Here is a 121,953-nt window from a genome sequence, read left to right on the forward strand (position 1 = left end):
TGGAAGTTTATTCATTTCTCTCATTTTATATGCACAGAGGTGATCTCACACCGCCACATGGTAGAGGGAACAAATAGGAAAGCAATCAAACAGGCTGCATAGAAGTTCCCAGACGAGGACCTCGTGAGTGAGTGAGTGAGTGTGTGGGCCTAAACGGCACAAAGGATTGACTATCTGCCCCATCTGCTCAAATTTCCCCTCACATAGAAATGATGTCCAGAGTTTGTTATTTTTATCAATGCCTTCACAAGTGTGTTGAATCAGATCTAGCTGATTTACACTCATTAACATGTGTATAGTTAGAAAAAAATAGCTGAAGAAGCTCTTGTCTAGGAATATTCAAAATGTCCCTCAGATTGTCATTTCAGGGCTTCTGTATGTTTGAGGGGGAGACTAAGGTGACCATAACTAAGTCAGGGACCAGGCTCTAAGCCCCAGCTTCACCCAGAAATGTTGCATTTTCATCTGTTACTTATATTAGGGTACTAAATTCAGATCATGAAAAATAAAAAGCTTTAAAAAGTGACACTCCCCAACCAATCATGAAGCCCAAATGTACTGAAGGGGAAGAATTGCCAAAGATCACGTAATTAAACAGTGGTAAATTACCGTGGAATCTTATTCTTTTGAGTCTCAATACAGTTCGTAGATTTTGAAATTTCAATCTCAGTTTCAGAGTTCAAAACTCTCTGATTAATCTCTTAAATGCTTCTTTGCAATACTGTATAAATTCATGCTGTGAGTCGACTGGAAAAAATTGAGTGAAAACTCATGTTGCTTTAATTCATTCTTGAACAATGAATCCTTGTAATTATCAAGCTACTTTATTTTCATAAGAAAAAAGCTTTCAGGCACAAACCCAAATGAAATTCTCCAATTTGGAATTCATCTGAGCATTTATGTAATTTATTCCAGGAATAGAGAAAAGGCTTAGTTAACATACCAGTAAGATCAGTTGATGGTGACTGAGAAAGATTTTGGGGTCACCACTGGCCACTGAGATAATGCAGAATGATCAGCAATCACCGCCCTGGAGATGGGAGGAAAGTGCGCGTGACTGCTTCATCTTTGTCATCCCTGGCCTCTTCTGATTCCTGTGCTTTGCCTTACAAATTATCTTGGAGTTGTTCCCTTTCTCAATTAGATGATGAATTTTCAAACTACGGGACCATGACTGAAATGCCTAGCAAACCGCTGTACATGATGGTAGGTGCTAATGAGCATCAACAAGCATGATGGAACTGAGCCAAGCTGAACTGAATAAAATCAGATAGAATTAATAGTTCATCTCCAAAGGAACATCAAAGTAAACGCCCAGGGGGGATGCACATCTACTCACAGGCCAAAAATAGTCTCAGCAATACTTAAGAATAAAAACCTTCTAGATTTCATGAGAAAATCTCTCAACAAGTTAAACTGACACATGGTTTCCAAAATTTTTTTGTCCGTAGATTATCAAAGCATAGAATCTTGGAAGAAAATTAGATCTAAACTTAAATTAAATATATTTTGTAATGGTGTTGTCTTTGGCTGCTGAGTTATCAGTTGTCATGAAAATGTAGATAATGGAGATCATGGCAAATTGGTGAACGTTTCTAAAAGAATGATTGGGAACAGGAATGAATTAGATCACCAAAGGGAGCCAACTCCACAGAAATCTGCAAACATCACGAGACTGGACGCTGTCTTTCCGTGATGTCGTCTCTGAGTTAACTTTCCCTGCCCAGAGAGCTTTGCTCTTAGCTCTGCTTCCCATTCTCAGTGCAAACCTGAAAACAGAGTAGAAAATGTCTGAGTCACATTCTGCTGTGACAAATACTGTAGACTAGACGGCTTAAACAACAGACATTTATTTCTCACATTTCTGGAGGTTGGAATTACCAGATCAGGAAGCCAACATGTTTGGCTTTTGGTAAGATCTTTCTTCCTGCCTCGCAGACGGTGGTGGTCTTTTGGCTGCTTCTTCACGTGGCAGGGAGAGAGAACGCAGGCTCTCTGGTGTCTCTTCTTATAAGGGCTCCACCTTTGTGACCTCATCCCCTCCCAAAAGCCCCACCTCCTATTACCACCATACTGGGATTAGGGCTTCAACATACAAATTCTGGGGGTGCACAAATGTTCAGTCCATTGTAGGGTTTGAGAAGAGACTTGGATCTAGGGCTGACCTTGTGAGCAGTCTGGCCTTTCTTGAATCATCTGAAAAGAGGCACCAGCAAAGGCCAGGAGAGGTGAGGCCGCAGAGGTAGAGGGTCACCCAGAGGTGTGGCGTCACAGAGCCACTGGAGAAGCATGTGTCCCCTTCTCCCTGTCATGGAGCCAACATGCTGAGACACCTTCCTGTGCCGTCTTCTGCCTGGCCAGTGACAGACTGAGCCTTGATGGCTTAATTTTACTTGCAGATACGTTAAATTTGCTTTGCTGGTCTTCAGCATGGGTTTTGAGTACAGACTGTCTCCAGGAAGAAATCTTATTTGTGTCTAATAGTTTTAAATTTCAGTCCACTTGTGACCAAAAATGTACCTTTGATTTTGAGCCTTGCTGCCCTGACTCCCCTAGGTGGGAAAAACTGAATCTTAGTTCACTGAATGCCCCTTTCTCTGGGGTCTTGCTGAGGCCTATGGAACATATGTTGGACCAAGCCATCACGCATGTGGGAGGGAGACAAGGGACATGTTAGCTCAGTATTGTCTGTCCAGGCAGTCTGCTGAGCTCTCCCTCTGCCCATCGGGTCTGGGGTTATCACTCCAGGCAGGTTACTATAGACTGGCCTCTTGCAGACCCAGGGGCTTGCCCATTACTTCTATCCCTCACTCTGGGGGAGAAGGATAATTGTGCTCCTGGCTCAGGAATCTTGATGAGACTGTCCCTGTCTGCCTGGGTTTGCTGGTTCCTCCCCAAGGTCCAGCCATGTGGGTGGGGCATTTGTGGGGCCACCACATAGACCCCTTCTCAGATTCTTCCAATCTTTCCCAGGCTTTTCTGCCTTGCCAGAAGGTGAGGTGCAGGACTGCTGTCTGGGGGAAGGAGGAAGAAGACCAGCCATGTTATTCTCCAAGCTCCTGCCATCCAACATCTTGCTGATACTTGAACTCTCTGATTCCCAACAGAGATGCTGGGTACACAAAGCCAGGAGAGAGCATGGGCTCTGTAGTTCACAGCTGATCTTCAGAACTGAGATCTGTGTCAGGCACGCAGCTCAGTAAGTAATCATGAAATGGGTTAATACCTGAATAAATGAATGAATATCTGCTCTTTGTACCGCCATGCCCCTCTCCTGAGGCAACAAACGCAGAAGCACTCGCCATGACATGAATGGGGGAAAAGGGGAAGAAAAAATCTTAATACTTCCAGAATATTACATGTACTTGGACTTTGATTTGTAAGGAATTCAAAGATAAATCTCCACAGTGTAAGATCTACACTTTCAAAAGAAATTAAACTCAACCTAGAAGACAGTTCTCAGCTGACTAGGCTTTACAGCTAGTTGAATTGGGTGCTAATCCTCCATGTTCTAAAATGGATTAAATATGGGAGGTAGGGTGAAAAGGCCTTTACTCCTAACCAGCTGTGTGAGCTCCCTGGGCCCCAGATTCCTCATCTGTAGGTAAGAGACTTGGACCCTTCCTTTGTTCAGTCAACAATGTTGGTCCAACACTTAAAAATTCAGGCATTGGGCTGGGCATAAGAATACTGGCTCCCAACCTGGTGAGGATGTCACAAGTTAAATAAACATCTAATTGTAAAATACATCAAGCGTGATGAAGTCCACAGGACTTTGAGGAAACCAAATTCCCTCCTGGTTCCAACATTCCATGATTCCATAGTAGTTTCCATTGTGTCCTATTCTAGGGTCTCTGCATTCCCACAGGGAGCTGTTTTTAGGGAATTCTAGGTACCATTAAAGGCATGAAAATATACTGGGGCTCAGAGTCCTGCTGGGATTCCATGAAAGGCACATCTCATGAAGTCATCTCATCTAGTTCTTTTCCTCAAAGCCTTCCAAGGAAGAAGAAAGTCAGCTGCATTTCAAATATTTTTTGCATAAAAACGCAACATTTCTTAGAAGCTTTCACCATTAAATTCTTCCTTTGCTCTAATCTAAATCTTTCTAGTTGCAGCATAAACCCATCTGCTGCTGCTGCTTGTCCCCCTCGAGATGGAGAATACCCGGCTGACAGCCTGTTCTCACCACCTTTGAGATGCTTACGGCCAGTCTCTGTGTCACCTTGCTGTCTTCTCTTCTGCAGAGAGATACTCCCATTTCCATCAAACTCATTTCACAGGTTTTCTCGACTCTTCCTTTAGACATTTCCCCCCAACCCCCTACAGTTCTTTCCAAGTCTTCTCCAAGGGCACAAGATCAAAACTAGACCCAATAAAGAGTATTAAGTCTTAGCTGTCTTTTCTGCCCATTTTCTTTTTCAACTTTGGGCAACAAGGATTTCTTGATCTTACTAGATCTCAAATAACATTTATGCTGGTTGGATTATCATTCATTTACTCATACGTAACCTCCTAAACACTAACACTAGCATTCTAAGTTCAAGGCTTCAAAACAACATGGCAGAAAACCAAGAATAACCGTAATCTCATCAATCATAATGATATTGGCTTGGTTTGCTCTGGCCAGGTCCGTTAAATTTCTGAGGTAATTAGCGGGTAAGACATCATCTATCTGCACTGCTAACTAAAATTTGGCCTCCAGTAATTTATCCAAATCAGTTAAGACAACAAAAACAAGGGGCCTTTGTTCAGCGTGGACTACATTATGAAGTGCAACACATATTTTCTAAGAGGAGTCACTGGATAAAACAGAAGCTTCTTCTTCATTTGTTTTTTAAATAAAGTTATGCTCAAAACTTGGACATTTCTATACTCTCCCATTAGTCCTTTCTTATTACTGATCAATCATTTTTTCTAAGAATATGAATGCCAGGCAAAAATAAAGTTTGTAGTGATTTCTGAAAATCACTCAAGTCAAAACAAAAGTTATAGAGATGAATTAAAATAGAAGAGAAAGTATTCCACTTTAAGCAGCTGTAGTACACAAGTAGATGCTCATAATGTACAAAGCTGGAGTCCTGTGTGGCCCAGAAACAGAGCAGTCAGGTTTAAGGGACTCAGTTAAGACAAATGCAATTAAAAAGGACTTCTACTCTTGTCCAACATCTCTTGAAGGACATTAAAGATTTAAAGACACAATCTTAGACTCTAGAATCATTCACTAAATCTTCTGCCCTCATCCTCTCACCTCCCAGCACCTCTCCCTTTACTCACTAACAGCCCATAAAGCTGTTGTTCCATCCCGCTCCCACATCACTCCCCACTTACTGTAGAAATTTACTGAACCTCTCTTAATTCTTCAGAATTGTCTTGGGGGAGTCTGAGGCAGGGAAGTTTGTGAATTATACCATCATTCGTCTTTTTCCTAAGTGTACTAGTGTACTCAAAAACCCACCACAAATTAATGCTTTCACAAAAGCTATAAACTATTGACTTCTTTAACTGTGACATTACAGAGTGTATTCTTTCGGTCATAGCTGGATCCAGGTGTTCCAATCGTGTCTCTAGGAATCCATTTCTCTTAGCTCTTAGCGCTGTGCTCTTCTGTGTTAGCTTGAATATGCATCGGGCTCTTTCCAGTTGGTGGTCAGATGGCCACTAGCAGCATTAGACTCACACCCTAGCCACCTACAACCCAGGTGGAGAGCTAGCATCTTCTTACTAACGCTGCAGGAAGAGTCCTGGCTTCATGGTCATCAGCCTGCTTGAATCGTGGACATGCTGAATTGTCAAGGGTGAGATACTTTTGTGTGCCAGGCTCTTCTCATTTATCCATCCCTGGAATTGGAGAGTGAGCAACATATACCCAGATTAGATGACAAGTGGGTGGGACCCTGTTGGTTCTCTCTTGGGGGAAAACTACAGAGCATTTATTTGAAAAATGGGAAATGGATGCCAGTGAAACCAAAACAGCAGGTGGTGGTGAGGATAAACCAGGTTGATCTGTGCTAACAAATAACCTCCAAGTCACAGGAGAAACACAACCGGTGTTGATCCTTAGCTCTTGCTGCATGTGCAGTGTGAGAGGACAAGAAGCTCTGCTCACTGTGGTCCCCCAGCATCTGGGATGGTCAAGGATCCGTGGCAGCATGCCTTCATGATCTTCAAAGGACAAAAGGAAGAGCCTCACACAGGAAATTCAGTGCTTCTGCCTGGAGGTGGTACACATCACTTTTGCTGGAAATGCAGGGAATTGCAGTCCTACCCAGCACTTAGAAGAGAACAGAATATTCAGGAAGAACCACAGGGATGACCATTGTCCACTTAAATAAGGACAGTATTGTTTGTAACAGGAAGAGCTCTGGATGCTGTGAACATCCTTTGACAACAGTCACACAGCCACTACATCCTACTGACTGATCCAGGTAGACTTCTACAGCCACAGACCCATCTCAGAGGGAATGAAAACATCTCAGCGGCTGGGACCCTCTTATTCCCCTCACTCCTTGCCTTTTTTTTTTTTTTTTTTAAATCAACAGCTTCACAGGTCTCTACGAAGATTCTCAATGTTTTATTATATCTGAATTTCCTCCTCACTCTGAGAGAGAAAAGAGACTTTGGAATTGATGAGGTTTAAGATTTTCCTTGTAACTCTTCCATTTGTAGATTCCCATGTCCCACTCATCTTTGTGGCTGGCAGGGCCCCGGCGTGTGTTCAGTAGGAAAGACATAAGCAGATGGCGGTTCTGGGGCCTTTAAGGAACTTGATACATTTCATAAGCAAAGAACTTTGTATCTTCTCCTGTAAGTGAGAGTTGACAGTTCGATTTTATTTCAAATTTGGCAACAGGTTTTGATTATTTGAAATACGAGGAAACTAACAGAACGCAGAGATTGCGTTCTTAAAAGTCCTCTTTTTAAACAGGCCTTTCCACATTCTTGCTTAGTGTGCAGCCTACACACGGTTACGTGTGTAATTACAGCAGCTCAGTTCATGTGTTCTGCAACAATTTTTACAGATGCCGCAAGCAGGTGTCATTAAATATAAGTGCCTGAGAATTCTCCCGGCGCTCAGGCCGGGCTGCATGCTGGGCTTGCAATGCCAAGAAAATTATACAAGCAGTGATCACTCACGGAGGGCTTTCCACTAAAAGATACTACAACCAACTTGATTTTTTTTTTTTTGTAGAAACAGACATGTATACTTCCTGACTCTTATCTTAAACATATATATGTATTTCATTTCCATATTTAAGAAATCATTCTGTGGTGGCTGCCAGGGGTGAGATAAGGGGATAGAGGAAAATGGGGAAATGCTGGTCAGAGCGCAAAGTTACAGTAATGTAAAATAAATACGTCTAGAAATCTAATGTACAGCATGATGATTATAGTTAACAACATGGTGTTGGATACTGGAAATATGCTTAGAGTAAATTTCAGGTGCTCTCATCACACACAGAAAAATAGTAACTATGTGAGAAGTGTATATATATGTATATATATATACACACACACACACACACTAATTAGCTTAATTGTAGTAATTATCCTCACTATGTATATGTATATCAAGTCATCATGTTATATACCTTAAATATATACAATTTTTATTATAAATAAATAAAAAGAAAGAAATCATTCTGTAATAGCGGCAAAATTCAAGTGGTTTTCTTTAAGGAGATTCTATCAGCAATATTTAAGACATTTGGGAAAGTCTTAGAAGATCTTGGTGGCTTTTGGTGGGGGGTGGGGGGGTGAATCCAGAGAAACCAAGGAAGATGAACTCTAAGTATGAATCTTTTATAAGCTTAGGGCTTCCCTACTGGCCCAGGTCAGAAGCCAATAAAAATTAGTGAGGTTAGAATTTCAGACTGAATTAAGATTTTTGTGATTTCCCAGTTGCAAAAAGTCTGACTTCTGCTTTTTGCACAAGGACAAGACAGTCTTCTTGGCTCCAACTGAATAGAATTTTAGTCATGAGAGATAGATGCATCTTTAATGTAGGGATCAAGTTTCTATTACTAGGTGGATGGCATTCAGAATTGCAGAAATAGGCTGCACAAATGCATTTGGGGTTTTAATCAAACCCAAAGCATCCGAACAATGTTTCTGGGTGATTAATGAGCCCAGAACAATGTCGGGTTTTCATCCACCGTAACACAGCAACAGACATAAGAAACAGCACGCATTTAGGACTGATGGCTGGGTCTCAGAGAGCAGAGACCAGAGGGCAGACTGTTCCTCAGTAAGGGTAGCTGCGCTTCATTGAAGAGTGACTGCATGCAGGGCACTGGCTGAGCACTTTAAACAGTTACCATGCTCAGCACTCGCAACCGAACCGTCTTCCGGGCAATTATCCCAGTGTTGCCCGTTCCAACTATGTAACTCTGGGAATATTACTTAACCTTGGTTTTAGGGCATGTGAATGGGCTAGAACAGTCTGGTGTTCAGTCCTTCATCCATGTGCTGACACCATTCCAAGCACTGGGGGCACCGTAATCCCTGACCTCTCAGAGTTCCTGTTTAAGATGGTTAATTTTATGTGTCAGCTTGACTGAGCTAAGGGATGCCCAGATGGCTTGTAAAACATTATTTCTGGGTGTGTCTGTGAGATTGTTTATGGAAGAGATCAGCATTTAAATGGGTGGACTGAATAAAGAAGAGCCATCACCTCGCCAGAGGGCATCATGTAATCTGCTGGCCTGAACAGAACAGCAGGCGGAGGGAGCATTTGCTCTCTGCTGGATCTGGGACATCCATCTTCTGTCACTGGACAGACTTTGACTGCATTGCACCACCAGCTGTCCTGGTTTTCCAGCTTGCAGACTGCAGATCTTGAGACTTGTTGGCCTCCATAATCTTGTGAGCCAATTCCTATTATAAATCTATCTGTCTTTCTGCCTACCCATCTATCCATCTGTCTCCCGTTGGTTCTGTTACTCTGGAGAACCCTGACTGATACACCATTCCAGTGGGCAGAAAGTGACAAGTAACAATAAACAAAGTATGTCAACTGCATAGTGCTTTACAAGGTGGTAGGTGGAAAAAAGAAAAGATAGAGCAAGGTAAGGGTAAAGGAGTCAAGGGTAGGGATTAGGGGGGACAATTTTAAATAGGGTGGTAAGAATAAGCCTCACTGAGAAGGGGCTTTTGAGCCAGGACTTGAAAGGGGGGAGGGAATTAACCTCACAGATATTTGGAAAATGATTGTTCCCAAATTGTTCCCTTGCACTGGACCAGCCAGTGCAAGGCAGGACTGACGTACCAAGGTCCCACACATCACAGACATACATACACCGAGCAATCTTTCAGAACAACACACAGGTGCTTGGGTCATTGGGAACCTAGTGCTCAGAGCTGGCACAGCACTGCTCATAAGAACCCTGAACATCCCATCTCACAACCGGCACCTCTGAGGCCCCAGGGAAATGCTTCTCCATTGCTCTTGCCCTGTGTCCTTGAAACATGAGGTAATTATATCCCAAAGCCCAAATGTTGGTGGGCTGAGCTTTGGCCAGCATCAGAGTTTAGGGTCACATCACAGTACAGAGGAGAGAGTTGAGCAGCAGAAGAGTGTAACTAAGAGACAAGTTAATCAACTTATCAAACCCTCAGCAGGAATGCAGTAGACTCTTGTACAATGAATTATTTTTTGTCTTTTCCCAATGGTGTCAAATATCTATTTGCTTCCTTCCCTTCATATTCTAATTCTTGATTTGAAGGTTCCCACAAACTAGTGTGGTATTTACACATGGAGTTTGAAGAATATTTTGTAATATTAAACAATTCATGTGATTCTTTAGTTTGCAAATATATTGGTGTAAACAAAACTTGCATGATGCATTGTACCAATTCTTTCCATTGGCTCCTAGATGGTCTTTGAATCTGAAGTTGCCAAGTAGTTGAATTTTCATTAAAATATTTAAGATACTTTAAATTCCAAAGCATTTTGGCTTTACTTAATTGATGTTTACTTTAACTTTTGATCTTAATAATCATGTTTTGTTCTTTGCTTTTTAATTTTAGGAGACAATTCTAAATAATTTTAAAGGAAAAATAACTATTGAAAACATGTGAAAACATGTTTAGCACAGGAAAACTATATTCAATACCTTGTAATAACCTTTAATGAAAAAGAATATGAAAATGAATATATGTATGTATATTAATGACTGGGACTTGTGCTGTACACCAGAAATGGACACATTGTAACTGACTATATTTCAATTAAAAAAAAAAAAAAGAAAAGATGTGAAAAGCTTTGAATTTTCACTTATTTATATTAATTTACATTTTGATGACAATAGCTTAAAGTTTTGAATATTTTGACTACAGCTACATTTTAATTGTTCAAATTTTTTAAATTGAAGTATAGTTAATTTATAATATTATATTAGTCTCAGGTGTATTATATTAGTCTCATTATTTTTATAGGTTATACTCCATTAAGAGTTATCACAAGATAGTAGCTATAATTCCCTCTGCTATGCAATATATTTTTGCACATCTATTTTATACATAGTAGTTTGTCTCTCTCAACCCCAGACCCCTGATTAGCTCTTCTCCATTTTCTCTCCCCTTTGGTACAATTTTGGCAACTTCCTCCATCTTTTCTCCCAGCCCCTGAGTCCATAAAATAGCAGGAGCCTTTTGTTCCAGGCTCCCCAGGCAGTGAAGGGGTCCCACCACATCTTTGCTGATCCATCTGACCCACATCAGTCCATAAGAAAAAAACGGAACAGAAGAGAGTCAACTCTGTTTAGCCTCTTGTTTATACCACTGCAGGAAGTGATTAAAAGCTTGACTATTGCTTTCACTTTTTGGTTTGTTGTCTTAATCAACTATTTCAACACCTGTTAGCTCAACTCTCTGAGCTCAGCTCAGCTCAGGTCTCCACAGACATGAGGTCCTGGAGGTCCTGGAGGCTATTGAGAGTACTTCAATCTCTGAATGAAAATGAAACCGTTGAGCAAAGAAGTGACATCATCTGACTTATAAAACAATTATTCTGGGTGCCATGTTAAGAAAAGAACACAGGGAACATGGATAGAGACAGTCAGGGAGATGGGCTCACACATTCTCCAGACTGTGAGGTCCATTTATATACTGTAATTTCATGTTTTGTGGAATTGTTCAGAATTTAAGCCACAAAGTTCTAAGTAACCTCTGAATCAAAGAGAAAACCAGAAGGAAATTTTGAAAATATTATGATTAAATGAAAATAAAAGCCAACAAAATTTGTGAAATGCAGTTAAAACAGTGCTTAAAGGGAATTGTAGCATTAAAAATGTCCATATTAAGAAGGAGAAATTTCTCAAGCCAATGATTTAAGATTTCATCTTAAGATGTTAGAACAAGAATAAATTAACTCTAAAGCAAGAAGAACATATAAAATTATAAAGATAAGAGCAGATATCAATAAAATTGAAAACAAAACAATACAGAAAATTTTGAAAAAGAGATGCTCCTTTAAAAAGATCAAATTGATAAATATCTGGACAGACTATCCAAGAGAAAGAGAGGCAAAAATTATTCATGTTAGAAATGAAAGGACAGCATTACAGACAATATAAATATTAAAGCAATAATAAGAGTGTTATGAAACTTTATGCCACAAATTCAACAACTTAGGTGAAATAGAATGACTTTTTTTGAAAGACATAAACCACCAAAGTTTATGTAAGAAGAAACAGATAAACCTGAATAGCCCTATATCTAATACGGGCTTCACTGGAGAATTTTAGCATTTAAAGAAGAAATAACAAGTCTATGCAAATTCCTCAAGAAAATAGAAGAGGAGGCAACATTTGCCACTCATTTTATGAGGCTAGAATTAACTTAATACCAAAAGAAAACTAGAATTCATTATCTCTCATGAAAAAGTTGTAAAAATGTTCAAACAAAAATACTAGAAAAATTAAAATTAATAATTAATAATAATAATAGTAATACATCTTGGCCAATGGGGTTTATCCCAGGAATACAAGACTGGCTGTATATTTAAAAACCTAATGATATAATTCACCATATCAACAGACTAAATAATAAAAACGCTGTCAACAGATGCTGAAAATGCTTCTGACAAAATTCAATATCTATTAATGACAATGATTCAATGGAAACTAGGAATAGAAGGAAGTTACTACAAGATAAAGGGAATCTATAGGAAAAGCTTACAGCTAACATCATACTTAGTGGTAAAAGACCAAATGCTTTCCTCCTAAAATCAGGAACAAGGCGGAAGTCCTACCAGAATGATAGGCAAGAAAAATAAATACTGTGTGCATATATCGGAAAGGAAGAAATAAACCTGTCTCTATTCACAGATGATATGATTGCCTATGTATAAAGTCCCAAGATGTCAACAAAACACCTCCTAAAACTAATAAGTAAGTGAGTTTAGCAAGATTGAGCACACAAGGTCAACATATAAAATAAATTGTAATTCTATACACTTGCAATCAACAAATGGAAATAAAATTTTATAAAGCACCATTTACTGTAGGGCCAAAAAATGTGAAACACTCAGGCATAACTCCAACAAAATATATGCAAGATGTGTATCCTGGAAACTAAAAATACTGATGATACAAACCAAACAAGATCTACATACATCAAAAGGTATAACAAAATTCATGAATTGTGAGACTCAGTATTGTTAAGATATTAATTCATCCCAAATTTATCATAGATTCAATGTAATGTCAATCAAAGTCCCAAAATAAAATTTTTTGTAGGAATTGACAAGCTGATTCTAAAACTTCTATGGAAAAGCAAAGGAACTTGAGTAGCCAAAATAATCTTGTAAAAGAAGAGCAAAGTTGGATAACTCATATTACCTGATTTCAAGACTTATTATAAAACAACAACAACAACGAGGCTGTGGTACTGATGTAAAGATAAACCAATGAAACAGAACACAGAGTCCAAAAATAGACCCACAGTTACAAAGTCAATTGATTTTCAATAAGGGCAATTCAATAGAGAAAGGCTAGTCCTTTCAATAAATTGTGTTGGAACATCACTGCACATGCAGAATAAAAAAAGAGAACCTCATCTTATACCTCACACCCTACACAAAAATTAACTCACAGTGGGTTATAGATGTACAAGTAAGAGGTAAAATTATAAAGCTTCTAGAAGAAAACAGGAGGAAATCTTTGTTATTTCTTAACTATTTCACTAAAATCACAATTCATAAAAGGAAAATATTGATAAACTGAATTTCAGTAAAATTAAAACTTCTGCTACATAGAAGACACTGTTAAGAAAAATAACAAGTCAAGCTACACACTGGAATAAAATATATGTTCATCAGGTAGCTGACAAAAGATTCATTTCCAGGCTATATAAAACATTATCCATCTCACAAAAAAGCAACCCAATTAAAAGGAATGGACAAAATATTTTAAAATATTTTGACAATATCTGGAAGGCAGGCAAATAAGCACATGAAAAGATGGTCAACATCACTAATCATTAGGGAAATGTAGATTAAAGTTACAGTGACACATCACACCATGCCTGTTAGAATGGCTAAATTTTTTAAATGGACAAATCCAGGTGTTGACAAAGATATAGAGAAATTGAAACTCTCACATGTTACTGGTGAGAATGTGAATGGTACTCCACTTTGGAAAACAGTTTGACAGTTTCTTACAAAGTTAAATACACATGCACTCACCATATGACTAAAGAAGTCCACTCTTGGAGAAATAAAACCTATGTTCACACAAAGTCCTGTACAACACTGAGAGCAGCTATATTCTTAATCACCCCAAATCAGAAACTACTCAAATGTCCTTCCATCTGGTAAATGCATAATCAAACCGTGGCACATTTATATGATGAAGTAGTACTCGGGAATTAAAAGGAATGGACTCTTAATGTGTGCAACAGCAGGTGTGATTCTCACAGGCGTTATGCTCATCCAGAGTTGAAGGCAGACTCAGACTCAGCGGTCTACATGGTCCCTTTTACATGACATGCTGGAAAAGGCAAAATTACGGAGACAGAAAACAGGTCAGTTGGTGACAGGGCTGGGGGTGAGGGAAAAGGAATTTGAGGGTGATGGAATTTAATTATATTGGTGTTTGCAAGACTATGAATTTGTCAAAATTCATAAAGATGTATGCTAAAAAGAGTAAACTCTACTGTACAGGAAAAATATTTAAGTGAATAAAAACACATTATGCATATACGTACTCATACAGGAATTTTATTCAGCCTGTTAAAAGAAGGAAATCCTGCCATTTGTGATGATGTGGTTGAACCCAGAGGATATTTTGCCATGTGAAATAAACCAGTCACAAAAGGACAAATACTAATGACCCCACTTAACTGAGGAATCTGAAACAGTCAAACTCATAGAAGCAGAGAGTAGAATGGTGGTTGCCAGGGGCTGGGGGAGGGGAAAAGGAGCGGTCGGAGGTCGGAGTCAAAGGGTACAAAGTTTCCATTACATGCGAGATGAGTAAGTCATAGAGATCCACTGTACAGTGGAGTGGCTCTAGTTAACACTGTACTATATACTTACGTTTTTGCAAAGGGAGTAGATCTTATATTGTGTTCTTACCACACACAAAGTAATAAGTAAAGAGGGTAGGAGCAGAACTTTGAAGGTGATAGATATGTTTATGGTGTAGATTGTGATGATGGCTTCACAAGTATGTACCTATCTCCACACTCATCAAGTTTTATATATTAATTGCATACAGCTTTTTGTATGTTAATCATAGCTCAATAAAATGATAGAAAGACAAAATAAAGAATGAATCTGTCCTTGGAAAGGCCTCTGGAACTTGGTGAGGACTTACTACAACTGGCTATTACAGATGTTCGTATGGATGTATTAATAATACCTTGTATTTGAACTGTGAACAGGGTTACTAGATATTTTCCAACTTGATAATTATAAATTAACTCAGAAGTATCCTGACTACACAAAGCCCTGAATTGATACCAAGAAAATCTTTTGGACTGGTCAGTGAGCTTTGTATCTCTCAGGCCACCATTTGTTTCTCATTAACTAGAGCATTCCCGAAGGAGAGACAGCATTTTCCGATTCAGCATCAAAAACAGAACGGAACAGTGGTCACCAAATAAATATTTCCTATACAAGCAGGCAGCCCAGAAATGTTGGAAACGGAATCTAGAGAGTCTCAAAGCAGCTGAGCTTCACACGGAACTAGAACAAGAGAAATGAGAGCACGCAGACAAACAAGTCAATGTAAAATAGCCGTCACTTAGATATAATTTCCCCAAGCTTTTAAAAGGTTCAGCTTTTCAAGTATTGTTTTAGGGTAGACTGAGATGGGCGTGAACTATATGTGCTTATCATTCATTCACACTCCCTGGCAGTACTGCCATTGAAAGTTTGCTGAATTAAAGAAAGGATGGATAAATGCCAGACGATAAAGAAAACCTGACATTGTTTGCAGACATCACCATGTGCTGAGGGTGTGAGTTAGGTTGTATCCGGTCTCCCAACATGGCACTAGCTCTGAAGCTGGATCCCGTGGAGTCCTGGGCCAGGGTGAGCACGCAGTGCTCGGGGAGCAGCTGGCCACACACATTCACTCCTGAATGAATCTCTGTTTCCTAGATCAGGACTAGCTCCCATACGGAGCTCTTGAGATCCATCTGTGATTTCCCCCACTTTTTCACCCCGAGGCAAACCCATGAATTTCCAAACCTTATAAGGAGGTAGTAGTGGGAGGGGTGCTTCTTAGGGTCTTGCTAGGGTGGTGAGTAGTCTGTGAGCCAAGCCTACATAGGGCCAGGTGTGAGGGCCATGAGGAGTGTGTGCCCCACACCACGTCAGGGCGGGCGAGAAGGTAGTGCTATCCTGAGTCAGGGGTCACAGGTGGTGTCTGCAGAAGGTGGCTGGGAGGAGAAACCCTGGCATCAGCCCCACACCAGGGAGTGGAATGGATGCCTTTCCCTTGAATTTGATGAACCTTTTTCTAAATTTAAATAAATTTTTTAAATTCAAGTATAATTGATTTACAATGCTGTGTTAGTCACTAAACGTTTGAGGGCAAGAAACCTACCTTCTCTCCCTTTGGCTCCAGCAGCAGCCAGCACAGTGCTGAGCACACAACAAAGGCTTAACAAATCCTTGATAAGTTGAACTAAGTGAGAACCTGGTGCTGAAGGAAGCCAAATTTGTCAAATCCTGATTTGATTCCAACTACCATGTCTCCTCTGTGCTGATCACGTCTTATGGGGTCCCGAGAGTGAAAGGTTAGTTTTTGTCAGAAATCAAAGGAGGGGAGTGGAAGGATAAATTGGGAGTTTGGGATTTGAAGATACACACTACTGTATATAAAATAGGTAAACAACAATGTCCTACTGTACAGCACAGGGAACTATATTCAGTATCTTGTAATAACCTAAAATGGAAAAGAATGTGAAAAGGAATATGCATAACTGAATCACTATGCTGTATACCAGAAATTGTAACTATACTTCAATTAAAGAAGAAAAACTAAGACATTTATGGGGTAAGACAGGGTAGTGTGGAGACAGCAAACAGGTTTGAACTTGACTCCCGGTGCTATTCAACTGAGAGAACTGCTGACAGGTTAGTGTTAACTGTGATGCAGCTTCCATGGGAAAGAAAAAAAAAAAAAAACAAAACGTGATCGATTAGCAATGTCTGTCACAGGTTAGGGAGAGAGGAGCGGTGGCCACGTGCTCATGCCCGCCATTCCTGTTGGTGTGTGATTTGGGCAAGTTATCTCAGTTTTCTGGGTCTCGGTTTCCTTAACTATAAAATGATTTGAATAAAATGGCCTCAACAGTCTTTACCAGCTCCAGGAAGTGAAGGGAGGTTGAAGGCTCTTTCTATTTAAATGAGCTCTGTCAAAATTGTCCTTAACTAATTTTTACTAGTGATGTCATAATGTGCAAAAAGTAACGAAGGATTATGAAAAATGCTTTATCACTTCCCAGAGGTGGTGGATGCTTCTAGTCTTGTCTCTGCAGATCTTCTCTCTTCCTTTCTTCACTCAGCTCTCTGTGGCAGGGGCTGACCTATTTCAACCACATCAACCAGCCTCCTTGCCACCTGGCTTCCAGGTGGGTTTGGGTAAAGAGGACACTGGCAGGAAATAGGAGGGTTAGAGGAAGGGAAAAGAGAAAAATAAGGGAGGAGAGTGAGGAAGAAGAAGCCTGGGCTCCCTCCCCACACGGTTTCTTGGTCCCTTCAGTGAGATCATCACTTTTCTAAAACTGGACTTGTCCGTCAGACGCTCCTTACAGATTCTGCCAACCACTCCTCCCTCTGGCCCACCAGGCTCAGGAAAGTAATGGCCCCCTGATGCAGTATTCCTTGTGGTCCCCACTGCACCTACATAAACAGTCCCTTCCTTAAACCTTCTTTAATTATCCTAATTTAAATGTGATGTCTGTTTACTGTTGGGATGTTGATGCTTCTACAAGTTAGTAAAAAATAAATGTTTATTTAATTAATGAAATATGTATAAAGTCAATATCTGCTCAGATGACTGTAAATCTTTGAAGAAATGGGACAAAGGTTGCAGAGAACAAGGATAGAGGAGAATCATGGAGCAGAAGCCAAGGTTTCTGATTGAGAGCAAACATCTGGACCAAACAGGAGGATGCAGTAGGCATCAGTGTAGATCAGTGTGGCTCCTCTGGCATCTCTCTTGCTCTCTGAGCCTTCCTTTTGGTATCACTGTTGAAAATCTTGATGATTTTATTCTCCCTTTATCTATCTGCCTTCCTGCCTACCTACTTACCTACCTGTCATCTCCCTAAAGGGATAATCTAATAGATGCCTCTGAACTGTCCCTAGAGTCTAGAGTCTGTCCCTAGACACTGTAATCACAGGAGATCAGAGTCCCTGAGTCGTGCTGGAAGCCAAGCACCAGCCCTGGGCCTGAGGGGAAGCTCTTTGAGGGTCGCATGGTGGGCATGGATGTGGGTATGTGGAGATCTGCCCTCTGGCAGCCCCGTCTACCCTGTGAAGTGGAGTGTGATCTCCTGCAAGGGAGGGGAAGTGGGTGGAGGTGAGTGGTGATGGGGAGTGGAGTGTTAGGAACTTGGGGATAGTTTGACAAACCATCATGGAAAACCACAGGGAGCTGAGAGCGACTCAGCCAGGTTGGTGGCTGGAGGGGCACATTTCGCTCCCTGATAATCTTAGATTGAAAGACGTTGCCTTTTTAATTCCTGTCTATGTTCTTAGCCATACAGTTACTCATTTGACAAATATTTACTGTGGGCCTGCTCGGTGCAGGCTCTGTGACAGGCAGGAGCTGGGGAGAGGGGAGAGAGGCATGAGTGTGTGTCATTGGTGTGAGTGTGTGTGCTGGGGGCATGGGTGGGGACAAGATCATGGAGGGCCTTGGGGTCTGTGGGAAGGACTTGGGGTGTCACCCTGGATACCTCAGAGCTCCCAAGTACATCCCTGAGTTACTCCAAAGACATCCCGCCTGCCTGCTGTGACATTCAGGGCCAGTTACTTGCCGGGCCTTTCAAAAATTTTCCTTCTCTGGCTAATCTATTGTATCTTCAGGAAGACAATTCTAGTGTTAGTTATTCACTTCAGAGCTGGTCTGGTAACAGAAAGCTGCAGAAAGGCTTGGTGTCTTGGATCCCTTTCTTATTTGTATTAAAAAATAGTCTTCCTGGATCATCTCAGACAATAAAATTCAGTCTTCTTTTTCTTTAAAAACAGGTGTGGTAGAATGACTATAGCCCATAATTTAATTATAAATATCTGGAAGAGTTCTCAAAAGTCTTTTCGTTTAAGAAGGCAGGCTACCCCAATGGTAGCTAGAAAGACTGGAGCCTAGAAAGCAGAAGACTGAAGTGAACAAGCATGAAACCCTCAGTGTATCCAAAGTGAAGTCATTTTAAAATTATCAGCCACCTAATAAAATGATTCATTTTCATATTTGATTTCTCCTCTATCTGCATATTTGTCTTAGAGATGTCAGCCATGACCTTCTTCCACATACAAACAGCTGCCACTCACAGGGCAGGCATAGGCAGCCATGTTTCCTCCAGGTGATACCTCCACATAGAAACAGCTGATTGGCTCAAGATGTAGACACCTGACCTGAGAGATCCAATTAGAGCCTGGTCCTGGTCTTTGGCTCTGGAAACTGGGATTCTCAGGGAGAGTTAGTGGAGAGAAGCGGAGTTACGAGGTCTTATAAACAGATAGCTGCATACAGCCAGACACTGTGCAGTCCTGTGTAAAGTCTAGGGGGCTGGTAGCTGTTCCAGCCACATGTGCCCAGAGAAAGTCGGTCTGCAAAGAGGAGAATGGAGCACTACTTGGAGAGCAGGAGAAAGGCAAGAACACTGCTTGCACACCTCTACGACCCAGCAGCCCTCCCGCAAGTTACTTCCTGTCCTGAGATCACATGGTCCAGTTCATGTAAACCCTTTCCTTAACACTGGAGGGCATTTGTATTCTTGACCAACAAATCGGCTGCTTGAGAGAGAACTGCCTTCTCCATTTGGACCAAGACTGTTCTTTTTTGCATTAAACTTATCAGCCTTCATTTCTATGTTAATTTATTTCACTTTTATCATAAATCCTTGTGGGCTTAGCTCTCATTATGATTTTAAGAATTTGTACATTGATAATCTTACAACTAAGACTTAAAACTATATTGCCATACACGACAAGCATGCTCTGTGTTTTTGGACAATTTTCCTGACTCAGTCTAATCTGAGAATTGGGACATGGGATGGTTGGGAAGATATTTCACTTTTTAGGCTCACTTCTTACCTCCAATTGCAAAATGGTTACATTTTAAGGAGATGATTTGAAGGCATCTACAACCTACAAGTTCTGCAGGAATGTGGGCTGATTCTATGGTGGAATCGGTCTACAATTATGTGTAGCAACTAAGACCTGTGCTCTGTGCGGAGAGGTAAACACGTTCCAACCCCATTTGTTATCACATTCTCAAATTCCCTACCCTCCTGACCAAGATACATGGCTTGAAGAGGTCAAAAAGGAAAAAAATAAGTCCAAACCCATCTGGTAAAACCTAGAAATTGTGTTGTACCAAAGGGTTATATAAATATGCATAGAGCCCCCTAAAGTCTACTACTTCCTGAAACCCCAACACAGAGGGCTTGACCAATGGGGAACCTGGGGCCCCGGATCAATCACTCAATGCAAAATTCAGGTTTGCCAGTCAGAAAATGTAACTCAAGTCAGAGAAGAGCCAACAAATAACCGTTAAGTACTATGTTCTAGTTTTTAAATTCAGACTTTGCTAAAATCTTCTTTAAACCTCAGGAAAACTCTAATCTAGGCCTACAGAGGTTTTGTCTTACAGGTAAATATGTTAGGCCTTGCAACCACATATGGTCCATGCCCCACATGGCTGGGTTTTGTTGTTGTTGCTGTTTGTTTGTTTGTTCGCTTTGTTTACAACCCTTTAAATGTGTAGAAAAATCACTCTGAGCTCATAGGCCAAACAAAAACCAGCTGAGGGCCTCAAATTGTCAGTTTAGACATTTCCAGCAACATTTAAGGTTTTTCAATGATGAACATCTCAGCACTTTCCAACAAAGCTCATTTGGCAATTGGATTCTTCTAAAAATCCTTCTAGAAGTCTAAAAATTGTTGAGCCAACTTTTATTTTCCTCTTATTCCCAGTTGTGTCTACTTCTGACCTCCAGAGCTGGCAAGCACTCTTCTTCCTTAGAGCCTTCAAAGTAGATGAAGTCTTTAGGAAAACAGTCCCATTAATTTTTATCCCAACTTGGCACAAAATGGTTTCCAGACCCTCTCCTATCTTGAATGCCCTCTTCTTGGCATCCCATTGCCAGTGGAGTTCCTGAAACGCATCCTCCGGGACCACACAGCACTAGACACTTGATGTGATCACTGTGGACTCATCTGAACTATTGTGTAACCTAATTTGGAAAGAATATTGAGAATACCATCACCTTTGCATAAATTCAGTGTTTTTGTTTTTGTTTTGGCTGCTCTATCATCTGGAGTTTGTAGCAATTTCCATAAAGAATTACAAACTTTTATTTGTAATACAAAAGTTCAGATTTCTGTAATCAAGTAGTCTAAGGTTCCAGGTGGGGCTCAAAAATCATTGCATGAGTGAAAGCCAGTGAAATCTATGTATTTCTATAAGCATAAAATCCTTCTGAGGGAGATGTATCCTTCTGTATCTGAAATCAGCATAAAACCCTTGGGGGTGAGGCTGAAGGGGAACACGCCCTTCAGCTTATGAAAGAGTGAATCACAAATGAGATGCCTGCATCTGTGTTGGGTGGAAACCCCATCTCTTCCCCAGGAGGTCCTGTGTCAAGCACAGGCTTTTGGAGCAGATCATGTGGCTCTTCTCTATGCCCGGTAATGAATTATTTACAACCAAGGAAACACTTTCAGGAAACTGCAATCTCCTGGTGCTTGCCCCCAGGAGACTGGGGGCATCTCTCTGCACTCTCCAATAGGAGGCTACCGGATACTGACAGCCAGACAGAAATTTGGAGGTGGAGGGGAGAAATAAAGGAAGCAAGTTACGGCTTATTAGGAAAATTCACTTATATTTAAAGATCTTATCTTCAGCTTGGCATTGAATGTTAGTGTGAAAAGTAGGTGTTTTTTAGACGCCCCTTTGTAATAACCCCCCGTTCATGTACAAGAGCCCCAGAAGCTACTTAAAGATTCCTATTCTTCTTTTGCAAATGTGAGTAACAAATGAACTGAGTATCTAATCTGTTCCCCTGAGGAATTCTAGTATTTTCCAAGCCCAGCAGGAAGCTTGGATCCTCTTGACTGTTGTTTTCTGTGGAAGGGAGATTGCAACAGTTGGGGAAATGTCAGCTTCCACCGCCCCCCAACAAAGACCCAGCAGTTACTTGTTTCCTTGTGAATTTGACCTGCAAACCTACCAGACACATCAGGCTTCACCTCAACAAGCCGCCGGCACCAAGGGAAAAAACTGACCCCAGTAGCGGGACTGCTTTCTGCCATTAGACCATTTACGTAGCGGTACAGCCTGTGGCCCCAGAAAGGTGTCTGCCTCTAGCTCGTTCTCACTGCTGCTTCTCTTAATGCTGAAACCTCTAAGAGAATATGAACCCTCAGTTCCCCCAGAGCTGCCGGAGGACACAGAGGCACCACGCACATTCATGTGGAAAGGACACCATGCCTCAAGAAGACTTAGAATAAACTGTTTCTAAATAAACCCTCTCCTGCTGCCTCAAGAGGGGTGAGATGCTTATATTTCGAGGAGTAGATACTGAGATAGGAAGGAAAGGGGAAAGGAGTTTTTTTTAACTGGATTTTAAAATCATTTGGGATCTAAAACCTTAATTAATCTTGAAACATCTGGATATGTCCTCATAGAGACAACCAGTATATCTTTCACACAGATACAGAAGGTGGAAGGAACTCAGTTTGCAACTGGTTCACGGCCAGTATCACTGCATCCCAGTCATTTCCAAAGCTCAGCAGCATTCGCAGAAAGAACACAAACCCTTCCACTCATCTCGTGCTCTGTAGGGTACATATTCTTCGGACCCTTCTCAAAAGATGTTAATAAATAGCACCTCTGCTCCAAAAAGTCCCACACACATTTATCTAGTGAACAAGTACAAATTCAGCGATTTTAATCAATGTCCTTGCAGACAAGTATGGATATGTATATGCATATATACATATATATATCAAAATTGAGAATTTACAAGTAAGATTTGATACATTTGGTCTAGTGGTGGGTAGGTCCACAGAATAAACTGTAAGTAGGATACATTTCCTTCGGTGGTATTTTTAGCAATTCAGTTCTATGGCATAGATAGAGATCCAAAGCTTAAATTCAGCTATTTTTGGAGAAGTCCAGTGATTAAAAAAAAAGCGTGTGGCGTTCCATGAAGCAAGCACAGCGTGTTTGTGCTGATCCCTGGAGATACCCCTGGAGTATGAAAATCGCACTGAATCAGTGGGCATCCCGGTAGCTGTGTGTTTCTGCCATCCCTGGGATGTGCTATTGTAAGCAAAACATGTGGAGAAGCAAGGTTAACAGCAACATTGAATCCTGTGTGTGGTCCAGGCCAAGTAGTAGGACTGAGCTCCAGATCGAAGATGCCTGAAGTGTCCGGTGTCCATCATGTGGCCTTGCCGACACTTGGGACAGTGGGGCTGGGGACACCATCCTCTTTCCTGCTCACAGCCCCAAGTGCAAATTAGTCGAGGGGGCTGGGCAGGGTGAGCTTCCAGAGTGATCATCCTGTGGTTACCACTTCCCTGGGATGGAGACCCCACACTCGTACCAGCCCACGTAGTAGTAAGGGGTTCCAAAACCAATGTTGCCAAAGCTGACTGGCTCCTGGCGATACTGGCGATGGTAGCCTGGAAGGGTAAGAGGAAAGAAAGGGGGAGAAAAATGTATCTGACACTGTGATTTATAATAGGAAATATCTATTTGGTCTTCAGCCTCATTCCTGGCACACAGCTCCTAAAACCCTTAGAATTTCCTAAATGATAAGAGCAATCAAGTTGTCTGGATATTCATAATAAACCCCTTTCAACCACCTGTGAGTTTATGTTAATGAGGTAACTTTTGGAAAGCATCTAAGGATAATGTATCAGGCCTTTGTTCAAATTACCTGGAATGGTAGGAAGGGCTTCTATGTAGGACTGAGGCCCTGTTCTTCCATCAAGGTGTGAATCCACAAACTGACAGTGGTCTTCACCTCTTCCCCAGCTGTCCCCAATGCTGTAGAATGTATCTGCATAAAGGAATACAATGGGTCAGTGACTGGTCAAAAAATGCTGGTTTAGGAACTGGCACACGCTTTGAAGTGGGCGCACTACTTCAACTCTGTGTGTCATACTTTCCATGTTTGAAAAATGGTGATAGTGGCACCAGTTCCAGTAAGTGTTGTAAGGATTCAGTGAGATCATGTATGCTTAATATTTAACAAATATTCAAGTGCTCATTAAATGGAAACTACTAATATTAGAGGCATTTTCAGCCTATAACTGGAAGACCTTACTACTCTTTGGCTTAAAAAAAAAAAGGGAGGAACTCTTGATAGAGACTATATTTTGAAATAATTATGAAAACATAAATATCTATATAAATACAAGAACCTATTTTCATACATAACTAGAAGTAGGGTGCATTTGAGGCATGAGGCGCTGTCCTTGGTCCTGAACCACAGCGGCACAGTAGGGCGAAGTGATTTCTCTCAACCCTAGGGAACCAGACATGGTTGTGCAACCTCTCCCAGGAATTCTGACGCAGGGGAGGAAAAGGGCAGTGTGGGAGAGGGGAAAAAATGAGCAGAGAGAAACAAACAGACAGTAGTCAGGGGAGACACATACACTGAGAAATTACCAGAGTCAGGGAGGGTTGGGGAGACTGACATTATCTTGAAACGATGACCACCAACAAGAAATAAAAACAAAAACAAAAACAAAAACAAAAACTGACCCATGACAAAACATAAACCAGCCGAGGGAAAGTTTTTAAAAACGTATGCACTGAAAAATTAAAAGTTATGCAAATTTTGAAATAAAAAAGCAGTTTTGTGTAGGTGGGTGATTCAAAACTGGCTGGGTAGAAATGGCATTTTGAAATGTTAGTAGTTCAAAGTACTTACGTTATTCTTTGCTTTAATCTCCTACCTACCATGATGAAAACAATGTAATTTTTATTCAGGCACAGAACAAATAGTAAATAGTACTGCTTATGTATGTTTCACCATCTACATTTTTTCTCTATAATGTTGTGCCAATGGCAAAAAACATAGAGGGGTACCTTTCCTCAATACTTCCAGCTTACACTCATACTTAGTGTTATGGAATTAACAGCAAAGAAAAATGGTCTTTACATTTCTAACAGAATTTTGGACCTCATTCTTAGAAAGTAGTAGATTTAAAATATATCTGTTTCTGGGTGTCAATGTAAAAACTAGTTGCTCTAGAATAAAGCCAGCAAAACTGGTTTGCATTTGAGTCAGAGGGAGACATGGTGAGTCTGTGCTTCAAATGCATTCTGATGCATCTGCGATGTCAAGTGAGCATCCGATGAAATAAAAACTTTCCACACCTTCCCACAGCACATCATCCCCAAAGACCCACCTTTCAGGTTGTCACTGAGGTAGATCTTATACCGCAGTGAGTTACAAAGAATGACTCCCACGAACTTTCTGTACCACGTCCGCTTCACATACTGCCGGCCGTGGCAATCCGTGTAGCCAGGGTCATGTTTGAAAGCAAACGGGATCCAGATGGGCTCACCACCTGGACAACATGAAACACACCTTCTAAGTCATGGCGTGTCATGGTGTTTCTTCTTGCACGAAGTACCAGAAAATTGGACTTAATCACTGAGACTCCCCCTCCTCTCAGGGCTTTTCTGAACAGTTTTCCTGCCTCCCAATGGGCACCCACTTTCTCTACTCTCTTCTTGCTTTGTCCTGAAGCGCAAATGGAGAGTTCCTTGTAACTGAACACGGTAAACTTATTTGTATTTCTATCAAGGATTCTCAGAATAAGAAAAATCCTTTAAGCTTCAAGAAATATAAGCCATAATGGCGAACTTGACCTTGCTGGGCATGCCATCCTACCTTCCCCTCCCAAAGTCCCTCAGCATATGTGCCTACTGTCCTTGTCACTCCTAAGGCCAGTCTTTAACTTAAGCAATAGGTCTTTCTCAGTTTATTTGAAAAACAAAGTAAAATTTTGTTGTACACTTAATGCATTTTGCTATCTTTTCACCAACTTAAAATCTTCAAAAGGGGTTATGAAAATAAAGTTATCTATTTTCATAGATATTGGCCACCCATAACGGTTTTTATAGATATTGGCTGCTATGGCCCTATTTTGAAATTTCCAGAGCATTCTTTTCCATAGATTAGGATAATGAGTGCAAAGAAACCACAGAAGTTGTCAGAAAATTATGACATTACAAAAATAGTTCAGCATTTCTACTTGTGAGTAACCATAACAATTTCATAGTCAATATTCAACTTGATGACTAGAAGGTCAAGTTTATCAAGAAGAGAAACTTACCTGGTGGCCTCACAACAAGCAGAGGGTTGTCTATAAAATGAAAAAGAAATAATTGACTTCGCTATTATATCTCACAGCCACGCAGTTGTTGGAATATTTTTTGTACCTGGAAGAGCTAGCCAGACCGGAGCAGATAAAGAAAGTGCAAGGCCCACTTGACAGGTGCTAAGATTTTCCTTGGTTTTTATTTTCTAAGCATTTCCTTCCAAGAAATACTCCTCTATTTATATCGCATTGTTATTTATATAGAAGCTGCGGACCCCTGAAGACAATATTTTGACATTGGGTACTAAAAAATAATTCAATACTCATTATGTTTTAAAATGTACCCATCTTGGAAAAAATTTGGTGGTTTCTTAAAAAAAATATACACCTACTATACAATCCATCCACTCTACTCTTGAGTATTTCCCCAAGAGAAATTAAAGCATATGTCCATATAAATACTTGTACATGAATGTTCATGGCGGTATTTATTTGTAGTAGCCAAAAATGCCCATTAACAGGTGAATGGATTAACAAATTGCAGCATATACATACAAAGGAATACTGCTAATTAATAAAAAAAATGAACTACTGATCAATATGACAACGTGGATGGATTTCAAAATTATCCTGAGTGCAAGAAGCCAGACAAAAGAACTCCTACTGTATGATTTCATCTATACAAAATTCTAGAAAGTGCAAACGAGTCTACAGTGACAAACAGCAGATGAGGGGTTGTCTGAGAACAGGGGAGAAGATGGGCAGGTGAGGAGGGGCAGGAGGGCTGGACTGTACAGGAGGAGCCTGCTGGGGTGATGGAGATGTTCACTGCCATTACTGCGGTGATGGACCCAAGGCTATAAATGTACTTCAGACCTTACTCAGTTGTGCACTTTGAGTATGAACAGTACTGTATGCCATCTACACCTCAATAAAGCTGTTTTTAAAACCTGTCTATATCTTAGCTCCAATAATGCCACTTAATATGAAACTATCTTTTAAAGAATTCTGCTTTAGAAAAAGTCTGTTTCATAAAATACCACAGGCCAGATAAACAGGGGCCATTCTCTTTTTTTTTTTCAATTATCATAGAGTAAATTACTTCTTTAGGGTAAATATCCTATGACTTTTTAACACATGTATAGACTCATGGAACTCCACCACAATCACACGGAATATTCCCATCACCGCAAATCTCCTTTGTACAGACCATCCATTCTGACATCATCTACCATCTACAAAATAAACTGACATACTGTTAGCTGTAAGGATAAATGCTTGTTTTACTCTCTTGCTCTAAGTTTCAATAGTCTGCTGGGAAAGTCAGACACTCTGGGGCAGGGTATAGGGGACCAACAGACCAGTACAAAATAACAACACAAACAAGGGTAAAAACTTTCCCCATGGTGCAGCCTGTTACACATATATTAATTTTTTGACTCTCACATTTGGCAAATGTCATAATACAAAACTTGATAAGTTTCTTGTTGTTACCCTAACTGCCCTTAGCAAGAAATACAAAATGAAGGAGAGACTTAAAAGACTGAATACAGTGAATCTGGCCAAGACAAATAACTGTCAGATTTCTGTGTGCGTCAGGATCTCCTGGGGATTTTCTGAAAGTGAGTTACTGCCGTCTCCCCCAAGAGAGTTGTTCAGAAGTCTGGGTGAGCCCTGGATTTTCCCCACCCACCCCCTGGAAACTACAAAGGATAGGGTGGGAACCTGGTGGGAGTTCTCTTGGGAAGGGGGTAGCAGAGAGCTGTCTATTCAAAATTTTACATTGCAGTCCCAGAAATTACATTTATATCTCTTTACTCTCAGATTTCATACCTCCAATTCTTGATAGCTGTTTAGATTTGAAATATTTGGCTTTTTTTTTAACAGACCTTTATCATGTTAATTTATGCCAAAAGTCTATGTTATTTTTAGGAAATGCAGCCATAAACGCAGATACATCCCTTACTGGAGCAAATTAACCACTGATAATGGTTTTCTCCTACTCTTTCTTAAGTAATATTAGGAAACTTCTTAGATGAAACAGGTGAAAACGCTTGTGAGGCCCTTCATCTATGGTCCCAGTATAAAGTATATTCTCACAAAATATTTTTCCCACATATTTCGATTCAGTAGATTTAAATCTTCACACCTAAAATACCTTCCATGACAAATGTTTGGGGATCCAGCTACATGTAGGAAGCTACAGACACTTCAGTGTGGGGCTGGCCCAGCTGGGATGCTGAAGGTGCCCGTCTTGGGGCCACAGGCACCAACTCTCCAGCTTGGCTTCCTATACAGAGAGACGGCTAACCCAGGGACTGCCACCATGGGTCTCAATACTGTGGGTACCGCCTCCCACCATGACCACGGGGACATTTCATGAAGGGGCTGAGAGCTCTGCCCACCAGCATCCCAAAGCAAGGACATCCTCTGAGTGATATTGCTTGTAAGATGGACAGTATTGTAATTAAACCCTCCATAGTAAGTAAAGACATCTCTGTCTCCTAGTAAATGAAGCATCTCAGAGATTTGACTAATTGGAAGAAGCAACTGCCCCTCAGGCCACTTGACATTTACAGTCATCAGCTATTTGTAATTTTTTTTAAAGAGAGATTATCTCTGCCACTAAATCTTTACAGATTTTCAAACTCATCTTTTCCACAGGGTTGAAAACTAGATTTTTCCCCACTTCTTATTGGAATTTGACCTCTTCACCTCCCAGGCAGTTCCAATGAGGACTACTTTTAATTTGAATATCCAAGTTTTAACTTAGCAGAAAGAAAAGTATGTTTATTTTATAAAGTGATATCCAAAATAAATTGATTAAATAGAATTTTCCTTCTTCAGTTTTTATTCCATTGTAGCCATTATTTCAGGTTATCTGTTTTTAAGAAGAGGGAAAAACAAGAATACGAAGGTGCCCCTACCTGATTCTGTAACAAATGAGACTGAAGAGCTAACAGGTCCATAGCCGTGAGGATTTTTGGCTTGAACTTTAAAATAATACCTGAAATTGGAAGAAAACAGTTCTTGAAAGAGAAGCTTGTTTCACTTTTGTGTAATGAGACAAAACCCCAAACTCCTGAGCACTGACTCTGTGGTAGGGCTTGAGTTCTGTGTTTTCACAAATGCATGCATACACCATTGCTATTTCGTGTTATTTCTGAACTTTCTCAGTTTCAAATAACTTTTCAAAACAAGACAATTAACAGCACAGACACGTGGCTAATGGGAACAGAAGGGGCGTCCCGGGCAAATGGGTCACTTGGATCGTGTGTTCCTGAGAGCATCAACAATTGAGCTGCCCCGTGCAGGCCCATCCCTGGATGTCCCATCTTAATTAAGTTCCACCACACGAGAGGGAGAAGTTGGAACGGTGAAACACTTAAGAGCAGAATTCCAAATTTAATTTAATTCTTATCACTGGACTTTGTGTGAAAAAGCAGGGATGTTTGACCCAGTGATGACGCAACCCACTGTTGGCAGGGAGAGGGTGAACCCATCCAGAGGCCGGGCCCCTCGGTGGAACTAACATGACAACAATGTTCTGGGCGCGGGACAAGTGCTGTGCTTGGCTCTGGAGCCTTAAAAGTCACTGAGTTTCTAGCTTCTGTGCCTTGAGGAATGAGAAGCAAGTCTGGGAAAGGGAAGTGGAAAAGGCCTGGCGAGGCTTTGCTGTGGATTAATCTTTGTCTTGGAACAGAGAACGTGCTAGAAAGCACATTGTCTGAATCAGCTAGTCCATCTAAAGGGAGACTGATAAGCCGGGTAGGCTGGGAGTCCCAGAGTGTCTTACTTGGTACTCTGATGAGCCACAGGACCAAAAGTGGTGATGAGAAAATACTGGACACCAGCACCAGTGGACACCCACCATATCTCCTGTTCACCTGCGTCTTGTCCTCACCTCTGTGAGTCCAAATATCATCTGTGCTCCCTTAGTCCCTCGCTACTTCCAGGTCAAGAAAGAAGGTAAAAAATCCCTGTGAGTGGTGGCTCTCCACCATTTCAGAGAGTTCAGAAGGCGCCTTCATTGGCTTCCCGCCAGCAGCAGCCACACTTCAATATTGCAAAGTCCTGGATTTAATTAAGTCAGGCACACAGATTATAGGCACAAGTTAGGATGCACAAAATTTTAACGGGAGAATTATTTACACTCAGAGAGCAAAAGCGTGTGCACATTGCACCCCTGCCCTGGCACTGAGCCTTCGGAGGTTTTGAGATCCCCCAGGGAGCCTCCGGCTTCACAGTTATGCAGATATTTGACTTTGGGCTTGGTTAAACAGAGAGCAAAGAAAAGTCCACTGGGTAAAATCAGTCCTCTTTTATGCTTTTCAAGAAAGTAATTCACGTCTCATTTAGGACCAAATCCTTTTTTAAATTTCATTTAAAAAAAAAAAGATATGTACAATTAAGAACATATGAGTTTCCAAGTCTCAATTCACTCAGCACTTAGCATTTTCCCAATTGTGCAAACTTTCAACTCAGTGGTTGCGGAGTTATTTAAGGCAAACTCTGCTGGCAATTCAAGCAGTGGGTTTGGCACATGACAAAAATACCAAACGACGGATGCTTTTTTCCCTTTGAAAAAAGGAAATCGTAACCTAGGGAATGACACATATTCCACGGCTACAGGGGACATTTCTGCTGAATAGTTCTCAAGCCTGGAGCCATCCTGGTACCTAGCCGTGGTGGGAGAAACAGAAATTGGCAAACACCATAAACCATCTTTTCCCCCAGAAAGCTAGTTTACAAGTACACCACAGCTCAACCATCGTGTGCTTGGTGCTTTGCCCATGTTCACCCACCAAGGAAGCTTTCCTGATGATCATTACCAGCAAAAACAGATGGTATAAAAGAGGAAACACACACTTTTTGTACCTTTGGAATAAGTTCTGTATATTTCACACTGAGGGCCATGGTGAAATATACAAACCGTGACTCCCAGATGGTCCTCTGCCTAGAGAGCCCCTGCCTAGTTTAGGAAGACATGCTTCTTATAACCCTTATTAACGTGTAAAGCACATCCTTCTTGAATGATTGGAACTTCTACATCATAGTATGAGTATCAGTCATTAAAATGTTTAGCAAGTGCTACCAAATTAATGTCACGTATGATGCTTGTGCTGCGTAAAGCCACCACGTGGGTGACTGCAAATGGACCGATTTCCTTTCTACATACAGAACAACCTTTCCTTCCCTAAGGGTAGGTAGTTTAAGTCTCTGGAAAATAGGAAACAAGATATGAACACAATAACCTAACAGTTACAGTGCACACAGTAATTTCTCCTAAGCCAAATTCATGACATCAACTAAGCATTCTTTGATGGTCTATGAGAACTAAACAGAGAATTCAAAAGAAATCATAAAAACAGTTTTGATTAATCTTTTCCTTTTCAACCTAAGGCTATCCATGACCATGCACACAGGTCTCATTTCTTGTTTGTAAATGACTGACACATCGTACCTTGTGTTTGGCTTCAGGTTCTCAATGGGCAAGTGAGTTACTGAGGAAGCTTGGGTGGACCACTTGTTCCTGATGAAGTCTTCATAGGATGCGCTGTAAACCAAGTAACCTACAAGTGGCAAGAAGGCAGAACCCAGTGAGAGCAAAGGAACCACATCACACAAGAGGCAGAGCCCAGGGAAGAAGGGTGGGGAGGAGGCACTGGCGTGGAGGCAGCTCGGCGGGAGAGTTACCAGAAGGGGAACAAGAAGTGCTGGGTCAGGATAGGGTGTAATGCTGGTACCCACCGGGGAATCCAGGGGCAGATAACAGAAGGAAAGACCCTTCCTGATGGCAGCTGGTTCCCTGCTTCTCTTTCTTCTCCTTATCTCCCCCATTCCCTGGCCTTCCTCATCTCTTCAGAACTAATCACATCTAACCATGAATGCAGAAGAAAAGAGCAGTGATCTCCACACTTTCTGCCTTATCTGCTATTAATGGACCTCAGCAGGTGGGCCCTCAGACCTGACACCTGCCCAGCCTTCAAGGCTGCCTCAGGGAGGCCAAGTGAAGTCACATCACAGCTTCACACATGCTTTCCACTGGGCCTCTCATTTTGGAAGGAAATAATCTGTCAAGTACTTTCTATGGGCCAAACATGATGCCAAATGCTCACAATTAAGTATGACTTTGATTGATTCTCCTGATCCTAGTACAGAGGTTTCACTTTCCCCACTCGGACACATGAGGAAGCTGAGTCTTAGATAGAGGTTAAATATCTGGTCCAAGTTCACGTTCATTAATTCATTCAACAAGTATTTATTGTGTGCTATTTGTCAGACACTATATTAAGTGCTGGAGATTGAATGGTGACTCATTTTATCTAAAACTAAAGGAGCAGCAGGTGGGTAGACAAACTGGATTATGCAGCTGTGAAAGTGCAGCCCATGTGTTTGCAGGCTGTGTGTGTGGGGGGGAGCTGACCTGGTCAAGGAGAGTGGAGAGCATCCCCGGTCATGAAATGGGGCTGAAAACTGAAGGATGGGGAGCAGTTAAGGTGCGTGGTAGGAGGTGGGGAGGGCGCCAGGTAGAGGGACTACTTGGGTAAAGATGCTGAAGAGAGCCTCAGAGCGGCAGGGTGGGGGCAGCATGAAATGAAGCTGAAGGAGCACAGAATGGAAAAAATACACAGGCCCCTTTGGTCACGTAGGCTTCTGCTTTCCATTCTAGAAGAAAGGGAAGAGCTTAAAGGGGCGACACAACAAGACTGTCTTCGAGGCATCTCTCGTGCCGAGTGGAGAACCGATCGGGTGTTGGTGCGGATGGGGTGGTCCAGCTGGACGGCTACTGCAATATCCCGGCAAGACGTGGCAACAGCCCAGGTACTGCGGTAGCGAATGGACAGAAGTGGACAGAGTGGAGAGAAATCTGAAAGGTGAAGTGACAGGATTTAGTGATGAACTGAATATGGAGGGGAAATCAAAGAAGATTTTAAGATGACTCCAAAGCTTCAGGCTTGCAAAAGTGGGTGGAAAGTGAGGCCTTCTCTGAGACAGAAAACCTAGATGAGCAGGTCTGGGGATCAGAAGGATCACAAGTTTGATTTTGGATAGGCTGAGTCTGAGATGCTTTGGAGCCAGGCTGGTGACGAGGTCAAGTGGATGTGATTTTACGGTTTGAGGCTCAGAGGAGAGGCAGGCTGGGCCTTGAGCTACAAACCAATGACTCATCTCCAAGAGGAATTAAATCCGTGAGTGTGGGTAAAATCCTGGAGGGAGAGAAGAGAGAGTAAGAAGAAAAAAGGACTCAGGATCAAGCCTTCCATCTTTAACGTCAGGTCTAAGAGGGTGAGCCTGTGAGGGAGACTCAGGTGGAGAGAGTCGGACCACAAGTCAAGGAGGAGAAGATCAGGAGCATGAAATGCATCTGGAGGCAAACTTAGCACCCTGTTCTCGCTGCTGACCTCCACAAGAGCTGGTGTGGTGATGGAGAAAGTGCACTGGAGTCACACAGCTGACTCCTGGGCACGAGGGGAGCAGAAGCAGGTGCACTGGGCTCTGAAACCTTTTCTACACGGCTTTCTGGAGGAATTCACTCTTTTTTTTCAACAAATACTGCATGGGGACCTGGGAAGGGTTGCTGCTCTCTCCTTAGGATCCCTCCTCCTCTGGTGACAACGATGTCAAGCCACACATGCTTATGCTGATGCTGCATAGAACAAGGGCTGCCCAGTGGTAGACAGGCTCACACGTGGGCCCCAGAAGCCCTGGCTTTGATGGGTCAGCCGACTCCTCCTCTTTGATCTCTGCTCCCATCAGAGCCTCGTGCTCCTTCCCACACCATCCACAGGTTTCTCCACTTATCCTTGTGTCTGGATTTTTATAACGTACTTGACTAAACACTTGTCCTGCTATCTCTGTTCTCAGCAAAACCAGTCCCAAAAGACTAATGGGCTCGCCCTGAAAATCTCAGAGGCCAGCACATCAGTCATTTCCCACGAAGTCACTCCCGATGGATGGATTGCTTCATTATTAGGACTGACTAGGAAAAGCAACAGGCCTCAGGCCCATTTACTCCAGAGGAGTTTCAGATGGTTTGGACACCGTGTGGATACACATTGACTCAACTGCTTGTCCAAGAGAGGATGGCTGGTGGAAATCAGCAGGGTGCTCAACATCTCACACAGCCACCAGAACCCACGTACCCTGCGGTGGACCCGAAAGTGTGATGTTCTGTTTGGGTTCAGGAGGTATCTGTGGATCCACTTTGTCTGGTTGTTCTGCATGTAAAAGGGCTGTTGCTTGATTTGTTGGCAGATGAAGAGCCCCCACTACCTTCTCTTTCAGCCTCTAGGGTCTAACCAGCTCTAACAGGGCTGTCATGCCCTGAAATGTTCCACGGGAAACATTCTGGCAGGAGTCGGCACAATTTTCTATTGAAAGTGCCCGAATCCCTATAAATATCTCATCCATATTATTGATGCTAGTGGTGTGAGTGTTCATGATCAGGGCACTGAGGTTTGTTGGTTTCGGGGCAGGTGTGGGTTTGTGATGGTGAGATGACACCAACGTCTCTGGGGCGCTTCAGAAGGCTTCGGATGCAGAGTTAACAAGCCCGTGTCTCAGAGGCACGCCCTCTATGGGATGACACAGGAACTGCGTCTGAGTGAAGTCCAGCGACATTTACAGGGAGTTCTCCGAAGGCTCCTCACGCACCAGCCCTTGAGGCACGTCTCAGTGGCTGGCTCTCTCATCCCTCAGCCATCCTGCTTCTCAGAAGCCCCATGGCTCAGGACACAGTGGTATATTTATGTTAAGTAACATCTGTTATGCAAGAGATCAAAAGCTAAATAGCTTAAGAGAAGGTTTTCGATTCTTTTATTTTCTGTATGCTTTCTTGCTTTTAAAAAACTGCCATTTATAAAACCATATTCAGTTCGTAAAAGGCTTCTCTGGCTGTTCTGACTACAAGCTTTCCTCTTTCCATTGATTTACTTGCTTTCTGTTAGGAACATGCTGGACTTCATATAAATTGGCCTCAGCAGCCCACGCAGCTCCGCACGCTGGAAGGACCAGAACCTTCCGTTACAGGAGGACTCAGACACCTTGACCTGCACCCTCGCTCTCCCCTGCCTTCAGCCTCGCCTGGCATCGCACCAGGCACCCTTTCCTGTGTCCCTTACCCTGGTTTTTGGGCTGGCTGTGCAACCTCTGTAAGAAAAGTTGTTCTTTGGACGTGCTTGGGTATTTTTTCCTTATTTTAAGTGATAACATTGGGAATATAAAGCAAAAGCATTAGAATTTTCGAATTTGATGAACTACACCAGCATGACAGATAATAAGCCAAACTCTGGCTTATACCATCAACCCCAGCCCCGAGACACACATGTATTCTTTCCTCTTACATAACTCGCAGGTCCAAAAAGAATCATTTGACAAAGAAGGGTCTAGTCAAAGAAAACATTAATTCTTTTCTGTAAGAACTTATCTCAACAAATTTATCCTCAACTATATCCTTGGCAGGGTCAAAAGAACTCATGAACATCTCACAGGCCAAGACCCAGGAAGGCTCAAGACCCCCGGGCATTTTTCCATCACATCCAATTCCCACCTAAGGAATTTGGGAGCACCCGGACTGGTTTGGGAGCACCCAGCAGACACTGAAAGAAGGGAAGAGGCTGAGTCACAACCCCAGGGTTGACTCTGACTCATTCAGTAGGAGATCTTTCATCACCCAAGAAGGATCTAATCTCACGAGTGGCTCCGTGGACTCCCTGGTTATTTGCAGGATCACAGAGTAAAACGAGCTGTAACAATACTTGCACAGGAGGAAACCAAGGTCTATGGAAATGAAATAGGTAGCTCCAAGTCACAAAACTGATCTGAGAGTAGGATTCAGGGTTTCTGACTTCCATCTAGTGCTCTTCATACTACCCCACAATGCTTTGTTTATTGCCTATATTTCATCCTTTTGAAAGAGTATATCTGCATTTATCCATCCAATTCATCTGTGCACCCATCATCCATCCATCCATTTGACCTATCCATCTATCCGTTTGACCTAACCATCCATCCATGCACCCATCCATCATTTATTTATCCAATCTATCCATTCATTTATTCATCCATCCATTTTCCATCCATCTATCCATCTTCCATCCATCCATCATTCATCCACCTAACCCACTCATCCATTAATCCACCCATCCATCCACTCATCCACCATTGTCTGTATTTCCCATCTACAGGCTGATAGGAGCTCTGAGCATCTGCCTGGGACACACCTGTCACCGTATCTCCTGGGGCAGCTTTGTCCCAGTCCACGATGACAAACGAATGGCAGCCTTCCACAGCAACCACAGTGATGTTGCGAGGGGAATGCTGAGGAGGCAGGTCAGTCTTCTTCAGGTCATTTGGAATGATTTCATCCAAGCTATCCACTTGGAAGTGATCCAGAGCATCAGTCAGAGAGCATGGCGCTGACGGGTCTTTATTTAGGTACGTCACATAAGGAGCTGGAAAAGAACAAACACATCCAGTCAGACTGCTGACAGCTTTCTCCAGTGGCAGAAATTTGATGTCTGCTCCACGGAGTAGACCAACCATTCAGTCTCTTCCTGCTAAACATCCAGGGCCATCAATCCCTGATGCCAAACTCAGACGTGCGTGCCTGGCTCTCCTGAATGGATTCATGCATTTACATCTTTCAATAGGGTGGTTTCAAAAGATCCTACTGCTCCATCAACATGGATGATTATGCCCTCAAAGTGGTTTTGAAACATCCTCAAACTACAGCTTAATGGAATGTGAGTTGGCAGCATTCTGCTGTTCCCAAGCCCAAACACTTGGAAGAGGATGACTCCGGCCCAACTCAGACCTCTCAACACAGTTCATTCCTTAGATTGTCTGGGGACCAGAAAAACACACACCGATCAAGATGCAGAGCCTCTAGCCTCAGTCCTGGGTGGCCTTCCCTGGGACTTCGGGGACTCCCATAACCATCTGGAATATCTGCACAGGCCAGTCCTGAACAGCCTTCTACAACATTAACCCTCAGAACAATTAACAGCGGCCCGCTTTTAGGGATGGAGTCAAGCTTTTTCTACACACACGATCTCAGTAGATACAAGGACCCTGGGATGAAGGCAGGACAAGAACTGACCCCCAGCTCCAGCTGAGCAACAGTCAACCAGGTCAGCCTCTCCCGCCAGCACACAGCTCTTCTTACCGCACACACTCCAGAAGCTAGAAACGCCAAGGAGCTGGATCTGGGCTTACACAGGCTGGACCCCCAAGTGCTCTCAAGGAACAACTTCCAGCACTTCCTAAACATTCTCGTCCAGGTTCTCATTCTCAGTGGCTGTAAGGACTGAAAGCAATTTTTAGCTCCTCTATTTTCTAATGTTCCATATAAAATTAGGCCTTTCAAGCTCATTCAGGGGTCCCATCAGGAAGTCTGGGGGAAGAGTCTACTCTGCTTTATAGAGCTACAGGCAAATGAAAACAGCCAGACAATGGCAAGCCTTTCAGTCTTACAGGAGTTCTCTGGAGCAGCTAATAATAGCACTGAAAGCATTTCAGTTTCTGTCATGGAACTACAGACAGAAAAGTCGGAACATTTGGTGAATTCAGCCAGGCAGCTGGATGCCTTGGGCCGGCATTAGCATTGGCCTCAGGAATGCTCCTTCCAATTAATAGTCTTGTTCTTCAAGTACGTGGAGTTCAGACACTCAATACTACATCGTGGCTGGCAAGAGCTGTTCTCTGCTTATGGTAGAGCATTCGTTTTGGAAACAGAAAAGTGTGATATTAGTTTAAGCTGTTGCCTGTCTCCACTCAGTAATACATTATTTTTTTTCCCACTCAGTAATAAATTAATCTGTCTTGTTAGTGAAGTTCATTAAGGGTGTGGGAAAAGAAGACTCCTGAAGGGAATGAAACATAGTTGAGTGGAACAGAATTTCCTCCTGAAATTGTTTTAATAACTGAGAAAGAAGAATAAAAAAATTTCTAGATCCCAAGTCCTTGAGGCTGATGAAAACAACAAGAAATAAACTGAAGAAAAATAGCTCCAGCTCTTTGAAACTATAAAACGCACTAGCAGCTCAAGTCACTAAACCACTCATCTTTAAGGAAGAATTTAACGAACAACGTGCAGGCGCAGGCTAATGGATGTCTCACCTTAGAGACGCTGGCTACAAGAGAAATACTCGTATTCCCTGGACCTGATGATTTTAAAAAGTGTTCCTTTCTCTTGGTCTACACAAGGCAGGCTTTCTAGACTCGACTCTGTCGGATACCAGATGTTCCCCTGCACGCGCCCCTCTCCTGACTTCTGCAGAAAGCAAGTTAATGTGCATCTAAACAGGGCTGACTCGCTGCATCACCCCAAGTGGAAACTTCACCCTGGGAACACTTCTGCTCCAAATGTGCTGCCTTGACCAAGCCAAGAGATTAGCTCTGCTTTTCATCAAAGAACAAAAGTTAAAAATCCATGTTTCTCTGATTAAGGAAGTTCTGTTTACCAACAAATCGTTTCTTTCCAGCCAGATCAAATTCTTCTTCGGGATAGGAACTAATGGAACCTTCTGTGGGGATGACGGCGGGCGTGGCAGCAGTGGTGGAGGGCTTAGTGGTGGCTGGCGGCTTGGAGGTCTCAAATTCATAATCTGCAATGACATGAAGGTTTTGTCAGGGGGCACTTTCGGAAAGCGGCACTGCCTGCCTTCAAAGGATACCTTCTTAAGCCAACTTTACACCAAAGCGCGCACACACATGCGCACACCCTAAAATAAATGCTTTGCCTAAACAGAATTCATCTCTAACAAAACAGCATCTCCCCGCATTTCAGTTCTCCTGGAAAAGCAGCCACAGGTAAAAGAAAGGAAGGGAAAAAATAAACACTAATGACAGAAAAATGAGATTTTTGAATAAAACTGGACAGAACCTTAGGATTCACCCAGGTTAGCAGGCTCCTGCTACTACTGGTCCAAGACCACTCTCTGCCTAAATCATTTTCCCTTTGAGAGTCACAAATATTCACATGAGAAAAGAAACTTGATTTTTAGAAATTTTTTCTTCTATGTATAGGCTTTTTTTTTTTTCTGGGAAAGGGGGCAGGATTAATCCTATTTAGAGAACCAATCTGTTAATCAAAAAAGAAAATAAAACGCTTTCCCTTTTCAACAGCTCAAGATCATAAGAAAGGTGGTTAGGATTTTCAAAGGTGCTGGGTAACCTTCCTTTGCTTTCTAGCATCTGCTGTTTTTCTTTTAAGTCAGTTTTTGTTTGAAAACTGTGGGATTAAACCACTGCATCAAAAGATCATGAACGCATCAAAGGTGACCTTATTCCCACATTCATGATTTAAGACCCTTGAAACTACAGACAGCAGCTGGCAGGTAGAGCACAAAAGTGAGGACAGACATCCTGAGTGTCAAAGGCCAGCCCTGGGCTGGGAAAAAGATTTCCAGGTGAATTTCTTCAACTGCAGAGGGAACTTATAAAATACACAAAACAAGCACAGGTAAGTATAATTATAGCATGAAGTCTCACTGATGCAGCGTCCATTCCAGATGCAACCTAAGGCATATTTAATCTTCACCTTAGAAACTTACCTTCACTCGAAAACATACTATGATTAAAAAGAAAATCAACACAACATACAGATGGCCAATAGGCACATGAAAAAATGCTCAGTATCACTAATTATCAGAGAAATGCAAATCAAAACTACAATGAGCTATCACCTCACATTGGTCAGAAATGACCATCATTAAAAAGTCCACAAACGATAAATGCTTGAGAGAGTGTGGAGAAAAGGGAACCCTCCTACACTGTTGGTGGGAATGTAGTTTGGTGTTGCCATTATGGAAAACAGTATGCAGATTCCTTAAAAAACTAAAAATAGAGTTACGATATAATCCAGCAATCCCACCCCTGGGCATATATCTGGAGAAAACTCTAATTCAAAAAGACACATGCACCCCAATGTTCATAGCACCACTATTTACAATAGTCAAGACATGGAAGCAACCTAAATGTCCATCGACAGATAAATGGATAAAGAAGATGCGGTGTGTGGATGTATACATATATATATGTGTGTGTGTGTGTGTGTGTGTGTGTGTATAATAGAATACTACTCAGCCATAAGGAAGAATAAAATAATGCCATTTGCAGCAACATGGATAGACCTAGAGATTCATACTAAGTGAAATAAGTCAGAGAAAGACAAATATCATTTTATATCACTTATATGTGAAATCTAAAAAAGACAAATGAATTTATTTACAAAACAGACTCACAGACATAGAAAACAAGCATACGGTTATTAAAGGGGAAAGGAGGGGGAGGGATAAATTAGGAGATTGAGATCAGGAGGTACAAACTACTATACATAAAACAGATAAACAACAAGGCCCTCCTGTATGGCACAGAGAACTCTATTCAACATCTTATAATAACCTGTAATGGAAAACAATCTGAAAAATATATACGTATGTATAACTGAGTCATTATGCCCTACACCACAGACTAACACATTGTAAATCAACTATACTTCAATTAAAAAAATCAGCACATTCATAGCATTGCATTTTTAATGTAATTAGAAAAGGAGAGAAAGGAAAGAATGAGGAGAGAAAACCAAGAGGGGAAGCTGAGACTTGGCTAAATCAAGTCATTTTACAAATAGTGTGGCCAGTGGTGGGTGAGGCTCAGAGGCAAGTGCCTCCAGAATTTCTAGAGGAAAGGGAGAAGGAGGGAATAGCGGAGCCCACGGGCTTATCTGGAAGCTGTCTCTTTGTATCAAGCACAGTTGTTCTTTGCATCTAATCTGTATGGGGGTGGGGGTCACTTGGAAGGGGGAGGGTACGACCGCCTTCCCTAAGGGTTGCCACCCAGCCCCAGTTCGAGGGAAACTGAAATTGAGACCATCCACTTAGTAATTAAAGTAAGGTTCTCCCATCAGGAAAGTGTGCAAATAATGTGTTTAAAATCACATTAGTACCTTCATCGTAGACAACGTAAGCCTCTTCAGTGGGGACTGCCGTGTCGGTCTCCAATCCTGAAAACTCGTCTAGTGAAAGGGGAGGGGAGAAAGGGTCATTAGATGCCCCGGGTTTCTTCTCAGAATCGCGAGAGAGACCGAGCCCCACGATGGTTTCCTGGGAATAAACCACCACCTGCCGGGGGCCCTCAGCTTCCTCGGAAGGAAGAGAATTAGAATACGGAGATGGAACCCGGATTTTCTCTCCTTTGTGCTCAGGAAAGGGCATGGGACGAAACAGAGAGGCCCCCGACCCCATCCCCGCCCCACAACGTCCCGACCCTCCCGCCACCGCGGTGCCCACACACCCCGCCAGCCCAGGAGGCTCCCAGGGCTCAGGCAGGACCCCCGCGCCGGGCCCTGAGAGCAGGCGTCCTCTGAGAGCGGAGCTCCGGGGCTGGTACCCAGAGTGCGAACAAGAATCCCTCCGCTGGGAGCGTCTTTGCTCATCGCACGTGCATGCTCTCCATCCCCTGGACCTCGCCGCTTACAAGCTCCAGAAGCAGGGTGACTTCCTGCCCCTCCTACATTCTAACACACCACTGCGCTTTGCAACCTCCCGCTCTCCCTCACCGATGGGGAGATAAATCCATACTAATTAGGCTTCTTAATTTGCATATGAAGTTTGCAAATAATATTCCAGTCATTACAAACTTCTCTTTACAACAGGTTGGGCTTGACTTACAATCACTGGAGGTATGAAGACTACAGAATTATCCTTTAAATGCAGTTTATAGAATTTTATATGTGACTTTTATGTCCTCCAAGAAGCCTGAATTTTAAGAACCACTGTTAAAATGGCTATTATTAATGACTGAACTGATACTATGAGTATGGATAACAACATAGTTAAGAAAGGTGAGTGATTTAAGCAAAGAAAACCCCACATTTTTGCTTCCATTATGAAGATGTGAGGAAATCAATATACTATTTCTCTACTTGGGGGATGTAGATGCGGCTAAAAAACAAGGCCAGAGGGGGTAATATTTCTCTGTAGTTGATAAAAATCTTGAGGCAAAAGATTTTCTAACTCAGAAAAATTCAGAGGAATTCCTTCTCTCCTTGTGACCTGAACCTGAAGCCATGGTAATTATACAGAACTCTAAACTCAGTGCACTCTTAAAAGGCAGAGGAGTAAGTGGGTAGTCAGGAAGCAGTAACTAGGATTTATTACCTGCCTTCTGGGCATCAGGCACTGTCATGTATCTATTGTTTGAGTTAATCCTCATAAAACTCGAGATACGTGGGATTTATTATACCCACTTCTCAGCCAAGGACATCAAGGATTTATAACATGCCTGGAGTCACACAGCTGGTAAAAGACAGAGCTAAAACAGAATTGAACTTCAGGCCCTCAGCTCCAAAGACTATGTACTTTATACTTCATAAAACTGCCTCCACTGTTTAAAAGTTGCACTAACCAAACTTGCAAAACTTAAAGTGCTTTTTTAGAATCATCATTCTGCAGCATAATGAAGGGGGAATCGAGGTGGAAAAGACATAAACCTCTTTCACCAAATAGTTATATGCACCAATTTTGAATTTTTTGATTGTTAGGAAAGCATTGATCATTCTCCAGAAATATTCCAATATAATCATCCTATCAGCCTTTTTTTGAGCCGACTTTGAATAATATCATGAATGTTACACTGCCCAAACCAACACCACCAGCAGAGGATGGCAGCAACCTCGCGTGGCCCGTCCAGCCCTTCTGCCATCGTAGCAAAAAGCCCTGCAGACACCAGAGCCTGTGAGATGCTCCCCCCACCGAGGTAGTGACGCTGGGTGTGTTCTGATGGGGCCGACGAATGTCAACAGAGAGAAGTTGTAAATTATCCACCTTTTAGGATGGTCGTTTCAAGAAAAACAATTAGACAGAATTTTTTTAGATCATTCCAATGTCAATATGCCTGGATCCAGGAGGAATTCACCTCTGGGCTGGTTCAAATCAAACAGTTTTGACGTTCACATCACCTAAAGTTTGTGGTTATCTTGCTGTTATTTCCTGGAATACCATTTTCTTACCCTTGTCAATTTAACTTTCAAGAACATAGTCTTGTTTTATCTCTTTATCAGCTCAGATTCATTTCTTCTCACTACTTTTGGTCAGGTCAAAGTGAATATATTGTACAATTTTAACATCCCAAAGTGAATAAGAAAAGGGGAAGGTGTAGAGTTTCCTTCATGGATTCCTGGTACTAAGTGCAGTTCCCTGAGGAGCTGAAATACTCTGGCACAGCAGCAGGCCACAGAGATGATGCCTGGGACCTGCGAACTTGGGTCACTTCTTGAGATGAGTGACAGTTAAGTCTTCTGGCAAAAGTAAACATCCTACTGAGTGATTTAGTGCTCCTTTTTTTGTTTTAAGAGCAAATAAATTCAGGCATAATTTTTCTAAAATAGCACCATCTTGATTCCAAGTAAAAGAAACCTCCAGATGTAATGAAGTATATTCATAATTTTTTTTAAAGCTGACCATCAGAATTTGCTCCACCTGAATGCCATTGTGAAGCATTCAGAACTACATAAAACTGGATCCTGCATAACTCAACTGAGCATCAGTGTCAAAAGCTTCCACCTCTTCACATAAAAGCAGCTGCCAGACACCAACCATGCAGTATAATTTATTTTCCTGAGTGGTTTATCCAAATGGTCATGAAAAAAATGAGTGCAAGATGTTCGGTTCTTAGCTCCAGAGATTTTTTTTTTAACTGTAAAAAAAATTCTCATTAGAAATTTAGAGGGAAGGTAAATTACAGCCATTTGAAACCCAAGGATATATGCAAATTGGTTGGTCCAGCTCAAGTGAATTTTCAATCATTCTTTTTGTATTTTCTGTCTTGAGAGTGAGCTGTGGCAGGATGGAACTGTTTTCCATAATGACTGATATTCTTCGAAAACACGCCCCAAGGTGATGTTACAAATTGTTGAAGATGTTTGGTTGGCTTGTAACATTTCCAAACACACATGATCCCATCAGATCTGCTGTAGAAATGCAACCTGAAAAACAAGGATCACAGATAAAAGACTTCACAGTCAGAAAACGGACAATGCCCTGGCTTAGGGTATGTTTGGCTATACAAAGATGCATAATTACATACCATGAGGAATGTGAAATGAAGCAGAAGATGCTGTCTCTCCTGCAAGGAGTTTACTATTTAATAGAGAAGTCAGAGCGAGCAAAAAAGTGTGTGTGTGTGTGTGTGTGTGTGTGTAGAAAGAGACAAAGCAACAATTCACTGGAAACAAGAATGTAATATGCACCTACATTTACAGAAATATACATACAATAGGGCATCTATAACAAATGAGGAAGTACATAAGTACTGACTGAATTAATGGAATTGTCATAGAAAAGACCAAATCTGACTCCATATTAGATCTGTTCCTTTGGCTTTAACTCTGTGCTGTTTCCTGGGCTTAGTCATGCGGGTTCTGCACCTTTTGTAAAAGAATGTTGCCTATAGCCTGAAATATACAGGACAGCCCATTCTCAAGGCCCTGACCTTTAAGGGTGGAACACTTTTCCTTTCATAAGGAGATAAAAAGTTGTAGAACAGAGAATAACATTTGTCTTGTTGGAGGTTTATAGGAACACGGTGACTTGCCCTAAGTGGAGAGCTGCAAGAACAAAGGATTCCAATACCAAGAAGCTTGCAACAAGCAACGGTACCCCCTCCCCTTTTGAGTATAAAAGGAGCCTGAATTCTGACTTGGGGAAGATAGACCTCTAGGACATTAGTCTGCCATCTTCTTGGTCTGCCAGCTTTTTGAATAAATTCGCTATTCCTTGCCCTAGTACCTCATCTCCTGATTTATTGGCCTGTCATGCGGCGAGCAGAATGAGTTTGGACTCAGGAACAGAATGATTAAATGACCCAAAGTTATTCCCAGAACCCTATTTTAAAGGAGTGTTTTAAAGGAAAAGATAGGCATGATTTAACCAGGGGAGTCAAGACTAAGAGATTTGAAAAGATGATTTTAAAATTGGAGGGCTAGAAACAGAATTTCAGGGCTTTGCCAATGGCATGTAATAATCAGTCACAACAATTTCAGTTTACTAGGCTGCAAGGTGCCATGGCCAAAATTTGCTCTATGAATAAATACTGGTTGTGTGCACATGGAACCCCAGCTCTTGTGAGTGTACATTATACACTGAACTACAGTTGTCCCTCAGTATGTACAGGGAACGGGTCCAGGAACCCCTGGGAATACTAGGGTCTGCGGACATTCAAGCCCCCTTTATAAAATGCTGTAATGTGAAGAATGCAGTGGGCCTTCCGCATCCTGACGTTTCGCGCCTGCAGATTCAAGCATCCGCATTGGGTTGAATCCGCGGATGTGAAACCCGCAAATACGGAGGGCCCACTGTACTCCCAATACAACAAAAAGAGGGAACTTGAGAAAAAACACAAACACAACACGAGAGCAGAGCAAAAGGCAGGGAGACGTGGTGCAGGTGGTTCTGTGGGTTAAGTGTGAGGGGGAGAGTCCGGACTGTCCCCTCGCTGACGTGAGCTGACTAGAAGCCTCTGTTCTGAGTGTTATTACTGCATTTACAGAATGCGTTTTTGCACGTCAAGGCCACTGCAGTGTGTTCAACCAAGAAATGACAAAGTCGCTATAAACCTTAAACTGCTCTTAAAAAATAGTTAAAAAATGAAAAAGATATGGCAAAGTCTATTGAATTTCCTAGACAACACATAGGCTTTTCGTGAATAATTCTGACCGTGATTTTCAAATTACAGGCCGTCTTTAGAAACTAATTCCCCACCAAGATGCTCACTTCTTCTAAACCCGCCCGTGATTAGCCCTGGCGGCTGCTGCATTCCAAAGCCAGGGGAGCAGGGAGGGTGCTTAGTGTTCTTCAGGCGAGCGCAGTGCCTGGCTCAGGAAAATTCAAGAAAAGTGTGCTGAGGTGGGATCTGGATAGGAGGCGGGTAGAGGCTGATGTACGGAAGCCCAATAAGGGATAATAATTTGAGAGTTGGGCCAACAGGGTTAGCCTAGAAATGGAGGCATGAAGTCTAAGAACTGTGATGGAGGAATTGGTGGGGACTGATGAAACCTGACAACAGAGATAAAAGAACGAAAGAGACACCAAAGCTTCAGGCCTGGAGAAATGGATCTTTACCCCATCTTACTCTATTATCAAGATAACAAATTTGGTTTTCTTTTCTTTTTTTTTTTTTTTTTTTAGTGGAGGTACAGGGAATTGAACCCAGGACCTTGTGCATGCTAAGGCTACGTTCTACCACTGAGCTATACCCACCACAAATATTTTATTTATTTTGTTTGTGGGGTTTTTTTCTGGGCAGGGAGTTAGGTTTATTTATTTAGTTAGTTATTTTAACGGAGTTATTGGGGATTGAGCCCAGGACCTCGTGCATGCTAAGCATGTGCTCTAACCACTGAGCTATACCCTCCCTCCAACAATTTGGTTTTCTAACAAATGAGCTGCTTCTATCTATTGTAATTTCAGGTAGACTGAGTTAGATTGTGAAGGTTTAGAGGTGTAGCCATGTCACCTGCTTTTCTCTGTTTCCCACAGAACCTAATCCAGGCAGAGGAGACAATTAATGGTCATTTGCTGATTCTATTTTCCAAAATTATAAAGGAAGCCAGAAAAAGCAAAAAGAGCTACTTTATCCTCTTTAAATTACTACATGGGTTTTCTCATAAGGAAATCACTGTCATGATGATAAAGAAGCATCTATCAAATGAATTCACTAAATCAGGGTTTATCTAGACACACAACTTAATCCTGTTCACTTTGAATTTCAGAACCTATAAACAGAAAGTATGAAAAATAAAAATTCAACATCATTAGTTGATAGGGAACTGTGAATCTAAACCAAAACAAGATACTACTTCATACCTACTAATATGGCTAGGATGAAAAAGACAGATAATAACAAGTGTTGGTGAAGGTATAGAGAAATTAGAAGCCTCATATATTACTGGTGGGAATGTAATATGGTGCAGCCTCTATGGAAAACATCTTTGGTGGTTCCTCAAAAAGTTAAACATAGAGTTTACCATTCAACACAGCATCTCTACTCCCAAATAGATACTCAAAAGACTTAAAACAGGTGTTCCCCCCCAAAAGAAAAAAAATGTACACAAATGTTCATAGCAGCGTTATTCATAATAGCCAAAAGGTAGAAACAACCCAAATGTCCATCAACTGATGAGTGGATAAAATGTGGTCTATCCACATGATGGAATATTGATCAGCAATAAAAGGAATGAAGTACAGGTATATTCTACAACATGGATGAAACTGGAAAACAAGTGAAAGAAGCCAGACAGAAAAGGACACATTTCATATGATTCCATTTACGTGAAATGTCCAGAATAGGCAAATACAAAGAGACAGAAAGTAGATTAGTGGTTTCCGGGAGTTGGGAGGAGCAGGGAATGGGGAGTGACTACTAATGAGTATGGGGTTTTTTTTAAGGGGGGGGTGAAAATGTTCTGGAATTTGATAGTGGGGGATGGTTGCATGACTCTGAATGTGCTAAAAAAGTGTATGCTTTAAAAGGGTGAACTTTATGGTATATGAGTTATACCTCAATAAAGCCATTATTAAATTTTTTAATAGAAATGATTATGATTAGAAATAATACTAGGAAGAAAATGCTTAATAAGGTTGTTAGGGGAACAGCAGAAATAAAAAAGGAAGACAAGCCCTGCAGAAGTATTTTTAAAAGAATAAATTGTAGTACATTATAATATTGCTTGAAGATATGTTGCTCTCCCCAAATTTAATTTTTTCCAAGACTTTGTGCTTATTTGCAAAATGCTGTCTAAAGGCAAATTATTATTAACACTTGACACTAATTTGGCTTGGGCTAGGCTGTCAGATGAATGTTCAGGAGTGAAGTAAAAAATACGCATCTCTACCATGATTTGCAAAGAAGAAACAAAAATGTCAAGAAAAATACTGATTTTCATGCCAAATAAAAGTCCAGAAATACAAAGTAAATGCAAAGAATATGCAATAAGGCCTGCATAAAAGCAGACAAAATAAAATGGAAATTAATAATAGCAGTAGTAATAGTAATTAAAACCAAATCCAAAATAGTCACTCTCCTGTTTACAACCAATTATTAAGTAAACATCTGTTCTAATTATACTTCAATTAAAAAATGCACACGTCAATGTATGCAGGAGTAAGAGGTCAAGGAAAGTATGTAATGTTTCCATACCGGAAATCCAATGGTAAATTCCCTTTGGTTCTCACTGGGTCAGCTGACAGTGTGAGAATTTTCTTCACGGTGGTCCTCTTCCTCAGTGTGTTCCTTGTTCTTTGGTGCGAATTTTTCAGGTATGTCAAATGTTCCTGTGTATTTGGAACTCTTCCATGGAAAGACTAACTTCAAACAGAATTCCCAGTATGGAGACAGCACTTATGGTCAAACTGCTTGGGTTTATCCCATCAGTGATGCTGTGTAAGAATTCCGGGCATGCAAAGGATTCCTGAAATGAAGGGTCTTCACTCTGTGTTAGCTTAAAGAGACAAAAGCTTTACCATCACACTGAAATTCACTTCAACCAGAGGGGAAGAAGATGACTTTGCCTTCTCCAAGCCTGAGGCAAATACCCAATGACCTCTTCCAAAGCATCTCATACAGCGGCTGAGCAGAGAAGATGATGGCATCTTGGCTCCACCGTGACTTGACCGAAAGCATGCCCACTTCCATTCTTCAGCAGGAAGCCGTGGAGAGAGAGAATTCTTCAAGGGAAGTCACAGCAGGGGTGCAGGACAGCCCTGATTGGCTGTCCCAAAGCAGGGAAATGGCTCAGTCTTACCCAGTACACAGCCGCTGCTGCCATGAGAGCCCAGCCACACAAGGATTAGCATTTTCCAAAGGGAGAGCTGATCACACATGCTTGGGAAATACTACTTTTCTTGGAACTTCACAGTGAGACTATTCAATGGTTACAGTTCAACAGTAAGAAATTCATTTAACCTTGTTTAAATCACATAGCGAATCACAGAAATTTTTTTTTTAATATAACAAGTACTAATCTACCCAGTGGGACACACTTTGGGAAATGCTAGTCCAAACTAATAATGTCCCATGTTTCAGTGAAATTTTTGACTTTGGTTATGACAAGGGCTGCCAGATAAAACACAGGACATCCACTTAGATTTGAATTTTAGGTAATTTTTCAGAAAAGCATGTCCCATGCAATATTTTTATTTGCTAAACCTGACCACCCTAGTTGGGACACAGTACCATTGGAAAACCCTGTGGGTTAGAGATGTGTCTAGCTGTTCTTTCGCTGTGCACCCCACTCGGCTCCCCCTGCAGCCTTTGTGACCCTACTCCGAAGTGCAGTGTGCGAACCACATGAGTTCCCATTAGAACAGAGACGGTTACCTTCCTCAGGGTAGCACTCTGGGACCCCACTTGAGCTCATGATGAGGTTGCCATCTTGGTCATGCCGCTCCAGGGTCCCAGGGGGACAGGTGGGGATGGGAGTGGTAGGCTCAGGGGTGGTGGTGGTGGTGGCGGCGGTGGTGGTTGTCTGTGTAGTGGTTCGGGTGGTTGTTGGGCGCCTGGTGGTGGTCGTGGTGGGCCGAGGGGTCGTGGTGGTGGTAGATCGTGTAGTGGTGGTGGTGGTGGTGGTGGTGGTGGTGGGAACATGGGTGGTTGTTCTGATGACTTCCAAGCCCATCAGGGGCTTCCCTCCAAGACTCAAAATGGGCTTATCCTGGGCACTGGCCAAAGGTTTGCCGTGCCGCCCCTGCCCGAAGAGGGGGAGGCCGTCAGGGCTCACCACGGGGGTCCCGCCCAGATCTGCAAGAAAATCAGACAAAAGCTGTGCAACAAGGTGAGATGACCTAGGGGAAGTAAAGGCAGGTGGGAAGTGTCTTCTCAAAGCTCACGGACTCTTCTATTTTAATCAGTAAAGGCAAAGGAATCATTAAGAGGGTATCAGCTGAGGTAGCAGTATCTATGGCTTTCCAGAAATTTCTGGGCTTTTTATATTGTCCATGACTCTCTACTACCTTATATAATATATAAATAATTCACTGCTGTGCCTCATGACCTGAAATAATGCTCCGTCTCTGGTAAGGAAAGTAATTCCTTTCTCCTCTTCATTCCTGTCCCTAAGGGTTTAAGTGTGACTTTGGACCAGTGGTGGCAAACTTATCCTGGAAAAGGCCAGAGATTAAATATTTTAAGCCTTATTTTGCTACTGCTCGCCTCTGCCATGTTAGGGCAAATAAGCTATAGACATCAACAAATGCACGCTTCTGTGCTCTGATAAAACTCTCTGTGCGAAAGTGAAATGTGAATTTAAAATACTATTCACATATCACAAATATTATTATTCTGGGGGGGTTTTTTTTGTTGTTGTTGCAATCATTTAAAAATGTTAAAACGATTCTGAGCTTCCAGGCTATACCAAAATTGGCAGTAGACAGGATTTGGCTTTAGCAGCTGTGGTTTGCTGACTCCGGCTCTAGAGCCACCTTTTCTAGAGGGTGGAGTCTGTGGGAAGACAACTGGGTCAGAGAAAAGCTAAGTTCTGCTCCTTCTGACACACTCCCTTCCACACGGCTAAAAGTACCTGGACAAGGGATCCCATTAAAAATGAGGGAGAGGAGGAACAGAGAAGCTGATACTCTACAGCTAACTCAGGACACTTTTGTTCCTTAACCATTCTCACTTACCCACGATGGTTCGACCATCTCCTCCTAGTTTAACTCGAAGAGGATTGCCTTGTGAATCTTGGAGGTACCTTCCTTCTGCATTCAATACTAATCCACGATCAAGATCCACAACCTAAATCCATGACACAGATTAGAGGATATAATTGGATATTTCAGAATGTTCACATTAATCCAACCACATGAACATATGAGCAGGAAACATTATTTCCATTAGCATCATTCATAAGGTTTAATAAGAATAAAGTACAAAACAGTCGTATTTCATAGTATAACTGCTCACCCACATAGCATGTAAATTGTTTTAAGTTTCTCAAATATACAAAAGATGTTCAAAATACTTTTACCATTTAATAGGTTGTGTGTAACACTAAAGAGAGGGCAGCAACCTAAGTGTTCATCAATGGAGGAAAGAGATTAAATAAATCGTGGCCCATCCAGACAGTGAAATACTATGCAGCCAGTGAAAAGGACTTGGAAATTATGTACTTATTGACATATCCTGATGCAGACTCAGATTATAGGCCTGATTATTTTGCAAAGCTAAAATGTATTCATTTGTGTATATAAGCTTAAAACTGCGGAGGAAAAATTCCAGACAGCTAGATCCCAAACTGTTAACAGTGGTTATTTCTGAGAAGTGTTTGCGATGCTTATTATCTTTCTTATCTTTTTTTTATACATTTCTGAACTCTTTTAACAGAACATGACATGGTTCTGTTTCATTGTCTAAGGAATTATAAAACTTCGGAAAATGGCATAATCTCTGTTCAAAAACAACTCATGCTTTCAAAGTGCATGGTGATTGCACTTGGGTTGGTTCTCAAAGTGTGGTCCTGGACCAGCTGCCCCAGCCGCACCTAGGAGCTTGTCAGATATGAGAATTACCTGGTCCCACCCAGACCTTACTGACAAGCACCCCTAGTGATTCTGATGCTTACTAATATTTGAGACCCATGACTCAGCACCATCAGGTCACTGCAGGAAACCCTCAAGCAGGCCACTTTGTTGGGTGCTGTCTCAGTAATTAAAATAAAACTTATTTACACAAACTCCACTTTTAAAATTTACTCCACACCATTTCAACTCAAAAGTATTCATGATGACACTTGACACTTTGCTTTAAAATGCATTCTTCCTATTATAAATTTTTGTCCCTTTGAGAAATGATAAAATAATCTTTAAATCACCTGTGACTGAAAGTTCTTTGAGGTTCTTCAATATGTGTTCCTAAACCTTACTGTTAAAAATGGGAAGTTTTGACTGGGAATTCTATGATGAATAATGTTTTGATTCTTTGAAAAAATATTTTAAAACTCTGAACACTGTAAAGCATTCTGCCCATTACCCTCAAACCGCCAGAAACCCTTAAACATTTATCTTAACCCCAGGAAGTTAAAGTCATTTAGCTTAAACATACATAAAATACTAATACTTTTTTTTTTTTTTATTTTAGTCAAACAACATTTGTTGAAAGATTCAAAAAAATGATCTGATAAAAATTGCCTATTTGATTCAGGGATTTTTTTTGTTTGTTCAATTGTTTTTACCTTGCTTCCTTTTACGAAGGATTTGAGGCAGTTTACAGAAAATATGTACGTTATTTAATTGAAAAATAAACAAAATATAAATAAATAAAGCCCTCAGGAATGGGAAAACAGAAGCTCATGTGAGAGGTCAGGCATGTGTCAGGCTCTGTATAACTGCTGTGGTTGGCTCAGACATCTGTGTGAGACCTTCCTAACCAGTCAAGGCAAATGGCGACAAGGCCCATGCCTCGTCTCAACATCTATACCTATATAGGTATATAGATATACAATGTCTATGAACAGAAACTAATTCCTTAGGAGAACCAAAGATTTTTCTGGGGACTGGAGAAAACAGTACAGTATAAGTATACTGACATGAGTGGTTAGAGGGGGAAAAAAGCCCACTTCATTTATTATTACACAATGTCCACCATTTTTCTCTTCCCAACAGCATGAAAACAACTGGTATGTGTAAAGAAGTTTACCCTACCCACTTTGTTCCTTGAGGACCATTGATAATTCTTTGTCCACTTGGTTTTCCATTACTACCAGGAAGTACTTTCCCTTCTAGATTCGCTCTGCCATTAAAACCTACACAGTACAAAAAACAACAGAACCTGGTAAATTCAACATTCCTGGAAAACTGGCTTCATACCGAACTCCAAGCAGTAACACGTCATTTCCAGCAGAAATAATTTTAAACCATAGTGTGAATGTAGTAGATAATGATAGTCTTAAATTGTGACTTCTCCATGACAAATATGAATGTCTATGAAGAGGATGGTAAAAATCACAGTTTTCTGACAATACTGGGGGAATGAGAGTGCTCAGCATAAGCAAGATTTCCAGATGAGGCTTAAGACCATAGTAACTGTAGCTTTATTTTATCCAGTTGGCAGTTAGAGGGAGGGAAAGTTGGAAGGATGGAGAAAATCATCTCTAAAGTCTACTAGATGCTGCCCTGCTCTTCTCTGAGGATTATACTAAACACAACCATGATTCTAGCTGACTTGGTCCTGTCTTCAGTAGCCAACTATAAATGCACAGTGCTGACTCCAAGCTTGCAGACTTGAGTGGAGCTGCTGGAGGAGTATTTGCTCAGAGGAAGGAGAAGGCCCAGTCAGCTGCCCTTTCAGCCGCTGTGTCTGCTCCCAGCACCTGCCCCCTCTCTCCACCTCATGGCCTTTCTGATCAGCTGCATTTTGGCCGAGGCCTTTGCCGGGAGCGCCGTGCTCCAGCCTGGCCACAGGATAAAGCGCTGCGGCTTTCCAACAACTATTTGCAGGTCAAAGACACTTCTCTGTTGCAAAAATTTAATGAGAATTAAAACCATATTGAGTTTTCAGCCATAAAAAGGAATGAAATAATGTCATTTGCAGCAACATGGATGGATCTAGAGATTATCATACTAAGGCAGAGAAAGACAAATATCATATGATACCACTTACATGTAGAATCTAAAAAAAATGACACAAACTTATTTACAAAATAGTAAGAGGCTCACAGACAGAAAAAAATTGGGGGTGGGAGGGGATGGGAGGGATAAAATGAGAGTTTAGGATTGGCAGGTACAAAATGAAAAACTGACCTCCACGTGGAGCATTGCTTTATGTTTTTATATTGTGATAAATTAACAATATATCACATAGATTAACAAATACTAATACATTCACTCAAGAATGTTCTATTATGGCTTGATTCTGTGCAAGGGGAGTGCAAGGCATCACTTGACTGAATGCAGATTTCAGATAAATAGCTTAGATCCTGCCCTGGGGTCCATGTAGACTCCAATTCATAGCTGTCTACATTCTGTCCTCAATGGAAGTCACACAACTGCCTGTTACGCCTCTGTGTGACAATTGTCCTTAACATGCCCTTTCTGGAGATTTTAAACGACATCCAGAGTGCAACGTCTGAGCAACTCTCACCTAAGACATTTGAGTTGATCCCAAGGTGTGCTCAGTTGGACGTTTTATACGCAGCACCACCAGGGACGAGACCCAGTCCGCACAGGCGTCTAACTCCTTCCTGCGGATTCCTTAATATACCACGGCGTGGAAACAACTAAAAACAACCTAAAACGCAGGAACCTGAGTTTGGCATCATGGCTGTGACACAATTTCACCAATTAGAGGATTTGTGGAGGAACTCAAAGAAGCAGTTTGAGATAGCAGAGCGACAGAGAGCTGTAGAATTCGTGTTTGGGATTAGAATTGCAGCTCAGTCACTTCACAGCTGTCTGAGTGCCAGCAAACCACTCAGGTCACTGAGTCCTAGTTTCGTCTGAAGACCAGGAGAAGCAATGCAAACCCCAGGAGACGCTTAAGAGGACAAGATCAAGTTACATCTGCAAAGCTCTTAACAAAATGCTTGGACAGAGCAGATGCTCAATAAAAATAAAAGGCTCTTGAAATTGCTACGACCACCGCTGAGAACCGAAAATAAATGTTGAGGTAAAAACAAATTACCTTGTCTGGAAGGGGGTCTCACAGGCGCGCGGGAGAAGGGGTTCCGGAACCTGGCGTTCATCATGCGCTGGCGCAAGGACAGCATCGGGGTGGTGGAGGAGTGGACGGCAGGGGCGCGCGTGGTGAACTGCGGCCGGGCGGGGGTGCCCACGGTGGGGCTTGGGGTGGCAGGGCTGCGAGGTGGCTGTCTGGGCGGGTGGTGGGAAGCTGTCGGGGAGCCGCCCGGAGGTGGCGGAGGAGGACGCTTGACCGGGGTGGCATTCACATCCTGCCGGGAGCTCACTCTGGGAGGCTCAAGCACGATGACAGGGTCCGTCTCCCCCTTGGCGATGTTCCCATTAGCATATTTGTCGCCCCTGGGGATGAAGGAGGAGGGCCACTTTGGAACCGAGGAAGACAGCGGGTCCTCGTCCTTGTCCTTCCCTCCTTTAAAAAACACCACATCTTCATCCTCCTCAGCCGAGACCGACTGCTGCGATTTAGACGGCAGGGGCTCCCTTTTGGATGATGTGGCCTGGGACGCACCGTCCTTCTTCCCCACCGCCTGGGGCCCTGCTCTGCCCGGGACCCTGGTGCGGGCGTGGGGGTGGGGGCTGCCGGGCCTGCCTAGGGGTCTGCGGAGGCGACTGTCGCCCGCGCTTCCTCCCGGAGCCTCCACCTGTCGGTGCTTGGGAAGGGACGGTGTGGCGTCCTTGGCCGAGTGTGCGGGCGCCGGGACACCGCGGGCCTCTGCTTCTGCGCTGTCATCGTGGTTTCCGCCGTATCTGCTCTTAGAATCCTCGTCCTGATTCTGGGGAGAAGTGGGGAGCACCCCACGGGAGCTGGCCGTAAGGGAGGACTGTCTGCCTCTGGTCGAGTAAGGGTCTGAGAAGGAGGCACTTTCCTGTGGCGTGGGGGGAGGACGCCCGGCCTGGGGTTTGGAAGGCGGACGCCCCGCTTCCTTGCTCTGGGGCCCATGGGGCTGTTTCTGGGACGCGGAGACGGTTGAGGAAGGATGCTTTCCCGGAGCGATGGACCCGGGATGGTGCTGAGACCGTGCTGTGGGCGGCCGAGCGAGAGACAATTGTGTTTTGGGAGAACTCCGGTCCACGCCCGCGTCCGTGCTCTGCTGAACATCCTGCGCCTTAGAGGATAGAGATTTGGCCTGAGGATGCACCCCTGCCCACATGCCGGCGGATTTGGGGTTCTCCGCGAGGGGCTCCTTCCGCAGCAGGCTCGCCCCACTTTGGGGACTTCTCAGGTAGTCGGCGCCTCGGGAGGCAGGCTGCCTGGAGAAGGAAGGCACATGGTCATTCACCACGGCGGCCGTAAGTGGCTTTTCGTCTTCTGCCTCCTCCTCTTCACTGTCTTCATTGATTCCCGAGACTCGCCTATAGTCAGAAGCTGCGGGAGGATTCACCCTAGGGTGAACCTGGGAGGACACGGTGGACGGAGGGGAGCTGGAGGGCTGTAACCGGGGTCCTCGGGGGCTGCCAAACCTGTGGGGGTATCTACCATGAGCGGCAAAGGGCCTGTTCCTGAGCAAATTAAAACGTCCGGAGACTGGCGAACCCGCAGGCAGCCGGGCCCGGAATGTTGGAGCCGTGGCTTCGGCCTGCCTCCCTTTATCTTCTGCAGCATTGTCACCATCACCGTCAGAGTCATCTGCCTCCTCAGAGGCCTGTGTCCTGGAGGATAGACGAGAGGAGACCAAGGAAGACTTGGTGGACCGTGATGGCCCATTGGCCTTGGCGGCTGGGGCATTGTGACCATCCTTCCAGCCCCTGGAGAGCGGAGACCTGGGGTGTGGTTCGGTGGGCTGCAGCTGAGATGACCCCCCGTGCGGTGGAGAAAGTCTTGAGGGTGGGGCTGAAGCCCTCGAAATTTCCTCTCCATCCTCGGAATGGGGCGCCCTCTGAGCCGGCAAGGCTGGCTTTGTACTGTGGTGCGCGAAGCTTCTGTCGCGCAGAGCGTTCCAGGCTGACTGGCGGCTGGGCGACAGGGCGGGCCGAGTTTTGCGAGGCGGCTGCTGGGAGGTGGCGTCCTTGGGGTGAGGGGAACCTGCGGCTGGCTCTTCCTCCTCTTCGCCCACTGAGTCATTGTCAGTAGAGCTCGAAGGCCGGTTGGTAGAGGGCGCCCCCGAAGTACGGTGAGCGCTGTCCTCCAAGGGTGTGTGGGCGGCAGAAGAGGCCGATGCCGAGGGGGGCGCCCCTGGACGAGGGTGGGGGGCCGGCGCGGAGCCAGGCTTGTCCACACCCTCCTTTCGGGGCAGTACTGGCATTCGGGCTCTCATTGGCATCCTCCCAGGAGTGAGGACTGGGTGGACGGATCTACTTGGTGGCCTCTGCTGGGGCTTCTGGCCTTGGGTCTCCGAATGCGACGTTGGTGGATCCCCTGGAGAATCCAGCTCCGCCTCATCAGTGATATCTGTCGACTGGAGGTCCAGCCCTTCACTGCTCCTAGTGGGGGCCTGGGGTTTTCTGGGCAGCCTACCATTAGCCAATATTTTGTTCTTCAAGTCAAGGAGGGGGGTCTTGACATTTCTCCCTTGGTGAGAAACAGGCAAATGAGTGTGTTTTGAGGAGGCTGGAACTTTAGGAGAAGATGAGGAAGGTTCAGGCTTTTCAGGTTTCTGATGATCGTCCATGTCTGCTTTCTGCTGAACCTCAGGCTCACTGGTAGGGGCTGAAATAGATTTTAAAGAATTTATCATCGAAGAAGACATTTGAAAGATGTGCAACAGAAAATGAGTATTTAAGTTGGTAGCATGGAGGTGTTTAAAATTAGTCATTATCATTGATAACTTCTTCTTTAAACACTGGACACTTATTTTCCCAATTATAGTCATATCTGTTAAAATTCAATTTTGCTTTAAGTAATATAGTCCTAGAAGATATGTGTGTATCAAATTTCTATAAATCAAATCAGGCTATGTCACAGCTTATTTGAAGGAATTCTGAAACGAGTACTTTGAAGTAATCCATTGATTTTGGAAGTGCAAAATCTTATGCGGGACTTTCTTTATATAACAGTCAAGATGTTACAAATGATAGCTGTTCTTTACAATGGAGGCGAGAAATGAATATAAGCCTGGCACAAAATGTTGAATGATCTGTACTCAAAACTATATGGAGATGTGCTGTGTGTAATTTGCAAATGACTGGGGTGAGCTACAAATTTGTAATTTTGAGGCATTACAAAGTGTTCCCTATTCTGCCTGACATGTACTTGCTCTTTCCTTCTTGCTTAAAATCCCTTCAATAATGGATACATTTGTAATCCCACAATAAAGCCTAAAATAAAAAGACACTTGTGGTAGGCAAACATTATATGACGTGTACCCTTTAATTTGTCCTTTCTTGAGAGCAGGAGTGAATTCGAGAAGGGTCAGTGTAAGGGGATTTATATAACAATGGGGGATTCAAAGGGAACAAACTTCATCTATTTCAGGTTTTCTAGGACAGACCTGTTTAATATTGCAGTATATAACACTGGAGAGAGCTCACAGTACAGCATGAAGGAGAGAGCTATCAATTTCTGGGGTAAATGTAGGGAGGCAGAAACACGCCACTCCAATTTTGGATTGTATTAACCTGCTAGGTTTTGATACTGATCAGATAAACAAGGCAACTGAAATTCTGAGTAAAAGTTATCCTCCAAAACAAAGGCATGCAAACTATAAAAATTTTACATGCTATTTATTAATTGAAACAAGCTAACAACTAAAAATGTCACATGACACCTGTACAAATGTTCTTTCCCTGTCATCAAAAACCCCAAATTACAAAAAGACATGAGATGAGTCATCTAATTAATACATTCATCTTATGGTAATATTGTAATCATAATTAATATTATTCACAATCAATAACATTTTAGTCTTTGGGAAGACTAATTTCTAAAGGAACTACAAAAATATTTTAGAAATTATTAGGGATTGATCCCCTTAACTCCCAGAACCACCAATGGAGCAGTTCTAAACCCAAGAGCATGATTCAAAGCAACACCACAGTTAGCAGCAAGGAAGAGAGAGAGAAAGACACAAATACACAATGCTTACTTGTTGGCATAGCGACAACGAAGGCTTTGGAATGAGGTCCCATTCCTCTCCTGTTTGCGGCTCGGATTTTGAAAAGATAGCGTTCCCCAGGCTGCAGCCCATCCACTAGGGCAGAAGTAGTCTCTCCCGGATAGGTGAGGGACTTTGCTCCGAATGGTTTGAGAGCCGGGGCGTATGAAAGAATGTACTCTGAAATGATTTGGCAGACGGTTGGAAGGAGGAAACTGAAAACAGTCCTGTGTCCAGCAGACAGACTGTATGGGCAGGATGAATTAGAACGTGCATTACTAAAATTAATACTCTAGCAATGCACGCCAAGTCAGCAGCTGGAGCCTAAAGGCGCAGGAGGAGGTGACCTGGCACTGGTTCAGGCTACCAGACAGGGAGGGCTACGGACTCAATCGGCTGGCAATTTTCCATTGACAGCAAACTAAACATATGGAACCCAGGAGACCAGGATTCATACAATTTACTAAAAATACTTACTCTGCATTTGAGTTTTTTCTTCACTGTGTTTACTAATTTACTATGACAGACTATACCCAGGATACAAGAAACCACAGGGGGATAAAAATGACAACTACTAGGAACTGATTCTGAATAGCTGTTGCCACCTTTAAGAGTTTCATTTTATTTGGCGCTATTTTCATTTGTACATTAAGCCAGCTAAATGCTGTATCTGGAATATCATTTCACTTTCATGGGGATTATAAAAGTTCTTAATATAGTCAGATAAGGATTTTTTACAGTATTTAAAACTGTGCTGAAAAGTTGCTGAGTCATTGATTTATATGATGTCTAATATTTCCATCTCTAATTGGCTATGTCTATAAACATATAATGTCCTGGACCTTTAAAAATCATAGCAAATTCAGTCTAAGGAACTGATGTATCTCTATGCTTATATGGAAATACTGCAACATAAGGAAGCCACATTTTAAAGCATAATTTTCAACCTCAACTAAAAACCGTCATGCCTGTTTTCTTGCCAGAGAACTCGAGATTTATAAAACTTATCAAATTAATATGAGTAGGAGCCGAACAAGGAAAATAATTTGAATTACAGAATAACCAAGCAATTATCATCCTTCCTAGGGACACATGGAAAACCTCTCCTTTTCCGTAAGATCTTATCTTTAAAAAGTACGTTAATTAAAAAACCTTCAACCAAAAATGCTTTTGCAGCATTTTTCTGAAAAAAAAGACAACATTCTTTTCTCATGAAAAATGAGCAAACTAGTCATTTGTGGTGGTCAAAAGTAAAAATTAAAAGAACCCACTGTCTATAAAATTTTGTAATTCAGATTTTTTTTCTGGATTCAATTCATCTGGAAAAAATTTAACCATGTCAAAGTATATCCTTTTATTATGTTTTATATTTCTCATATATAAAAAGTGTCCCAGGATAATTATGAATTTATCCCCACCACTATGCCTTGAGGGAGGTACGTGAGTTCTTTCAGACATAAAAACTCAGTAGCTATTATTATTTCTGGGCCTATTTAATTGACAACCAGGGAGCTTCGTTTGCCAAAGAGCTATAAATAGAAACTAAGATGTGGGAGAGGGGAAGAAAAAAATAGCATGGTAATAACATCACTAAAGGAGCAATAATCAACTTTTTAATCACTAAAAAAGGTAGTAAGCCAAAACATGTCTTTATTCAAGTTTCAGAAGCCTTCTCAGCATCATGATAGTAATACAGAAGCCAGTGTTCAAGTTGTCATAAAAAGAATGATTAAAAGGGGCCAACTAATTATTTCTTCTCTTCATTTGTTTCTGATTTATTCCACTGAAAAAAATAGGCAAGAATCGTACAATATATTCTTTAGAAACCTGGGACGTTAGACAGCATTAAGTTTAGAAAATACCATCGCATGTCTACCTTCCATAACGTCTACTGTTCCGTGAAAAGACATCCTCATAGGTCAACAAAGATAACTTTCAGTTGAATACAAAAGAGAACCATTCAGTTTTTCAATTGATAAATTCTCAAAGGAGATTAGTGGTACTTTTCTGAATTTGTTTGTTAAGCTTAACAAACTTTTCATACTAGGCTTAAAAGTTTTCTTCCAAAATCAAGCAACAAGAAAAAGCACCTTAGAACTCCTTTTACAGGCAGTGTCGGGGGTAAACCTCAACACCACCTTTTTAAACATCTCCAGACAGACTTCTGAAAGGTTCTTGAATGTTTCACATTAGAAAGAAATTATCTGTACTTTTCTTTAATATTCTCAACAGACTATATTAAAATTTAGCAAGTTGTGAATATTTTATTCTTTCATTTTTTTTAAATCTACAGTATTTTTTCTATTTTGAGGTCTTATTTTCCTTAACCAAAAAAAAAAAAAAAATCAATTGTTCAAAATGCTGACAAATAGGGAAAAAAAAAATCTGTTTTCCCTTCTATTTTATTCCTTGATTTCCAAACCCAAATAAAGACATTTATGGTCCTGTGGGGTTCCTGCTCACTTCTATTCCCCATGATCTTACTGGCACAATGAAAAGACCCATAGCATGGGAAACAAGGTGTCATTTCTTGGTTAAAGGTTATGAGGTCACACCCATACCCTCCTGATAGCAGCATCAAAATCCCTGCAGAGAGGGAAAGTGAAAAGTCATCTTCGTGACGACCGGGGTCTTACTGGCAATGCAACCCCTGCATGAATTATTCTTGTCCATCAGCTCAGCACCACATATATGTGTGTTGTTTCCCTGTTGCTCTTTCCGTCACCAAGCCTGCGATTAGAACCAGTGTCTATCGCAGTCAATGCACACATCTCCCTTTGGGGTGTTTCATTCCCACACACACCTTCTACTTTAGGTAATGAGGTTCCTACCTCTCACTTTCCCCTCGGACTCAGGCAGTGCATCCCAAGCTACAGTGACAGCTGTAGGTTTGCCATTGACTGGCCAGACGGCTAAGTTTTCAGGAGCTGAGGTAGGAGCTGCAAAAGGACAAGGATCCAAGGTTTAAAAATGTCCTTACAGATATTCTAAAAGTAAATGACATATGGGCCCCACAGGCACAGTTTTGATTGAACAGCTACTGGGTTCATTTTTATTATCCATGAGAGAAGATTCTCCACTTGCCCTTGTGTAGACAGTGATTTATGTCAGTTTTACCAGCTCCTAGATGGAGGTTAGATATACACGGGGAAATGCTTTGAGAAATTCAGAATCTCTCTCATTGCTGAATATTGAAATATACAAAGAAGATTAAAATCCAGTTCCAACTTCTTTTTTTAATGTATTTAATTTATTTTAAAATTTTATTCATTTTTTTGAGGGGTAGGGAGATAATTAGGTTTATTTATTAATTTTTAGAGGAGGTACTGGGGACTGAACCCAGGACCTTTTGCATGCTACGCATGCACTCTACCACTTGAGCTATACCCTCCCCCCAACTTCTTTTTAATAAAAGTTTTAAAGACACAGTTTAAAAGTAAATAATTGTAGCCTTGAATATTGACCAGCTTTCTCCCCCAGAATCAAAGGCAAACTCAACCTTAAGAATGGAGTGTCTCGAGAGGGAGGATGTAGCTCAGTGGTCGAGTGCATGCTTAGAATGCACGAGGTCCTGGGTTCAATCCCCAGCACTGCCATTAAAAATGAATGAACAAATAAATAAACCTAATTACCCCCCCCCCAAAAGACAGGTCTGTCCTCTACTCTAGAGCCATGTGTTACATGGGACATTCACACACACGGTGGAGATTTATAGAGGTGCCACTTGGTTGTAATACGCTCCACATGTCAGAGTAACATGCTAATAAAAATAAAGAGGCAGTGAAGGATAAACCGTGGACCCGAGGAAATGGCTTTGCCTTCGTACATAGAGATCCTTCCAAGATTTAGGGTTCATGTTACTTTAAAAAATGCCTCTTCTGGACCTTGTCACTATTGGCTTCTTAAACTATTTTAAAATCTTCATTTAGGGCTAATTCCCAGGTTGAGAGTCCAAAGGCCACCCTGGGTACCAACCAGATTCCGGTGTTCTCTGGAAGACAGATGTGCTCCATTTGCCATCTCTCTCCCCCTGTGAAATGCGGACTGCAAATTCGTACATGGTGTCAGGAACCAGGCTGTCGATCAGCACGCGTCTGTTGGAGACCTGCTTGTAATCCCACCTCGCCAATTCCCCCTTTTCTCGATAGCGCACCGTGTACTGTCTGGAAGAAAACGCAGGACAGCCACACACACATGCAGGTGATCAGTTCTCTGCAGCTGAACACTGAATTCCTTGATTTCTTCTTCCCCATAAGTGATGGCTTTTGGAGGTAAGTGGAGAAATCAAGGAAGAGAAAATTCTAAACTTTTGACTTGGTTAGTGGCTCAAAGAATCTACTTAAGTTCCAGGGAGAGGTGTCTCAAGTCGGCCAGGAAAGATGGAGGTTCATGTCTTTTCAAGACCAAAACATCTTATTGCTGAAAAGACCAGGCAGAGAGTAAAAGGAAGTGGACAGAAGGGGGACTGTTTTTATGAGGCAAGTGCCTTATCAGGGATGTGTGTGTGGATGTGTATGTACGTGGTGTGGAAACGGCAGTGTTGAGAACCAGAACTGGCTCAAAGTATCTTGGCTGTCCAGAAAAGAAAGATAAGAAGACTCATTCCATGCCAGAGCAGGCATGTTTTCTGTAAGTTCAGGAAGACAGGCAGCATGTGGTTTTGAGTAGACTTATTACCATGAGATGGAACAAAAATGTGTAACAAACAGAGAGGAGAGAGGAGATCATAAAAGAACTCTACAGTGTGATGAGCAGGCAGCGACGTACGGCGTGACCAAACACGGCCATGTCCGATGACCCCAGACAGAAGACATCCTCAACACTCGACGTTACGAGTGGCAAATGCCACTTACGACACTGCTTTTCAGAGGAGTTTTCTTTGTGGCCACTCTACAGTAGGAAGCATCTGATGCATAAACAATGTGCTATTCATTATGATATTTAGTTAGTTAGGGTCAAACTTCAGTTTCAGGCACAGCACACCAATTTGCATAGGAATTCTGCTAAGAAAACTCAAGCCCTCTTTCATTTTCATCAAGATATTGGAAATCAAAGTCTAATGGTAATCAGGTACACTTTGTGTTGGGGGCGCCCTATGGCTTGGGAGAGAATCACCATGCATCTTCTGAGGTCGTTCAAAAGGAGGAGATGTCTTTTTTAACTAGCAGACAGTGATGGAGGCTCTATCTAGCACAAACAAAAATCTATCTATATCTAATACAAATACACATATGTATATACACTCAGCATTATATTCCATTCACTTGTTAAAGTCTATTCACTTTTCCTGGTTGCAAATAGGTTCAAAAATTAATGCACAATGACTAGCCCACCAAATCTCTGGCTTTCTCTTGGCTCCATAAACTGCTTAGGCATTTAACACATAAAATTGTTATGACTATATTAATCTGCCACTAGAAGAAATGGCATTCACCAGTGGCTTTTTTAACACAAAAAATTATTTTAACCTTACAGTTGGTTTTTCTTCTGTTGCTATTGCAAGTGAGTATAAAAATCAGAGTAGTCTAACTTCATGGCTTAAGACAAAATACAGCTTTTTATTACACACAGATGAGCCGGACGTGAAGCAGGTCAGTGTTTGGAGACCGTCTAAACAGGAACCACAGTGTGCAGGCATTAGAGAAATGCCCACCCCTCCACATAGACCCTTCCTGAGGCTGCTCCTCCCAGATAACAGGAGGACGGTAAGACCCATCTTGGTAAGTCATCCCAAGATGGGCCCACCTCCTCTGTGCATGAACAGAACATCAATGAGATAAAGCAAAATCCAAATGGGGACAAAGAAAGAAACAGAATCTAGGGAAGTGCCAGACACAAGATAAAACTTTTAACACTTGAGATATGAGGTCCTGCTGTGAGTCTTACACAAGAGGCCCTGGTGGCATCTATTTGTGGGAAACGGGTACCACACTCGGGATTAGCTAGACTGTCATGAACTGTCTACCCATCAGCTACAAAAAAGGCCAGCGTTCACACAGGTCAGAGAATACAGTCGTTCAAATAAATACATGTCTCTTCAGGGCCAGAAAAACTACATCTCTCAAACATAAAATAAAGACAAAGAAATAAGGAAAAGTACCTTGATGCAACAACTTTTTTCTGTTTTTCCAAAACAGGATCCACCCAGGCAACCAGCACAGACTGGGATGACATAACCCGGACGTTGATGTCTTCAGGTACATCCAGTTCATCCTCTTCTGCAATGACAACAGTGCACGTGGAAAGGCTGTCTCTAACAATAGGCTTTGCCCTGAATCCCTCTGGTCTCCAGCGTTTATTTTTTTAATTGCTTATGCTTGATGTAGATCAAATGAGATGAACAGAAAGTCAAGCAATGATCTGATTGGTCCACCCAGAAAAACAAAAATCTCCACTCTTGTTCTTCTGTTAAGCACATTCTAAGCTGCTCCAGCCAATCGACATAAAGAACAGTACAAAAGGAGGTGCATTGCCCTGGCCAAAGAGATGCCAAATAATTCAGCATTTTCTCAGTATACGCTGTAAGCTTCTGGAAAATAATACAATTTTTACAGGAAACAAAAATTTAGGGAAAAAAAACAATTCAGAGCATTTCCTGGGTAATCATGGCATGAAATAAAAATTCTGGTTCAACAATTGCACAAGTCACATTGAGTCCCATGTCCTTGCAATTTAGAATATATGATTCCAAGGCAGATTAAAAGTTATATTCAGATAGAATTCAGTGTGCCAGTTTCCAATGGAATACATCAAAGTCACAAAGTTGATAATTTTTGTTCAGTCTCTGGCATTGAGACTCACAAGATGTCTTCAGTTTTACCTTTAAGTCTCTTGGGGGTTTTGTGCTGTTTTTTTGTTTGTTTTGTTTTGTCTTTTCATCTTTCGAGGACTATGTTTCAAATGGATGTGGCTTTTATTACAAGTAGGGGAAGGTGGAAAATATGTAGCCTGTTAGAAAAGTGATACAGGGACTTCTAGAGCAGCAATTAATGAATAATAAAAGTGACACATCACATATGGGGACTTTCATTAGACAATGTACAATTATAATAATTATCAATCTAAAAGTATGACATATAAATATATAATGACATAACATATTATATAATTCAAATAAATTATGAATTCATGAAAACAGTAATTCATGAATCAGGTTGCCTCTTTAAGGCACATGATCCAGAAAAAGTATATGCAATTTGTTGCTATGTGAGTGATATAAAAAATACCTGTGAATGGATGTGGGAAAAAAGTATCCCTTAGTATGTGACCAAAGATCAGGCTGTCAGCAAGCCATTTTTTTCCTCATTCTTTTCAATGCCATTTTTAGGCAATTTTAGCTGAAATAAAGTTTGAGTGCATATCCTGCAGTCTGCCCTCTCCACACCCACCCTCCTTTCTCTCTCTTTGTTCCCAGTCTTATCACCAAGGCAGTGAATGCGTGAATCAGACTGTGCCTTTAAATGAAATAAATGCTTCCTGCTCCTATCACAGCAAACCTGAAGCCATTCAAAATATACAAAGATAGTGGGGGAGGGTGTAGCTCAGTGGTAGAGCACATGCATAGCATGCATGAGGCCCTGGGTTCAATCCCCAGTACCTTCATCAAAAAAAAATTAATAAACCTAATACCTCCCCCCAAAACAAAAACAAACAAATAAAAACAAAATATTCAGAGATAGATTTCATCACAAGAACCTCTGAGTATAAAAGCAACATGCATGCCTCCAAAATGTGACCAAGTCTGCCCTGCTGTTTCCTTTTATACTCAAGTAAATCCATGTACTTCATTGCCCAGCCAGCATCATTTGGAAACAACTCTGCATTTGCCCTAAACCATGGCTGGACCAGATGCATTCTTAGAGACATACCTGAAATCTTCCGCTTCGTGAGAGCAGCCCTGTAGACTGGCTGACTCCGCCCCCGGGAGTTCATGGACTGCAGGGAGACCACGTACACGGACTCAGAGGCTGCGGACCAACAAGCAAGGGATCAGGTTCTGCACCTGGTTTTCCAGAACGCACACCCCTGCAGGTCTGTGTTCCTCTCGCCTTACCTCCTTCCCATCCCATCTCTCCTGGGCAACCAAGGATGAGACCAAGAACTGCAGGAACTAAACTCAGGAAAAACATTATTATGTCAGGAAACATGCAAGTGATTTTTACCTACATTTCCTGAAGAATGGGTTTCTATCTCATCAACATTGAGGAAAGATGAACAATGTTTAAAAAAGAAAAGAATAGTATATTTACCCACATAATTCCCCAAATTTCTTTTTACCTCCAAAATAGAGAAGAGGGGAGTAACCTTGTTTTTATCTGTCATCCAAAAGAAGGGACAGACACCAGGCTAGCAGCCCGGATGGCATGCTGTTGCCCTTCGAATTAAAATCCTCAGAACGGGGTCTCTGAAGATTAGCTAAGAGCAAGCGGAAGAGTTTAAATTTATCCTTTATTTCTGGATTGTTCTTTCAGACTGTTCCCCCCCACCAAACTGTGCTTTGGGCCCACTAATACCCAACTTAACCTTAAATTTAAAACTCTATTTGGAGACAAATAACAATAATTAATTAAAACGTAAAACTCTCAAGTACTATGGAATCACAGAGTCTGAGACCCAAGTGAAACCTTGGTTACCTTCCAGTTTGACCTTCTCATTTTACAAATAAGGACATAAAGCCATAAAAATGGATTGACTTGCCCAAGGTCACATGCTTAAGAAGGGATCAAATCGTCCCTAAATCTAAGATGGCTAATGTCCAACTCCAAGTTTTAGCCACCCAGGTTCCTACAGCAGCCTTAATCAATTCAAGAATAAAAATGAGGTAACCTGACATACTTCTCTTTTTTTAATTGAAGTACAGTTGATTTACAATGTTGTGTTAGTTTCCAGTGTACAACTTAGTGATCCAGTTATATATCTATATACATATTCCTTTTCATATTCTTTTGCATTATAGGCTATTACAAGATATTGAATATAGTTCCCTGTGCTGTATGATAGGACCTGCTATTTATCTATTTTATATGTAGTAGTTTGCATCTGCTAATCCCAAACTCCTAACTTATCCCTCCCCACCACTTTCTCCTTTGGTAATCATTAGTTTGTTTTCTGTGTCTGGGAGTCTGTTTCTATTTTGTAAATAAGTTCATTTGTTTCATTTTTTTTTAGATTCCACTAATAAGTGATATCATGTGATATTTGTCTTTCTCTGTATGACTTACTTCACTTATATGATAATCTCTAGATCCATCTATGTTGCTGCAAATGGCATCATTTCATTCTTTTTTATGGCTGAGTAGTATTCCATTGTGTACATATGCCACAATTTTATCCATTCATCTGTCAGTGGATACTTAGGTTGCTTCTATGTCTTGGCTATTGTAAACACTGTTGCTATGAACATTGGAGTGCATGATTTCCAATGCAGATAGTTTTGTCATCAGGTAATACCTAAGTAAATTAACAAGGTGGCACTAAGATCCTAAAGGAGACTTTAACACTGGTGTCCTTCCGGCAGGAATTGCAAATTTCATATGGCAGTGAGAAAATAAACCTGTTGTTTCCACAAACAGCATGTCGAGGAGACCCATGTTCAAAAAACTCACACTCTGTTTATATAAAGTAAACTTCTGTGGACTAATCACATTTTAAGGGAAGGGGTAATACTTGACCACCTGCTCTGCTGACAACCTCTCTTTCTGTCTCTTCCTTCCCCCCTATACACACACACACACACACACACACACACACATACACATACACACACACAGGACAAGTGAAACTCACACTGTTACGTAAGCAAATTATTTAGGCTTTCACATCTTATTCTATCAGAGAATTTTGAAATGTATGTTTTACAAACAGAAGAACTAGATCTGTAATACTTGGATTCCCAGAACATCAAACTAAGCCTCTCAACATTGGAGTCCCCTCAGAGCTGTTAATTTCTTGGTGCTACTGACAATGGAATCACACCAAACGTCAGCGAAGGGAAAACTGCCATCCAACTTCACCATCCAGGAACATGCATCCACAACTAAACGGGAAAAGCAGTGGTTCCTCATTTTTCAATAACCACCAAGAAAAGAGTAATTTCCCACAACTGACTCGTTTCCATCTTTGCTATGTATTTCTTAAAGTTCTGGGATTTTCCGAAAGCCCAGATTCCTGATTCACTGTGCTCTCCAAGTCAGCTTGGCCCAAGATGATCATGAGGGAACTGCCTGTACTGCAGTGAACTACGACCACAGCTCACGTGTACTGGGTCTAGTCTCTGTGCCGAGCTAAGCCTTTCACATCAATTCTTCTTGTGGTCCTGGCAAAGCCCCAAGAGGAAGCTACACTCCTTGTCTTCTTTTCACAGATGAGGAACCAGCTCAGTAGCATGAGATAAGCCCAAGGTCGTGGCCTAAATGCAGGGCTGGTCTCATTCCTAGATCTGTGTGGTTCCAAACCCCAGGCTCTTACTAATGCAGGTGGGGAGGGAGCAGGGCCCAGAGCTCACCGGGCACTGACCCTGGGGCCAAGAAAGCGACTGACAGCTGGGTAACAATCCATCCCTTTCTCATAGAAATATAAGAATGACACAGTGGTACAAAAGCACACTTCTTCCCATGGTCCTGATTATTGAATAAAGGGTAGAAAGAAAATTTCCAAAATGATGCCAACATCACCAGCTCAGTGACCCCGGGGACCCCAGGGCCACCCCTTCTGGTCAGAGCCACCACTCCCCCTCACTCCCCTGACCTCAGAGTGATGTGGCAGAAACTCTGAGTGTCTTCACTTCTGAAGATCTGTAGAAGCTTTCTGAGGGACTCCAAATGTGCACATGCTCATTCTGTGTTCCTGTCCCACTCCCCCATCACCCGGCTGGCTCCTTCCTCTCCCTCTGCACTCCCACAGTGCCCAGGACTCCTCTAACCACAGGACTCAGCACGTGTGCTCCCTCCCAGGGGCCCAGAGTCTTCTGCCTCCGGGGCCTGCCTGACCGTCTCCAGGCAGCTTTCACAACAGTGAGCACTACGTGCTCTGGGTATCGTCTGTCTCTCGTGGGGAACTGCAGGGAGCCGGGACCTGGGATGGTGTTTGACACAGAAGATGTCCGATAGGGTGTGTTTAATGAGTGACTCCAAGGGTAGGGTTTCTGCTGACTGGACCTCAGGCCCACTTTTCTCCAAGTCTCCTTAATGTCTGGCCATTCTCTTGTAGTACCACACTCTCAGTGGTTTCTCAGTTATAAACAGAATTAAAATCCTATAAGCCTAGATCAAGGAGACAGGCACCCCCTAACACAGCAGGCCCACCCCAACATGCCCCAGGAATTCATAACATCCCACCCTCCCCTCCAGGATGGAGCAAGTGTCCGGGGAGACTCTCCTTCTCCTCAGGTGACCTCTTCAATCATTCATGATGGCAAGTCCAATGCTTTTTATTTGGTGACAATTCAAAAACCAGCAGGTTTCACTGGAAACCCAAGAGTCCTGTGCTGTCCATTTGGGCTGGGACCAGAGCCCACCTGTGACCTCAGTTCCAACATTTGCTCAAGTTCAGGAAGGAAAAACAAATCCTTCTCCTACACTCAGGTGAGCCAGGGGATCACTACTGAGAAAATAAAAAGTTAAAAGAATCTGTGGGATGAAAAACTTGTTGACCATAAGGGACATTTTAATGTGTGGTGTCTATGAAAGAAAAAGTGAAAACTTTCCACTTAGAGAAGCTCTCCTGCGGTATCAGAAATGCAAACCAGGTGACTGCTTGTCCGCTGACATTCTGGGGAGAATTTGGCCCGAATCACAAAAACAGAGCCATTTGACACGCACAGAATAATTACTCAAGGGATAGGCCCGGAATGAATGAATGAACGAACGAACGAACGAATGAAGAGTCTCCAGATCGTTCTGTGGCTCCAGGTGACTGAGCCTGGAGCTCTAGGTCTCACTGTGGATACTGTAGCCAGTCTTCCCAAAGCACAGACAGCTCGGCCTTCTCCACTCTCTTCTGTGATCCACGTGGTTTCAGGTGGCTTTGGAGCAGACAGGTAGCTCATCCTTTTCAGTTGGGAAAAGCCTGGAGTCTACTTTGAGATGGCTTCAATGCCACGCCGGGCTCACTGCTGCCTGTGCCCCACGTGGAGACCATGTGAAGCCCACAGAAGGCTAGGCTGACCCCGTGCTGTGAGCACCCAGTAGACTTTTCCAACAGCAGGTGGCTGAGCAGAGCAGTGAAGATAACTTCCAAGGCTCTTCCAGGGAGGGAACCCAGCCTGGCCTCCCACTCCGTGTCTCCTCCAGATCAAATCTGCCCTGGTCAGTGCCGGCCCCGCAGCCCAGGGAGGCGAAGTGGGGAGTCCTGAGGAGCTCAGAGCTGCTTGTCCAAACCCCACGCTCAGGCAGACCTTGCTGCCTCGGCAGCCCTGCCCTCCCTGACTCAGGCACAGAGGAGCAGGACGGAGCGTGGGCTCTGCGGCCCGGCTTCCCTCTGAGGGGGTGACGGCAATGGGTCCAGCCACGCTGACCCAGTGCCTCCTACCAAGCTCGTCAGCCAGATAAGGGGGCATGCGGGGAGGGAGAAGGACAGGAGTGTGGTGGCTACTGGCAGTGTCTCCACCCCCGAGGAAGCACCAGGCGTGAGGGATCATTGCGCCCTCTCGGAGCATGGCCGAAGTCCACTGCCCAGGCTGGTGAATGAGCAAGGCCAGCAGAGGTCAGGCCCCGAACCAAGCAGCCAAGCACGTGACCCCTCCCCTCCGCCCCCAAGGCCGATGCTCCCTCCACACAGTGGGGTCTGCAAAGGGGGAGGAGGGCAGGCTTGAACTGGTGGCTCCGTCAGCTGCCACCACGTTCCGTCTCGATGGGACCCAAGGTCCAGTGTCCTAGGATCGAAGATGAAGCTTAAATAGCAAACTGATGAAAGCAGAGCCAAGATGGGAAAAGCACACGCAGAAAAATGGCTCAAGTCAAGGAACTGGCGCACTCGGGTCCGGAAGCTGCTGTTGGGCACTTGGGGAGGGCAGCCTTGTCCTGCCACTACCTAAAGGTTAAAAGGTTGGAGGCATGTGCAGCATATAGAGCAAAGAGTAAATCTGAATAATTGTAACACCTGGAAAATGAACATTACAACTGAAATACAATGTTCCACCATGAACGGGCCTTGAAGTACTGAAATGTTTGCAGATCTCATTAAAATATCGATACATGAAACTCACCTAGTTTTTTAATTTCATGTGTTCGCTCATCTCTCGTCAGTGGAACATAATTCATCTTCCTGCCACTCTCCCCGTAGCCCAGAAGGAAACCCCGTGATCTGCGTGGACTCTTGGCTCCAGACAGGCGTGGCGCCTTCCACGCCACGGACAGCCGGTCGTCGGAGGAGCGGACGCGGACCCGCAAGGGCTTGTTGGGCACTTCCTTTTCTTAAAGAGGACACGACACAGAAACCATTAAACAGCAGACCCTTGGGTGCACCATGGAGGATGTAAAGTGCGTCCAAAGACTGAGCCACAACAATTAGCAGGTGGGCTTAAGACATCCATTTTCGGTAACCATGTTCTAGGAAGAACATTTTCCCCCCAAGGGCACGGACACTCCGCGTACCTGTTCCTCCCCACATTTCAGACCAAGAGGTCTCAAGAACTTAGAGTGAAAACATACCATGTGTGAGACTGCCAGCCAGAAATCTTGGCTGTTGTACAATGTTCCTTTTCATCGATTTCCTCTAGCCCCCTCAAAGCCAGAACTGTATATCCTCTGGTGAAGATGAAAGGCAGCATAAAATACAGCGAGCACACTCACATGCTATTTGTAACTGTCCCCCTGGCAGCTTTTCCACTCTAAGGTTGGAAAAAACGGGCTTTCCTTGTCTTCATGATGAGTCACTAAGACCTAAATATTAACCGATTTTTGGTTTGATCTTCATTTCTCTTGCACGTCCAAGTCTTGCTCCTTCAGACAAACCCTGCTGCTGTCCCTAGAGTCTGTTGCTCCCTTCCTGCTAAATTAATCAATGCCAAGAAATCCTCTTACTAAACTGATCAATCTCAAGAATCACTCTCATTGTTAACGTTCCAAAGCAAAGCATTCTAGTGGGCAATACTTAGTCTTCAAAGTTTTGCTTTTATATCAATTTGAGAGCTGATACGTTTGGGAACAAGGGCTATGGACTGTGTGACGACTACCTTGCCTGTTTCTGACAATGGGCCACATTCTGGCCCTTTTTGGGGGCTCCGGTTACATAATGTGTCTCTCTGGTGATGTAAGCCATGTACTTCCCAGGCACTCTTCCTCCACTATCTACACCAACCCCACCATCAGTTCTGACTAATTTTATTAGACTAGAAAATTCCCACCTAAACTAACATTTCAACACTAAGACATAAAAACAAAAACTAATGTCATGAGTTAGTGTGAGTTTCAATAGCACAAGAAATAAATGGCTGTTGGAGACGGTTACTCTGAAAGCCAGACACCTGGCCCCAATGTCTTGAATTGAACCAACAGGAATATCCTTTTGTAGATTAGGTCAACACTCCACTCCTAAAAGCTACTAAGAGAGTACTGTATTATGGTCTGACATATATTTTCCCCTATACACAAAGTAGTGATTATTGAGATTTTGTGTTTTTAATCCAATAGTGTAGTCAAAGAACCAACTATATAAAAACCTTTGTCCTTCATCCTGGTGATGTGAGTATAACCACTTTCACTGGGGTTACATTAAACTGACTTCAGCTGTATTCCAGGTTCAGAGGTGGGCTCTCCATTTCAAGGTCCAGCCCCTATAAAAATTAGGGACCACCAAGCAGTTATGGAAATGACAAACATGCCCATCTATATAGTTCAAAAGAAAATAACTGGCCAAAAGTGTTCAGTGCTAATAGTCCAAACCATTAACGGCACAGCATTGGTCAATCCAATGAGTTCCTCTATTCATCCTATAAGTTGATCATTCTTATGAGTTCCCAGTGGGAATCTCTTGCTTCGTACTCGTAATAACACCCAATGTTTCTAGAAAGATCCTGGCTGCCAAATCTTGCTAAGTGTTTGAGTGAGTTATCTGTGGGTGACTGGGTCACAGAAGTGGACGTCAACTTTCTTCATCAGCATGTGTCACTGCTAAACAGATGCATAAGAATCTTTTTTTTTTAATAAATGAGGAAAATATCTCGTAAAAATGACTTCTGAAAAGCAAAATCTGCACAAGGAGTGGCAGATTTAGTCTCAATGAAGCTTTGGTTTGGTTTTGAAAGTAAGCACATTTTTTTGGAGGAGTCTCATTAGAACAAAATACAGAACCAAGTTTAATTTTTCAGGACTAGTTTTTGTGTCATTTTCAGATTTATGCAAAGTTATGAAATAAACTTCACACGAGCCATAAGCAGGGGAATAGAGGTTGAGAGAGAAAATTTTAAAGGAAACAAAAGCTTTGCTTCATTCTCTTTATACCTTCTAAGTCATTTTTTTACTCTGTGTGCCTCCAATACAGACTACTACCACCCACAAAAAATTCTGTTTTAACAGAAGCCCCTCTCATGCGTGATGCCACAGCCTCTCCGAGGTGACCACCCTGAGGCTGGTGCTGTGTTCCAGAGTGCCCAGCTTTGGGCAGGGGTCCAGGCTATGTTTCCCAAAAAGTCAATAATGTCAAAATGATCTCTGCCAACATATGATGTTTATTTTACTTTTGTGAAAAGCTCATATTTCCTCAAGGGAACCTCAGTGATGTAGGATTGAGAAGTGAATCCTGTTTAAGCTGCCACAGGCCATTTGCACTGCTTGTTTTCCTGGGAGGACTGGCAGGGTTATCCCCTCCACCAACATGGCTGCCACAGTCTATTCCCCAGGGGCAGCAGTGAACGTGGTGGACATCCATGGTGCTGTCATCGGCTTGACTGGCCTCAGTCCTGCCCTCCACAGCTCTTGTTCTAAAGCCCCTTGAGATAACAACCACGTTCTGCCCCATCACAGCAAGCAACACCTCAGCGTGGGAGTTCTGGGATGATTTCCAGCAAAATGGGCTAATCTACTGAAAACACATACATGGGTCTCACAGGAGTCAGCTAAGAAGTGAATTACTGAGCAGAGATGGCATTCCCTGCTCTGTGGTTCTGCCCCAGTCCTGGGGCCCTGCCAGCTCTCCATTCTACTGTGGAAACATCATTTGTGGAGTGCGCACTGCCACCGCTGGGCCTTGGGGGGTGGTCTAGGTCTGTGCTCCAGGATAAACAGCCCCAGACACTCAGCAGCAAAATTCTGAAAAAAACAGTAACAAGGAAAAAGGCCACTGGAATTTCCTAAAGCGACAGGGTCCCTGAGGAAGAGGAAGGGGTGAAGTTCCAAGGACAAGGAGCTCGTCCCAGACCGCATAAGATTTGCCTGAGGTGCCCGGTCTGCTGACCCACGCCGGGCTCACTGAACATCACCCACGCTGCCCAGGGACAGGGACAGGGACAGTAGCTGTCCCCTCTGACGGTGCGGCTTTCACGCCGGCTCCGGCCTTCTGGCTAACCAGTCCACACCAGGGTGCGAGGATGAGGCCAGGCCTGCTGAGCAGGCTTCGAGAACAGGGCTGAGGCTAACCTCATGTGGTTTATTTCAACTGTCCTTACATTTCCCAGGTAAGTAGGAGAGATGTCATGATCCCCACAAGAAAACTGAGGTTCCAGAGGTGAAGTAACTGACCCAAGGCCACGCAGCTAAGTGCCAAGCAGCCCCCTGAATAATTCAGCCACTCTGACGCCAAGTTCCAAGTTCTCATCCAACCAGCCCCCTTCTGCTAACAAATGGGAAACAAGGGCCCTGAGCTGGACAGGCCCCCTTCCAGGTGTGAGCGTAGTGCCTTGCACAGGAGGCAGTGCAGTTGCGTGTGTGTGTGCGTGTGTGTGTGTTTTAATGGACCAGACAGTATACTCAGCAGGGAGGTAATGAACAAGAGAAGGCCCCTCCCCCAAGACTGCCCAGGAAACTGTCCCCCGACTACACAGAGGCCCCTGACTCTGCAAACAGGGGTGAGGTGAGAACGCCATCCCTCTGAACACAGCCTGCTCTCTCAAACCTCGGAGTTCAGAAAAGCCAAGTACTTTTTTTCAAGTATTTTGAAGATTTCCTTTCTTTAAAATTCTGAGTTATGCATACTGTCAAGCAGCTTTTATAGATCTCTTCTAGATCGCCTGGTAGTCTTCTTTCAAGCTGATGCACACATTGAAGAAAACTATTCATACGTTTCAAATTCACTTGCAATGAAATTATCTAAGTGTTTTCTCTAAGCCATATGCGACGGCCTCACAGAAGCCTTCTGAAACGTTTCTGATAAATCCCTGTAATTGTTTTATCTTGAAAACAGGAAGTCACAACAGCCAAGAGCTGTCACATTCACATCCACCAGTGCCGAGTGTATTTTAAACTTGGCAGGACACACGCCCTACAGCCCTCTTGCTACAACATAAGCAGGTAGGTTTTGCTCAGAACTGGTGGATCACAGAAGAACTACAGCGATTAACTGCACACCCTTTACCTGGCAGGTCAGCTGGGTGAAACAATGACCACGTAGATTATAGTAAACATCCGAAAGCCAGGCAGAATTGGAACGTCTCTCCTGATTTGTATCGCCAGTGAGGCAAACTGGCAAGTATTCTGAAATTGTAGGGAATCAAAATCTGTTCTTTTCACCCAAAAAAAAAAAAAAAATTCAACATGATGCTTTTCTCATTTATAACTCAATGCTAGTTAAACGTGTTAGCTTCTGAATTGAGCCTCCATGGGCTCGAAAGTCTGGGTCTGAATCTGTCTACCTCTCACTGCCCATGTGAGTTGAGAGCCCTCAGCAAACCTCAGTTTCCGCGTCTGTAGAGTAGTGTATAACATATCAGGTTTTGTAATCTATTCCACGTAAGGCATTCCACGCCACACGGGCGAGCATCAAGCAAGCACATACGAAGCGCTAGTCATGTCTATCGTTGTGATTAAATGAAATCCCTCATTTTTTGGTTCACTGGATGGGTGGGCAGCTCCTTCCAGAAAGTGAGCTGTGGTCACATCACAGAGCTTTCCGTGATGCCTGACACACAGTGGGCACTAAAAAAAAAATGTGTTTCAAAGAACGAGACCTGAGCAAAAAAGATGGACTCTTTGTCAAAGACTCTACATTGGGTGGGGGGGCGGGTACCTCAGTGGTACAGCGAGTGCTTAGCGTGCACTAGGTCCTGGGTTCACTCCCAGCAACTCTGGTGAAAAATGAATAAACAAACCTAATTACCCACCCCCCCCCAAATATAATAAAACTAAAACAAAAGACCCTACATTGAAAACCTTTTCAAATATGAGGCTGTGTACATCCAGGTGACTTTTTTTGCACCATAAACTGAAAGCCCCCTTCACTATCTCCATCAGCATCTTCCAGTCACCAGTCACTCTCAGCCGGTCTACCATCTTGGTTCACTCACAAGCACACAGCCGCTACTGTCTGCTGACTGCGTCCCCTGGCCTGGTCTCAACTAACAAGACATTCTCACTTTCCAGCAGCACGTGAAGCATCACTCAGCCTAGAGCTTTGGAGAGTAAGTGGTCTGTCCCACTGGCCAACCTGACGTCCGCTGCACTGAACCCCAGGCTTCAGGAAGATGGCCCTCGTCCTCATCCCTGTGGCTTGAATTGCTGCAGACCTTCCACTCGCCCGTCCTCTGCCCCGGCCTGCTTCCCCGCCACCCCCAAACATCAGACCTCGAGGTAACCAGGGTCACTGGCCTGAGAGTGGGCGGGGGGAGTCCAGCCCACAGGGACTGCAGGGCCCATCAGAACCACCTGGGGGCCGGGGGCTGGCGAAAACACAGCCCGCATCCCACCTCTCCGCGGGCGGCTGAGACTCCAGAGCTCGCCTGCACTTTTGATGAATAAGCATGATTAGGAAGAGCAGGAAGGGTGGGAAAAGGGGAGGGAAGACGCATTAGTGGGGTGACAGGGAGCCGTCTCAGCTGGAGGAGACAAGACATGTGCTCGGCTGCCCCTGCCCTGAGCCTGAGTCCCCATCCCCGCCGCCTCCCTGGCACGTCCGCTACACCTCACCAGCTTCTGTCTGCCAAGCGTTCCTCTTCCTGGGTGAATTCTGACACATAATCCTCCTGAAACACCTCTGAATGAGGCACAAAGCTCTTCTTCCACACACCAGTACCTGCAACCCTTACTCTAAAGTCTCCCTTCAATGCCCCACTTCCCTCTCCCATAAGGGACCTCGCTGCCTTTAACTGTGTACTAAGTTTCTGCATATTTGGATTGGCTCAGCTATTTAACAGTCAGGAGAAAGGAAATCTCATTCCTTCATCTTGGAACAGCATCTGTTGGAGTGTCCCCAATCTTCATAATCCACTGGATCCCTACCAGGGGCAGGCACTTGCAAATATTCTCACAATAACCCGATAACTTCCCATCTACGGACGATGAAAGTGAGGCTCGGGGAGGGGAAGGGAGACTCTCAAAGCCCGACAGCAACAGGCGCAAAGCTGGAGCTGGAATCCAGGTCCCTCCACTGTTATTCAGAAGCCCCAGTGGTTGCAGTGTTGATGTTGCCAGCAGTCACGCCGTGGCACCCTCACAGACACCTCTGCTGAAGGACTGGTCTGCAGCACCAGGAACCACTCTCATGCCATGAGTCCATTAGAAGATGCCAGCTAAGTTTCCAAGGGCCTGGCTGCTCTTCAGGGGAAGCAGGTCCACTTGTCCCATCAGGACCCATTCAACACACGGTCCCCCTTACAGGTTTACATGCTCCAGTTCACTGAGGGAAGGCTGTCTGTTGGAGAGCCACGTGCCTGGTCAACCACCCCCATTACCTGGCTGCCTAACTCCTCCCTGGAAGCTGTCTGGACACCAAGGGAAGAATTAGTGTGACTGGCACGCATTTCACCATCCATCAGAGACACCAGAACAGCACCCCTAAGCCATTGCCTGCAGCCAGAAAAACTGTTGCTGCCTTTCTGGAGGTTGGGAGAAGACAGAAGGTCTTAATAGGAAAAAAGGGAAAAAAGAACAAGAGAAAGAAAAGAAAAAGAAAAAAGAATCTTCATGTCATCCAAAATGTCAGTCAGTGGCTGACCTGGACTCCAGTGGCGCTGGGACTATCAGTGAAAGCTGCACCACCATGTCATCACACAGGGCGGAGGCTGCAAGGACCAAGTGGCCCTGGGACGGTGCCCAGCACGATGTTAATGACACAGACAAATTCTGCACAAGCTGGCAACGAAGCCCCGCTCCGCTACCAGAGCGAGAATTCAGCGGTCCTACAGCTGTCTGCATGGGCGCGTTCCTCAGTTCATAAGCCCTTTGAAGGGCATCTCTCTCTTTGTGAAGCAGATAGTCTTTCTCTACCACCTCCTCCATCTCTGTGCGGGCAGAGCTAAGGTCTTCGCGTCCTACTCAGGGCAGTGGCTCAGTGATCGGCCTGGAACGGGAATGCCAGTCACTAACATCCTCAGCCACCTGCATGGGGACACAAGGGAGCCTTTGCAGGGGCCCAGCTCCCTTGTTCCCCACCCCTGGCCCCGCCCCCACTGACTCAGCGTGGAAGGAAGGACTGGGAGCTCCTCCAGGTGCCCGGCTATAAAGTTTCCTCCGTTAGGGGTGTAAAAGCACATCCTTAGACGCATCTGCTCTGGATCCATCTGCTGGTGCTGTAGTTTTCAGCTGCCCTTCCCGAGGCGCGCCAGGGTCCCACGAAGCAAAGGAAACAGTAATGCATTTCCGATCTCTTTAATGGTTGAAGTGCAGACATCTGGCACTTCCTCCCCCCGCAGTGGAACAGAGACAGCCTCATGGTCTGTGTGAGCTAAGAGGAAGGGGTGTTAAACATCCTAGGGCAAGTTATTCAGAAGTTTTTTTGGTTTGGTTTGTTTTCTTCTAACGCCCTCTGCCTTGGTTTCATTCGGGAGTAGGATAGTTCAGCGATGTGGTTGTTTTCTGGAAGTGAAAGGCCTTGTTTTGTTCAACAGTTATGGAATGGTTATTCCATTTTTTTAGTGCTATCCCGCATGCCCTTTGCAAATGAAAGCTCCAGTTACAATATATGAACAGATTGATAACTGAGAAAAAAAAGTGCTTTCTTTCAGGACTAATATCCGCATCTGTAGGGGTCCCATATGAGAAGCGGCACCCCTCTTCAGTGACACCACAGCCCCATCCTGCCTCTTCCTCACTCAGACATCAAAGGAAAAGCCGATGACAGATAAGCAGTCAGAAAGTGGCATCCAGCCCCCAACGTGCCGGCATCATCGAGCTGTCAGGTTTGTTAACAACTGCAGGTTCCTCTAGGACAGGATGCAAAGGCAAGGGCAGCAGACATTCCCTTCAAGGTCATACACATGGGGATGGTTGATCTCCCCAGCCTTCAACAGCCCCTGGCCCGCCCCCTCAAAGCAGCCACTCATCAGCCTCTGAAATAAACAGCCATCCGATAAAGGACTTGCTTCCTAAGAACCCATAGGAGAGAAGATCTGTGTGCAGACATTTACACTTAGCAGTGGAGAGCTGGAGATGAAATACCACCAACGTGGGTTTCAGCCTGAAGTCAAGAGAAGGCAGCTCACGACTGCTGCCTCTTCCAGCCAGCCGGCCCCTTCTGAGTCCTCCCCCAGCATTCTGGCTTGGGCTGGAAATCCTGCATTGTTTGCTTTCACCCAAGAACATTCAGCTAAATGAAGTGAAACAGCTCTGCACACAAACCTCTATCACCTCCTTTTTTATGATTAAGGGATGGGCTCTCAGGTTGGCGAAGTCTAACTCCAGTCTAATGTGAGAGGCAGCTTGGCAGCGGGCACTTGGACGAGGAGATGGGAGCCCTAGGATGAACGTGCCTCTCACTGCGGTAGGGGTGGGGGAAGGTGACCTCACGGCACACGGATCTGACTGTGTAAACGTCTCGTCTTCACAGAGAAGCCAGCCTCGAGGATCTCCAGTCTCCAAACGCATTCGACACCATTCTTCACCTGGGCTCCTCCAAGAATCAAGAGACAAGACTCAGGATCTCCAGCTAATGACAGCACCACTCTGGCTGACAAGGTGGTCGGCCTGAGACCCCCTCCACAAGTCAGCAACTGATGAGACAGAGGGGCTCAACCAACTGACAAACGGCTGTGGCATCCGCGCACTTAACTCCTCTCCCAGAGCCGGGGTGCCTAGCAGAGCAGCCTCCACATGCATGTCACACAACAAACATTTATTGAGCACCTGCTATGGGCTTGTCCAGGCTCTGGAGACACAAAGATGAGTCAATCACAGTGCACTGCCCTTGCGGGGCTCACCCCCAGGTCAGGAACCAGAAACTGAGTCCTGCCCTGCAAACTGCACACTTAAAAAAAAATGAGTAATTGCATGAGAAGGCAAGCAAATAGGAGAAAATAATGTCACGGGCATGATTAATTCCCCATGGGCCAAAGATGTTTTAAATTGAAACTAGTATGGGAAAAGAGGACGGTTTGATTCATAGTTAACTTAACAACTTTGAACTGGGGTACACTTTAAGCACAAGTCTGGCACACAGCAGCCCCCTGACCTGGCTCCAGTATTCTCCAATGGTGGCCCCGAGGCAGCCGTGCTGTATGTGAATTGCCCATTGGTGTATGGCACCACCTCCTTTCACCCAAGGTCATACTGACACACATATCCATTTAAGTAAGTGAACACGCCTAGCTCCTTGGTTCATTTGGCAGAATGCCTGCCATTTGCACACAGAGCAAAGAGGCATTTTCAATGCAGTACTGCAGACAATTCTTTATTCTGGGCACCTTTGTGTATTCAGGCACCAACCCAAACTCTAATTCAGGGTTTCTTCCTTTGCGAATGCGATTTTTGGATTTGCTGACTCAATGTAGGGCAGAGACAAAGGCAAATCACCATTTCTCAGCAGTGGTTCCCAACTGCTTGCAAAGCTTAGGATTGCTCATTCAAAGTGACTTCATGCCATGAATTCATGAAACTGCAACGCTGAAACGGACCCTAGAACCTTAGAAGGAAACTTAGAATCTGAAAAGGTTCTTCGAAAGGAGCCTGACGCCTTCCTGGGGAGCCCATCATTATACAGCTGAGAAGTCTGAGGGGCTGAGCCTGAGCCAGGGATGCTGAAGTGAGCAGTGGAGATGCTACAGTTTGATGGATTAATTATGCTCTTAAGTCAAGAGGTTAGGGAAGAAGCCCATCTCAAGACAATGGGGTTAAAACTTTCAAATTCCACATCAGTCACATTCAGATAAACAAACTGGCAAGAAAATGCACCTAAAGTAGGTGCTCATTTTGATGAACCACTGATAGAAAAGACCAAGATGCATGCTTGGGGCAAGTCCTTCTCCTATGTCCACAGGTATTTCCTATGAAAGGAGTACCAGGAAAGAAAGCAAGGATGGCAAGTTTTGGTTTTCATGATTTCATAGTTCCACCATTTCAGTGTCAGATAATTTAACATGCGTTCAAGTCAACTTTTGAGCCAGGTCCTGTGGGGGAGGGGAGGCTCCAAAGATGAATCCCACCACGGAACTGCCCTTGGGTCTAACCATGCTTGCAAAGAAGCTTTATGTGTCTGAAGTCGGCCTTAAAGAGAAGTGGTGATGACACCCTTTCCTCAGAGCCGAGGTGGGGGAAGGGAGCCGTGATGGCTTAGAAGTCACGGGAGGAAAGACAAGGGATGTCACATGATGACCTTCATTTCCCTGGGTGGCAGGGAGCAAGGTCGCCTGCTAGACGTGAGGGGAAGACAGGCAGAGGAAGGAGCCTGAAGAAAGTGGTGAATGTTTGGACTAGCCATTGTGGGAGAAAGAAAGGAAACTGAGTATGGAAAATAGAAGCATGGCCAAGCAAAGCCCAGATGAGGTTAGAAGGCCAGCTCTAAGAAGCTGGGACAGTGCGGAACAGCTTAGCTCTTTGTTTGTCCCACGAGGCTCAGTAATTAGCATGCAGGAAGGAAAACCACGGGGCTGGGGGGCCCTGGCGTGGCCGGGCTGACACAAGTGTGGCTGAAATGCTGGGACCCAGAAAAAAAAAAAGCAAGAAATGAACCAGAAGATGGCCTCTGGACTCTGAAAATGGGAACTGTCTACACTGAGTCTGATTGGGTCCGAAACAAGCTTGTGAGAATGAGGGCATTGAAGAAGTGAGGCGATGGGGCATTTCATGGTTCTAGGTTTTGGAGGCGAACAACTCTATCCTAGTGACGGGAGGCAAGTCGGAAGCCACGAGGTGAGACCATCACACTGAGCATCATCACCGAGACGGGTGTGGTCTGCGACGCAGGTGGGAAGGGGCACGCCACGAACCAAGCACCCTCGAGCTATTTGGACTTAGGGAGCAGCCTGGGGGCCAGGGGGGTGGCCCTGATAAGAGAGGGAAGGGCTGGGCCACAGGTATCTTGCCAGCGTTGGTTGAAAATGGCCGAGGAGAAGTGTGAACTCTATGCTGAACTTGAGTCTGAGCAACAATTTAACCGTCAGAAAAATAGTAAGCTTCATGAACTAAAATTTAATGTAAAGAAAATACAAAGCATAAAATCAGACTTTTGTTTCAGTACTATGTCTAATTTGGGCTCCACCACTTTAGGGAAGCACAAAGGAATAGATTTTTAGAAAACCGTAACATTATTAAAAATACAGATGATCCCATTAAGAGCTAAAATTTCCCAGATGAAGAGCTTGCTGAACGCAGATTAGCTGCCTTCTAAGTCCCTGGGCTGATTGGAAGCAGAGTTGGACCAGTCCTCATCCTGACCTCGAGTGCCTGGCTCTGCACAGACCAGATTACCCAAGTCCAGTCCCAGAGAAATGCTAAAACCACTTCAGGTAGGTGTGCAGAAAAGATAAACAAGAGGAGTCCCATATGAAGGGACTTGTGACACATCTTCCCTTGGGACAAAACAAAGGGATATGGGTTTACATCTCAACAGGAGAGATTTTACATTTAAATATTAAGAACACTTTCTAACAAAAAGATAAGCCAGGAGCTACCCAAAGAGGAAGACAAAACTTCTGCCCTCGGGTTGGATTTTTGCTTAGTCCTACCATTTTCTGAGTCCTAAGAGTGTTCACTTTTGCATGAGTGACCCATCTGAGAATGGCTCAGGTCCTGCCCACCTCCAGGACTCCCCGGCACCCTCTTCCTCCCCCTCGTATGGTCTTGGCCTGGTGCCGCCATCTTGTCCGCACTTCCCAGGCTCCCGACCCTGCCTGTTCCATATCACAGTGCAGCTTGTTTTCCAAGTAATTTATGATTATGTTACAGGCTAAATTTTGTGTCCCCTCAATAAAAAAAAAAATTCATGTGGAAGATCTAACCCCCAGTTACCTCAGAAAGTGACTGTGTTTGGAGATTGGGCCTGTTAAGAGGTAATTAAGTTAAAATGAGGTTCTTAAGGTACCCTTAATCCCATCTGACTGGTGTCCTTAGAAGAAGTGGAAATTTGGACGCACAAAGATACAAACGATGCCCACAGAGGAGAGACAAGCCGAAGAGTCTCAAACCCGCTGACACCTGAATCTTGGACTTCTAGCGTCTGGAACTGTGAGAAAATTTCTACGGTTTAAGGTAACCAGTCTGTGGTATTTTGCGATGGGAGCCTGAACAAACAAGTACAGATGATCTGTGTTAATCTTTGCTTGTGTGTTTATTGTCTTTCTTTCCCACTGGAATGTAGTCTTCATTACAAGGCAAGCTCACGTCTATCTCATTCACTATTGTACCTTTACACTCAGAACTGTGCCTGGAAAACCACAGGCCCTGAATGAATTAATTAAATAATTAAAGTCCTGGGGAGGGTAGAGCTCAGGGGTAGAGCGCATGCTTAGCACACACGAGGTCCTGGGTTCAATCCCCAGTACCTCCTCTAAAAAATAAGTAAATAAACATAATTACGTCTCCCCACCAAAAAATAAGCAAACAAACAAATAAATAATTAAAGTCTTATTTTTAAGTAAAGACAATGAGCTCAAGACAGATTTCAGCCAGCAAAGGAGGCCTTCTGAAATTTGAACTGAAACCACTGTTTCCAGCAGAATAAAAGAATGGATTTTCCTCCAGTTTCAAATAAACACTGGAAGAATACGAGGTATTGTCAATCAAAGCACTAAAGCCAACCCTTGGGGCCTCACCCCGGGGTGCAGATGCTAATGTCTGGACAAATCCCTTCCTTTGAATGAAGATACCTGGAATTCAGGATAGTATTTCTTGTGTTTAACAGGATTATTGTATATTAGCCATTCCTCAGAACAACAGCCTAGCATATTTCCCAAGCCTCATAAAGAAGGTATAGAAACATGTTGATCACTTATTAATAATTCCTCATAAATTATTTTTATTATTTTCATTAACAATAAAATGTAACTTTTTCTGGAGCACTGTGACCAAGTCTACGCATTCTAGATAAGTACTTTTTAAAGTTCTGCTTTATATCACGTGCTGCAAAAAAAGTTTCAGCTAGCAATTTCTTCCAGTATCTTTTTTAACATAATGTATGACAAATATAGTGTCATGTATTAAAGTCTTCAGCAATTAGGGCCTACAGAGGCTCCTGCAGGGAGAGGGTAAAGGACCTCACAGTCCAGAAAACCAACAGTGAGCTGGGGCATGACTGTCTGTGCATCCCAGTTCCCAGTGTCTCTGTAACATGTGCTTACTCAGAAAGGTCTCCTCTCTCTCTCTCACACACACACACACACATTTCTATTAAAGAAGGCATAAGAAGTTAACTACTTAGGAAAAAGTAAGAAAATTACTTGTTCTAAAACTGTCATTCAGAAAGCTTTATCAGGAAGATTATAAAAGTAAAATAGTCATTGAGAATACAAAGTGTAAGATTTCAAATACAAGGCACAGTACATCTGTCAGTAAAAGGTTTATGTGTGCCTGTGAGTGTTTACATGTGTGTCTTTAGGAATAGACAACCTCCGAAATCAAATTCCTTTCCTACTTTGCACACTTTCTAGGTGTACTTTCTTCTTGACTCGTCTCCTGTCAATGTCTTCCAAGGCTTCATCCTTGGCTTCTGTTCTTGTCTCTCCTAATTCTCACCCACTCATCACTCTCCCTACTTCAACTCTCACTCTATAGCACAGCTCCTAAATCCATGTCTGCCTTTTGCTTCACTCTTCCAACTTTCATGCCCTCGCCTCCAATCACCTATAAGACATCTCTACCACATCCCCGCCAAGTCCAACATATTTGAACAAAAACATAGCATCTTTCCTCAAAATCCACTTTTTCTCGTTGTTTTGTTCTTCCACTCCCTTTTCCTATGAAGAGGACTTTGAAAACTTCCTGTACCCATCAAATCTGACCTGAGAAGCAGATTATGTCATTGGTTTCAGCATACTCACCTTCCTCTCAACAATAATACCAGATTGGTGCATTTAAAGACATCGCTCCTTATCAAACTGCCTTTGGGATATTATCCAACCACTGTCTGAAATAACTGCTTATAGTTTACATTCTTTTTTAACCATTAATTAAATGTATTCAAGAAACACACAAGAAATGTCAACACTTCTCTCAACAAATAAAACAATATGACCAGACAACATCAACATCCAAATGGTAAAACATACGTATATACAAATATGGAGCAGAGATGGAAGGCAGGATATCTAACATGTCGCCAAAATATCCCATGGATAAGAAAAGAGAAGAAGCCTTGATGCAGCATATTAGCTAATAAAAGCCACTGTTTGGTGGCCCCATTCATTTATGCATCCACAGGTAGAAGAGCTGTAAATATCCTCACTGGGCCAAGACTGCCATCTCAACCACCATATTTGCCTGTTAACAGCACAACAGCATCCCCCGATGTAGACGCAGACACGTCCCCACACCAGAACATGAGAGAGCGGTGAGAAATGAGCGACACTGGCTGCAGCCTGGTCCATCAAGTGCAGAGCAGATCGACCAAAACTGTGCGGCAGGTGAGTTAGTTTAGCGATGGGCACTACATGAAGGTTTGTGAGCACGTGTGTGTGACAGAAGCACAGCCCTCTTTCGAGGTGGTGCTTCAGTGAAGACATGAACCGAATGAGCACATAGTACCTGTGACGGTTTCATTAAATGGTCCTGGACCCTTAATGGGAAAACCATCAATCTTGATCCATTCACCTCCTAAATTAGGAAAATGCAACTTGATAGTTAGAAAGGAGGACTATCGGATTTTCCACATTTCAGAGCATCCCTAATATATATTTCAATGGTCTTCTCAACAATCTTCAGAAAGATCTGTTCAGGCCATATTAGTGTCTAGGCACCTAAACTGTATGGACAACACATATTTTTGGTCTTTTATACGTGGTTTAGTCTAGCGAGTACTCCAAACTTTAAGACAAAATGCTCATAACCTACATCAAAATTACTTTACAAGAAGGGATAAAGCACCCCTGGTTTTCAATCTTTCAGCTTACTATACAAATCTAAACAGTTCTTGTCCGAGAACCCGTTAGTGATTCACAATTAGTCTTGACCCGAACAAGCAGGGAGGGACGTTTCTCCCAATCTAAGTAACAAAAACACATCCTCCAATTCTAGTTCGGACTTACCGGGCTGGCTTTCAGCTCTGTAAACTGGACGGCTCACTCCACTGCGGTTCTCTGCAGTAACCAGCACAAAGTACACTACCCCCGGCTCTGAAACACACGGTTTATATCAAGCCACCGTTTCAAATCTCCGAGAATGACAGCTTAATTCACTGTCTTCCTTATACCAGTTATAACCAAATACAAAAATCCAAATTAAGTGACAAGTCTAACTATCGCTTTCTCTTTTTTCTTTAATCAAAATCACTAACATTCCTCACAGGCAATTGACATACACCTAACACAAAATCTACTTAGTACAAAGTACATGACATGGGTAATAAACCTGGACTCATCAGCAGTCAATGAAAAAAGATTCTGAATTTTTTAATGTGAAATCAATGTAGGAAACAGTCACGCACTGTCCGTTAAAAAGTTGTTTTAACCTAGTGTTGGTAACTGCAAATAATATGGAAACTCCAAATGGAAACCTCCAAAAACTAGTAAGAAAATTTCAATGTAGTTCATAAAACTTAGCACACTTGAAATCTTCATTGCAGTAAATAAAGCTTCATGAGATTTTCTTCTTTTCACAATGAAATATCTTCCTTACTATGTGGGCATGTTTTCTTTGACTATTTCAACAAAAATCTAGAAAAACATCCCCCGGAATCTTGGAAATGCTAATCTTGAAATAATTGGGCTCCACTTTTTGACTTGCATCTAAGGGTCAAGGTCAAATAGCGAAGATCTCTTGGGCTGAGCTCCTGAAGTTTTGGGATGTGAATGGAAACCAAGACGCCATGTTAGAAAGTGAGTCTACTCTGAATTCGCAGCTTTGAAGAGCAAAACTCTAGTAGGGCTGGTTTTCCTCAAAACGAATCACTGTCTTGTGAAAGGTAAGCAAAGGTGCCAATTCCTTGAAGAGATGAAAGTTTATGGGCATTTGAGGGGAGGAAGGATTGGAGAGGTAAGAGTTAGTTCTGTCAAAGGCAATAATGATAATTGCATATCTCAAAGTGAGAGGCTTTCCTTTAACAAGACTTCAGTTCTCAAGCCAGGAGCCCAGGCATAGCAACACATCTGGGACCCCCGCTCTGCCCTAGCCTGCTCTGACTTCTGTCTGGGCCTGGGGGCATCTAGGGTTGGGCTCAACTTTCCGGACCAACTGGGAAATGCTCTCGGTTCAGACAAAAAGCAAAATCATGCTTCGCTAGGCACTTTCTTGGCTCTGAGATTATTCGTATTTCAAAGAAATTTAATCCACGTGTCTCTGCTTCTGTCCAGTTAACTCATCAGAAAGTTGCTTGGGAGGCACTGTTTGTTTTTCAGAGAGTTCTAGGGCTCTCTTTTTTTGCATGTTTTTCTCCTCTGCAACAATTGGAACAACCATCTTCAGGTTGGATCGTGAGATGATTGTAGAATCAGTGGAGCTCTGGGCTACTGGGACCAAAAAAGCAGAAGATAGAGGGTCCATAGGAGGCAGCTCAGAGCCTAAGTTCAAAACCAGCTGCACCTGGACTTCTAAAGAAATATATTTAGGCAAAATTTTAAATACCCCAAACTTCCAGGATCATATTTAATGGGGAGAAATGTTATACCTTTGAACCAGATGTGGCTAAGCAGGCCACATCACACACACCAACAGGGACATATGACCAGAGTCACCCCTAAGTACAAAATGGTTTATAAATTAGACATCTCAGGATTAGGCTGCACACTTGTCCAACAGTCCAGTCTCTGTGAGATAAAAGAGAATCAACGTATTTTCCAAAAACACATCCAGAAACTAAAAATTGTTTCCTACATCAATTTGGAGGGAGATCCAGGAATAGGGGATTCAGTTCAAATGCAGGATAGGGAAGCCCATGGGCAAGATGAAGACTGTTGCTTACCAGCCTCTTGATCTTGGCTACCTAAAGAACCCGCTGGTACCCTAAGCCTGGCCACGTTTTGTCTCATAAATAGTCACCCTGAGCATAGCAGGAGAACGTAGGTGTACAGTTAGTTCTGACTGGGAACAAGACCAGAGATTCACTTACCCACATCCTCAATAAGGAAGGAGTGTGTCTCCGCATTCACCTTGATGTATTTAAGACTTTTCAGTGACTTCCCATAGGCAATGTTGTAATGCTCCACGGGTCTACTGGTAGCATCATTGGGTGGGTCCCACGTGACTTTCAGGCCCATTTTAGTGGACAGCAGTTTCACGTGCCTTGGCTTCAGTGGGTGGTCAGCTATGCAAACAGCGCAACCATCAACTAACAGGCAGATTCGGAAAATGAATTTTTTTTTTCCCAATGGTCTCTGATATTGTTAGCAAAAGAGCAAATGACTTTCAATCTGTCTGTTCCTAAAGACATTGAGTGCTGTCATGTTTGGACAGCATTACAACATGACAGGAAAAACACATATACCAAACCCATGAGCTTTTATGTATTTCTTTCGGATAACTGTGGGTGGCAAATTTAAAACAAAAGTGAAACAAATCAAAATAAACTCTAGGTGTTCTACGGCTTGATGATGTTGCCTTGCTAGTGCAAGATTAACACATAGTAATTTGACATATTCTCCAGAAGCATTTGTACATTAAATAAATTCTTAATATCCTGCATGGTACAGCTGGACAATCTTTAAAACAGCTCTGAGAGGAATAACATAAAACTCTCATGATCAGGAACAACACCCATTCTAGACAAAATGACGTAACTGAAGCATTCACTTCACAAAGCAAACCAAGATCATCCACACCTTAAAAAGGAGGTAAAGAAAGTACTGCACGTAGCTAATTTAAATGTTTCCATCTCTTGTCCCAGAAGAAGAAAGGCAAATTATTAAGAAGCACAATTACACTTTTAGCTTCAATTATGAGGTGCCAAGAGAGTACTCTTGACTTTCAAAAATAACCAAAATGAAACATAACATTTTTTCAAACAAAATCTCTCAGCTCATGAAGTAACTAATATTGCAATGCAACATAACATAAATACATGCTAAACAGTCATGCAACAGTTTGGGGGCCAACCTGGGCCTGAAACTGATTATTCAATGATGCAAGGCTTTAGAAACCTTTAAACTTAGTACCATTAAGAAAGATGAATTTGGACTCTCATAGAAGAAAAGAAAAGGAGAGGGTTTTGTAATAACACATGGATTGGTTAGTATGTGATTGTAACGTTGAATGAAAATACTGAACGTAAGTATGGCTGATCCTAAAATACATCACTTATTCCTGCCAAAATTACCCCACCACCTCAGGAGTAAAGTGATAAGAAAAAGAGAGAATTCCTGTGACCCCACCAGAGGAATCCAAGGAATGAAAAAACAGAGTGTCAATATAATAATTTTCAAAGCATTTGGAAAAGAATGTCCTTTTTAGAGACAAAAGCGTGACGTCAGAAGATGGGCCCAGACCAAAACCCGCAAAGCACTCCTTCCCCAGCTTCCGAGGTGAAGGTCCTGCCGACCCGAGATGAGTTGATGAGAAAGACAGCACACTAGTGAGTGTCTGGATATTTAAAATTAGGCATCATGGCCACTCTGCCATGTTTCTCATAGACCCTTCTTTGCTCCTAAGAAACTGCACAGGATTTTCTTTGCCAGAGACCTGGGGTTCCCTTTCCTCAGTGTCCTTTATTTCTCCCAAAGCTCTACAAAACCCCCTCCTCCTTCTCTGTCATGTGTTTGACCGTTTTGAGTTGCAATCCTTGTTTGCAGAAATCACTTCCAGGCATCTGAGATTTCACCCTACCCAAAAGGTTGCTGGAAGCCAAGCAAGGTCTCCGAAACCAGGAAGGGAAGCTATGGTTGGGTGATTCTCCCAAGGAAGAAAATGAATGAATGAATGCATGACTGACACTTTTCTTTGCAGTTCAATTCCAAATCTCCCTTCAGGAAGTTCAGTCGTGGACAGATAGTCTGAAACGTGAGACTTGGGAAACCCAAACGCCATCACATTTTCTGCTGGGCGTAAGTGATTCAATCAGCGCTCAACCGCCGAGGCCTGAAAATGACACGTTCACAACTGATATCTGAAAAGAGGAAATTTCTAAGCAAGCTCCTTGCTCCTCCCTGCTGTGCGTCTGTCCTCAGACACATCACGGAATAATTTCCAACTCACATGAGAATCGCGTTCTAACGGTTGCATCAGCCCCGCAGAAAGGGGGACATTCAAAACCTGCAGGAGCTCCAATAAGATAAGGAAATTAAAAAAGGCCAAGAGGCAACTACCCCTGGGTCACCATAAACTAACGGACACCATTCCCTTCCACTTACCCTTCAGTCTCCAAGTGTGTCCGTGCATGAGTCTGTTTGTTCTCCTCTTAACAATGGTCAAGTACCATCACTGGGTCTCAGCCCGATAGCTGCCTGAGTCAGCAAGTACACGCGAAGAAAAAGGCCATATGGCGTAAAACAACTCTAAAGCATATAAAAACGGGAGAAGGCGATGGACAGGAAAGGGGGGCCTACTGAGTGTGTACCACCTGCCGCCCACGGTGCTCAGCACTCAGACTTACATCGCATGAGGTCCTCTTCACACATACAACCTGGGAGGTGCTATTTACTCCCTCAGTATTCCAGATGAAGAAAGCAAGGCCTGGAACAGAGAGGTTAGGAGAACTGCCCAGGGTCACACAGCTGTAGCAGGGGTGGAACTAAATGCAAACCCTGCTGTGTCTACTTCCAAAGCCTGGCTCTTCCCACAGCTCACAGACTCTCAGAATCTGTCCCTGATCATAAATGACCAATGACCATACCCATAGAAAATGAATTTAGTAAGCCACCAGCATCCTAAAACCAACTTGTGAGGCCAACCGTCTACCCCATCTTCTGGCACCACTTCCCCTCGGGGGTCACCCCGCATCCACCTACAGTCACCGCCCATCCTGCTGCCTGTCCTCATCCCCTCTCTCTGAAGGGAATGGAATAAGTGAACAATATTTGCATTTTTCTAACAAAATCTCAAGCCAAACGAACAACTTTCTATTTGTGACATTTTAGGCCTTAGAGAGTTACCTATAAAGGTGGTTTTTGAACATAAAGTGGGGACCCTGAAATCACCCCTTAGAGGGAGCCTTCGGGTCAATCTCCTTGTAAAATCAATCTTGAATTTAAGGTTCTCCAAAAGCCTTAGAGCAATATGCCATAACCCCTCCTCCCACACCACTCCCTAACACACACAATTCAGGCCAGTTAAACACTCCAGTGACTTAATGAAGAGATATTTTCATTCCCTGGGTTCTCATCAACTTTGACACTTAAAGTTGATGTCATTGCAGATGCTGCCCAGTGAACAGCATCCCTGCCTTGCTCGGAAAGAAGAACGGGAAGGTCAGATGGAAGGAAGCGTGTGGTCATTCAGGCCCACCCCTCACACACCAATGCCTTAGATCTGCATGAGTTCACCAAACCAGCCTCCGTCCACGGGAGGACCATTCCAGGCAGGCACAGACCAATGTGTATGAACTTGGATTACTTGGCAGAAGATATTCTTAGGGCTAGAAACATGACAGTTTGCTCTATTCCTGACCATCATTTTGTAGGTCTCATGACTTCATTCCTTAAATGTGAAGTAAAGACCTAAGGAGTGTGAAATTGGTTTCAGGGTCCGCAGCCTGCATTCTGGGTTCTGTGTCTCAGGATTAGCATTCTGGTAGCAGAAATTTGACATAACACGTCATAACATAGCATAACACGACAAAGGGTGTTCATCTTTGCTTATTGATTTTTAAGCGTTCTTAGAAAATCAGAACAGACCATCCTCTCTGCTAGGGAAATGAAGTCTATAACCCTTTTGTAAGAGTTTTCAGTATTCTCATTTAATGAAGATGACACGGGGTACACTCTTTAAAGCTATGTGTCCCATGAACTGCTTCTCCAAAGAGAAAAAGGATGAACCCAAAGTCAACACGATAGGAATTCCATGGCCCGAGTCAGGGAACATTGGGAGGTAACCTCACAGAATATGCATGACAGGTCCTGGCTGTGAAAAGTTGTTTTCGCATCCACAGGAGGCAAAATGAGGAAGGGAGCTCAAGCTGCAGCCTAAGGGATGTTAGATTAAGTAAAAAGAATTTCCTGTCTGTGTCTTCCCCCATCTCCCCCTGCTCAAGGCTGTCTTTGAATGGAGACAGATGGTAAGGTGCTCCAGACAGGAGCAGCAGCCAGCAGAGTCTGCTATGACTCAAGCAATTTCATACCACGACAGAGTCATTGCCACAGCTCATACCAGTAAACCTCATCCAGATTCAAGAATATTTTACCAGCTCTGGAGTGGCAAAATGGTATTTTGATGAGATTTCAGATACCTGATCATTGCCAAGCTGGACATCTCCATGCAATGGCTCCCATGAGACCTCCGTTGGTCTGTTTGGGAATAAAAAAATCAGGGAGAGTCAGCACCCAGAGTTCTTACTTTGGTCTAGCTCCAAACTCCAGGTCTTATCCTAGAGGGCCCTGGAAGGTCAATTTGGTTAAAGGGTGAAAATACAGACCTGTATCTGTTCAAGGATGGATTCCAAGATTGAGACAGCTCTGCACTGTCTGTCCTTGGAGGGTCTGCAGAGTGGCCTCCAGGGCTGATGAACACACTTGGGAAGACTGAGTCCGGAGCTAGGTTCCCAGGGCCCATTTATCATGGTGGAGGGGGCACAATACCTCACCTGTCCCTCCCCCCACCTTCCTACTCGCACCTCTCTGGGCACCGGGTACGGACCACACACTCAATACTCACTTAAACGGCTGATGGATTGAAGGAAAGTATGTCAGGAGGCATTAGACTAATGAGGTCAACTGAGGTCTCCAACCCAAGCACCTCCAACGACCAGAAAGATGAATCAAACAAGTGAAGACATACTCTGCCTGAAGGCACAATTTAGTTTCAGGCACCTGTTGACAAAAAGGAATTCAGGACCCAGATTTTCTGATATTCTGGGGCTTTTCTAAGAAGCTGAAAATCCTGGTTTTAAGGTGAAACCTCCCAATTTTACACTAATTCACTTAAGTTTTAAAAAAATATATTATATGAGGAAACACACACACACACACACACACACACACACACACACCCCGACTCAGTCCAGACTCAGTCCACTGGCAGCCAGCTGGTGAGCTCCACCTTAACTCCGGGAGAAAACCTTTAGTTGCTGATCCTGACAACTCCCCAGTGTCCTGTTTCAATTCTGAGACTCCCATGGGAGCCTGGTCCATGAGGAAGGGCTACAGGTCGAGATGAAAGCTAAGTCTGGAGAAGAATTACGGCTATCCCAGCCCCTGAAGGCCTAGGGTACAGACCTGTTCAAGGGCCCATCCCCCACCTCCAGAATTCCCTCCCTCTCCCAAGGGGCCTAAGGAATCTGGGAAAACCAGCCTGGCCTCCAGGGAAGTCAGGCAGACCCCTCCCAGGATGGCTCTGGGGAGGGGAGCGTGAGGTGCTACCTTGGCTTTGATACCAGCACAGCCGAGGACTTCCTCATGTCCAGCGCTCACCTAACCGTTCCAGACCGAAAGGCCCTACTGCCTATTCGACAGGCCCATGTGAGTTCCAGACTGAACAGGTTCAAAATGAAACTCGCTCCCTTGGTTCACACTGCCCGCCCATCCTTAAGTGGACCGGCGCATCCACAAGGGCCAAAAATAAATACGTTCCTGGAAAGGGGTCTCCGCCAAGGGCTACTTCCTAGACTACAAGAAGGAAAGTTCAGGGTTCCCTGAACTAAAAATAATTGCGTCCAAAGTCTCCCACTTGCCCACCTTCCTAAAGAGTCCCAAGCCCCTAAAATCCCTAGGAGGCAGCAAATCCTAAATGTGCTTGTGAAGGACACACTGTTTTTCTCTTCCCTGGGAAGTCTCCTCCAATCCTCTGGTGACAGACCTCTGGTCACATGACCCCACCCGGCCCAGGAGACTCCACGGGAATCATTCTCATCGGAGCTGGACCCTGGGCACTGCCTTTGCACTCCCGTCATGAAGCTGTGAAGGGACAATCCCAGAATTGGTGGTGATGCTGGTGGTGATGAGACCAGAGATGGAGAGAGAGCCTGGGGGCAGTCAGAGCCTTGGATCCAGGCATCACTGTGGCCAGCTCAACGCCTGCCCTTCCCCATGTGCAGTCCCACAAGCCGTGGAGTTCTGGGATTTAAACTAGTTCAAGTTGGGTTTTTGCCACTGGCAGTTAGAGCCTAATGGATTAAGAGACTATTAATCAAGATCTTCTATGGAAGTCAAAAATAACTTTCTGAAGCTACCCCCGCAGCCAGTACATTTGGTCACAAAAGGCTGCCAGTGCAGACACACCCAAAGAAATGAAAGCAAATAGCAGTCAGGGATAGCTGTCACTCTTAGCCCAGGGCTCCCTGAAGCCCACCCAGTCTGGCGGGTCGTGGCCGAGGAGGGTGCGGGGACAACCGTGGTTAAGGCGAGAACCCCCAAAGGAATGTTAAGAGCCTTTGAAATAAACCAGTCCTGTAAAACCCCCAAATGCTAAAATTATTTCTTAAGTCTACCCAGGATTGCTCTCTAATGCAACAAAACCTTCATGTTTATGTAAGTCTCTCTACTTCTTCTTTGTTTGAAATTCAAGTTTTACTTTCCACTGAAAACCGCCAAATGCTTCCCAGACTCTGAAATGAAGAAAACACAGATCTCAGTGTAGCCACAAATGTTTGACCAAAAATCCAATTGATATGCCAGAAAAGGTTAGGATAGACTGAAATTGCAGTGTAGCTTGGCGGAGGAAGCGATGTGGTATATGACTCCGTGACTAAGATTCTGAGGAAACTTGGAAAAATTCAGCTATTATCCATAAGATATCAGACAGCTCAGGAATATCCAGAAAGGTCAAAACAGCCAGATGGTTGGCAACGTGCAGGCAAAACACTGAAATGAGTGACTGAGTTTTAAATGATTTTTCAAATGGATGTTGGAGGGACATTTGCCATACAGTTATGACCCTTCCCTTCAAAAAAAGCGGAGAAGAGGGAGGGGAGGTATGTGGTGTTTTACAACTAACTGTGGGGGTAAAACCGACCCTAGTAAAATTTAGATAGTTGACCGAGTTTTCCACCTGGAAAGCTGGGTTTGGGAGACAGAGACTGAGTGTTAAAATAATGGCCTGGCTTCTCTTCTGAGATTTCACGATACGTGTGGAGTTCAAGAAAACCATTCTCCACGGTTGGTGTGGTCCTTTAGGGATAAGTGCATAAAAAAGGAAACCAAATGCTATGCCTTTGGAGTCTTGAAACTTAAAAAACACTCCAGGGAGCTGACAGAGCCGTGCAAACGAACCTCTGACCCCACCAGGGGGGCCACATGGTGCCGTCCTCACACAGAGAGAAACACCAAGGCCAGCAGATGCCCCGGGCCCCTCCAGAGACCAAGGGCAGCCAGGATCTCCAGACTTCAACCCTGGTTCACATTCCTCAAAACCCAGTCAGTTTCTCCAGGTCATGGTGACTTACTGGATTCTACCCCCACGCCCCCAAATATGGCAAGTATGTCCTGTCATATGTCCTGGTGAGGCTGGGACTGAGCAGAGTGAGAAGCTGGAAGATTCCAAATGCCCCAGGCGGCTCTTGGGTGTGGCTGGAGCAGCCAGACAGGGTTTCTAATGACCAGAGGGGCCACTGGGCCCAGTGTGTACTCCCCTTCACCTCACCCCGGCCTCTGCTAGACCTGAGTTCCCACCACATCCCCAGCCCCTCAGGCATCTTCTAGTATTTTGATAACAACAAAGCATCATTTTATTCAGACTAAAAGGCCAGATTCACAGGACTACATGCCAACGTGCTTATAAGGGCACTAGATGGTCACTGAATACAATTGTGAATCACATTTTTTCTCCATCAGCTCAAAGAAGCCAAATGGTGAAGACATCCAAGTCTCAAAACTCGAGCCACTGGCTCATCTTTAAGTAGAGTTTGTCCAAGTCCATTTCCAACCTCTCTAGATGGTCAGCGCCACCACACTCTCATCCAATTCTGTGCAAACATCCTCCACCTTGGGCCAGTTTCAGGTGGCCTCCTGTCCTGGACAGAGGTGATCCTCACACTTGGCTTCAGGGAACTTCTCCCCCTGGGGGCTGCATGCAAATGGGTCATGCCTGAGGCCACCGGGAACATGGGAAGAGCCCAAAGCCACTCAGGCAGCCCTTCCTCCTTTGTCCCCTTCCCTTCTCCATAGTAGCTGGCCCCCAGCCTCCCATCCAAGGCCACCTGCACCCTCAGCATAGCCACAGTTCCGTGATGCTGGTAAACAAAGGCTGTCATTCAAATGCTCTCCCATCACCTCAAGGTTAATGGCTTCCGATGGGCAGAGTTTTCCTAGAATGTTCTAGATTCTAGGTTGTTTGTATTTAGGGGAGAAGGGAGAGAAAGCCAGGATATTTGTTCATACAGTTCTCCTCACTCTATTCCCCTTCCTTATCTTCTTTCTCTCCTCTCCCCCCGCCCCCCACCAACTCGGGGAAGACCCACAGAGCAGAAGAACACAAAAATGGACAAGAAAATGAAGCACCAAGGGATTCTGCTTCAAAACAAACAGGAAATGGCAAAGCTGAAATCAAATTCTCAAGCCCAAAGGATACTCTTAAAATGAATCTGCCTTTTCCCTCAAGATGTTTTCTGAGATTTTTCAAGTTGGTTTTTGTATTAGTCAGTCCCATTCTAGCCAAGTTTCCCAACTAATTAAGAACAGTTTGGCAGTTTGCATTGAATTCAGAAACTGCTGCGGGGCCACTGTGGGTTGGGTACCCAGGAGCCACTCCCAGCTGCTCCTTCCTCCCTCTCTTTCCTCTACAACAGAGGCCAGGATACCACATCTTCATGGCCCTTCAGCTTCCCTGTGGCCAGGGGTGGTCGTGTGGTTAACGCTAGCCAATGACACAGACGAGGAAGTTACTGCTGCCACTTCCAGGAAACCATTGTAAAAGGATCAGGATCTGCTGTCATGTGCTTTTTGCCTTTTGTATCCTCCTCCATTTCCCCCGCCCTGGGATGTCAACCTGATACTTGGAGACACAGCAGCCATCTTGGAAAATCAAGTGACCAGCTTGAGAATGACAGTGGGCCTGGGATGGCAGAGTAGAAACACAGGAAGACCCTAGGTCCCTGAGAGCCTCTCTGCTCCCAAGTAAGATAGACAGTTCCCTTACCTGTTTGGCCATGGCTCATCAGACACTGTGTTATCAGCAGCCCAGTCTGTGGCGACCTGATACCATCCTTTCTGGATCCAAAAAAAAAAGTCCATTTTTCTCTTGACTTCTATATGAGAGATGCTCTAACTCATTTCTTTCTGTTTGTTGTTTTTAAGGGATCCACTCCGGGAATTTAATTTTAACAATGTCAATGTTTTATTGATCTGTATGGTTGGGCTTGAGTAAGTTCTCACCAGAACATGATGCAGCCAGAAATCAGAGTGGACTTAACCGAGAGAGCTGGCAGAATGCAATCATTAGGAGTTAAGGTTTGAAAGCTCTTGGCCATTTTATTCCGGGACCAAGTAAGAAAAAACTATGGTTCCAGAGGAAAAACTGAAGAATTTTTTCCCTGTCTAAACCACCAGCTTTCCAGAATGGTTTAAGGAAATGTAATTGGAAGAATTCCATAGATATGTTTATTTATGACAACAATAAGAAAACAAGGGACTTTAAAGAGAAAACACCTTAAAGGTTTGGGAATGGGGTACGGGACTCCTGCCTGCAGCTGATGGGCATCAGAGACCCTTTAAGAAAGCGGTAGTTTCCAGGGTTTCATGGAATCTTTTGCACATTCTTCAAATTCAGTTCACAACTGCGAAATAGTTTCTTCAAGAATTACCATTGTTTGCTGGTCCAGCTTACACTCAGCCTACTATAAACTGTTGACATGACAGCCAAGAAAAACTCCCTGAAAATTCATTCCTTGTCCCAAAATGTGAAAGTCATTGTCTAACTATGTTAAACACTTGGGCATTACTGTCGCTAGAAATCACCACTCATCCTACTCAAAAATCTCCCTGAAAAATGCCCTTAGAACAGAGGCCAAGCCAATGCTGTGGAGAAGAAGGTATGAAACAGAGCAAATGGGGCAGATGTGATCAGAGGCCAACCACTGCATGGACCCAGGGACAGCCCAGATGGCTAATGATAGTCACTTTTTTAAAAACTTTTTAATATTTAAAATTTTAAATATTTCAGATAATCACTGTGATGACTGGCAAATAATCTATCAGTGAAGATGAAATAATCTATCAATGAAGATGAAAAAATGCACAACACACTTGATGAGAAAAAAGTTGAAATTTCGCAGTGGGGCCATTTGTGACCAGGAGAAAATCGAGAGAGAAGTAAAGGAGAAGAGAGGAAATGAACATTTGTTGTACACCTAGCAAGCCCCCACAGCAAGCAAATAAGCCACCAAAGTTTCACTCTGCAAATGTCAAACTTAATTCATTCCTTTTCGCCAGCCATTTTCGCTTCTGCAATAGATATTTACTGAGTCCCTACCACGTGTCAGTTTCTGAGCTACACCAGAAGAGATTAAAGAGCTCTACGTTATCACAACGATTAGATCTTGAATCTCCATAACCCAGTGAACTGTGCTTTGGTATCCCCACTTTTATAAATGAGGAAACTGAGTCTTAGAATTAAGTGACTCTCCAAGGAACACAGCTAGTATGTGACAGTGGTCAAACCCAGGCTGACCCAAAACCATAGACCATGCTCCTCCTACTACACTTGGTTGCCTCTCAGCTGTAATTATAACTACAAGGAATAAATGGAGTCCTGGAGAGAAATCAGAACCAAAGGAATACAATTGGAAGTCATCAGTAGAAGCTGAATCCACAGGGGCACATGGGCTCTCTGCACTGAACGAGATCTTACGAATGTTGGGAAGACTCCATGGTGCCAAATCCTCACTCTTGGCCCTTGACTTACTCTACTTCCGACACCAGTTGAATGCTTCTCCTCCTGGAAGCACCTCTTCTGTCTTCCCTGACCCCAGTCTCCTGCCTTCCAGGACACCTTATTCTCTGGTTTTTCTTCCCCATCATTGGTCTCCTTTGCCAGCTCCTCCCTCTTTGCCAGAACTCAAAATGGTGGAGTGCCCCGCTCTGGTCCAGCCTCTTCTCTGCGTGCACTCCCTGGGCCTTGTCTGTCTAAGTTAGCACATCTGGTCCAATGACTGCAGATACCATCCATACGCTGATGGCCCCTGAACGCATAACTCCAATCCTGGCTTCTCCTCTGAGCACCGGCGCATCTGACTGTCTACTTGGCATCTCCAATGGGACTCAATACTGGTGTCTAAAGGATAACCAGGATGAAGACATTTTAAACCTGAACTATTAGTGATAAAGAGGAGAACCAGGATTCAAGTTGCATCATGGAAGACAGAAGTGGAGAGATTTTCAGGAAGAAGGAAATGTTGATCAGGGTCAAGTCAAGTAAAGGCTGAGAAAAGCCCATTTTTCTCCACTTGTAATTAGGACATGTCCACCCCCATTCAAAGGCCCCACACCAAGCAAATAAGCCATCAAAGTGTCACTCTACAAGTATCAAACTTAATGCATTTCTTTTCAATAGCTACCCTCAAAAGATTGATGTAGGAATAAAATGTGAAAGCAAATCATTAAGCACCCAATGGATGTGAGATACAGTGTTAGGAAGAAGGGCCACAGATGGCTGGTGTCACCTACTACAACCCAATAGATGAGCCGGCAGGATCCCCATTCCTCGGTCAACTCTCCCTCTTCCCACAGAGTGGGCCATGGGTCCTCATTCCCTGCAATCTTGGGGGATATACTTACAGAATATGTTTATTAGAATTTTAGAGTCTTGAGAATTGAAAGGAAAGTTGGGTCATCAGATCCAACTTCCTCTCTTCAATCTGCCTAGCAACTGTGTGTCCAAAATGGTCTTTGAGTCTCTCCACGACTAGACAGTCTACCCAAATTCCAACAGGTTTCTCCCACCTTCAGAGATAAACATCTATGAATGTGTTACCCAATGGGGTGACACAGGGTCACTAAGCAAGGCACTGCACTGGGATACAAGTGAGTTAATCCCAGGTGTGTAAGAAAGACACTGGTCTTCGGTCGCCCGAGGCAAGCGCTCTATTGGCATCTGAAAAGGACAGCAAGGACGTCAGACATCAAACATCAGCTGAGTGCTACCAACAGTAAACACTATCAGGGCTCAGAAGGGTGAGGAAAGGAAGTCCTCCTCAGGCTGGGGTGATCAGGGAACATCAGTGGGGTTCAAGGAGGCCTTTGCTAGAGGTTTCTTCTCCCATAAGTGGGAGCACTGGCCACTGCTTTCCACGACTTCAATTCTAAGAAGACATTTAATCAGACCCTCTCTGTGACTCTAACCCAGCCTGCTCTGAGTTGTTCCCTGCAATGAAAACTCACTACCATTTCAGAGCATCAGCAGGCTCCATGGAACTCATCCCTGGGACCCCAAGTCAAAACCCTCCTGTTCTACAAGAGAGAGACACAGTCTGCTCAGACAATGGCCTGTGTCTCGTCTCCCAGACCTCTTCCTTCCTGGGTGTTAGAGTCCAAATGCTGCCAGGATGCAACTGTAAAATAAGACCAGCCCAGGTCCCGGGGAAACCAGGCACTTAGTGTACCCTGCCCCTCTTTTCTCTTCCCTTTAGCTGTGGTTTGCCTGGATATCTGTAGGTACGCATGTGGGTTCTGAGAGCTATTAAGCATAAGAAGATGCTTCAATCCTCCCAGTCTATCAGAAAAATAATAGAAGGAAATTGTTGCGTTGGGGTAGAAAACGGTATTAAAAACAGCAGGGCCAGGGCACGTGTTACAACAGAAAGAGAACATGGCGCTCTTCCATAACCCAGAGAACGTCAGAGCATCAGACACTCTGGGAGAGCCAGGCCGCCACGTCATATTACCTAGCAGTCTCGAGTAGAGAATACAACGGAGATAAAAGAAAGACAGTGACACATCCCAGATTGTACCAGATTCGGGGGGTGGTGTAGATTGAGTCAGTATCAAAGTGTACCCACCCAGCAAGGTCCTCAGACAAATGTGGCGGTTTCTCTTGCTGATCCTACAATTCTACGTGCATCGGTCAAAACGGTCAGAACCTAACATGACACCTGGCAGGCTGAAGCTGGCTAGAAAGTGCTGGATGATCCTATACTGCTGCACGTGTCCCCCTGGATGCCATTATGTATTGTCCCATCAGTCCCAACTCCTTTATGAGGCCTCTGCCACCTGTGCCTCAGCACCGAGCAGAGCCACTTGCCCTAGAAGATCTTTGTTAACTACTTCATTGCTTCCTTTATGAATGGAGGGCCCAGCCAGGCTTGATCTCTGAATTGGGCCCCCTGGCTGTGTGTAGGTGTTTGGGACTCTGGGTTGACAGTTCACACACACAATGCAGCCTGTGTCTTCCCACATCTCAACCAGGGCCCAGGGCTGGAAGCTGAGTGAATTCCTTCACCTACTGAAAAGGCATCGCGCTGGTATGCAGGCATGCCAAGGGCTGTGGGCTGAACTGCATCCTCCAAAAAGCTGTGCTGAGTCCTAACGCACAGTACCTGTGGACGTGATTTTTTAATTTAATTCTTATTTTTTATTGAAGTGCAGTCAATTTACAATGTTAGTTTCAGGTGTACAGCAAAGCAATTCAATTATACACATACATACATATGTATATATATTTTCAGATTCTCTTCCATTACAGCTTATTACAAGAAACTGAATGTAGTTCCCCATGCTATACAGTAGGTCCTTGTTGTTTATCTATTTTGTATATAGTAATGTGTATCTGTTAATCCCAAACTCCTAATCTCCTGTGAATGTGATTTAGAAACAGGGCTTTTACAGATGGAATCAAGTTCAGATGAGATCACGCTTGACTATGGTTAGCCTTAATCCAATATGACCAGTGTCCTTATAAGATGACACACCGGGAGAATACCATATGATACGGGACAGAGACTGGAGTGACACGTCAACAAGCCAAGAAGCACCAAGGATTGCTGGAAACCACCAGAAGCTAAGAAGAGAAAAGGAAGGATTCCTCCCTAGAGTCTCAGAAAGAGTAGGCCCTTGCCCTGCAGATTTCAGATTTCTAGCCTCCAGACCTACAGGAGAATAAACTTCTGTTGTCCAAAGCTGCCCAGTCTGTGGCCCTTCCTTATGGCAGTCCTAGGAAGCTAGCATGCCGTGTAAATAAAACGCTCCACTCTGCAGCAGGTGGGGCTGCCAGCACAAGCCAAGGTTCAAAACTCATGTGCTGACTGACTCTACGGGTCAAGGTGAGAGGGATGCACGGACTGTCCCACACTCACCAACCCCACGTGTCCTGCTGGCCTGAGGTGGACATATGCAAACAGATTTCATGTGCATCATGTGTAGTTAATATCAAAGAATTCACATCCACTCGTTTAGTAAGTATTTACTGAGCAACCATTATTTGCAAGCAGCATTCTAGACAAGGGGGAGATTTCAGTGACCAAAACTGATAAAATGCCACATGGTCACCACGGAGGAAGACAGGCAATGAGCAACACCAACGTGAAATACACCAACTCTCAGGTAGCGAAGAGGTTATGGAGAAAAATACAGCTGGAATGAGAAGCGCTGCGGGATACAGATAAGATGACATCATTAGATGGTGGGGAGTGGTCAGGTGAGGCCCCGAGAAGGTGATATTGCATAAAGCATGTGAGGATGGTGAGAGACCGCCCATAGATGTTTATGGCATGTTTTTCAGGCAAAGAGAACAGCAAGTGCAAAGGCGCTGGGGCTGGAAGGTGCACATTAGGGACAGCAAGGAGGCCCAGCAGCTGAAGCTGATGGTGAAGGAAGACCTGGTATAAAAGATGATCATGTTGCCTTGAAAACTTCCTAGGGCTTTGGCTTTTACCTGAGAAAGAGAGAAGGTTCTGGGACTTCATGCGTCATGAGAATTACTGTGCTGCTATTTTGAAGACAGAGTGGAGTGGGAGAGGGCAGGAGCAGGGGGCCCAGTGAGTAGGTTACTGCAATAAGCCAGATAAGGTGGCTTGGGCCAGGGTAAGAGCAGTACTTTCCTGCTTTGCCAAATCACACACCGCAACATCTCAGGACACACAAAAACACCTGCCAGCTAACGCAGTGACCTCAAGCAGAATGGGCAAAAATAAGTACTTTTTAAAAATAGGCTTTTACCTAACTCAAAGGTTAATATGATACAATTCCATTTATATGACATGCTTGAAATGACAAAATTATAGAGATGGAGAACAGATTCATGGTGGTTGAGGGCTGAGGAGGCGGGAAGAAGGATGGTGAATGAGAGCAGCAGGAGAGGTCCTTCTCCATCACATGTTATTACAAGAAATTGAATATAGTTCCCTGTGCCACAGGGTAGGTCCTTGTTGTTTATCTTTTTTATATATAGTAATGCATGTCTGTTCATCTCCAATCAGGAGGGGTCCTTCTGATGGAATGGAATGGTCACACAATCTACATGTGTGATAAAATTACACAGAAACACACACAGAGAAGCAGGCGAGCTCTGCATAAAATCAGTGAATTGCACCAAGCCGGCAACCCGGCAGCAACCGTGCACTATGCAAGATGGTACCTTTGCGAGAAACTGGGTGACAGGCACATGCTCTCTGCATTATTTTATACAACTGCAAGAAAATCTACAACTCTCTGAAAATAAAAACATTTCAAAACCGTTAAAAAAATAATAATCTTTTACGCCTACAGTGTTTGTCCAAAGCCCTGACCCTTATGCCTGGGAAAAGAGAGGGCACCAGAGCAGTCTCCAGAGAAACTGTCACTTAAAGCTTCTTTAAACTGACCCACGACAAGCACAGTACACACAATAAGCCGCACTGGCTCCTGTGTGACAGGCACACGTGCGCGGTCCTCTCTCTAAGTGGAAGCATTGGTGGGACGCCGACACCACTGCACCATCACTGGTCCGGGGGGCTGAGCCCTCCCTGTAGGGGATTTCATTTTATAAAACAGTGGGAGGATGAGTTGGTGCTGCCCTCATGAGATCGTGCCTGCTGCTTTCCCCTCATCTGCCCAGAGGACCCACCCTCTGCTCTCAGGGACCCGTCTGCCTGGGGACCGCCGTCATCTGCCCTGGCTGGGGTCCTTTCTCTGAGCTCCTAGAGGGCCACACCTCACTGCTCAGGTGTCCGGCCTCTTTGGCCCTGCCCGGCCCTGGGGGTCCCAGCCCAGGGTGACTGTCTGTGGGATCGCATCTGCAGACAAACACGATGTCATCTCAAACGAGGGACCATGGCTGCACACCCGGCTCAGATGGCTTATTATGATGCTAACCAGGTCCAGCCACAGCGCCGGTGCGTAGGAACCCACTATCCATCCTTCTCCCAAGAGCAGCTCAGGCACATCGCGGTCTGCGTCTGCCAGCGTTGACCAACCCTCCGCCCATCTGTCCAGGGCGAAACCACCTTCCAACCCTGAAATGAGTCGATGTTCAAGTAACCTTCAGAGCAGAGTTTTAGACTTTGTAAAAAGTCTATGTAAACTATATCCACTGATTTCCTCTTTAATGCAAGTTAGTTACTGCCCTCCCCCCACCCCAGGAACCCCTAAAATAACTCACAGGGTTTTCCTTTGGAAACTGCACTGAATTCTCTCCACAGATCCACCCTCGACCCCGAAGTCACTACCGTCAACTGTTTTGTGTTCTTACCCTGACTCCGTCTACCGTCTGCCCGCCTGTGAGTGCCTGAGAGCCGCAGCGCCCGGAAGCCCTTTCCACGATGGATCGCTCTAGAACATATGAGCCATTTTGGAAAACACAGAACAAAAGGATTCTTCAAATGAGACAGAAGTTGGAGGTAAAGACAGCAGTTAGGTCTGTCTTGTAATGAAGAAACCCCCAAGGGCCCAAATAAATAAGATGCAAAAGATCCTGCAAAGGCAAAGAACAGGACGGCCACCTGCCCCCCCGGCCCGACTGCTGCGCCATCCTCCGCTGGGCCGGCCACCTGACCTCCAACCAGTCTGCGCCACATACAGTCCTTCAGCGGCCACGGTTTCTGTGAATTACGGTCAAACTCCAGGCCCCTCCTGATCCGGCCGCTGCCGACCCTCCAAGCCCAAACGTCACTGTTCCCCCAGGGCCACTCTGCAGGAGCCACTTGCAACACTCACATTTTCTCAAATGTGTCACGATGCTTCTCGCCTCTGGGCCTTCACACAGCATCAAGTTTGGTTCCTCCACCTGAACTGTCCTTCCTCACCTTTCCTCCCTAAGTAATGTCCATCCCTTCTTCAAAACCCAGCTCAGCTACGACTGTCCCGGACCCTCCAGTCCGGTCCCCTGGGACTGTCCTAACAGGCATCACACTGTATCCTCCCCACCCCCTCCCCAGGCCTGTATGCTATCACACAGCGACTGTGTTTACTGGATTTGGAATCCCTGTGCTTGCTAAAGGAATGAATGAATAATGAATGAATGTATGCCTTTGAAGGGAGACTCACACAAATTTAGAGTTGGAAGGGGCCCTTCACCAGATCTCCAGTCCAAGTCCCTCATTTTTTGGATGAGAAAATTGAGACTTGGAGAGTTATGACCTTCCCAAGGCCACACAGTGCCAGTGAGTGGCCGGGTCAGGACTCGTGAGGTGGATGAAGTGATGGGACACCAGGACATAATCCCTAAGAAACAAATCCTGACATTTAAATGACACATTTTTTCTGAGAAGTTGGAAATACTTTCACACCATCAGTATGACAATCTGTGGGAGAGGTAGGGCTCTGTCGGCCCCACAGACTAGCACTTCGTGTTTCTCAGCACTGTTCTTGACTTTACAGTCCACCAGACACAAATGTGAATTCCGGGAGGCTCCTGGTGAGAACACAAGGCCAGCAGCTCAGAGCTGTGACTTCCATCCTCGGGATCAAACACTCAGAGAACCACTGCACTAAAGGGTGAAGGATTTTTTGTAACAAACTCAACAGAGAGCACTGGCCTCAGGGGCAAGTTTTAACAAGACCCAGTAAGTAAAGGGCACTTTCCTACAATGAGGATCTTGCTTGCGTCCGAACGCCAAATCTATTCTGTAACAGGGAGTAGGGTTCCTTGCAGCCTCCTCCAAAGTTAAGCCCTACTGGAGTTCAACTCACTTCCGTGCAGGCAGCATCATTTCTCAACAGCAAAAGGACTAATGCGCAGACTTGGAAGGACATCCAGAGCAAATCAGAAACCGCGGCCCTAGGAGATGCACAGGGGAATACAGGAAACGCCCAGACCCACGGGAGTCGGCCAGTCTGCAGGAAGAGTGTGGGATCTGGATCCAGGAGGTTGGGGTCCAAATCCTGGGATGACCACCTACTGCACCTCTGACTTAAGGAAAATCAGTTAACCTCTCTGAACCCAGTTCCCTCAGGGTAAGATGTGGATGTTACCAAGGTCACAAGGTTGCTGTGACAGTTAAAGGAAATGACACACAGGGAAGTGGTCATCCGTGGCGCTTCTAACTGCCAGTTAACGTGAAATAGACATTAAATGCAAACCAAAGAACTCGTAAAGATGAACGTAGAATTATACAGACTGTACTTTACAGATTAGGATGATGTTATAATTTAATCATTGCTCCACACGTAAGAGTCCACAGGAGGAAAATCAACATTAGCAGCTCTCCAATTAGAGAAATAAACCTGCCTTAGAATTTGCATGCTTTCCCTGGATACAAAAAGAATCCACTGAGCGCAGAGCGGAGACACTGAGAGAGACAGGTTCGTCAAAACTCAGTCAAAACTGACTTCCAGTGCTCAAGAGGCAGGCACCCCCGCTCAGTGTCCCCTGTCCCCGCGGCTCCTCCAGCGGCTGCCGCTTTGGCCAGAACCTGCAGAGACTGCCGGGGCTCCCCAGCAAATAAAGGGCCGCTGACCCCAGCTTTAGGTTTAAGCTTCAGATTTCTTCTCGCCATTGATCAGTTGACAGTTGCTAACTCGCAGATATTTCCATTCTCAATGAATGAGTTGTCCTTCCTAACTTAATATGTGAAGGAATCTCCAATCTTGTCTCTATAAAACCCCCTGCCACGGGGGCTGGAGTGAGAGGGGCCCGCCGGCGGCGGAAACGCGGCGGGAAGGCCAGGAGCGCCCTCTAAGGGCCGTGGAGGGAAAGTGCCGCCGCCCGCCGGGCCGAGAGCCCAAAAAGGAACTAGCAGGAAAATGTGTCTTCCACATGACGTCACCTAATACTCAGCGGCACAAAAATTCCTTATTCAGAATTTCTAAATTTTAACCATCTGATCCATGCTGGAGAATTTTCCTGAACGAGGTAATAATAATAACACAGTTGCCCAAAATCAAATTATATTCAACTTCTTTAAATTCAATTTCTTTGTAATTTCCATCTAGAAGGAAGGAAAAAAAGGATATTCGCTCATATGTATAACCAACACCTCCCTGATTCCAAGTGCTCTGATATATGTCTACTAAAATTGGTAAAAGAAATAATGAAATACTATCCACTCCCACCCCCATCTACCCAGATCTCCCCAAAGGGACCCAAGGTTTCAGATTTGAATGTATCCTCATATAAAGATTCTATGGATAAACAAGAAAATACACATACATACATATTTTTTCTCTTCTTTATCTTTATACTTTTAAATACTCACCTCTGTATTTTCTAACTGAAATAAAAGCTTCTGATAAGTTTGATAACTCAAGAAATTCCTAAACTCCATAGGGATCAATGAAAAGAGGCCTGCTCCTTAACTGGCAAATCCTGCTGGGGTCTTTCCTGAAGTGTTTGTGTCTAGGTTCCCCCGAACCCCACCCTCACCCTTTGCAGTAGCAGAATAATGGCCCCCAAAGGTGTGCATGTCCTCATCCCCAGAACCTGTGAACATGTGACCTCACATGTGCAAAATCAACTTTGCAGATGCAATGAAGTTAAGGACCAAGAGATGGGGAGAACATCCGATGGAATAGAGTGAAGAGAGAGAAGGAAGGTCAGGGGCAGAGAAGGGGACGTGTGGGTGGAAGTGGAGTGATGCCATTGCTGGAATGGGCCACCAGCCGAGGGATGCAGGGACCTCTCAAAGCTGGAAGAGGCGAGAGCTGGATTCCCTAGAGCTCCCAGAAGGAACACAACCTGTGATTTTAGCCCTGTGAGACCCATTTCAGTCTTCTAACCTCCAGAACTATAAGATAACAAATTTGTGTTGCTGTAAGCCACTGGCTTTGTGGTAATTTGTTACAACAGCAATAGGAAACTAACACACCTCTCCACTCCTCAGTCCCTCCCAGGCCGGTTGTCAGAGGATGGGCCTTTATGCCTTAAATAGAGCTATGAATGGTCTTGGTAGACATATTGATAATGCTCTGAACAGTCTGATGATAACTTTCCAGGGACATACATTGTCCTTCCGCAATTCTGTACAACTTCTAACTCCTACTGATGAATTGTGTGCTCAGTTGATGAATAAAACAATTCTTTCATCTGGGTGGGCTCCAATGCACAAGATAAAAGGAAAGGGTATATTCACCCTCTGCTCTCAAAGAGGACAGAAGTAGGCAGGAAGCCCTACAGAGCTGCATGTAGGCTGGGTCACAGGAAAGCCTGTGAGGGCTCCTGGGGGTGGAAGGAATCTATCTTATTTGCTTGGTCTCCTGGAAACTAGCCTGGCCCAGGCCACACAGCAGGTGAATGCAGCACTGAGATTCAAACCCAGGTGCCTTGATGTTGAACGAACTTCCTTTCTCTACACTAGTGGTTATCAAACTTTCTGTTTTCAGATTCCTTTCTTCTCGTAAATCAACGATTATCTCACAGAGATTATATTTATGTGGGTTTTATCCATCTATATCTACTGACCAGAAATTAAATCTAGGAAGAGGTTAAACTCTGTACTTATTAATTCATTTTAAAATGGCAACAGTCAACCATTACAAGCTGACAAAACAAGCTGTGTTTTATGAAAAAATAACTTTTCCAAAGCCAAAAGAAATAGTGAGAGGAATGGCATTTTGGCAAATCTCTTTAATATAAGACAGCAGGGTCTCCTGTCCAGTTATGCCCCCAACCTATTTCAGTGTGTTGTTTTGGCTGAACATTCTAAAGAAAATCTGGCCTCACACAGACATGGGGAAAGTATTTTAATACCCTTACAAATAATTTTGGAAAATCTTTGATACTACACCAAAACTCATCAAGTAGCAGTTTCGTAAAGGTAAATTGCAATGTATAATCTGAAACTATATAAAGAATTTTTCATATTTTGTTACAGTAAAAATCCATTGGGCTGGGGAGGGGTTGTTACAGCTCAGTGGTAGGGTGCATGCTTAGCACTCACGAGGTCCTGAGTTCAATCTCCAGTACCTCCATTTAAAAAAAAAAAAAAAAAAAAAAAAAACTCCATTGAGCTGTTGTGCACTTCGGATCAATCTTTCAGCCAGACAAGATTTTGTAACACTGGATCAGTTACTTGGATTTACAAATTCACTTGGTTATGCAGAACATCTAAATGTTGACACATTTTTATAACATGCTATTTTAAAATCACATTCATTTATATCACCACCTAATCTTGTTAGAAAAGTTTTTAAGCATTTGGGAAGCTTTCAAGCTGAGGAATCTGGAGGCGACTAGGCAAAATTCTATTTTTCATTTGAAAGCTCAAATTTTCTCACTGGCAAGACATACGAGCCATTATCTTACCAGAAGTGGCAGACTGCCTTTGTTCATTTTTTGAGATGTCTGCCAAATACCCAAATCAGAATAACTAGTTTGTCTGCAGTCATTCTTTCTGGTAAATGTGGTGTTCCATGAAAAAGGCAGCTAGTTCCGCTCACAACTCAAACCATCACACCAGTGCTTCCCCCCAGGGTTACCAATGAACTGGGGCCGTCGGCAGAAGCGCTTTAAGTGCCTTTCCCGTATCTTCATACAGAACGTTTAAAAGACATGCATACCAGGGTAGAGATTTGGTAAAATTAATCGTTTTTACTGTTGCACCAAGGACATTCTCCATTGAAACTGGCAAATCCTTTCTCAACTTCAAAAGCCTGAATAAGGCAGCAGATTCAGCTGCTGGTCCCCCATCTACTGGTACATCATGGCACCTTGCCGCACCTCACACCAAAGCACCCGCGTTCCCCCACTAAGCTTTTGTACCCTCGCTACAAACTTCAACACTGAAAAAGGCAAGGAGTATCTTGCTACGACTTTGAAAATAGTTTTGACCCTGTGGATTCCCTGAAAGGGTCTTCAAGCTTTAAAGAAAAAAAATTTTTAATTACTCATCACCATCCTAAGATAACCACTATAAATGGATATGAGTGTGTGTGTCTCCATATGTTTTTAGAAAAAGGTATCTTTTCAGACTGGCAAGCACAATTTTAATGGTTGCGTAGTATTTTACTGCAGGGATGGAAGGGAGGAGGCATCGCTTGCTTATTTTGTTTTACACTTTAAGTGAACACCAAGTTGAAGGGTTTATTTAGATCCTCAGCACGCCCTGCAGATCACCCCTGTCTTAAGGCAAGTTCCCCCAAGCTGTGATGGTCTGCCACTGTGAATGTGGTTCTGGGTGATTTCATTACAGCAATTCTGGCGCCAAAGGTTTGGGGGAAAGGAGAGGGCAGGACTCAAGCAGCTGGCTAAGCCTGCGCATTAATTCAGCCAGAGAGGAAGCAGCGTGTCTACAGCTCTGCTGTAAGACCCAGAGTGTAAGTCTGGAGCAGTGACTGTAGCCATTACAGCAAGACAGACAGGAAGGCTTCCCAGAGAGCAGATGAAATAAATTACGTGCCCCATGATTTCTCCTGCAGCATAATAATAGAATTCTATTATTTAAATACAGCAGATGTGCATTTCAAAATGTGTTCGCCCTCCTATGTCCACTTCTAGTCTGGTCATCATTTTACTGCAAATCCCACGTCAACACAGTAGAGAGAAGTGCCAGCGAGCCTTCCAGCTCCAACATTCCACAGCTCAGTGATTTACAGAACAGAAGGCATAAGGAGGAGCAGCAGAGAACACAACAGGATTCCCAGAGCTACCCCAGGCAACTCTGACTTCAGACCCACTCAAATGCAACTCATCGGGCAGGTAGAAGTGGGCTCTAACAGGTAGAAGACTGTAAAATGCCAGTTTAATATTGGTTCCAGTTTCAGTCTGTTTCCTGAAACAAAAACTCTTACAACATTCAGAGAATTTAAATTTGGGGGGGGGGGGAGCCATGGGTTGTAGGTGGGGAAGTTGAAAGTCTTTAAAATAGTTTTATTCTTGATAAATACTATAAAAAATATTCAGTGAATGCTTTCCTGGAAGTAGCTAACAGAGAGGAAAACCTACAGCTGGAACTGCCTTTTATGAACAAGTGGCATTTAGCATCTCAGCGCTTGGCATAACCGTGAAACAAGCGTTATGCACCCACCAAAAGCAGTCACAAGGCAACTTTTCCCCTTTCCCTTGTAATAAGAGAGCAAACGAGACACTAAATAGTGTCGTAAAGCAAGTAGCCCTCCTTGGAATCACATCTGAATTTTTATAACCCAGCTGGGAGTGAACAGTATCAACAAAAATGTCGACGTCTTAATTCCTACAAACTGATGACATAAATAAAAGCCACAGAGTATCAAGTGTGAAAATGCCTGCACAGGAGTGGAAACAAGGGCCGCCAAAGGCTTAGGGATGAAAACTTCTTTCTCTCTGCGGGAAACCGACAAGAAATCTGAAAACAGCCCACTAGCATTTTCTAAAAAGCATTGCTCCTATTTCAGCCCCCAGAGAAAGCATCCAACCCGTCTCCAGCCTCAGCTTTTGGGGAAGGGCAAGCTTCTCCCGAAACGACTCTCCCACTTCCCTCTCCCTCCTCTCAAGACAGTTGTCCTCTCCCAGCTCCAAAGCTCCCACCGAGATGCACGGCTTCTAGCCTTCTCCTTGGGCGCGGAGGTACCCAACCGCCCCGTGGCAGCTCACAGCTTTCCCCGTGCGCTTCTAGAACAGCCCTGCCTCTCTGCCTCCCTTTTGGTCTCCCAAGTGCCGTCCTCCAACAGGTATCCCTGCCTCGGGCAGGTGAAACTGGAGGAAAGAAGGATGCCCACAGGGAGATTCTGGGCCAAGGAAAGCATCACCCCCACCCCCACCGCAGCGCCAAGAGGTCGCTTTTCTTTCTTTTCTCTCTCTCTCTCTCTTTTTTTTTTTTTTTTCGGTCTTTTATTTTCTTTGCCTAAATGTCCCTGGAAAGTTAGACTGCTGAGTCTCCGACTCCGAGGCATTCGACGGCAAAGTTGAAACCCAGGGCGCTGAGGTCCTCTGCCCGACTGAGTCCCCGCGCCCGCCTCTTGTAAGCAAGGCACCAAGTGTCCAAGACCCCGCGTCCCCAGCCGCCCCTCCGCGCCCGCGAGCGATGAGGACGCACAGGTTAGTGACAGGACATGCAGCCAGTAAAGAACAGGGCGACGATCCCCGGAGCGACAGGGGGTGAGTGGCGCACGGAAGGTGGACAGAGAAGAGGCGAGGAGGCGCGGAGAGCCGGGCAGCGGAGCCCGGGACTGCGCGTACCTGGAGCCCTCGCCGAGGAGACGACGGGCAGCAGCGCGGCCAAGAGCAGCAGCGCCGCCCAGGGCAGCGGGCGACGCGCCCGCGGGGGCGCCCGGACCTCGGGCGCCATCCGGAGCCCGGGGCGCGCGGCCGGCTGGGCCAGGTGATTGACCGGTGGGCGCTGGGCGGGAGTCGGGGAGCGTGGATGGGCCGCCGTCGGGTCCCCGCGGTGGGTGTGAGTTTGAGCGCCCCGGCCCCGCGCCGCTCCCTCCCGGCCCGCGCACCGGCCGCCGCGCTCCGCACTGAGGCCGCCCTCCGCCGGCCGCGCCTTTTAGCCGCGCGCGGGCGCCCCCTGCCGGTGGCCGAGAGGCGGGGGGTGGCGGCCCGAGGCGGGCGGGGCGCGAGGCCAGGGCTCAGGGTGCCCCAGCGCCCCGGAAGCCCGCTGGGAGGGTCTGGAAAATTCAGGGATTGCTGTGCGCGAGATGTGCTCCTGGTGTCTAACCTCTCTCGTTTCCTGGCTCGGGAAATGGCCCGTCACGTCGAATCCTTGCCAAGACCAGGAATGTCCTCTGTCCCCTTAAATACCTCTGGTTTCAAAGTTGGGGACCCAAGCCAGGCTCCTTCACCTCTTTCTGTATGTTGCGGTCGTTCTTGCTTCTCACCCCGGCCTTCCCCACACCCCGCACCCAGGAAGGGGGTTTAACGCCCTTAAACCCTGCTGCCGCAGGGCTGTGGTTTCTGCAGAGCATGAACTAGGTTCAAAGGAAGCGTTTTCCAAACACGCGAAGAGCCCAGGCCCAGGACTTGCCCGGCCTCGGTTCCTCCGATTCCTATGTTAACACTACTTAGGGCTCCCCATCCCAATTCCCACTTGTTTGCGATCAGCTCCCAGCCTTGGAAGCCTCGCCGCGGGTCCCAGCGGACTGGCAGCGCCCCTGGAGGCGACTAGGGCGCCTGCGCTGGGCAGGGGGCGTTCTGGGCGCGGGTGCCGCTGTCACCCGGCATTGCCCTTGCAGACCTGACTGCAGCCCACCACCTGTGGTCCAGTCAGCTTTCCATGGTGACAGCTCCCTACTTGACCAGATTTGTGTCCTTCTGCAGAGAGGAAAAGATTGCGAGATGAATTACAGACTGATGAAAAAGAAAAAGCAGAGCATCTCTTTTTTGAAAGGAAGTAACACGTCCACGCCAGTAACCCTGGTGCGTCTTGCCCAACGAGCACCCAGCAAAGGCAGAATTCTGTGGTCTTCCTTTTGGGAAAACTTTTTCCAGGTTCCCAGTGAGAGTTTGTTCTTCATACATCTTGCAAGGTCTGTGAGCTCCCAGAGTTCACCTTGTGGTTTGCATCCATTTTAATGTTTCATTACTCCCCACCCTGATTTTGCAATGTTTCTGCGTTGCCATTTAATGGAGCTATGGCTTTTTTCTGCCCAGCAGCCTCCCCTTCCTTGTCTTATTTTGAGAATAGCCCCTTCCTCTACTCCAATCAAGTGGCTCCAGTGTCCACCCCTCAACCACCCTCTTGCCCACCCTAGTTGGTCCAAGAATCTCCAGTGCCCCAAGCCAGATCAGTCAGTCAGGACTTTTCTCATTGGAGCTGGTGAAAAAAAATCTTTCTCAGATCATTCATAAATACTGAAGGATGGTTGCTGTGGTAGGCTGAAATTATGGACACTCCCCCCCCAAAAAAGATGCCTATGTCTTAATTCCTAGAATTTGTGAATGTTACCTTATACGGAGGGAAAAAAAGTCTTTGCAAATATGATTCAGTTCAGCATCTTGAGATGAAGAGGTTATCCTGTATTATCTGGTGGGTCCTAAGTGTCATCACACATGTCCTTATAAGAAGGAGGAGATTTGAGACACACAGAAGAGAAGGCAACGTGTGCACAGAGGTAGGGGTGGGAGTGATGCTGTCATGAGCCAAGGCACGCCGGAGTCAGGAGAAGCTGTTAGAGCAGAGCCGGATTCTCCCCTAGAGCTTCTGCAGGGCACACAGCCTTGCCAGCACCTTGATTTCAGTCCCGTGGAACTGATTTCAGGCTTTTGGTCTCCAGAACTGTGAAAGAATAAATTTTGGTTGTTTTAAGCCCACAAACTGATTGTTACAGCAGAACCAAGAAACTGATACAGTAGCCAAGGGGGCCTGTGTGTCTGAACCATCCCGGACGGGCCACTGAGAGAACGTACAAGCTGCGAGGCATGTCACAGCTATGAGCACACAGGAAGGATGCCTGCCAGGAAAACAAGCCAGAAGGTTCAATCTTCTGGACACAAGATAGTGAGACACACTGACAAAGGGCGCCAGAGACAGAGGCATAAATAAGAGGGGGAGGCAGCGTAGGGTAGAAGTCCTGTGGGTCACATGCGACCCTGTGGAGCAGGCAGTCTGGGGCCCATGAAGGTGCGGTGCCCTCCCCTGCGGCACGGCCTCAGCTGGAGCGAAGGTGAGGGGGCTTGGAGTAAAGATTCAAAAAGAAACAAACCATTGGTCAGGGAACCTGGGGATTTGCAGGAAAGCATGGATATGGCTAGAGCATCCACCTGTGCAGCTAACCTCCCAGTCGGCCCTCAGTGATCTCCACCTCCTGGTTTCCACGCCTTTGTGCCATCTTCTCCCATGTTAAATCAAGGTTGTTATTTGCCACAGAATATGATGGAAATGGCTGAATGACTTCTGAGGCTGGTCGTAAAAGATTGCTACTTCTGCCTGGAACTTGTGCATTACTTGCTCCAGGGAACACCAACTGCAGACACTCAGCTCTGTGGGGGGCCCAGACAGCCAGCAGCTGAGGCCCCCATCCTACAGCCAGCACAGACTTGCCAGCCAGGTGAGCGAGTTCTCTTGAAAGCAGGTCCTCCAGCCAGTTTTCCCTTCACCTAATCAGTTCACTTCAACAGATGTTTTTGCTGCTTGTATTCAATCTTATGCCACCTCCTCCTGGAAGCCTTTCCTGGCTAGATCCTCAAAGAGTTTTCTCTGCAAATTTCTTTAGCCCTTATGGGCTGCAGCACACAGTTTAGCATCATGTGTTCTTGTTCCTGACTTGATGGCAAACTCCCACTCCTCTTTGCTATTCCACAGAACCATGGAGAATGGTAAGAACACACTAAACCTTAGAGAATCATTTTTAAGTAACTTAATTCTTCAGTGAACATTCATAGGATACGTACCATGTGTTAAGTGCCATGATAAATACTGAAGGCGCACACAGGACTAAGATACAGCATCCAAATGACCTTTCAGAAGAAATATATTTTGGTGACAACAAAGCACGAGGTCGAATTGTGTATCATTCACTTTAATGTGTGATTTATCTGCATGATTTAATAGACTTCTTGTCAAATAGAGGGTCATACGTAGCCATCAAAATGTGGTTGCTTTGCGTATTGCAATAGTTGGCAAACTCCTGAACAGGCTAATTAATCAAGCTGGATATTCTCTTTAGACCTCTGCTTGCTTGGTTTGTAGAGCCTGACATGAAACTGTCATTGGATTGTATTTTTCAAAGTGTTACAACTGTTGGTAGGAAAGGAAATGTGCCCAGTTTCCAAGATCACAAGGAAAGCTTGAAGGGGCTGAGCCCAGTCAGGTGATGCTTACAGGTTCTCCAGGAAGAGAGATGCAGGGGCTTCACATGCAAGGCAAGAGCATCTCCTTGGAGGACATGCCCTCTGGAAGGTAGGCTGAGGGACCACTGCCCTGCTCTCTACTCCTGCCTTCACTCTGATACCCTCTGGGATGTGGATGCTGCTACCAGGCCTGGGCTCCATTCATTCACCCAAGACTGACTCATCCATTCAAGACTGTATCTCTGGAGGGTTTTTCTTCTTTTTCATATAAAACACGAATCAGTAGAAAGCCTTTTTAGCCTTTTGGCTCTTCAGATTTTAGTCCCGCTGAACACATCCCACTTTCCAGTCCTACCCTCCATCTAGAAAGCCTTCGGGGAGCCACCAGGTGTCACACAGTCTTCAGTCTTCTGTCATACAGACGTCGTAGTCTCAGATGTCTCCACTGTGCTCCCTTTGAGGTACATAGGATCCTATAAGTACATGTCACCTCTATGCTGAAGAATTATTAAAGAAGGCATTGGAGTGAATAAAATGGGATTGGCTACAAAGATGACACAGAACCTGACTTTGAAAAGCAGCTTCAGAGGAACAGGGATGAGAGAGAAAGGAACTCTGAGCCAAAGCAATTAATTCCTGAGGGAAGGATGTGTGTGTGTGTGTGTGTGTGTGTGTGTGCATCTGTGTGCATGTCTGTGTGTGTCTGTCTGTGTATATGTCTGTGTTTCTTTGTCTCCGTGTGTCTGTGTGTCTGTGTCTGTGTGTCTATGTCTTCGTGTGTGTGTGCATGTGTCTGTGTGTATCTGCACATGTGAGTCTACGTGTCCACTGCTTTATGCACAGGAGAGACAGAGCATGTTCAGCTGTTGAGGCAAATGAAAGGTATTGGAAGCATCAGCCTTTGAGCCAGACCTTGAAGGAAAGATAATGCTAGTGGAAACAGTGATGCCAGGACATTCTTACCAATGTGAGGAAAGAAAAGGAGAGGTTTGAGAAGTTCAGGTTGTTTGGACTGTAGGATACATGAAAGGGATTAACAGGTGATACGATTTCAAGGGTAAGACAGAGGTAGTAATAGAAGGATGAGGGGACAGGAGAGTTTGGATTTACTCTGAAGGCAAAAGGAAACCACTGAACAGAAAAACACATCAACTGTTTTCCACAAAGTTACTGTGAGGTGCAGGTGAGATAACCTAGTGGCAAGATTTTCAAAAAGGTGACAAGCTATACCAACATAATGGATTTACACTATAAAATCAGAATTGCACTCTAGAAAGATTAATCAAGCAGCTGGCTGCAGAATCAATTGGATGGGGAAGGAATGAAGGCAGAGAGGCAGTTAGGAGGAAGTTATACATGATATGTTTAAAGAAATAAAAATACAATCAAAAATAAATAATGGTTTGAACAATAGCCAAAATAACTCATAAGTGAAAAATACTACCATGAATAATAAAAGCTGAGTGGATAGTTAAATAGCAGATTAGAAATGGCAGAAGAGAAAATTAGAGAACTGGAAGACTGGTCAGAAGAAATTAATAAGATTGCAACACGTAGATACAAAGAGATGGAAACTATGAAGAAAGAAACAGATATGGATAAAAGAGTCACAGAAGAAAAGAGCAGACAGAATAGGGAAGAAGCAATATTCAAAGAAATAATGGCTAAGAATTGATGAAAGGAACAAACCCATTGATGTAGGAAGCATAGAAAATACCAAGCTGAATAAATACAAAAAAAATGCACACCTAAGTACAGTGTAGTGATGCTGAGAACACAGAATGTAATGGGATGATTAAAAGCAACCAGCAATAAACAAGAAAACACTTACAAAAGGACTCAGTTGAACAGCATTCTTCTCAAGAAGAGGAGGCTGAAGATGGTAGAATAATATCTTCAGAACTGGAGAGAAAATAACCTCAAATCTAGCATTATGTGCCAAGTGAAGTGATCTTTCAAGAATCAAATCAAATAAAGGCATTTTCAGATAAATAAAATTTGATAGTATTTACTACCTACAGACCTTTACTACAGGAACTTCTCAAAGTACTTTGGGATGAAGAGAAGGAACTTGGAATAAAGGTCTGAGTTGCAAAGAGGAATGGAGAGCAAAGGAATCTGGAAATATGTAGGTAAATCTAAACAAATATCAACTGTATTATATAGCAAAAATAATATCTAATCATGGAGTTAGAAAAGAAGAAAACTAAAATACTGGATCCCAAAAGAATGAAATCTAGTTGGGGTAATCATTGTTAAGAAAGTTAAAATAAACATGTATCGTTCAGAAATTAGGCTGGAAATTTAACTTAGATTTTTAAAATTAAGCATGGCAAAAGTTTAAGAGTGACAACTGAAAAATAGAGTGTACAGCTTCTAAACCAACAGAAGGAGAAGGAAGTTTCAATATCCCCTCCTCAATTATGAATATATAAGTCAGATAAAGTAGTAAAGTTGTGGGAAATTTGACACAATTGTCAAGCTTGATTTAATGGTCATATACAGAATACATATTATTCTTGAGCACACATGGAAGATTTATAAAAATTGGCTATGAATTAGGCCATAAAGAAGCCATATCAAATGCCAAAAAAAATAGATATCACACAGACCATGTTCCCTTATCATAGTGCAATGAAGTCAGAAGTCAAAGTCAAAAATAAAATTTTAATACATATTTTTGGAACTTAAACATAGACAGAATCATAATAGAATTTGTTAAATGCTCAGAAACAGTAAATCCTGTACATATCATAACATATAGGATGTTGCAACACTAAGAAGTGTGTACCCTTAAATATTCATATATGAGAAAAATACATAACCGCAAACACCTGGATTTAAAATTGTAACATTGAAAATAAGCTAAATGTTCGGTTAAGAAAAAGAACAAGAGAATAAGTAAACTCTTTAAAGGAAAAAGAAGAAGATAGCAAAAAAAAATGAACAGATATTAATGAAAAGAAACACAGAGATACGAGAGAGTATAATGTTTTTAAAATCTTTCTCAGCAAAACTAATAATGAAATATTTAGTGAGAGTCATCAAGAAAAAAGGAAAGAAGGCACAAATGAAGGATTATAGGAATAAAAAAGAAGATACGACCACATAAATAGAAGATATTAAAAGGAAAAGAAAATATTGTGAATTATCATAATTGTTTTATCTGTCATAATTACTTGATGTGCTCATAAATACAGTGTTAATAAATTTGAAAACTTAAATGTAATAAACTCCTGGAAAATTATAACTTACTAAACTTGACTCAAAAAGAAAGAGAAGACTCAAATGGTCCTACGATTATTAGGAAAATTTAGCCAGTAGTTTAAAATCTTCCTATAAAGGCAATAGTGAACCTAGCCAATTCTATGAGCAAATTCTACATAACTTTCAAAGAAAACTTGTTCCAGTGTTCTGGAAGGCAGAAAATGAGGCAGTACTCCCCGGGGAGCATTCCCTGAGGTTAATACCACCTTGATGCCAAAACTAGACAAAGATGATGTGATGAGAGAAAATTCCAGAAACTCTAACTGGTAAACATCGATACCAAAATCCTAAACAACATTAGCAAACCAAAGCCAGTCAAGTACAAAAACAAAAATATATCTTGTCCACATTTGCTCTATCCTGGGATTTCAGGGGAGGTTTAACATTAGAATAAATGCAATTTACCACATTAATAGATGAGAGGACAAAAACCAAATGGTCTTCTCATTTGACTCAGAAAAAAGTATTAGATAACATTTAACATCCCTTCATGTTCAAAAAAATTCTTAAGAAACTCAAAGCACAGACTTCATAAAGTGATAAACAGTATCTATGAAGAACCTCCAGGTGTTATTCCATTTTCTTGGGTTTCTCACATGTATACATGCTATTAAGCTTTTGTTTAATTTTCTCTTGATTTAAAAAAAAAAAGAGGACACCCATACAGCAAACACCTTTCTTAATTGTGAAATAAGAGAAGCACGAGGTGTCCCCTCTATCAGCCTGCTGCGCTGGAGGCCTTGGCAGCTAGCCTTTATCTATTTCAGGCACTGGGCAGTGTCCGCGGCTGCCAGTTGCACTGCTTGGCATGTGAAAGGCAATCTTTCCCATGTACCTTAGTAACAAAACAACATGACTTTATTTACTCAAGTGACCTTCCTTTCTAAGAGCCCATGAAACGCACGATAGTAATTGACTTAATTTTTTCTTATATATTAATTTACATTACCACACTGGCTACCGGAGATTTTGACTAGCATCCCCAGCTCTTATGCAAAACCTTGCAAAGCCCGTTCCAGCGTTACAATTCTCTCTCCTCTGGACATTTCCCTTTCTCCTCTAAATGTCAACAAAAGTAGGTGGAGTGAGGGGAGATGTACGTCCGATGTGTACAGTTTCTCCGCCTTATTCCTGCTGCAGGAAATGTTTCAAGAAGTTGGCGGTGAGCATGACTTCATTTCTCCATACTCTCTCCGGTACATACAGTTCTTGGTGAGGGAGTGCTCACTATTATTCACTTTTATTTATGGTTCCCGTTGTCCATAAGTCATCTGGACGTTTTTCCTCACACAGGGCAGTGAGTCCTACATGTATTTGCCCAGTTGGAGGATCTGATTTTTTTTTTCCTATGCCTTCAATTC

The 121,953-nt window shown here is 44.0% G+C and overlaps 1 protein-coding gene across 3 annotated transcripts; it reads right to left on the reverse strand.

Moving 5' to 3' along the window:
• Nucleotides 1-22,598: 22,598 nt before the first annotated feature.
• FNDC1 (fibronectin type III domain containing 1) lies at nt 22,599-114,065 on the reverse strand. Of its 3 annotated transcripts, none has more exons than XM_074368060.1 (23): nt 113,774-114,065; nt 89,307-89,501; nt 87,289-87,375; nt 86,789-86,857; nt 71,956-72,162; nt 66,620-66,718; nt 64,852-64,969; nt 62,727-62,914; nt 61,583-61,690; nt 58,743-58,931; nt 54,704-57,367; nt 52,726-52,826; nt 50,710-50,821; nt 49,409-49,828; nt 40,980-41,048; nt 38,494-38,637; nt 36,253-36,483; nt 31,491-31,599; nt 28,954-29,033; nt 26,042-26,071; nt 25,109-25,270; nt 23,629-23,751; nt 22,599-23,371 (listed from the first exon to the last, which is right to left on the reverse strand). In XM_074368060.1, the coding sequence occupies exons 1-23, from the start codon at nt 113,880-113,882 to the stop codon at nt 23,256-23,258; spliced, it is 5,730 nt and encodes a 1,909-aa protein (XP_074224161.1). In that variant the 5' UTR covers nt 113,883-114,065; the 3' UTR covers nt 22,599-23,255. The 3 variants fall into 3 exon arrangements, with proteins under 3 accessions (XP_074224161.1, XP_074224160.1, XP_074224162.1); XM_074368059.1 differs by having other exon boundaries at nt 89,307-89,525; XM_074368061.1 differs by lacking the exons at nt 86,789-86,857; nt 87,289-87,375; nt 89,307-89,501 and having other exon boundaries at nt 113,774-114,064.
• Nucleotides 114,066-121,953: the final 7,888 nt, after the last annotated feature.

Source organism: Camelus bactrianus, chromosome 8 (genome assembly GCF_048773025.1).
Source record: "Camelus bactrianus isolate YW-2024 breed Bactrian camel chromosome 8, ASM4877302v1, whole genome shotgun sequence".
In the NCBI taxonomy this organism is placed as follows: Eukaryota; Metazoa; Chordata; class Mammalia; order Artiodactyla; family Camelidae; genus Camelus; species Camelus bactrianus.

Coding starts and splice junctions, on each gene's coding strand:
- FNDC1 (XM_074368059.1), bottom strand. CDS start 113,882: ATGGCGCCCGAGGTCCGGGCGCCCCCGCGGGCGCGTCGCCCGCTGCCC. Junction 31,600..36,252: donor CCCAGGAGATACGGTGACAG/GTGTGTCCCAGG, acceptor TGCCACTTGTAG/GTTACTTGGTTTACAGCGCA. Junction 25,271..26,041: donor GCTTGTTGTGAGGCCACCAG/GTAAGTTTCTCT, acceptor CATGTTGTCCAG/GTGGTGAGCCCATCTGGATC.